This window comes from Rutilus rutilus, assembly GCF_951802725.1.
Source record: "Rutilus rutilus genome assembly, chromosome: 18".
In the NCBI taxonomy this organism is placed as follows: domain Eukaryota; kingdom Metazoa; phylum Chordata; class Actinopteri; order Cypriniformes; family Leuciscidae; genus Rutilus; species Rutilus rutilus.
The window spans coordinates 17,911,225-18,043,641 of record NC_140231.1 but is presented as its reverse complement, the minus strand read 5'-3'; the positions used below and the strand labels follow the sequence as shown (position 1 = coordinate 18,043,641).

The 132,417-nt window shown below is 37.4% G+C and overlaps 20 protein-coding genes across 24 annotated transcripts; 11 read left to right on the top strand and 9 right to left on the bottom strand.

The window, feature by feature from the left end:
• Positions 1 to 6,253: 6,253 nt before the first annotated feature.
• On the bottom strand, positions 6,254 to 8,780 carry fosl1b (FOS like 1, AP-1 transcription factor subunit b). Its single transcript, XM_084388177.1, has 4 exons — positions 8,464 to 8,780; positions 8,036 to 8,275; positions 6,656 to 6,763; positions 6,254 to 6,572 (listed from the first exon to the last, which is right to left on the bottom strand). Exons 1-4 carry the CDS (start codon positions 8,593 to 8,595, stop codon positions 6,435 to 6,437), a joined length of 618 nt encoding a protein of 205 aa, XP_084244303.1. The 5' UTR covers positions 8,596 to 8,780; the 3' UTR covers positions 6,254 to 6,434.
• Positions 8,781 to 10,837: 2,057 nt separating this feature from the next.
• Positions 10,838 to 11,976, bottom strand: tmem223 (transmembrane protein 223). The gene is made up of 2 exons (XM_084388159.1): positions 11,380 to 11,976; positions 10,838 to 11,299 (listed from the first exon to the last, which is right to left on the bottom strand). Exons 1-2 carry the CDS (start codon positions 11,840 to 11,842, stop codon positions 11,001 to 11,003), a joined length of 762 nt encoding a protein of 253 aa, XP_084244285.1. The 5' UTR covers positions 11,843 to 11,976; the 3' UTR covers positions 10,838 to 11,000.
• Positions 11,977 to 13,053: 1,077 nt separating this feature from the next.
• Positions 13,054 to 14,888, top strand: ovol1b (ovo-like zinc finger 1b). Its single transcript, XM_084388157.1, has 4 exons — positions 13,054 to 13,290; positions 13,739 to 13,929; positions 14,042 to 14,285; positions 14,376 to 14,888. The coding sequence occupies exons 1-4, from the start codon at positions 13,179 to 13,181 to the stop codon at positions 14,669 to 14,671; spliced, it is 843 nt and encodes a 280-aa protein (XP_084244283.1). The 5' UTR covers positions 13,054 to 13,178; the 3' UTR covers positions 14,672 to 14,888.
• Positions 14,889 to 15,671: 783 nt separating this feature from the next.
• On the top strand, positions 15,672 to 26,352 carry tmem151a (transmembrane protein 151A). 2 transcript variants are annotated; one of them, XM_084388130.1, is made up of 2 exons: positions 15,672 to 16,314; positions 23,037 to 26,352. In XM_084388130.1, exons 1-2 carry the CDS (start codon positions 16,255 to 16,257, stop codon positions 24,666 to 24,668), a joined length of 1,692 nt encoding a protein of 563 aa, XP_084244256.1. In that variant the 5' UTR covers positions 15,672 to 16,254; the 3' UTR covers positions 24,669 to 26,352. The 2 variants fall into 2 exon arrangements, with proteins under 2 accessions (XP_084244256.1, XP_084244257.1); XM_084388131.1 differs by having other exon boundaries at positions 16,147 to 16,314; positions 23,040 to 26,352.
• Positions 26,353 to 30,180: 3,828 nt separating this feature from the next.
• tmem179bb (transmembrane protein 179Bb) lies at positions 30,181 to 33,902 on the bottom strand. Its single transcript, XM_084388161.1, has 5 exons — positions 33,725 to 33,902; positions 32,812 to 33,008; positions 32,510 to 32,647; positions 32,246 to 32,324; positions 30,181 to 30,714 (listed from the first exon to the last, which is right to left on the bottom strand). The coding sequence occupies exons 1-5, from the start codon at positions 33,827 to 33,829 to the stop codon at positions 30,559 to 30,561; spliced, it is 675 nt and encodes a 224-aa protein (XP_084244287.1). The 5' UTR covers positions 33,830 to 33,902; the 3' UTR covers positions 30,181 to 30,558.
• A 525-nt stretch (positions 33,903 to 34,427) lies between these two features.
• Positions 34,428 to 38,233, top strand: sumf2 (sulfatase modifying factor 2). 2 transcript variants are annotated; one of them, XM_084388154.1, is made up of 9 exons: positions 34,428 to 34,642; positions 35,352 to 35,496; positions 35,671 to 35,785; positions 35,928 to 35,972; positions 36,885 to 37,035; positions 37,156 to 37,211; positions 37,317 to 37,401; positions 37,774 to 37,915; positions 38,094 to 38,233. In XM_084388154.1, exons 1-9 carry the CDS (start codon positions 34,582 to 34,584, stop codon positions 38,182 to 38,184), a joined length of 891 nt encoding a protein of 296 aa, XP_084244280.1. In that variant the 5' UTR covers positions 34,428 to 34,581; the 3' UTR covers positions 38,185 to 38,233. The 2 variants fall into 2 exon arrangements, with proteins under 2 accessions (XP_084244280.1, XP_084244279.1); XM_084388153.1 differs by having other exon boundaries at positions 34,435 to 34,642; positions 35,349 to 35,496.
• phkg1b (phosphorylase kinase, gamma 1b (muscle)) lies at positions 37,939 to 44,068 on the bottom strand. The gene is made up of 11 exons (XM_084388142.1): positions 43,879 to 44,068; positions 42,402 to 42,697; positions 42,076 to 42,205; positions 41,745 to 41,923; positions 41,483 to 41,537; positions 40,879 to 40,944; positions 40,048 to 40,211; positions 39,869 to 39,959; positions 39,412 to 39,565; positions 39,178 to 39,303; positions 37,939 to 39,098 (listed from the first exon to the last, which is right to left on the bottom strand). The coding sequence occupies exons 3-11, from the start codon at positions 42,156 to 42,158 to the stop codon at positions 38,832 to 38,834; spliced, it is 1,185 nt and encodes a 394-aa protein (XP_084244268.1). The 5' UTR covers positions 42,159 to 42,205; positions 42,402 to 42,697; positions 43,879 to 44,068; the 3' UTR covers positions 37,939 to 38,831.
• Positions 42,591 to 49,819, top strand: bicdl2l (bicaudal-D-related protein 2-like). Of its 2 annotated transcripts, XM_084388144.1 has the most exons (7): positions 42,591 to 42,741; positions 43,495 to 44,081; positions 46,361 to 46,483; positions 46,694 to 46,852; positions 47,505 to 47,578; positions 48,112 to 48,232; positions 48,799 to 49,819. In XM_084388144.1, the coding sequence occupies exons 2-7, from the start codon at positions 43,719 to 43,721 to the stop codon at positions 49,090 to 49,092; spliced, it is 1,134 nt and encodes a 377-aa protein (XP_084244270.1). In that variant the 5' UTR covers positions 42,591 to 42,741; positions 43,495 to 43,718; the 3' UTR covers positions 49,093 to 49,819. The 2 variants fall into 2 exon arrangements, with proteins under 2 accessions (XP_084244270.1, XP_084244269.1); XM_084388143.1 differs by lacking the exon at positions 42,591 to 42,741 and having other exon boundaries at positions 43,270 to 44,081.
• Positions 49,820 to 50,125: 306 nt separating this feature from the next.
• abhd11 (abhydrolase domain containing 11) lies at positions 50,126 to 57,839 on the bottom strand. 2 transcript variants are annotated; one of them, XM_084388151.1, is made up of 7 exons: positions 57,583 to 57,839; positions 56,437 to 56,572; positions 56,172 to 56,345; positions 55,039 to 55,209; positions 54,771 to 54,952; positions 52,564 to 52,711; positions 50,126 to 50,812 (listed from the first exon to the last, which is right to left on the bottom strand). In XM_084388151.1, the coding sequence occupies exons 1-6, from the start codon at positions 57,735 to 57,737 to the stop codon at positions 52,576 to 52,578; spliced, it is 954 nt and encodes a 317-aa protein (XP_084244277.1). In that variant the 5' UTR covers positions 57,738 to 57,839; the 3' UTR covers positions 50,126 to 50,812; positions 52,564 to 52,575. The 2 variants fall into 2 exon arrangements, with proteins under 2 accessions (XP_084244277.1, XP_084244276.1); XM_084388150.1 differs by lacking the exon at positions 50,126 to 50,812 and having other exon boundaries at positions 52,429 to 52,711; positions 57,583 to 57,822.
• Positions 57,840 to 66,587: 8,748 nt separating this feature from the next.
• On the bottom strand, positions 66,588 to 68,601 carry cldn3c (claudin 3c). Its single transcript, XM_084388183.1, has 2 exons — positions 68,444 to 68,601; positions 66,588 to 68,352 (listed from the first exon to the last, which is right to left on the bottom strand). Exon 2 carries the CDS (start codon positions 68,321 to 68,323, stop codon positions 67,679 to 67,681), a length of 645 nt encoding a protein of 214 aa, XP_084244309.1. The 5' UTR covers positions 68,324 to 68,352; positions 68,444 to 68,601; the 3' UTR covers positions 66,588 to 67,678.
• A 3,571-nt stretch (positions 68,602 to 72,172) lies between these two features.
• Positions 72,173 to 74,039, bottom strand: LOC311277749 (claudin-3-like). The gene has a single exon (XM_084388162.1). It carries the CDS (start codon positions 73,710 to 73,712, stop codon positions 73,056 to 73,058), a length of 657 nt encoding a protein of 218 aa, XP_084244288.1. The 5' UTR covers positions 73,713 to 74,039; the 3' UTR covers positions 72,173 to 73,055.
• A 4,659-nt stretch (positions 74,040 to 78,698) lies between these two features.
• Positions 78,699 to 79,959, top strand: LOC311277750 (claudin-4-like). Its single transcript, XM_084388163.1, has one exon. The coding sequence runs from the start codon at positions 78,862 to 78,864 to the stop codon at positions 79,507 to 79,509; it is 648 nt and encodes a 215-aa protein (XP_084244289.1). The 5' UTR covers positions 78,699 to 78,861; the 3' UTR covers positions 79,510 to 79,959.
• A 2,814-nt stretch (positions 79,960 to 82,773) lies between these two features.
• LOC311277637 (claudin-4-like) lies at positions 82,774 to 83,403 on the top strand (the record flags this gene model as incomplete). The annotated part of the gene is made up of 1 exon (XM_084388007.1): positions 82,774 to 83,403. One exon carries the CDS (start codon positions 82,774 to 82,776, stop codon positions 83,401 to 83,403), a length of 630 nt encoding a protein of 209 aa, XP_084244133.1.
• Positions 83,404 to 84,677: 1,274 nt separating this feature from the next.
• cldn29 (claudin 29) lies at positions 84,678 to 85,309 on the bottom strand (the record flags this gene model as incomplete). The annotated part of the gene is given in 2 exon segments (XM_084388006.1): positions 84,678 to 84,809; positions 84,812 to 85,309. Coding segments are annotated over 2 exon segments (630 nt in total).
• Positions 85,310 to 86,941: 1,632 nt separating this feature from the next.
• On the top strand, positions 86,942 to 87,707 carry LOC311277754 (claudin-like protein ZF-A89). Its single transcript, XM_084388176.1, has one exon. It carries the CDS (start codon positions 86,968 to 86,970, stop codon positions 87,592 to 87,594), a length of 627 nt encoding a protein of 208 aa, XP_084244302.1. The 5' UTR covers positions 86,942 to 86,967; the 3' UTR covers positions 87,595 to 87,707.
• A 2,282-nt stretch (positions 87,708 to 89,989) lies between these two features.
• Positions 89,990 to 90,685, top strand: cldn28 (claudin 28). Its single transcript, XM_084388178.1, has one exon. It carries the CDS (start codon positions 89,998 to 90,000, stop codon positions 90,562 to 90,564), a length of 567 nt encoding a protein of 188 aa, XP_084244304.1. The 5' UTR covers positions 89,990 to 89,997; the 3' UTR covers positions 90,565 to 90,685.
• Positions 90,686 to 93,199: 2,514 nt separating this feature from the next.
• LOC311277753 (claudin-4-like) lies at positions 93,200 to 94,077 on the top strand. The gene has a single exon (XM_084388175.1). It carries the CDS (start codon positions 93,318 to 93,320, stop codon positions 93,948 to 93,950), a length of 633 nt encoding a protein of 210 aa, XP_084244301.1. The 5' UTR covers positions 93,200 to 93,317; the 3' UTR covers positions 93,951 to 94,077.
• Positions 94,078 to 95,895: 1,818 nt separating this feature from the next.
• Positions 95,896 to 97,401, top strand: cldn30 (claudin 30). Its single transcript, XM_084388152.1, has 2 exons — positions 95,896 to 96,896; positions 97,163 to 97,401. Exons 1-2 carry the CDS (start codon positions 96,026 to 96,028, stop codon positions 97,192 to 97,194), a joined length of 903 nt encoding a protein of 300 aa, XP_084244278.1. The 5' UTR covers positions 95,896 to 96,025; the 3' UTR covers positions 97,195 to 97,401.
• A 647-nt stretch (positions 97,402 to 98,048) lies between these two features.
• mettl27 (methyltransferase like 27) lies at positions 98,049 to 105,826 on the bottom strand. The gene is made up of 6 exons (XM_084388160.1): positions 105,776 to 105,826; positions 104,577 to 104,698; positions 104,372 to 104,500; positions 104,128 to 104,263; positions 103,616 to 103,708; positions 98,049 to 98,937 (listed from the first exon to the last, which is right to left on the bottom strand). The coding sequence occupies exons 1-6, from the start codon at positions 105,822 to 105,824 to the stop codon at positions 98,732 to 98,734; spliced, it is 735 nt and encodes a 244-aa protein (XP_084244286.1). The 5' UTR covers positions 105,825 to 105,826; the 3' UTR covers positions 98,049 to 98,731.
• Positions 105,151 to 114,697, top strand: nf2b (NF2, moesin-ezrin-radixin like (MERLIN) tumor suppressor b). Its single transcript, XM_084388128.1, has 17 exons — positions 105,151 to 105,438; positions 106,603 to 106,709; positions 106,809 to 106,934; positions 107,043 to 107,165; positions 107,318 to 107,401; positions 107,490 to 107,558; positions 107,651 to 107,733; positions 107,815 to 107,890; positions 109,615 to 109,752; positions 109,831 to 109,905; positions 109,980 to 110,093; positions 110,764 to 110,886; positions 111,105 to 111,322; positions 111,909 to 112,011; positions 112,102 to 112,241; positions 112,326 to 112,476; positions 112,923 to 114,697. The coding sequence occupies exons 2-17, from the start codon at positions 106,620 to 106,622 to the stop codon at positions 112,968 to 112,970; spliced, it is 1,761 nt and encodes a 586-aa protein (XP_084244254.1). The 5' UTR covers positions 105,151 to 105,438; positions 106,603 to 106,619; the 3' UTR covers positions 112,971 to 114,697.
• Positions 114,698 to 132,417: the final 17,720 nt, after the last annotated feature.

The following is a 132,417-nucleotide window of genomic DNA, read 5'->3' as shown; positions in this document are numbered from 1 at the left end:
TTATTTGTTTGTATTTGCTAGAATCCATAATACCATGTATCTGAACAAGATGTCCAGGACCTCCAGCAAATAAATAGGCCCACAACATATAAGATCCAGCAGTATATTTAACCGTAGGCATGGAGTACTCTTCAGCACTGTTTGCACCAAACACATCTGCTGGGTTTGCTGCCAAAAAGCCCCTTTTTAGTTTCATCTGACCACAGAATCCGGTCCCTTTTGAAGATCCAGTCGTGTCTGACAACTGAATATGCTGGAGTTTGTTCTTGGAGGAGCGAGGAGGATTTTTCTTGAAACTCTCCCAAACAACATGTGGGGATGTAGGGGTTGTTTGATCTTTTTTTTTTAGGCTTTCTGACCCTCAAGACTCAAGTAATCTCGGCAATTCTCCATCTATGATCCTTGGAGAGTCTTTGGCCACTCAAACTATCCTCCTCACCGTCCATTAAGACAATATAGACACACGTCCTCTTCCTGGCAGATTCGTAACATCTTTAGTTGAACTTCTTAATTATTGCCCTGATGGTCAAAATGGGGATTTTCAATTCTTTAGCTATTTTCTTACAGTCACTTTCTATTTTATGATGCTCAACAATCTTTTGCTGCACATCAGAACTATATTCTTTGGTTTTACTCATTGTGATGGATGATTCAGGGAATTTGGCCTTTGTGTTTCCTCATATTTAAACTCCTGTGAAAAAAGAAGTCATAGCTGGACAATTTCATGTTCCTAGTCACCCTGATGTGCTAATAAAGGTAAATATTAAAGGGAATATACTTCAGAGATATTTTTCTCATAAAAAATTCTAGGGGTGCCAACAATTGTGGCCGACGTGTTTTGGAGAAAAACATTTATTTCATAATGTGATTTACCCCCCAATTTCAATTCTTTTACTTCAATGAAAGGTTAGATTTTTGCCAATTTTTTGAAGGAAAGATCAAAAGGATAAACAATGCAGATTTATTTTTTACAGCCATTTTTTATCATATTTATCAGGGGTGCCATCAATTTTGACCACCACTGTATATGCACGGACTAGTAGCCAATCTTCACTAACTTTACATTCCTGCATTACTAAGTAAATAATTACTGTAATTGAATTACTTTCCTTTTGAAAAAGTAAAGGATTACTCTTACATTTTCTGTAATTTAATTACAGGAAATAACAGCTGTATCGACTATAGAACAATTCTATATAAAACAATAGTGGATTTAACATCAAAATGTAACATCTAATGTTAAACTGTGTGTTGTTAATAGCTTTCTCCCTTTAAATATTTTGGTCAGTTCAAGAATAATTTATGCAATTTTATATTATTTATTTGAAAGAATTAAAGGGCAGTTTCATGTCTATCCTTGTATTGTTCAACTGGTTGAGGTTGATATGGGATTTAGAAAGTAATTAGTAATAAGCAATCCAATACTTTTTAGAGAGTAATTAGTACAATAATCGAATTACACTGTTAAAGATGTAGTAGTTAGTAATTTAATACTTTTTCAACTTACTCAACACTTGGCTAAAAGGGATGTCTGGCTACTAAATTGGATTGTCTCCATCAGACCACAACTGCCCAAATCACTGCAGAATTAAATGCGCACCTCGACCTTGGTCACTCGTGCCAATGCCAAATGTGTTTCATTGGTGCCAAGAGTGCAAATCTTGTGCTGTGGACAATGTGAAACATGTATTGTTCTCTGATGAGTCCACCTTCACTGTCTTTCCCACATCAGTGGGAGTTACGGTGTGAAGGAGCCCAGAAGAGGCTTAACACCCGGATTGTTGCTGCCCAGAGTGACGCACGGCGGTGGATCAGTGATGGTTTGGGCTGCATGGTTTGGTCATGGCATTCCCTACTGTACTTGATGGCCAAGAACTACCAAACCATTCTGGAGGACCATGTGCACCTAATGGTTCAAACATTGTACCCTGAAGGGCCATGAATCAGCATGATAATGTGACAGAATGGTCAGAATGGCCATTGTGACAGAATGGTATGTGACAGAATGGTTTGATGACCATAATGGTTTGGTCTTTCTTGTGACTTGTGACAGAATGGTTTGATGACCATAATGGTTTGGTCTTGTGACTTGTGACAGAATGGTTTGATGACCATAAAAGTGAAGTTGAACATCTCCCATAGCCTGCGCAGTCACCAGATCTACATATTATTGAGCCACTTTGGGGTATTTTGGAGGAGCGAATCAGAAAACATTTTCCTCCACCAGCATCACATAGTAACTGGGCTGCAGTTCTGGAAGAGGAATGGCTCAAAATCCCTCTGGCCACTGTAAGAGACTTGTATTGTATCTGTCATTCACAAGACGAAATGATGCGGTATTGGCCACAAAAGGAGGCCCTACACCATACTAATAAATGATTGTTGTCTAAAACTAGGTGTTTCAGTTTCGTATATATATATATATATATATGAGAATGCATAAACCTGTAATGCCTTTTCTTTCCAATTAATTTTGCTTCATTACTATAACATTTCCCATTATGGATTTTCCAAATAGTTCCTAATTAGTGGCCATAGGCTGAACAGTTTTTGCACTGTCACCTCCCTGCTTGCTTAAATTTGACTCTGCCTGTCACCATTGCGTGCTACAAAAAGACACTCACCAAAGCTGCTGTAGTGTTTCTGCAGTGCATATTTGTTGTTTTTATACATGCTTGTTTTCATAGTACCTACTTCTCTTTGAAATGCATTCTACTTGGTTTAGTGCAAAACAGTTTTGCAGTGCATATTAGTAAGTACAGACAGTCTGAGCTGTCAGAGAACTGTCTCTTAAAGAAAAACATCTTACCAACTGCCCCCACAGTCCAGTAGGTGATTAGCTGTAACAGCGCAAAAGGCAAAGTCCTGGAAAGACAAGTACTGTAGTACCCTGTATCAAAACGACTTTTAGCAAAGAATACAATGGTGGCATAGTCCCTGCACAGAGACATGACTGAATCAGTGAGAGGACAGGGGAGAGTGTGAAAAGCGAGTAGAGAACAGAAAAGAGCATACGAGGAGAAAAAGTAATGGAGGAGAAAAACCAATCAAAACAGTAAGAGGATGAACAGAACAGAAAATCAGTTTTAAGATATGCCTGTGTGTATCCTAGGTTTGGACAGGTTTACGATTGCTTTCAAATATAACTCCAAAAGCTTTCAATGGTAAAGCTGGTTGTATTAAATCACAAAAGCATCTTCATCTTTATAACAAGAACAGGTAAGAAATATGTTTTTTGGCTCACGTTTATATCCTTGGTATTGGAAAGTTAGAAATGGTCACAATTTCAATAGGTGGAACAGTTGCTGTTTAACACTTGTAAGGGAATGGTAGAGAATATACTGTATATGCTTCATTTGTCCTCATGTGTGAAAGTCTCACCTTGCTAGAACATCAGACAGGAGAAAGTGATGTTATATGTTCTCCACTAGGGGGCCTTTTAGCTCTTCCACCACTTTAAACACACACTTGAAATTGACAAAATGAGAAAAGGGTAAAAAAGGGGTTAAAATAGTAATCATTTATATTTAGGTCCCATAATTTAACATTAGTTAATGCATTGACTAACATTAACCTTCTACAGTGAGCAAAATTTTTGTTACAGTATTTATTAATCTCTGTTAACGTTAGTTAAAGGTGCTGTATGTCATTTTTTTTTTACTGTTCTAAAGCATAAAAATACCATAATATGTATGCAGATATTTAAGAAAACATACAAAGTTCAAATGCAAAAACAATGCTACAGCCAGTTATTCTACTTTGAAAAGTGCATCCCATGTCTGAATGTTTTTGTTTTGGTCTGTGTGATCCCGCCCACTGCCAATTTACCCAGAAGTATTTCGACACCCCCGTTTGCCAGAAAACACTGTGTATTGCAGCCATGGAAGCCAGCAAACTAACTGGGTCAGAGATCCAGAATTCTACCCGACCTAAAGAGCCTCGGCATTCACATACACAGCTCTATGAACAAAGACATATTATAGTACACTGACAAAATAATTTCTGTAAAATAGCATTGCAAATCATGCAATATTCATCCTTTCCAAGAGAGGCATTCAAAAATACAAGAAGCCAGAGTGTTTGCGCCACCTGTCGACAACAGCTCTTGTGTGCAATCCCAGTCTTTCAGCTGATGTTGTCCAAGTCTTTTTTGTTCCCTTAGGAGATTCTTACTGAGCACCTCCCTGGCATACACATATACAGTATCAAACTCATAAATGTGGCAAGAAACAAAAAACCTCAACAAAACACAGATGATGCCCTAGCTAACAACTAAAACTTCTTTGGTAATATTGTAGAAAATGGATGCAAACTCTAATAGGACCACAGACCACTCAATAAGAGATAGGTCTCACTGCAGAACCGCAGAACCATACGTCATAGCAGTGTGAGGACGACAGCGCCAGCCTAAAAGTCTGATGCCGGAACCGCATACCATACATATACCATACCTAAACCTACCCATCTCCACCCCCTGACCCCTGAACCCACCCCTAAACCTACCCATCTCCAACCCTTAGATGCCATTACCCCGCCCACTTCCAGCATCAGATTGTTAGGCTGGCGCTGTCATCCTCACACTGCTATGACGTATGGTTCTGCGATTCTGCAGTTGGTTAATATTGCTCAATAAGCATGGTTTGACGGTGAGGAGGGATCTGGAAAGGGAGCTGATTGGCCACTTTGGAAGGGGTCTGTAGGAGCCGCTCACACTGTCCTGAACTGGTCCATGGTGTCGCTGTGTAAAACGTCTGCATTGGCTTCACAACACAACAAGGCTCCTGCTTCCATCTGCATTTTCACGGCATCTCTGACTATTTACCGAGATGAAGAATATATCATCACCTGAAATGTTAAACGGAAAAGTGCGTATTACAAGCTCATAAAAATGTATTAACCTGTGTGTCCATCCAACCATAGTTGGTACACGTCTTCATCCAGGACAGTGGTATTCCCAACAAACACATCAAACTCCGTAGACATTTTCATAAAGCAAGAAGAAATAAACAAAATATTTTAAATAATGTATTAAAATTTAATAAAACAATTTGATATAGCGGTCATAGCAGCATTGACTAACTTTTTGATTTTTAAAAATGGCAATAGTTTATTATTTGTTAAACAGTTTGTTTTTTTAATTGTTTTATGCTTATATTTAAAGACAAATCTAAGTAATACATGACCACTGTAACCTGTTAATTCAAAGAAAATTGACGTCAAACTGATGATTTAAACTTATCGTGTTATTTTTGTTTTGTGCTGAAAGGTCAGTCAAAAAGGAAAAAAATACGGCAAAAAGTGCATCGTTCTGTAGAACCTTGAACTTATTACGCATTTACAATTCCAAACACGCACGTGCATATCTATCTATATGCGCTTTATGCCGGAATACAAACAAATAATAGCATATGAACACTGACTGCTGCTGTGGTACATGTAACTGGAAGGAGAAGATGCTGTCAAATCCTGTTCTGGTGGTTTGACTACATTCACCAGACATTGCCCTCCGTCGAGCGTTCGGTCTGATAGGATGATATGTGCGACTGCCACCTGCTGCTAAGGAATAAACAATGCACATGATTGTGAAAACAGCTGAACAAAATGTTGAGAAATATCATGTTATTTTATGTTTGGCTGTTTTAATGTCCTGGTATATCATTTTTGCGCTTGTGTAATGTTTCTGACTTACACTTTATTCAGCAAACTTGCAACAACCGTTGCCTACATTAGCCATGTAGCCTAGGAAACATGCATTGAGGCATTTTTGGGTAATTCAATTATCTTTAATGTTAATAATTGACTAAATCTGCACATCTCCAAAGTAATTATTTGTGGTAAAACTATTGGAGGTTCAATTGCCATTGGAAAATGTATATGTTTTTGTGTTATTTTGAAGAAGAAAAAAAAAGGGAAAAAAACCCCATCTGTTAACTCTACCAGAAAATGTTTTTAAAGAAACAAGGACGGACAGTAAAGACTTATATTGTTACAAAAATTAAATGTCAGATAAAAGCTAGTCTTTTGAAATTTGTATTAATCAAAGAATCCCATCACTGGAATAAATTACATTTTAATATGTCAAAATAGAAAAGTCATTTTAAATTGTGATAATATTTCACAAAATGACTGTTTTTACTGTACTTTTAAACAGTACATAATAGATCAATAAATATACAATTTATGGAGCTTACGCCCAGCTAAGGTCCACCCCTTCACCCATGGTACAAAAAGATTTGACAGAGAAACATCATTTGAAGCTGTGGTTTATTACAAAAACAAGTAAAACAAATCTGCATGCAAGATAATAATTCTCAAGGTACCAATATATTTCAACATTTCGCTTTCTTTAACAAATATAAGCCTATTACGTTATATAATACACAGCTGGATCTGAACCAGCAGATTTCAGCACTAAACATGACCAGCATCAGTGTTTATTCTGGGTTTGGGTCATTTAACTTGCAGATGGGCATATGTGCCTCAAAGACCAACTCCAGTCTTTCTCTCTCCCTTTCAAGTGCAGCGATCTCTTCTTCCAGTTGTGTCTTCACGTGTTCCAAACGATCCGTCTCCTGAAAGACAAAGCGCAAGCTCAGGACATACAACTAGGCTTCTGTATAGCATAGTTTATACCACAAATAATAACTCATCTCACATTCTGTAATGTGTCTATAAGCATCCGACGGCGATCCCGACATCTGGCAGCTGCTACTCTGTTCCTTTCCCTGCGGATCCTTATCCTGTCAAGTTCCTCAGAGGACATCTATAAAAGAAGGCCGTCTTTAGACTAATTTCATTTAAGAACCATTAAGCGTAAAAGGGATAGTTCACTCAAAAATTAAAATCATCCCAATATTTACTCACCCTCAAGACATCCTATATGACTTTCTTCTTTCAGCCAAACACAATCAGGGTTATATAAAAAAAATATCCTGGCTCTCCCAAGCTTTATAATGGGAGTGAATGAAGTCCAGGATCCATCCATCATAAAAGTAATCCAAAAGGCTCCAGGGAGTTAATAATTGCCTTCTGAAGTGAAGCGATGTGATTGTGTAAGAAAAATATGAATATTTAAAACTTTATAAACTATATATACTGTATAATCACTGGCTTCCGGTAACGGCCGTACATGAGTCTAGTTCTAGCAGAAGAGTGACCTCTGACCCGACGTATTGACGAAAGCGGAAGCACAGAGGATAGAGCAAAACAAAACAACGGTCACGAATTAGAAGTCTAAAACGAGAATTTTTAAAGAGAAATGCTGGAGGAGCTTGAGTTTGTTGCCCAGCCCTATTTGTTTGAACCGCGAGAGGCGTCTACTCTCACCTAAGCTTACGCTACACCTACATCATACGTCATAAGCCGGAACTCGACTCTCTCGTGAACATGCGGATAGACGTTACTGGAAGCTATAGTGATTATAGTTTATAAAGTTATAATTAAGGATATTTTTCTTACAAAAATGCATCGCTTTGCAACAGAATGCCTTTATTAAACCCCTGGAGCCGTATGGATTACTTTTATGATGAATGGATGCGGTTTTTTGGGCTTGGTACCATTCACTCTCATTATAAAGCTTGAAAGAGACAGGATTTTTTTATTTTTTTATATAAATCTGATTGTGTTTGGCTGAAAGAAGAAAGTCATATACACCTAGGATAACTTGAGGGTGAGTAAATTATGGGATAATTTTCAGTTTTAGGTGAACTAACCCTTTAAGTCTAAAAGAGTGATGATGGTGCTGCCATCTTACGGCTGATAAGCATACACACAGCAATTCTACCCTATTCCAAATATGCTATTCCTGTTACTCATTCATTGGCACCAATGTCAAAGTGATCCATCTGAGCCTGCGCTTTAAGATTCCCGCTCAAATACCACAGCACTGACTCACTTCTCATGCCCCTTTGTGATTCAGGTGTGAGTCATTTCAATTTTTTACCAAAAATGAATGAGTCACCGGAACCACTCAAGTTCACTTTCACTATATTCTGCATTCCAAACTCTTAAAATATCAGAAATATTAGTAACTTACATGCTTATTAGTATGTCCTGCTGCACTGTCCCCTACTGCTCCGTTATAGGACTGGTCTGGACTGGAGCACTGTGGCAAACAGGGGCAGTTTGGCATGGTGGTGCTGGGTATGAATGAACAAAATGTTCCCAATGTGGTCTCTGATTGGGAAAGTAGAGAGGACTGCAGAAGCCACTGAAGATCTGGACTAGATGTAATTACATCAAGACTTGGGCTAGATGTAGTCTCCTCAGTGAGATTCTGCAAAATAAATATTATAAACTGTTCACAATTATAGGCTTTTTATTGCAGAAGAAGATCTTCACCATATTAAACAACTATTGTTAGCTCCGAGGTATTCCTTTTATTTAATTCAGTTGATTTGAAAATATATTCAAGTAGGCTAAATATCTTAAAATATTTAAAAAGAAAAAGAAAAAATAGCCTACCGAACGAATGTGAAAAGCCGTTGAGTTATCCGGGTCCATCCATGCTGGAGGAATCTGGGAATCATGCATACGATGATACGATTCTCTTCCTTCATTATGATCAAAACAGACCAGTATATCCTGCTCGTTCATCTTATTTCTCGTTGTTAAGTTCGTTTAAACCCATCTCCCGTTAATTGAAATGTAGCTAACACAGATTCGATAGCAGAAAAATGACAAAATTATGATAAATCCATCAGAGCGAATGATGCAAAATTAACCAAAACACGTGCTACAACTTTTCTTAAAATGTTTCAACGCCTCCTCACACCCACTCTATCTCTCCTCCCCACCAGTGAAGCATCTATCGTTTCCAATCTACCGCCTTTTCTCCTCAGTGGATACTAATGTGCCTCTAATGGCCATTACATTCTTGCTAATAGCGCCAACTAACTGTCACTAAAATTATATTCACTGGGAAACCAAGTAAACGTCCCGAAGTTAAAAACATGTGGTTTGAGAGCTCCAGAAGCTTCCATAGCTCACACCCTACACGTTGAATTTCAATTACAGCCATATTTTTTGCCAATAGGTGACGTGTAGGTTTGAAATGTATGAATAAGCGAACCGTTGAAGAACTGGTAGGACATTCATGAATCACTGAACTGGGTAGAGAGCAAACACATGACATGTGCCTCATCTTGTTTTATGGCTTAATTACCCAGTAAATTAAACTGTTTAAAAGCCTATATGGATTTAATTTTTCATTTGGATTTGTGCGTGTGTGTGCGTATGGGACATCATTAGTTAGGTTAATTATAATATTTATGTTACAAAAAATATTTACCAAAATCAGTGTGTTGTGACCAACGTGTAAAGTCATTTTGTTGTCTTCTGATTTCCAGCTAGAAAATTATGAACTTCTCCACCATGCCTGTCAGGTAGTCTCGTCAATATAAATATTATTATTTCTAAAAAAAATTTGAAAGAAGTAGGCTAATTATGCTTATCAAGGCTGCATTTTTTAAAATAAAAAATACAGAAAAACAGTAATATTGTCAAATATTATTACAATTTAAAATAACGGTTTTCTATTTAAATATAGCCTACTTTAAAATATAATTTAGATGATGCAAAGCTGAATTTTCAGCATAATTACTCCAGTCTTCAGTGTCACATGATCCTTCAGAAATCATTCTAATATGCTGATTTATTATCAATGTTGGAAAGAGTTGTGCTGCTTAATATTTTTTTTTATAACCTGTGATACTTTTTTTTTTTAAAAGATTCTTTGATGAATATAAAGTTAAAAAAAGAATAGCATTTATTTAAAATAGAAATCTTTTGTAACAATACAATACTGTTCAAATGTTTTTTTCTTTCTTTTCTAGAAAGAAATTAATACTTTTATTCAACAAGGATGTGTTAAATTCATAAAAAGTGAAAGTAAATATTTCTATTGTTAGAAAATATTTCTATTGTTTCTATTCTATTCTATTCTATTCTATTATGTTATTTTTAACTTTTTATTCATCAAAGAATCCTGAAAAAATAACCACAGCTTAAAAAAAAATTGTATATATAATAAATCAGCATGTTGGAATGATTTCTGAAGGATCATGTGACACTGAAGACTGGAGTAATGATGCTAAAAATTCAATTTTGCATCACAGAAATAAATTATATTTTAAAGTATATTCAAATAGAAAACCATTATTTTAAATTGTAATATTTCAAAATATTACTGTTTTTTTTTCTGTATTTTGGATCAAAAAAATAATTAAAAACAGTAATGTTTCCAAACTGTTGACCGGTACTGTGTGTGTATATACAGTCAACTTTTAAAGTGGATCAAAACCTTTCATCAAAGTTATACATTAATTTTGAACAATACCCGTTCTTGTCTTTGGACAACTTTGATGAACTTTTTTGATCCACTTCAAATGTCGACTACATATATAACTCAGAATGTCTTAGGGTGGGTAGATTACAAATTATAAATCTATAATTTTGTTAATTAACTGAAACACATTTGCTGAAACACAGAGCTCCTAAAGGGACATGGTGAAGATAAAAATATGAGATGTCAGGAAAATTTATTTATCAATGCTTTTGCGTTTTTCCATAGAAAAAAGAACACAAAACTTTTGTGAGCAAATGCAAAAGCATTGAAATCTTATCTCATATCTTTTTCATCACTTTGTCCCTTTAGGGCTCCACAAGACATGCATGCTGCTGAGAAAATAAATGCAAAGACAGAAGTATTATTTTGTCCAGTCAGAAACAGACTTGTAATAGGGATATGACTAAGCCTAGGCCTATGTGTCACACAACTTTGATGTCAGAGATAGAATATGCCTGTTTAAGCTTACTTTTTTATTAGAGTCAGCACAAATCCCAGAGAAAAAGTTTTATTATTCACATTAAAGTTACACAATTTATTCCTCTTGTAATTTCAGTGCTCTTTCCCCCCCCAAGGCAACAAGAAACTAAATGAATAGCAGATTTGACACATCCACAGTGAACTGTAGACACACACACACAGGGGTGTAAGGACATTATATAGGTCTGTAGGCCCCAACAGTAATATCAAATAGTTTAGGATTATTCAGTGTCCCGTCTTTGTCCAAAAGAAAGTAGAACTTGTACCCTTTGACTTTAAGAGGAATAAATGAAGGTGATTCCTGTCTGTGTGCATGACAGGTCACTTGAGTCAAAGGCACAGTTAGATGGTGAGCTCTGAGAGGTCCCAGCGGTGATTGTGTCGACACTGTCACATTTTCACCTCCCTTATGCAGAATCACACGACTGACAGAACGGCGGCTGAACAATACTGCCACTCCGACAATTCCTCCACCTAAAAACAACAGAAAAAAAGACATTTTATACAGCTTGAATACATAAAAATGCTGATCAATTGCAGAGTTAAAAGCTTACCAATGATTAGGCACCCAAGAGTGAATCCATACCTCCAGGCATTTGAACCAAGGTTCATATCAAAACTGAAAAGCCCCCCTAACTCAGTTCTAACCTTTTGAGACTCACCGCTAATTTTTCTTGTGTCTCGAAGACTTGTGAAAGCAAAGTGAGCCAGATATGCCCAGAATACAAACTGACCACCACAAAAAATGGCCAAAAGTCTGAAGAAACGGGTCCGGTCATGTTTAAAGAGAATCACGTCCTTTGCGACGGCAGTGGAGGTGAAGGTATATGCGTTCCTGACTGAATTCACGCGCACGTGAGAATGCAGTGGACTCAAGATGCTTGTGATATCATTGATTTTAACGTGCTGTGTCGCTGTAGACACGGAAGCTCTTAAAGACTGAATCCTTGTCAGTCGATAAGCTGAAATAAATGTGCGACAACGCTTTACGCCGAATAACACGCACTGAATAACCATGGTTTAATAAAACGACTATCTTCGAAAAACTAAAATTTCAAACACGACACATTTCTGAACAACTGGCAACAATACTGTTATCTAACATGCTGAGAGATTTGAACTGCACCAGGGCAGCGCCATGCTTGCTCTATTTTAAACTACGGAAGCCTCGTTGGTCCAATCGGTCCAGTTTACTAAAATAGATCCTCATCTTATACAAACAACAAAAAAAAAAATTCCCAAAACTTTTTTTGTTAATTGTTTATTACTATTTGTTCAAAACTATTCGTAAATAAATAAAAATCGTTTCAAAATGTTTTTCAAAATTTGCTGAAAAGCAAATGTGACAACTTACCCCCCCATGTAATGTGACATGCCCGCTATTGGGCATTATTTATTCATTTATATTTTGTGTAGAAATACTGTACTGTTTTCTCTGTACTGACATAGGCTTTTAAACATACTATGAGTAAAAAAGAATGACCCGGTCTCCCCTATACATTCAAAACTGCTTTTCTGCTGTGTATAAAAGTAAAGTTTGTTCAAAAATTGGCTACCTAATATTCACTTAATTTATGAACTGATGTAGTTTCAACAAAGTGCACGGACACATTGTGTAGCCTATAAACATAGGCTATAGCTCGCGTAGCCTATTCATTTTCGCAGGGTACTTAGGTTTGTTTGTGTTTTCATTGTTTGTGTGGGAGGGTCGTTTTACTGTGACTCTTATCTGATTTTTGAGACATTAACATGCTCCAAGCTAATTTGCATACAAAGGTTTGATTTACACTAAACTGATGACAGCTTCTGTTAAACTGTATTGTCTAATATAGCAAAGTCAGAACCCTTTTATTATATGAAACACCCATATTATAAGTTTCAAGAATTAGCAGTGTATTAAAACTTTAGTAGGCAAAATGTATGTGATAGGGAACTTTCGCCCCCTGCTGATAGCCTACTGTTACAGCGATACACCTCCATTCAGACAGACAAAACACCTTAACAAAAGAGTAGACCCACACCCAGACAGAAAACCTCAAGTCATGGTTTAAAAAGTTGATAAACTGACTAAAATTACATTAACAGTGTTCTAAAACTACATGTTACTATTTAAAACAATACATAGTAACCAGTTTACCTTTCTGGCTAAGGTTAGCATTAGTTTGAGAACCGGTTATACTTGTACCTGCACTGCGCCGTTATATTTCTGCGCATGCGCAACATCACCTGGCGGTTTCCTTGTTATAAGGAAAAGGATAGTTGAATTGTGGATAACTGTAGGTTGCGAGAGGATCCGCTTAAAAGCATCCCTAGGAACTTAGTCGAACATATTCCATTCGCTAGGTTTTCGAAAATGCCTCGGGCATTCTTGGTCAAAAAAGTTAACATCGCTACTGGAAAAAGAAGCTGGAGTGCAGAGATTCCGGATACCGCGCGTGGGGAGTCTGGGGACGTATACATACCTGGTGAGTGTCTCGTTCATGTTCGTGTGTCACATGGGAAATTAACAGAATTCAGTACTTAATGCATAATTAAGGTATTATATAATTCATTTTATTTTGACAAATGCAGTTAGACTAAGCAATAAGAAAAATAGTTTCTCATTATTATTATATCCGAGCCATATTGGCTAAATTAATTAATTATTTTATTATAGGCCTATGTATTATGTCTTTTCCTTTTTTATTATTATTAGCTATTATATTTAAATGTATTTTAAATGAATGTGAATTCTGACTCTGAATTCTATATTTGTATAGTGTTTTATTTCACTGAATGCCTATGTCTATATACTGATTACTGGTTTGTATTAACTTACTGCATACAAAAATGATTAAATTAATTAAGAGTACTTGAACTCAGTGGCCAGTCAAAATCTGTTTATCTCTCTCTTTGTGCTTTTGTGCTCCCTAGAGTCCCTTTTTCCACCATATGTGCATGAAGTCTCTGAGGGAAGCATCGCAGAATACTCCTGCTTCACAACTGCACAAAACAAATTCCTGACTGCAAAGCTGCCATCCTCTGCTGCTCAGGGTCAACTTAATCACAAGCCAGAATGCTGCATGAGGACCCAAAGAGTGCCTTACTTGCGCTCAAAGATAAAGGTGAGATGACAATTCCTTTGGTTTAAAACGGCTGCTTTGGCACATGTTATAATGTTAGTGTGAATTTTCTGTGCTGTAGCAGGATATGATGTCATTGTTCTTCCATTTTCAGATAACTACAGGTAACATGCCATCTCTTCTGTCGGTCATCCCAGAAAATGCGAGCAAATTAGCAGATATTCTACCTGCTGCATCAGTTTTATCCTGCCAGGTCTGTCAGAAGAAGTTTACTACAGCACGTATGCTGAAACGCCATGTAAAGTGCCACAGTGAAACAAAGAAGTACTCTTGTGAGCACTGTGGAAAAGGATTTAATGATACTTTTGATCTGAAGAGACATGTACGCACACATACTGGTAAGTTTATGTTTATAATAATGTATATTTACATGTTTAAATATGTACGTTTGTATATCTCAAATTTTTCTCTCAACTTCCAATATACAGGCGTGAGACCCTATAAGTGCACTTTGTGTGCTAAAGCCTTCACCCAGCGCTGCTCCTTAGAATCTCACCTAAAGAAGATCCATGCCATTACTCAGCAGTATGCCTTCAAAGAGCGTCGAGGCAAACTGTATGTGTGTGAGGAGTGTGGCTTGACCGCACAGACACGGGACAGTCTGCAGAATCATCTTCAAGCTGAACATCCACAGAGACTTATAGCGAGAAAAAGCAACTATATACTGGCACATAGTGAGGAAGATAATGTGTCACTGTGTTCACCTGAAACCCCACAAATATAGTGCTGAGTAAAACGAGAAAAATGAGAAGTTATTGATAGATGTTCCACTCTGCATGCACTTTTGTACAGTCAGTAATTCTAGGCATAACCAAATGTCTTAGAATTATTGGACATAGGAAAATAATTCTGATGTAATATGAATTGAAGCAAAAAATGACACTGAAGCAGTATATTGTTCAAATGCATATTTCAGCAAAAATAAAATTCTGGTATGTTGTAAGAGACGACCCTATTTTTTTCCTGAACGTATAGTCTTGTAAAATATAATATTGGCTACTTTTGAAAAAGAGTATTTATTATGAAATAAATAATATATAATATAAATCTCTTTAAGTGCAAAATGTAAAGTTTTTGGACACTTAATAATATGGTATTTGCGATTAAATAAAAATGATATTGAATGCAATAGACTAATAGGACTTAAGTACATCTTTATGTAATTTCATAATTATTTATATATTGTCTTTGAAATATGGTTAAAGTTTATTGTTGAATGTACTGACAATCATTTATCGTAAACTAAAATATTTTAATGTCATTTCTGTCGAAATGTACAAATTTCTTATATATATAAGCTACTTTATGTAGCCTATATTGAATAACACACATAAGCATACAGTTAAAATGATAATCAAATACTTTACGTGTGCTTTAATTTGTTAGTTAACACATCAACATCAACACTTCTTAAAAGCATGACAAAAGAAACTTTTCAAAAGTGCACATAAATGTGTTAAGAAACAATCAGGAAAGTGTAAACATTCAATACAATTAAGCCACTTCTTTTTCCCAAGGATTGTCCGAAGGTTTTTTTTTTTTTTTTTTACATCGCAGCTTTAACCTTGTAACAACATAAAACTACTATTGATAATACTACTAATAACGAATAATAATTTAAGAAAAATAAATAAGGACCGAACCTCGCATGTGCACGCGCTGTCAGCGGGTTGGTCCGAACTGCCCAATTATTAGGATTTGAAGGCGCGTTTAAGGATGACGTCAGAGTGAAGTCCGCAAGGAGACCGTTCAGGTGAAAGGAGGCTGAGGTGGAAAATACGAGATGCTCGGGGAGAGGACAGTCTGAGGATTCTGTCATTTCAACATTGCGGATTTTCTTTCATTAAAACGTAGAGAATATAATACAAGATTAATCTCGCCGCCACTGATTACGACACACCGTGTCGACCGTGATCTTCGACAAAGACGGCTGAGCAGCGCGAGCCGCGAATATGATGCACGCGCTGTTATCCAGCCATCGCTCCGTGTCGAGCTTGCGACGCTTATGTCACACAATTGCTGAGGGGAAAACAAGCGCAACAGTTACCCGATATTCCTGATCCTTGACCGGACTAGAATCCAGAAGAACCGCTATTGAGATTAGGGGATGTGATAATAACCTTAAAAAGTAAGACAGGAAAAGGAAAGGACGCATCTTTGGGGGGATGCTCGTGTGTAGTGTGGACATCGCCACCATAGAAACGTGGTGGCACTCGCCGCTGATGGGGTGAAGTAGGTTACGGAGAGGTCCTGACGGTGGACCGCATCCTGGACCGTGTGTGCCGTGGAAATACATGTTAGTGAAAAATGCAAGGGGTGACGGTGACGGGAGAAGCGCCCACATTGAATGGGGGCGGAAGGGAGGAGGTAAGGAGTGAAAATGTTGGTAAATAAAACCAGAGTTTCTTCTCGTTGTAGTGCAATTGTCGTATGAATATGTAGAAAGTGAAATATTATTTTGCAGAATTATATTGTACATTTTGTATTTCATAGGTTACTGTTCTTAACATTCAGTTGCACGCATTATGAAATATATAGCCTATATATTTGCATGTAATTCATAATCGTTAATACAATCAAAAACAAAATGAGAATTGTTTTTAGTTATCTTGCCTGTAGGCAATAATGTGCAAGAAATGATTTAAAGATTATAGTGAAAGTGAGTGATTGCTATCCATTTAACTGATGTCAGAATGCTAAAATATTTTGTTACATATTAACAGACTTCACACTAAATACATGACAGAATGTAATAAAATTGGCTCCTAGATTAGGCTACTTGTGCATGAGATAAAAAAAAATATATATATATATAATAATTATGTATATATTAATACAAATACAATAAAAATCTAAATAAAAACCAAGACAGTTGCATTTTCTGTAGTGACTGCATGCGTGATGATGTCACTGCACAGTTGAGCATCCTCTCCACTATCAATGAACAATGATTCTGTTTGTTTAATGTTAAAATTAGTGTGTTTAAGTAATAGTTTTTTTTTAAACTTCATATTTAACATTTTTATTGTCGTCTTAGCCTATATGCAGTTGCAAAGTGGAGAGAATTGGTGCAGTAAATATTCTTTTGAAGTATTTCCATGTAAAATCATCCCCTGCCTGGACACTTCCTTGCTCAGTGCCTCAAAAAAAGGTGTTATGTCAGTTAATTTTTGAGTATTTACTTTAGCTATTGGACATTTGACTATTTAATCTTGATTAGAATTGTTGGTTTATTAAGGGAAAGGGCCTGTCTATATGCTGTGAGCTATAGTTGATGAGAATGCACATCAGTTATTTCCCTGTCTCTCTATTTTGCCAGATCTGCGATAGAATGAATGATATTATGCATCTAATACAGGGAGGATTGGCCAAATGTGCTCCTATAGCTTTCTGCATGTAGTAACTGTAAGAAGATTGTTCTGTTAGTGATAAAACAACACTTTCAGAGAAACCAACCTGCTAATGGCTTACATATTGTCTCAGCATATTAAGTTGGATAGGAGAAAATATTTGACCATAAAAAAATTACACACTTTACCTTAAATATTTTCATTACAAACTTACTTTTAGAAGAAAATGTTCTATATAGAGCCTTAAAGGGTTCTTATTGAAACTTTTAGGGGTTCCCTTCATGGGATCATGAATTAAGCAGCTTGTAAACATGATCACTAGAAAAAATTAAAATAACCCTTTAAACATGAAAGTATTATCGAATCATGTGAGACTTTTCTCCTTATATAGAACCTTTTTGGCATTAAGGGTTCTTTAAAATTGAGTCAAGAACCCCTTCTATAAAGAACCCTATTCTTTGCTCTCAGATTTTCTCACTTGAACCTTTTTTTTTTTCTGACTCGCTCTGCTTTCTCACTTTGACTTTTCCCACCTGACTTGCAGCATTTATCTTAGATAACCGGAGGTCAGGTCTCAGTGGGCGCATTCCTTATTTTCTGGACGGTTATTCAGCCAGTGTTTAGTTCATTAAAGAAAATCCAATAATTAACACACACACTTTTCTGGCAGCACATACAGTACCTTGAATTATTTTAAATGCGTTCTTTGTGACAATACAAGCTTTCCCTTAATTCTTTCTCTCACTCACACCCTCAGTTGCTGAGTTTACCCCCATATACTGTTACAGACCGATCAATAGACCGAGAGACAGAGTGGGGGATGGGACGTTTTTGTAATCATTATTGAGTTTTCATAATGTTTGTGCTACATTGTCACTTACAAATGTATCAGTACTTTTAGCTGCAGCTATTTCTGTATAGTGACAGCTCTTCTCAATTGACAATGTCTGACGTTCAACTGTTCTCTGAACAGTATATGAGTCTGGATGCTTCGTTCGTGCTGCTTTGTGGATATACGCATCTCTTCGAAAGTAACGAGTGCTCGCCTGGTCTGACAGAAATAGATGTATATGCTGACAAGGCAATCAAGACTTTAAAAGGCCACTCAGACTGTCATCCTGTTTTGATTTATGAATGTATCCTATTCTCTTCTGCTCTTTACCATCATTAGTTTATCCACACCCCTCTAACACATAACTAGTCTCTGTTGTGTACTAGTTATCCGCTGATTAGTCTTCTCTGCTGTCTAACGTTTGATGCATATCACTCTCAATATCATTTGTTCTTACTGAATATTTAATGTGCCCAATGTCCTTCATCTCAAAATGTTGCACTCACAATTAGAAATGAAAGGTCTCCATTTTACCAAATGATCAGGTAATTTCAGTAATAAATCTAAAACAAATCATGCAGAAAGTGTTAAAACAAACTTGAATGACTTTACAGTGTTTAGAGTGTCAAATAATTGACCGTAACTACACGACAATAGGCTATTACACAAACAATATAATAGCCTATAACATGTTACATACTGTATATTATGTTGTAACAAGGTATTTTGTGGGAAGAAAGAGGCGGGAACCGGCGAACGTTTCACAAACTTTAATAATAAACAAACACAAAAAGAAAGTAAAGGCGGCAGCCTCTTACGGACAACTGCCGCACACACATAAACAAAACATAGTGTAAAATCCAGGCCTGGTTCTCTCTCGTCCTTTACTGTCGTCACTCCTTCTTTATGCTTCCGAAGCTGCTCCGTGAGAGATAAGAGACCGGTGCAGCATGCAGGTGACGCTCATTATCAATTACACCACAGGCCTCGTCCTGCTTGCCACATATATTAACTGTATATATTCAGTATTTATATAGTACTGTGCAGAAGTCTTAGGCACGATAGTATTTTCACCCCAAAAAATGGTTTTAAGCCAGTTAATTATATATTTTGCTGTAGTGTGTCAGTAGGATATATCAGTTTACATTTCCAAAAACATTCATTTTGCCATTCATTGTAATAATCCAGTGAGATTTTTGTATGCAGAAGGAATTTGACAACAGCCGGTATGATCTCACCATCATCGAGTCTGTCTGGGATTGCATGAAGAAACAGAAAAAACTGCAAAGCTACCTAAAAAACGATGTGCAAGTGTACTTAAGACAAAAGCTGTTTTAAAACGCAAGGGGTGGTCACACCAAATAGTTAATTGATAAATAAAATCTATTTATGACATTATTTTGAAAGCATCCTCACTTTGCAGCATTTTTACACAATTGCCAATAACTTTTCACGGTACTGTAGCTTTGCAGGCAGGTTTCTTCTGGATTTACTCTGTCTCAGTTTCTGTTGTTTCTTCATGTAATCACAGATGGACTCAATGATGATGGGGAGATCAGATCTTCGTGTGGAGCAGACCCGCTGTGGTCTTGTGCATACAAAAATCTCACTGGATTATTACAATTAATGGCAAAAGGAATGCTTGGAAATGTAAACTGATATTTCCAACTGACACACTACAGCAAAAGATATAAAAACGTGGCTTAAACCCATTTTTTTCTGGTGAAAATACTAACATGCCTAAGACTTTTGCACGGCACTGTATATTATATTAAGTTACCATGTGAACAACCAGTCATTAACTTCATTGATTTAAGTCTCACAGTAGTCGTAAGCTGCATGTTTATCAGAACAAGAGCCGACTCTTTCAGGAATCAGACTACACTGATGGCGCTGTATGCTTTTGATTCACTAAAAAGAACCGAGTCATTCGTTTGAGAATACGATTGGTTGTGCTATGAGTTTTAGATTGATCAAAAATAACTGACATTAGAGCCAATCATGCGCGAAACTGGTTCTCATGAGAAAATGTAACTAGTTTACAATGCATTTAGTAGAGAAATATACGATTTTTTGGGGCTGTGTACACGACACCGGTTTCAGCTAAAAACGTGAAACTTTTTATGCGTTTTGGGCGGTCATCTACAACTGAAATTGTAATCCTGAAAACCAAAGTTTTTGAAAACGGTCTCCATGTAAACAACAAAAAATGTGAATCTGTGGAAACCATGAGGTCATGCACATGCGTATTACGTGTTCAGTCTATAGTGTTTCATCGCCATCTAATGGCCTGGCAGAATACAGCGTTTTTAGGGTTTTTTTTTTCACGAATCCATGTGAACAGGGATCGTTTTGACAAAAGTGTCAGCTGTTTGTGGAAAACTCAAAGGAAAAACGTCTCCGTTTTAAGCATATCGTTGTCGTGTAAACGTACCCTTAGAAAAAACAAAGCATGAAGGACCACCCCTAAACCTAACCTTCAGGGGGTGTAAGCAGAACATATAAAAACATGACTGAGATCATACAAATTCAAACAGACCAGCCACCAATAAAACATAAAATAGTTACTAGAGTGTGTTGGTTACGCTGAATGTTTTTGAGTTACTGAACAGAACCGACTCAGAAGAGTCATTTGTCAATTGAACTACACTGATTACACTGTTTGTTATGTTGTTTGTTTGCACTGTATTTTCAGTAGCATGTTGCAGTCACCTTTGAACGCAGGAAACTGTATTTTATTATGATATTCTGCTTGGATGAATTCACTTCATCAGAACGTCATTCAGTTCTGTTATATTTTATTTGTATTTTTTATGAATATTTTACTTTATTTTATTGTTTTATTTTTATGAGTATTTTATTTTATTTTATTTTACTGGTTCTTTGGCCCCAACCTCGTTTCTACACACCACAAGCAAGTAAACTGAACGAAAACAAACACTCACTTGTTTTCCTCTCTTATCCCCTATCCCAAGAGGCCAAATAATCATTGACTCATACACATGTGCAGGAAAACACACGCATTTGGGCTTGATTTTATGATTCTGCCCAGCACTAATGCTTCTCATGTAAAAAGCATTGAAATGCACATGCTCATATGACTTCAGACATTCTTGGGGCATCTAAATAATTTAACATATTAAAGTGGCTCTGAAATAGCAGGGTAACTTTATCCACTATTTATACATCACTGCCATTTTGTTGTATGCAAGTTCCCCAATCACAGCCTCCAGAATTGAATCTCACTGAATATCATTCACATCTCCTAGGACACTTTTCCTTGTCGTACCAACAGGATTCAACACTTGCTTCTCACCCTCCCACAACTGCACCTTTCTGCATCTGCTAAATATATGAAACCTACAGACAAAAATACATACAGATTAATATGTAAATATATGTATGTGAATATTACTATATATAAAATGCTATATTATCATGCTTTTTTTGCTTCAGGTCATCATTATTAAAAACATGTGTAGATATTAGCCTGTGCACATGGTAAGTCACTCTGTAGGCCCAAATTCTATCTCTCTCAGTTTGCTCTCGTCCTTGTAAAAGGAACAATTAAACTCCTGCCAAGAGGAGCACAGACTCCATGCCACGCTTGGGCTGCAGCCTGCTTTTAGTGCTGCAGTTCCTCACAGCAAGGGCATTGCTCGTACTATTAGCTGATTTATGTGTGCAAGTGTGTGTGTGTGAGAGAGTGATGTTGTTAGAGAAGAGACAGCAGGATAGAAGGACAAAGAGGGGACGAAAAAATTAAATATTGCAGACCAACCATAAAATATCGTTTTGTGCAATACCTTTGTTCATGTGTCAGAGGAACTGTATGGCTTGCTTTTTTTTCTTTTCTACCTCCTACTACTTTGGAATCAGTTCATTTTTGCCCATATGGCCACAATACCTCAAGCCACCACTGGGCTCAGACTAGGCAGTAGAGATCCATATGCATTTAGTCGAGATGATGCACTCAGTGATGTCTAAAAGCTTCTAGACTTCCCCTCCACAGTCATACAGAGCGTTTTAAAAGGAGATATGGTTTGGGTTACGAGCAGCCAGGAAATGTATTCAGCCCTCAGGAGAATTATCTATTACTGAGTTCTCTCTGCAGCATGTCAGAGTGGATATAACAGATTGTGCTTCACTCAGTTGTGCATGTTTTAACACAAATGAAATATACCTGTACCCTGAATCATCTAAAACTGGGGTTCAAACTAGAGCCAGGAGGCCACAAAGGGGTCCTAGTGGGTCCATAAAAAAATGGGTAGAATATAAGTGTCAAAAATGCATAAAGAAAGTAAAAGAATTGTACAATACTGCCTTTTCTTTTTTTTAGAATGCTCTGACTCATGAGATTAACAGTGATTATTTTATTCTATAGGCAGGCCTAATTTTTTAAAAGTAAGAAATAAAAGCAAAACTGCACATAATTTTGTGAGAAAAAAAAACCTTCTCTCTCCTTTCTTGCAACATACAAACCTTCAAGGATTTGTGCTTGTGTTGTATGTTTCTAGGGAGGTTTCCCTCACCACTGTAGCTTAAAGCAAAGCGAATTTGCTTTAGAACCATATTTATTGTGGAAAGTGGCAAAAGAGTTGCATTTGAAATAAAAATGTTCTCATTATAATATACATATAAGATTAACTAAAATGTATCAGAGGTGTTATATGCTTTTCTGCCAACTAATTTTTACATTTTCTTTTTTTCTTTCCCTGTCCCTTCTCTTTTCTCCCCCCCATGCTACCCTCTGCTTTCTTTTGTCTCTGGCATCTTTTCATTCCAATTCTGTCCAACACCTTCCAACTCATCTCTTATTGAACCCGGCATTCAATTTCCTATCCATCTGCACAACCCTCTGTCCCCATATTTTCATCCACATCCGGCCTCCCCCTTTCTGCCTATAGCAGCGTCCCCTCAAGCAGTCACTGAGTGGGTCGCTGTGCCGAGAGTCCCACTGGAAGTGCCTGCTGCTCACCTTGCTCATGTACGGATGCTTTGGCACGCTAGGCTGGTGCTCCCTGTACCGCATCACCGTAATGGCTTCTGATGACCAAGGCCCCGCCTACTTCTACGGAGACCGAGCCCGACTCTATCATGACAGCCCGTGTTCCAACGGCTACATCTATATACCCGTAGCCTTTTTGGCCATGCTGTACATTGTCTACTTGGTGGAGTGCTGGCACTGCTACTCTAAAACAGCTAACCTTGCTAAGGTGGAAATCAGTGAGGTGTATGACAGGATACAGCGGTTGCAACAAGCTACACCCTGCATCTGGTGGAAGGCCATCAGCTACCATTACGTACGACGTACCAGACAGGTGACGCGCTACCGAAACGGAGACGCGTACACTACTACGCAGGTGTACCATGAACGTGTCAACACGCATGCAGCGAGCTCAGAGTTCGATTACTCGCGCCTCGGGGTCAAAGACGTTTCGAAGGAGCTCCAGGGCCTTTTGGAGCATCCCGTCACCCGCTTGCGCTTCACAAAGTGCTTCAGCTTCGCCAGCGCCCGTGCTGAGACCGCCTACCTCACTCAGCGAGCGCGCTTCTTCGGGGACAACGAGGGTCTGGACGACTACATGGAAGCACGGGAGGGTATGCACCTTAAAAACGTTGACTTTCGGGAACATATGCTGGCATTCCCCAACCCATTGCGCCCACCTTGGTACACCCGACGCTGGTTGTACTGGCTGGCCTCGGCTTTCCTGCTATCGTGGCCTCTTCGCGTGATTGCCGAGTATCGCACTGCGTACGTCCACTACCACGTCGAGAAACTTTTCGGCGAGAACGAGGATGCAAATGACAATGATAATACGGAGACGGGGAACTACTGTACGGGCTTTGAGCATGGCACCGGGGGTCCCACTCTGCGCATCATATCACGGGTCAACACGGTGGATATGACCGAACTGGAATGGCACATTCGCTGTAACCAGCAAATGGTGCCTAGCTACTCTGAGGCCTTGCTTATGGATTTGGATGTGAATACAAACACACCGTTATCAGTCGCGATGGCAGCACATATGCGCCCCAATTCTAGCTACTTTCTTCAGAGCTGTCCCAGGTGTCGGCCCTCAACGAGCAGCTCCTCGCTTCCTTCCTGGGTTAGAGGGAACGTGGCTGCGGGCACAAACTCATTCCCCATTAGGCCCGGCGGAAGGCTGTCCCTTAGTCGCAGTGGTTTCTCTCTCGGCCGGTTACAGACCGCAAGAAGCCGCCACCCCTGCCTGTTTCACTCGAGAAGCCTCGGAGGTGGGATGAGCAGCCGGCTGGAAGAGGGCGGTGGGGGTTTCCTTGGTCTTGGGTTTAGAGTGCCAGATGAGGAGAGGAGGGGTGTATTAGAGAACGAAGGGCTAGAAGACGACAACATGGAGGAGACAGGCCAGGAACAAGTGGAGGAGAGGGAGGACGGAGAGACCAGGGAGGATGAGAGAGACAGGCCACCAACCTACCAAGACGCTCTGTATTTTCCGGTGTTAATCATTCACGGAGAAGAGAGCTGTCATGGGGGGCATGGCATTGACACGGGCTAAAAGAACCGATATGGTGTAAAGAATGTACGAAGTGGCTTTTGAACAGTAGAGGCAGATTGACATCTGAGGTACAGATAAGAGACAGGGAGATCGAGAATTTCGAAGAAGAGATGGGAGTTTTTACCAGAACCAGGGTAGAAAAGTTGAACCCAAAGAGACTTGATTTGTGTCTCTGTGTAACGCTGAAAAACAACTGTTCATGAATGTGTAGAATGTTGTAGGGATTGAAATGAAAATAATACACATTGGTCATCATGTCATATCAATGTCAATTGACTTGATACAGACTGACCCTAAATATATATGTAGTTCATACCTAGTAGAAAATACTGATAGGCATGGAACATCAGTGTCCTATATTGATCTTAATGTCCTATTATTGAAATCTCTGGCATATCATGTCCATAACAAACTAAAAGGTCAGTGTGTCCTCCTTTTGACTATGGGAGTAATGTACTTTACATGAAAAGCTGGGCGTCTGCAACCTGCATTTAACATTGCGAAGCAGTTTTTGCGACTCTGCATTAATGTGCAAAAGCCCATGCTGGTGTAGTATTGTAAATCCATTTGTCTACAACGTACCAGTAGCTTACGTAAAAAGGGACTGAGATGTGAACTGCATTAAAGTTTTTAAATATACGTTAGAAAGAAAGAAGAATCAAAATTCAGATGGACAACTAAGGTAGATCTGACAGAAGCAAAACCAACTGGTTCTCAGGGGGAAAAGTTTCTAAAAAATAAAAATAATAGACCTAATAAAAAGGGATGGTAAAGATCAATGAGTGAATGTAGGCTGGTGAATTGTAATCCCTCACTGTTTGACACTGTGCTTTAATCCACTGTCCTGGCTAATGACTTCTTTTAATCTCGTTCTTTTTAATTGCCTGGTAGAAGCACGGTGCTTATGACTTCACTTATCTCTGCCTTAGAGGTTTCTTATGTCAGCCTCATGTCTACTGCAGCCAACTGACAGTAACAGCAATTCAATGTATTCCTCTTTATTACCCAGCATACCCACATTTGCTTTTCTATCACGGGTGGGGACCTTCCATTGACTTCTTTTGGGTTTATACTAAGCTAATAATATTTTCTATTCCTTACCCTTAAAACTAACCCTCACAAAAAGTTTTTTGCATTTTTAGATTTTCATTAGTATGTTTATAAAACCATTGTCCTTTAATATTCTTGTTGGCATATCTATCCAATACTCTGTCATTCCTCCCTAGACTGTTAGAATGTTTCAAATATTGGATTAAGCTCGTTTCAGTTTAAAACAACTACTGATAATAGATAAAAATAGACTACTCAAGATGCAAAGTAGTGCAACAATCCTCCACCCCATGTAGTCACATTGTTGATATGCACATAGAAGAGCAAACAAGCATAAAAATATATGTGTAGCACAAGCACAAAGTGTCACCTACTTTACAAGCAGTGCAGGGATCGAGTTAAAATAAGCTGTCCTTGGAAACACTGAAGGAACGAATGTATAAACAGCCTTGCACACGGAGAGGAGATTATTACAAAAAAGGTAAAGTCCAAAGCACACACCAAGAGCATCCCTGTATTGTTTGTAGAATTTCTGCTAATACTTCAACAAGCACTAGCATATCTTTCAGCAATGAGGAAATGATTACAGTGGCCATGACCATGATGCTCTTATCAATAAAGTCAAACCATTAACAGTGTGTTTACTGACTGCTTTATTATTATCATTATTATCAATTATTGTTTGACTTGTTACTAAACTTATTGCAGTAACTTGCAGGTACAGATGAACAACACAGAAGATGATATATTACAAGAATAAAGACTGTCCTGTACTGATTCGCATGTGATGTCCTTACCATCACAACAAACATTTTATGCAATAATAACTCATAGTGTTATGATGTTTTATAGTTTTGATAGAACCTGAAAGTCATAGATGCTTCATTTGACTTTGAATGATCCTTGGTATCAATTAATAATGCTGTGAAATTCTGGATTTAGTCTCAGTAACTCTAGGCTAATGACCGGAGTTGTTTTTAGGGTTGGATCAATGCAGACTTGGCAAACGCATACACTCTTGTTGGAGACATGCTTAACTGTTTTATACAGTGAAATTGTTATGTATATTATTTGACTGCAGTTGCATAAATGCACAACCATTTTCCAACGAGTTTTAAAACTCTTGGGATTTTCATTGTGGGTGAGCAAATATCATGCTTAATGTGTGGTGAGTGACCACGTGCTAAACTACAGGCTTAAATCACGTGTGTTTGGCCAATGGCTCCTCCTAGTGGTGGTGTTCGCAACGAACCCTATTGAGACTTGGAAGTTTTACTATGAGGAAAAGTACAAAACGTTTTAAAGCCGAATATTGGTCCAAAAAACATTATAATTGATTGAAAACGTATTTCTTAATTGCATGGAATGTCTGGAGTCTTGGGGAATTAGTGAATTATACTGTTATACGGGAATTATACTGTTAGCATGTCATCCTTCCATCCTCTCCCTCCCTCTGTTCATAATCTGGGTTTGAAGGACAGAGCAGCAGTTTCCCACAATGCAGCTGACAAATGATAGAGGAAGTAAGAGAGAGAGCCAAAGGAGAGTGTCTGTGTGGGTGGATATAAAAGGACACAATCCAGACCTGGTAAGTCAAACAACAAATATTCCAACATTTCCTTCATTGAGGAGAACGACATTACTCAGTTAATTAGATTTTAACATTTTAACTAAGTTGCCTACATAGCAGGAATACCTTATAAATGCTTGATTCAGTAAAAATAATTGCTACACACTGGAATTATTGAGTGTTAGGCATCCATTTCCAATTATCATGCCATTCCACTGCCTTTGCTAGCTATAAAAAAGAGGGGTTTTTTTTGTTTAATTTCATTTGCTGAATATGTTCTTTTTTATATTACTCTTAAGAGAAGTCAAGTAACAGTGCAGGCGCTCAAATAAGCTTTTCACTAAGCAGCTTGTTACCTCCCTTGAGCCTGATGATTCAGACTAGTTCTGCCATCAGAGATTTAGGTCACAGAGACACAGAGCATGTTGTCCTAGTGACAGTGATGAGAACCAACTTTTCAAATACCTGTTTACTTATAGATCATTAGGACTGCATGCATTTGAATCTGTCTAATAATTGTCAGAACCAAATCCATTTAATCTGCCACACTTTTTACTTTAGCAGTAGGCCTATTTTTCAGTGTAGATACGTCTCCAAATCTATTCTATATAGAAGTGTCGTGTATTGAACAGCTCATTGAACATGTTGACCTTTTGTTTTGTGTGACCAAAACAACAGAACCCATCAATAAACTATTTTAAACTGTAAAACATTTATAAAACACAAAATAATTAATGACAAAGCCTCTTTTTTTGCTGTGTAATACTGTATACATTTCTAACATCTAAAACATGTGACAACTTGCCCCAACCTGACATTCGTCTAATACAGGCCATCTTTGTCCTGAGAAAATGTAAACCTTTAGCTTAAAGGGATAGTTCACCCAAAAATTTTTTTATCATTTACTCACCCTCAAGTTGTTCCAAACCTGTACGAGTTTCTGTCTTCTGTTAAACACAAAAGAAGGTATTTTAAAGAATGTTAAAACCAGACAGTTGACAGTAGCCATTGACTTCCATAGGAGAAAAAAAATATATACTATGGAAGTCATTGGCTACCATCAACTGTCTGGTTAAAGGAGAACTCCGGTCAATTTTAACATTTAGCTCATTTTTTTTGTACAAACAGTAATCGATTGTAGAGTTCACGCGCATAGGTTTAGTACCTATGATCACGCGCGTGAACTCGACAATCGACTACTGTGGACTTCGACCGAAAACAGGATGTAAATACAGGTATGTGCGCTGGCTGAATAAACATTATTTTTATTCATATCTTTCACATCTACTGCAGTCAGATTCACCCGCGTTCACTCCGAAGGAATCACTCACATGACCTGTGCACTTGTAATGACACATCAAGGATGTTAAGAGGCTAAAAGCAGGTTTAAAACTTGCCCCATTGAAGTCAACAGGGTGCAAATTTTAAAACGAGGATAACACGGTGTAGGCAACACCGATTTTTGTCGTTCTCTGTACTGACAGCACTCCAAATTTACAAAAAAATGAGCTCAATGTTAAAATTGACCGGAGTTCTCCTTTAACAACAACTTGAGGACGAGTAAACGATGACAGAATTTAATTTTTCGGTGAACTGTTCCTTTAAATCTAGCTTCATTATATTGTTGACCCTTTTCTGTATGCTTGTGTTCACTTGTTTACCCAAACGGCCATGGCAAAAATATGATGGCCTGTTCACAAAAATAATATTATTCACAACAAATACATGAATGTTATCATTAAAGAGGGTTTTGAAATAGTATTAATATTAATATTGTTTGATAATTTGTTTCTCACTTCACAATCCAACTGGACTTGGCGTGGAGTGAAGCAGCTGTGAAGTGAAGAACAACAGGATGTCGAAGGAGGAGCAGCTGGGCTCCCACGCGGAGGGTTTGCTCTCATTGGCCGTTGAGCTGCACGCGCAGTGTCAGGAGGAGAGCGCCCAGATGGCCGCTCTAGCCGAGCAGCTGAGAGAGGAGAGCCAGAGTATCCGGGGCCAAAGCGAGGCGCTTCAACAGGACATGGCTGAGATGAGCAAAACGCTGGAAGCTCTGATGGACACTAAGGTGGCGTTTGAAGCCAAAGAGAGGCAGGCTCGCAAACTAAGCAAACAGCTCTGAAACACGGCGGGAAAATAGCTTGTCCAGCCATTCAAATTTAATGTAATTTAAAATGACGTAGGCTAATAAATAGGCTAGTGTTTTTCTTCTAGTAAAATCCCGAGACGAAAACAATCGCTCGACAGATGTGTGAGTTTGAGGTGGAGCTGTTTGCTCGACTAGTTGACAGGGGGAGTGTTCGCATAGCCTAACCTACCTTAGAAAATCGTCACGACACGAGTTCTCCAATTTTGTGATGCTGGTGGGGCAGAAATTACACTCTTCGACTTTAAATGTCTACCATTTCTTTTAATCTTCTAAACACCCCACAGCAGACATTTGTAAAGAATCAGTATTATTACACCGAACACACAAATTAATCATTTATTACATTTTTTTCAATTTTGCAAGATACTGCCATAAATGCGGATACAAATCCCCTTCACATCTTCACTTTTTGCTCTTATTTTAAGATGTTATATGTTACCAGTCAGAATAGGCTACTGTCAGTGTTGTATGACTGTATGATATATACAGTAGTAGTCAACATTTGAAGTGGATCAAAACCTTTCATCAAAGTTATAGGCTACATTAATTTCGATAACAAAAAATTAATGTTTATATATACACTAATAATTATATATATATATATATATATATATATATATATATAATTATTATTATTATTGACTGTTGTTCAAGGCAAGCGATTTCATACATAGCACTCAGCACTGCACTCAATTTCAACATAATTTCAACTCAAATTAAAATTTAATTTTATTTATTTATTTGCTAAATATCCATGTAGTAAACAGGATAAAACCCCTTCAGGGTATAGAAGAGACCCCTTGTTCATTTTGAGGATTACTTTCCTGATTAGGCTACTTTATTTTGCAATAATGGTTGATTGACTTGTCTTATATCCATCATGTCCAATTACATGTTCTTAGACATGTCTATTGGCTCTCTGGACATATCTTTAAACTTTGTGTATATTATTGTAGCTACCACATCAAAGTACTATTTATGTGAATAATTGCATTTTATGTGAAAGTGTTGCCACAAAAATATTAAGTATTTTGTTACTGCTTGTGTTCCCACATAACTGAATGTACCAAACTCTGCATGATACTTCATGATTAGCTCATGTGATGATGGTCTCTGGTGATTTATCTTGGTTGGGATGGGCGATGGAGGAAGGGCTCCGTCTCAGCACGGCTCCACTCATCATTACCCCAAACCTTCAACCTTGAGCTCTGGCGTCTCTGTATGACCACCACGGCCGTTATCAACACCCAGAAGAAGAAGCTTACCCACATTGACCTCTGTGGAGGAGAGAAACAGAAAGGGGTGGTGCTCAATAAACAGAAGAGATTTATTTCTACTGTATGTAATACAAATAAAAATGATTTTGTGTGAATGAAGAAACACTAAGGTTCACTAAGCATGTACACTGACACCTATTGGTGTGGATGCAGAATCATGTGGAAAAAATTAAGAGACCAAGGCAAAATTAGCAGTTCCACTAGATATAGTATTTAAATGTATGTGTCTGAGTAAAATAAAATAAAAAACATAGTCATTTAGAGCATGTATTTGCAGAAAATGACAACTGGTCAAAATAACAAAAAAGATGCCATGTTTTTAGCATTGTCCTCCGGGAAAACCAATCCTTAGGGTTGGGGAACATTGTTAGAGCAGAAGAAAGCAAGTTTTCTCTCAGGATAACCTTGTACGTGGCTTGAGTCACGCGTCCTTCACAAAGACGGATTGACAAAGCCATCAAACAAAGGCGAGCTTCTTGAATTTTTGCACCAGGAGTGGCAAAAAGTCACCAAACATCAATGTGAAAGACTGGTAGAGCATGATGCATGAAAGCTGTGATTGGAAATCAGGGTTATTCCACCAAATATAGATTTCTGATCTTTTACTAAGTTAAAACATTGGTATTGTGTTGTTTAAAAATATTAACTTTTTGAATATTATTTTTTGAATATTATCAGTCAATATTATTTTGCAACTGAAAGTGTTCGATAATGGGGGTTAACAAGATCAGAGGTGGACAAAGTACACAACTTCCTTGCTTGAGTGAAAGTACAGATACTAGTCAAATATTACTCCGTTACAAGTAAAAGTTGGAAAGACCGATTTTTACTTAAGTAAAAGTACAGAAGTAGTTGTTTTTAAAAGTACTAAAGTATCAAAAGTAAAAAGTAAATGTCAATGCATTGTTTTATTATTGTTGCATTGTTGTATGTAATACTTACAGTACCTCCTGCCTCTGAATCTGTGCCTGCCTACCCTCATATCAATATCAAATTTGTTTCTAGAACACAGTACCTGTAGTGGGATTGAATGTGAGATTGAATAAGTGCACTCAATAACGTCCACAGTGGTTTTGGAAATTCGGAAACCCAAATGGCTGTTACCTCAAATAGTGCCCTATTTAAAGTTTTTGGGCTTTTAGTATGAATATGTTAGCCTTACTGTTATCTATAAGCTAGTGTGCTCCAAAACAATGAGACAATTCGCATTTAGAAGACCAAACCCAACGTTGAAAATGAAAATCAGGTTGATGTCAGAATTCAACGCCAGATTGACATTAATCTCCAACTTTGGACAGACGTTGTATTGTGGTTGAAAATGAAAATCGGGCTGACGTCAGAAGCCAACATCAGTCGGGTACTGACGTCAACCCGACTTTCATTTCCAACCAAAATCATCCCCTGACTGACGTTGCTACTTTCTACTCAAGAACCTTGACAGAACTGAAGCTCTTTTTGACAAGTCATGTGCTCTCAACATAGCAACCACCATGAGGGTGATAACCTTATGAAAAATAACCAAAGTACTTACCTCAGTACTGTACAGTCCTGCGTAGAACTGATTTCCAGTGTATGGATGAGCCCATGTCTTATTCTCTGCATCTTCACAACTAAAACAAAAACATATATCCACCAGTGCACATCGAAATATAATTTTTCCATCATTGTGTCCCTTTAGGGGCTATATACTATTAGCAACCATATAAGGTGAGAACTATGAAGCATTGTGGAGTATATGGTTCTTAAAAGTTGTAACAAAAGTCACACACAGAGTAATGTGGAAAGTTGAAATCACCTGGTAATGGAAGGAACATTGTGAAGGACAGAGAAACACAGGCTGTCCCGACCGATCTTGAGAATACATCCCGACACCAAGAGAAAAAACAGAAGTAGGCCACAGACTCCCAGAGACACGTTGAGAGAAACAGTCCCCCTGCGTATGCATGCAAACATTTCCAGACACAAGAAGGTAAAAACAACAATGTTAATTTAACTGTTGAATCCTACCTGCATGAATAAAAGAAAGTGGAATGTGAAACAAACATCTAAAAGAAATAGGAAAAATCTGAAGGTCGGCAAAAAAGTCGATACATTCACCTTCTCACATCCTCATCCACACAGCTGACATAGATCCAGTAAAGAATAATGGAAAAGCAGTAAATAGCCATGCACACGGCGATGGCCGACACAAAATAGCAGAGAGAAGGAGAACTGGAGCCTTCCACGGTCAGCGCCTGGCCAGATGTGTTATAATGAACACTTCCATAGAGGATGCACCGTCCATCAAAGTGGCCCTATAAAGACAAACAATAAAAATCATCCACATTTGCACATGCTAAATATAAGGAAACACAGTAGCAAGGGACATCAAGGGGTCTCTTTCACAAATTATGTACAAGATTTGTATCTCTGTGCCACACACAGTTGTATAAGGAAAGTGCTGTGATAACAGCTTTTGTCCCTTATCATATGACTCTAATAAGCCATAATATGGTGCAAGAGGTGGCTGATTACACGGTGAAAGCTCAGAGAGTCTGACCTGGGATCATCAACACTGAATATTATATATTTTATTGCACATATAATTGACATATATTTCAAAATAATGATGGATACCAATAGATGCAGCCTATTGGCATTTATTTAAAAATGTATTCATCTTCCCAAAATAGCAAGAAAATAGTGGCTTCACTTCAATAAACATTCCAACATGCTGAATGATCATGCATTATGTTACAGTACATTTTAACATCGGACTGGTGTATGGTGGTATACACAAAAGCATGGTGTATGACAAAAGCATACAAATAAATATGCATGCAAAACTTTAGCCATGATCATTTTAATACTTAAAACTCTGAACTCAGATCAGACACCAACTTAACTTATAGTAAATCACATTTGCCCATAGACCTGGTTTTAGTTTTCTAAATCATTTTATACTTTCATTGTCCACAACTTAGCAATGATCAGACATTAATTTGTGTAGATGATGATAAATTGGTGTTACCTGAGTGAGTGTCATCCAGGCGGCAGCTATCACCCCACAGATGAAACAACCAGCGTAAAGGACAAGCTCCAAAACTAGCAGCCAGGGTAGTCCCATCATGAACATCTCTCACGGTCACTGTCTCACGGAGTCCAGCAGTCGAATGCCTCATTCATGCGCTCTTCAAACTGCTGTGGCTAAAGCATGTCCTTTGCTCACAACAATGCTGCTTTTCACAATGATTCTTGACAATTGGGTCAGAGAATTTCACAGCATTGCTATGAGGTAACACAAGACTGCATTCAAGTCAAGCTCAGACAAAACATTCAGCCAGCCTGAAGCATATGGTCATGAATCAACATTTACTCACAAAACACCTCATTTTAAGATATTATGAATATCAGATATATCAATATCTGCTTAGGATGACAAGTTTAAGCTGACACTTTTTGCTTAAATTGTCCTGTAGGTGAGGAGAAATGAGATAGGCTACATATTTCAAGCATGAGAATTTGCATCTCCATTTCTGTGACCATACAGTAATGATAGTACTTTGTTGATTATTAGAGTGAAAAGAAGGTTACTTATATTAATAATAGCTGAGCAATAACTGTGACAAGACTCTGACAAAAACTGAAATCAGTGAGAACAATGGAGAGGAAAATACAATGCGACGCAATACGTCTTTCTCCAAACCAATAGGTGGCGATAAACACTTTTCAACGAGATTCAGTGACAGTCAGCAGAGTGAAACCGAATGACTGAACCTCAGTGTTGTTGTTGACCACATTATTCATGATTTAAGAAGAACTCTTGTGTTTTTAGTTTGATAAATCAGACCCTGGACTGAATCTGCCCATCACGTGCCTTTATTTATCATGATGATCTTTTTGGAGACCTTATATCTCGTATTATTGTGCACTATGTCCAGTGCAGCAGGTAGGAGGAAGCCCCAAAATCAGCTTTTTTTATTACTTTGCTTACAAACTTTATACTAACATAATTTATTGTTACTACGTTAAAACTGTAACGTGGTATTACCCATCACTGTCATAAAAAATAAGTAGTTTTAATTGCTGACATTTTATGTATCCAATGACACAAAATTACAATGTTCAAGCTCAATAAAGGTATTCTGTCGTGTCATATATATTTTCTATTTTCACGCATCATGTCTCACATTTCATCTCCAGCTCTGCACTGACTGTCATTTTGATTAAAAAGTACAAACTTTAGAAGAAATAAAAAAACTGTTGGTTGTAATGACAACAACACAAATGAGGGGTGTAATTTCTGTTCATAATATACACACACACACATACATTTTTACAATATATACTGAAATAGTAAAGTAGGTAATAATAATTTCATTCAGATAATATTTTTGGGTCTGGGGCAAGTGTACAATAAAACAAAATCAAGACATAAAAGACATTTAAGTAGCAAAATAAATTAAAACCATGGTGAAAAGTTTCCAATATGGTTTTGCTGTGACTTTAATTTAACAAAAAAAGAAAACAGTTAAAATATTTTGTGACATAAAGGTTCTTATAGTTGAAACATTCATCTGTGATATTTCAGTGAAAATCGAGTGGACCAAGCATCTGCTGTTAGTAGACACTCGTTTAAGATTGAATTGTTTTAGCAGACGATGAGATGGTGTTTATTCCTGGCGGAACAATGATGATGGGAACCAGTGCCGCTGATGGGAGAGATGGGGAATCACCGACACGAGCTGTGACTCTCCAGCCGTTTCAGATGGACAAATATCCTGTCACTAACTCTGACTTCAGGTACTTGTCATTGAAGATATTGGCTCAAAACCTAGTGAGCAGCCTTGTTTAGGAATGCACCATATAATGACCAAATATTCTCTTTAAACGTAGAGGTTAATCTTGTCTATTTTAACACACTTTGTATTGTGTGTCTTCTTACCGGCCTGAAACAACTGCTTCCGATTATTCCAGGGAATTCGTCAGATTGCAGAAATATAAAACAGAGGCTGAAACGTTTGGTTGGAGTTTTGTGTTCCAGGATTTTGTCTCAGATGAACTGAAAAGTAAGGTCACTCAGAAAATTGAGGTATGAACCCACAGCAGGAGCGTAACGTTTTTCAAAGTGTTTAAATGGGAATTTCCTTTCCATTTCCTAAACACTGTCTTTTGTACTATATTTTCTCTTTTACCCTCTATTCTCTTAAAATGACCCCATTCCTCTTTCCTAGTCTGCGCCTTGGTGGTTACCAGTCGAGAAAGTGTTCTGGAGACAGGTGACAGTTAACATTCTATATGCATGTAATTCACAAGACTTTTGAAATACTTTAAACAACTTAAATTAGTGGTCGACCAGTATGGGTTAATATATTATTTTTTTATTGTTATTGATTGATTGATAAATACAAATAATAATTTATTAATTTGTAAAAAAATTAAAAAGGATAAAAAATATATATTTTTTCAAAATAATCAATCAGCATAAACGGTAATGAATAAATGGAGCATTAACAATATACAATGTTCAAAAAAATAAATAAGTGAATGAGTGAAAAGAAAAGAAAAACAATTACAATCTCATCATGTGAGCATTTCAGGATACATAGTAGACTTATAACAATATAAACATATATCCAATCTTTTCCAGAAGTATAGTTTCTTTAATCAGTTCTGGTTCAGTACCAACCCATTTATTCATAATTCATTACCTCCCTAACATCAGTAAGGTTTTAAAGACATCTGAGTATTCCAAAAGGGAGGAGGGCAGTACACCCAGCAAGCACATGATTGGGGAGGCTGTAACCTTCTGTTACATATTATAGATATTAGATAATTTATCACAAACACCATTCCAAAAATAAGCAACCAAAGGGCATTCCCAGAGACAATGAAAGAATGTTCCGATGCTGTTGTTGCATTTAAGACATTGGGGAGATGATACAGTAAAAGTAGTATTTATTCAGCTATATTTATTTGCAGACATATACTGTAAGCTCTATGTACAATATTAAATTGCATTTCTTTGAGATATTCAAGCGTAGTTTGATAATATCTTCACGGACATTTTCCTCAGTGTCACATTTTATAAAGATAAATGTATTACATGATTTAAAAATATATTTATTGTTTATTAATGAATTAATTTAGACTTTATGAATGTCTGAGGTCTCTGGTTTTAATGTGTGCAGCCAGCAGGACCAGGCTCTGGTATCAAGGGCAGACTGGAATCCCCTGTGGTGCAGGTCAGCTGGAATGACGCCCAAGCCTACTGTCAGTGGAAGAAGAAAAGGCTGCCAACTGAGGAAGAGTGGGAAATGGCTGCGCGTGGGGGTCTAGAAGGCAAGCCAAAAAAGCCTTGTGCCTGCTAACTTAATCTTATTCTTGTCATGCAGTATTGTCCACCTGTTATGCATCATTTTATGTACCGCAACCTTCATAGCCAGCACATGTGTATTTCAGGCAGGACATACCCATGGGGCAACAAGTTTTTGATGAACCGGACTAACCTCTGGCAGGTCAGTTGAGGGATTTTCTTGTCCATTTCTTAAAGGAGAAGTGTATATTTTGTAAGTTCTGAAGTCCTTAGCCTGTTGGTAAATTGCAAACTCTTTGTACAAAAGGGCCTGTTTCCGGATGGGGACACCAGAGAAGATGGCTATCATGGTGTAGCTCCTGTAACTGCCTATCCTCCACAGAATAACTATGGTAGGGTACGACACACGGCACATGAGCTGTTACACTTTCTGGTACGTCACATATTATCAACAACAATCTACCTGGGATAAAATCTACCTAAATGTTTAATGGTTTGGGGCTGGTACATTTTTTTAAAGCTCACCAACAGTTATGCTGCTTAAAATGTTTATGGAAACTGTGATACATTTTTTAAGGATTCTTTGATGAATAAAAAGTTCAGAAGAGCAGCATTTATTTGAAATAGAAATCTTTTATATCATTATAAATGTCTTTATTTTGATCAGTTTAATCTGATCCTGGCAGAAAAAAGTATTAATTTCTTTTAAAAAATTGTTATTGTATTGTTCTGAATTTTGAGAATAATATCCCACCTTTTGCCAGGACTATATGACATGCTGGGTAATGTCTGGGAGTGGACCTCGTCAAATTTTCCTGGTGCTCAGACCATGTACGTCCTGCGTGGAGCATCCTGGATCGACACTGCCGATGGCTCAGCCAATCACAGAGCTCGTGTCACCACTAGGTCAGTCATGCTATATGCATATTACTCAAAGTCAGCTTTTATTAGACTTTTATTAGTGCTTCTTGTAACACTTCCAGTTGATATCAAGCAGGTCCATCAACAATTGCTAAAGCTTTTGTCCAAAGCAATTTATGAGAATATGATGAACAAAATGTGTATTTTATGTTCTCACATGCAGGATGGGAAACACACCAGATTCAGCCTCTGATAACCTGGGCTTCCGCTGTGCAATGAGCTCAAATGCAAAACAGAAAAGGACTGAGCTTTAAGGGCCAAATGTTCAAGACTAGTTGATGCCAGTGGTGCATTATGGGATTGATACTACATTTCTCCCGTGGAGAATATTCAGTGTTATATCTGAAGAGTTCAGATGCAAAAACCTCTAAATGCCATCTGAAATTTCCTCTTAGAATGATCATTTTTATGAAGCTCGTATATTTAAGTTCAGTAATTTCACTTAAAAGGCAATGAAAATTACCTATTAATTGCCATTTAAGTGAAATTCTTGAACTTAAATATATGAGCTTGATCAAAATGATCATTCTAAGAGGAAATTTCAGATGGCATTTAGAGGTTTTTGCATCTGAACTCTTCATCTGCTTTTTTTCCACAAAATACTGTGAATCTTATAGTTGTTCTCTAATCATTAAAACCATTTAGATATACAATTTAACCATGTAATTGAATTGAAATGCAGTTGTATTAAATAATACCATACATTTTTATTGGTTTGACTTTTTTAGCATTTAAAAGAAAATAAAAGGCCTCCGGAAGATAATTTACTTGTTTCCTTTTCACTGTGCAAATAAGAGGGTCTGATATGCTGTCATAGCAATAGATGTCTATTTTTGGACCGTTATCAACATGGTCTTGAGGTAAACTGTGGTATCTAGTAGTAACTGGAGATGATGAACCCTCACCAAGTCCTGTGTGCTACATCCATCTCCTCAGCTGCGATAGAGAGCAGAATGACTTTTGGAGTGTTCTCAAATAAAGCTGCTCTGTTCTGAGTTTGCCCTTTCTTCACCCAGTGGCCGTAGATCTTAAAGGCACATGCGTCAATCATTTTGCGTAGAGGTTTGATGGCGTACGGGTCGCTGCAGATCACTTCCTTGGTCACAGGTTTGGCACGACGGTAGTTGCAGTAGATGCGCATGGCGGCAAGTACGGTCATAGAAATAACCTGCAATGTGTAGGGTGACAATGAAAACCTCAAAGTCATTGCTTTTTAAGAAGAATCATCTAGAACATTTGCTCTTTACCTTGAACTTCCTGTAAGGGCTGAAATGCCGAACTTCTGCGGCCCTGTACTGTTGGAAGAAGGGGTGATTGAGGGCTTCTGTAGCTGTATAGCGAAGTTGCGGGTCCACAACTAATAATCTGGAAATCTACTGGGAAGAAAACAAGTTGACTTTTTTTTTTTCTTGAAATTCTTTCAAAACTGGTTGTCAGCTAGACAAACGGGACCACGACGAATTAAAACAAGCAACACACACCAAGTCTTTGACAGTGTCTGAGCGGTCGTCCCACTCCGGAGAGCTGAATTCATATTTCCCAGCAAGAATCATTCGAAGCATCAGCATTTGTTTCCTGTGCCAGAACGGTGGAGATCCAGCCAGAAGAGTGTACAAGATCACGCCAGTGCTCCATCTACACAAGAGAAGACAGAAGAAGGTTATGTAAGAATCAATTCATTTTCTTCTGGTTCACTGTCACTGCCAGGAAGTTCATGTGTTTTTAACTAAAACTAAGTGTTCTAAAGCATTTTTGTAAAGCAAAATATACATATATTACATGGCCCTTATGAAGGTCTCACGGGCTTGGAACGACATGAGGGTGAGTCATTAATGAAATTAAAATGAACAATAAAAGCTAATTTAAAAGAATGAATACTATAATAGTATGTAAATAATACTAAAATATCGCTGATGCATACTTATTTTATGTGCTTACAGGTCAACAGCAGTCCCATAGCCAGCGTGTTTGGGATCCATGGAGCACTCAATGATTTCTGGAGCCAAGTAACCTGGTGTTCCACAAACTTCTATAGGGGTGAAACAGAGGCAGGTGCTTCTAAACTACAATATCTGCAATCCGAATGCTTCTATTTAAAGGCGTTCATAAGAACTCACCATTCAGTCTTTGTCCATGCTCAATCTGGATCGAGAAACCGAAGTCAGTGAGTTTGATATTCACATCATCATCTAACAGAATGTTTTCTGGTTTCAGGTCACGATGGACGATATTGTGGGAATGAAGATACTCAACCACCTCCAGAAGAGCTCGCATGATCTTTCTATCAAAGAGTGAGAGAAGAGAAAACTGAGTGCCAATAATCAAGGTCGTACCTCTAAGGTTAAAACAACAGCTGAAGTTGTAATGTACATAATGTACAAAGTCTCTTGTGCTCAACAAGGCTGCATTTATTTGATCAAAAATACAGTTAATTATCACAACTGTTTTCTATTTTATTATATTTTAAAGTGTAATTTATTCATGTGATGGCAAAGCTAAATTTTCAGCATCATTACTCCAGTCTTCAGTGTCACATGATCCTTCAGAAATTATTCTAATATGCTGATTTGCTGCTCAAGAAACATTTATTATTATTACCAATGTAGAAAACAGTTGTGCTGCTTAATATTTTTTTAAGAAGGAACAGCATGTTTTTGTAACATCATAAATATCTTTACTGTCACTTTTGATCAAATGAATCCATCTTTGCTGAATAAAAGTATAATTCTTTTTTTGAACATTAAACTTTTGAATGGTAGTGTATGAGGAAATTAATAGAAGTATAAAAACACTACATTCATAAGTGTGACATAACTAACTTTAAACCCATCAAGATGCACTGTTGTTGTTGGCAACAGCTTAAAACATTTGATTATATAATCTCCTTTTTAGCATAGGATTTGTTTGTTTAAATACAATCCACAATTGGATTATTCAAGGGAGCTGACCGTGTCTCTTTCTCACTTAGGGTGACATTGTCTGTGAGGTAATCGAAGAGTTCTCCTCTCTTCATCCTGTTAAAACAACATTCATCTTTAAACATCAACAAAACAGTAATGCCAAGGCCTATAAAATGATGAAAGATAAGAAAAACTAACTGCATCTGTTCAAAATATAAGTGTCTGGACAAAGGAAGGAATTAGGGGTGATATTGCATAGTCGGACGTTTGGCAGAAACAGTCTCGTCTTGGCAATGAGTTTGTTGTGGGCTCTTAGAATAGGCAGTGTCCTATCTGTATGCAGCAGTGTCAACCAGCAGATAATCTCCACAGGGAACGTTTAGAAATCTGAACAGGGAGCAAACTTGTAAATAACACAACAATTAATATGCTGCCATTTTCTGCTGTAAACCTGTGCAAAAATTGCAACCACAATTCTATAGTTTTGTGAGTGTTTGCTATGAAATTTCAAAAAGTTTGCTAGGTTTGTTTCATACTGGCTCAAGTCTATAATATTTTGGTCCCTAGAAATAGCTTGGGTCTCTATATAAGGGTATGTGACCACTAACAACAGTGCGACACGGACATGAGAGATGGTGTGTGCCATACTTACAGATCAAATACCAAAAAGAAGAAGGCCTTTGATTCAAAGCAATCCTTCAGTTGAACTATGGGGGGAAAAAAGACATCCTATTTTTTGTTGTTGTTCTTGCAGAACCAAAATAGCCTTACAATTTTCAATTTTGTAACTGAAAAAAAAAAAGTAATAAATTAAAAGATAGATGATTTTCTGTTTTATAGCACCATTATATTAGGTTATATGTATTGTAAAAGTCTCTGAGGGATCAAGAGGAACTTCCACTGGACAGTCATACTTATGTTTTTTTGTCCAGACACTTTTCGGAGAATGTCGATCTCTTTCACAGTGGCCTGCTGGATTTCTAGTATTTCTTGAGGTGTCATTTTGTCTGATGGTGTGATGTCTATGATTTTCACTGCATATTCCTGGGAAGTCCGTTTGTCCACACATCGGCGAACCACACTGCTCACACCTCTGGGAGAAAATACATTCAGATAAAATCAGGACTGATATGTAGGCTAATTATAATTATATGTATGGTAAGAATTTCATTGTTATTGTTATTATTTTATATGCTTATGCCTCTTTTTCCAGACACAAACTTCATCAAGATTAGTGATACCTACCTTCCTAAGATCTCCTTTGGTTCATATTTGTCATAAAATTCCTGACCACCAACCCATTCAGGGTTTTCCTCCTCTTTGGTCATTCTGACAATTCAGAAATCCAGTAGGCTACTTCAAAGTAGGCTTTGTCCTTTTAAAGTTGATCACACACACAAACACATTAATCCATGTTTAACTTTGTCAAGGGTCAAATTGTTTGAGTGTGTATTTCATAACAATTTGTAATAAATTTTTTTTTTTTTTTTTTTTCATAATTCGTAATGAGTTTGTGTTATTTTAGAAAGCAAAACAGCACATTCTATTCTTGAATGGCCGAGTTCACTCACCAATAGCGATTCGCCCTTCAGTGTTTATGGCGCGAGTTGCAGCTCGCTCTTTTGCTCGTACGTAGGCTATACTTCTCTCAGTTACAGCACCACCAAAAACAAAATACTTTACACAACCTTGACAGTGCACCAGCTCTCTGTCCATAAGCGTTGGCTATAAATTAGCAATGTCGGTTTCGTTAATGAATCGTTCTTCTGAGTCAGATCATTTCAGTGAATCAGTTGAACCGGTTCTCGGTTTGAACATTTCTTTCGCCAATCGTAGCTCCCAACTGATCCAGATACTATCCCAGACTCTGTAAGAAATGGATATAAGTTGTTTAAACGATTCTGTTCAAAGGTGAGTCTATAGTTTTATTTTTATTCCTATTTTTTTCCTAATTTTGAAGTGTTTTGAAATGTTACATAGAACGACTATTTTGGATTGATCTCCCAGACGCTAACGTAAGTGTTTAAAATGTCTTTTATGTTCTGTTCAAGGATTTGAATATCTTTACATTTTTATATTATACCTTTTTAATAGATTATAAAATTGCATTGCAATGTTAGATTTGACAGAATATTTGACTGTTTTTGGAAATAGCTCAGAACGGATCCAGCAGTAAACAATTAGCCTAAAGAAATCAAAGTTCTATTTTTTATTTGCTGAATCACGGAAACAATAGGCCTACATCGAATTACAACCTTTATTAATAAACTTTAATAAAAAACCGCTATTATATTGAGGTAGGCCTACATTATAGCGAATATTAAGTAAAAGAATCACTGAATCGTTTTTTTTTTTGTGTGTGGTTCGATTCAAACTATTCAAAAGAACCGATTCGGGGAAACGAGTCGGAGTTCCCATAGGCTTTATAAATAGACCTGTTATTTGAGTAAGGGTGAGGGCATAGCCAAACGGAACAGCTTGTGCCCATTTGTTTACTTTAGACAGATCTGATCATGTTAACAACATTACATTTAGCCTTTATAATATGCACGCAATTTCTTTCTCTCGCTCTCACATTTCTCTTAAGGAGACTTAATGATATGATAGCCTAAGTGTGTTGATCAAAGCTTAACATAATCAAGGGGTGTTATTATTATTCCACAGACGTGCCTGAACACGCTCAAGCATCTCGTCATGTTTATATTAATCTGCGTAAAGGTTACAAAACCCTCTGTGATGTCGAACCCGGTGAGGATTGTTGACGCACACGTGACATTTCTGAGCGTCAAAAAGCAGGAAAAACTGGTTTGAAGGCATTCTCTCTCGGTTTCAGTCGTCTCTCCCATAATAAGAACATGCTGCTTAGATTTGTTCGCTATTAGAAGATAATGGAGACCTATACGAGAGGTTCACAATTAACTTTACGCACAATCAAGGACCTCATGGAATCTCCTCTCACCACTGAGGAAGTGCACAAACGATTAACTGACGAAAGGGATTCGATTTCAAGTCACGACAGTAAATTGGACAGAGAGTCTAACAGCTCACCGCTGTCCACACTGGATGAGTTACAAGAACCGCTGGCAGTGGATGGCAACAGCGATGATACAGTTGAGACGGATCAAACTGAGCATTCTGACACGGACGGGGCCCCGAAGCCCCCTCGGTCATACATAGATGAAGTGTTACCGGATCTGCTCCGGAGTGGAAGCCCACTTCGCAGACGAGTGTCCAGCCCGGTGTCTGCCACGGTGAGTCATGCTTATTATGAGTAGGCTACAGTGATTCACAATCAGTGAACACAATACGGAAAAAGGAATCTGAGCTGTACAATTGTGATTTCTGTCCCGTATATTATTTTAAAGAAAAGGGGATTAATAGCTTTAAATATATTTTTATTGTATCTCTTTAATTATTATTTCCTAAATTTAAAGCGTTTTAAAATGTTAAATTTGACATATTTGATTATCCCTTACCCAAAGTCTATAAATGCTTAAGAGGTTTTTGATTTCTGTCTTATTTTTTATTTTTTTTTGTTCATTGATTTTAACAGCGTTACATTTTCATAGTAGCCTATATCTCTTTAATTTGAAACAATTTGACAGTTTGGATTATCCTCAACCAGACTCTATAAGAAATACAAAACTTTCTTCATTCATGCTGTAGCCTGTAATTCTTCTTCTTTTTTTCTTTTTTTTTTCATAACAAATCACTGTTTTCAAATCAGCTTTCACTACACTGCAAAAATTATATGATCAATAATTTATGACAACATGTTTTTACATTGCTTAAACTTTTTTTAAAATAAGTTTTACTAGATTCAACTCATGTTTTAAAATCAGTTTAATATAATTTAAGTTGAAATGACTTAAACATCTAAGTTGATTATACTTAAACTTTTAAGGCAGCAACTTTTTTTTTTACAGTATAGCTTAATGTAAAGCATTAAATACTTGTTTTTATTTGGTTATTATGATGTAAAAAACTAAGTATTAGACATAGGAGTACATATCTGCCAGGGCAGCAGAATAACAGATTAAAATCATCAGAAGTATTATTCATTTTGAGATATTGTAAATCTTATCATTGAAGAAGCAAACAAACAACAAAAGGACAAGATCAAAGAGAGGACCAGGGGCCTATACCGTGAAGCCGGTTTAGGTGGCTAGCCAGATATGTTTCAGTTTAGTTTGCGCCAACCCTGGGTTTTAGGCACCATGAAAGTGGTTTGGCTTTTAGCAGTGTTCATCGCCATAGTAATTTACGCTCCACTAACCTGGTCCGGGGCGGGGTTATGTTCCAGGTTAGAGGTTGCAAACCGAACTTGGACCAATCAGCTGTGAGCAAAGTGACACATGTTTGATGCGATAAAGTCACTCCCCCTGTTTCTACTCTAAATTAAAGACCACTACATAGCAAATGATTTTTAAAGACAAAATCGTCTCGCTTTTAGTAACGCTTATTTAGAATAATAATTTTGTATGATTTAGATATTATTTATGTAATTATTAATCGAACACACATGTATAATTTTAGTTTAGCAATTATTATTACGCAGTTTAAAGGAATAAATATATAAAATGACTACATGTGAACTTAAATGTTCAATTCTCTCTATACCTTTATCAACTGTAACTAACTTAACAACTTTTACTTGCACTGATATAGCAAGACTTTTTCTTTTAGTTGTTGTGTTTCATAGACAGCAATTTTCTCCTTGCTGTGTAAATTTGTTTAAATTCTTAATATTTTTCAATCTCGTAATTTTCTGCAGAAGAGAGAAGTGAATCGCACTGCTTCTCTAGCGAGAAATGAATCGCAGTTTGATTGGTTGTCCGCTACTGATGTCACACCTAAACTCCTAAACTCAGGATCAAAACCTGAGTTGACAGAGACAGTTGATGATCAGCATGATGGTACCAACAAAGCCTGGTTGGACTGGTTTGGTTTTGTCAACTCAAAACTAATCCTGCAACCCTGAGTTTGTTCAACTACCATCTTGGTACGGGCCGCAGATGCCCAATCAATGTTTAACAAATGTTAATCCACTTTTCCTTTATCCAGCCAAACATGACTCTTCAGAGCTAATAATGAACACAAGTGTCTTTACTTACAGGCAAACCCATGTCCAGGACAAACTGTCAGTGGAATGTTGATTTCACTTGCTGCATTATTAATGTTTTCCTAATGATGCGTATTTAACTAAATCAAATACATTTTTGAAACACCGTAACTATATTCAGACGTTTAGTGGAAACATTTTTCAGCAGTCAAATCACTATGGTAATCTCAGATTCGGTTCTGAATGTTTCCTGCTAGTTTCACCGGAATGGCAAGATTCCATTTGTCTCTCTTCTGAAAATCCAGAATAGCAAGGTTATAAAGGAGACAAGAACATAATGCGATTATGCTTGCAGATGTGTCAGTCTGATATCATTCTGAGTGGATTTACACATGCACACAAGTGTAGCTGTATGAACAAAAGAAGCATGAATGTTGTGCTCATTCAATGCTCTCTCTGTGGCTACAGCTGAAACAAGTGAAAAGGGAGGTGGCATTATCTCGCCAGCGCAGTCTGAGGCTCAAGGCTCAGGTGGATAGACTGGAACAACAAAATGAAAGCGGACCTGGCTGGAGTGAAAACAGACATCGGGTGAGTCTGCATGCTTTTAAATGAACTTTCTGTCTCACAGGCCTTGCCCTTAACTTTTTATTTTCAACTTTGTCATGCCACAATTGTAAATATTCTTTGACAACACCCTCATGTATGTGATGGCAGCTTCTAACAGACTGGATTATTGATTTAATTTATGCAATCAGGGTTTGTCATAATTGCATCTTCATTGTTTTTGCGGTGTGTCAGGTGGCAGAGGAGGTTCAGTCTGTTGTAAAGCTGCTACTTCCTCTGACAGACTTGGAAGCAGCAGAAGTCAATCAGCCGTCCCAGGCCAACACTTTAGACACCGCATTGCTTCAGCTGAAGAAGGTGGCCCGTAGTCTCGCCCTTAACCACAACTCTCAGGTGAGCTTTAGCCACGCCCATCGGCTCATATGTGGCACGCCTCTTTTTTGAATTTGCATATTCCTACATTGGAATGGTTACCAGAGGCCTTACATTCACATGCTCCTTAAATTTAAGAACAATTGCAAAAATCTTTGAAGTGCCCATATTATTCTCGTTTACAAGTTTGTAATTGCTGCTAGAATACATTCACATGATTTAAAGTTCCAAAAAATGTATTTTTCTTATACTCTACATTGATGCAGCATCTCTTTTCACCTTCTACCTGAAACGCTCTGTTCCTATCTTTTTAAAGTCTGCCTTTCCAAAAAAGTCTTCTCTGATTGGTCAACTGCTACAGTCTGTTGTTGATTTGTCCGCCACATAGAGTGTGTGCCAGAAATGTAATGCAGCAACATAGCGAAATCACTTACCCAACTGTTTATCGAGTAGCCGGCATTTTGACAGAGCTAAGTCACAGAAATGATGGCAGGACTACAAACGCCAAAGAGAGTTGGAGAGATTAACTTCCTTTGGACTTTGTGCTTTGTAACTTTGCAGATCGTTTTCATGCACAAAACAGCTATATTACACACTAATGGAAAGGTATAATAAAAAAATTAAAAAAAAGCATAATATGTGCAATTTAAAACCAATCTACTACCATTGACAGGGAAAGGAGAGGTCTGGGGAAGATGCTGCCATTTTACAGCAAGCTCTATGGGACAGAGATGAAGCCATTGCAAAGTGAGTTCAGTTGATCACTTGACTAATTTTTTACTTTTGTCGTGAAATAAGACATTGAAATACTATTAGAAATATCTGATGACAATTATATATATATACACACTGTATATATAATCATGATGAAACTAGATGGCACTGGCTAGGTCCTTAACTCAAACTGCTTGCAATCATCATTCTCTATAGGGCACAGCTGATTGGTTCCTGCTGTATCAGTAGCCAACGAGTTCGCTGCTCGACTTTCATATTGGTCAGCATTTGCTGTAGCAATTAGAAATCCTCCACCTTCCCCAGCTAAACCTGTATAGATTTTTATGGGTACTTGATGTATGCTATATTGTACAGCAACAGCATGTCTTGCTCACAGCAGTGTGTCGTGTATGTATTGGCAGTAGCAAGTTTCGTACTTGCTCTGCAGCAGCAGCGTAGCAGTTTTATTCTTCCAAGACCAAATATCAATATTTTCATACCCATTACCATGCCAAACACTCCATTTCTGTCATGACAACTGTGCTTTTTTTCTTTTTTAAATGCAGAAAACAAGCAATGGAGACTGAGCTATTGAGAAGCAAGAACGAAATGATGAAACTAAACAACCAACTTCTGGAAGCTGTTCAGAGACGACTAGAACTGTCCGTAGAGCTGGAGGCCTGGAAAGTATGTTTAAACAGACTCAGATGCCAATTAATTACTGATAAAAATTCTAATTGCTAAAAAGTTTGCTACTTTTGCTTTTTAATGAAAGCAAAAATAAGAAAGAATAAAAAATATATATTATTACTTGTGATTTTTTTTTTCATATTTTATTTGTATCTGGTCTAGTTAATTTCAAAGTGTTAACAATCAAACATGTTTACGTCAACAGACAAGGTGAATTTTAGTTGTTGAAACATTATAGGGTCATTATCATTTTAATAGGCTTAACTGAGTAAAAAAGCACTAAAAATCAACTATGTTGTTCTAAAAATACATATTTCAATATTAATATGATCTAACACTGTATATGATTGATGTTATTTAATGTAATCAAGGGGTAAGTGTGATCTGTTGGGAGAACAGCTGCTAGGGCTTCATCTCTGCAGGACTGTTGGATCTGAATCCTGTTTTGCCATCTGGACTCTGTCTGGTTTTCCTGCAAACCCCTGAACACACTCATTGATGTGATTTGGCCATGTTGATTTTCCTCATGGATGTTCTTAAAACAGTTGTCATGTGTCTTACAGGATGACGTACAGACCATTCTTCATCACCAGCTCCTCAAACAGCAGCAGGAAGAACAGGCCCAGAAGAAGCCTAAAGGCTTCTCTGTTTTGCGGCGCTCAAATAAGCCCCTCCCTCAAAAACCTGATTATGCCACCCTGGCGCCAACACCTGTGTCGACCCCCCGGTCACCCGCAGCGACTCAGAGATGGAAAGACAAGTTCAGACGCGGAAAAATCGCTACACAGGGACCTGTCGAGTCTCAGCCACAAGTGAGCGACAAAGAGGACAATTTTCAAACGGTTTCTTTGGACTGACGAGGCCGTTTCAGTGACGCGTAACATATGGATGACCTCACGTCTCATTGATTGTTCGCTTATTTAGATCATATTCCCACACCACAGTGAGATGACAATCTTAAGGATGTAAATAGTATTATGAAGAATGTCATGACGCATTAAACTGGATGTGCTTTTCTCTGTAGAGGTGATGTTAACTGTTGTGACTGAGAATCTGAGAAGGTTTTGAATGACGTGATATCTGGTCTATTGTTAAGAAAAGGGAATAAAGGTGACAGAGAAACAATAATACATAATTCAAGGCTGTTAACTTTATTAATTATTAATCCACATTGGGTTAAATTATGCTCAAAGTCCATTTTGTGGTGGTTTCTGATAGTGATCACTGTGCATTACTATATTCAGTCTATAATTTTTGTGTTATCATTCAAATATACTGATTCGGGGCTCAAGAAACGGTTCTTATTATCAATGTTGAAAACATTTGGGTGTATACCTGAAATATTTTCTTAGAGGAATAGAAGGTTCAACAACATTTTTTAAAAATAGAAATCTTTTGTAACAAATGTTTTTTACTGCCACTTTTGATCAATTTTATACTGAATATTAATTTCTGTCTGACCCCAAACGTTTGAACAGCAGAGTAAGTGACTCTTATCCTACTTGGTTTGGTTGGTGCAATGCATTATTGTAAGTATTGTCTATTTATATGAGTGTATAAACATCTTTATACTCTGTGCATACCACTAAGATCTGTTTTCACTGACTAAATAGGAAGTTTACCATCCTGCATGTAACCAACACACCTTACTTATATGCATGATGGTTGCTGCTGTGCATAAATGCGAATTACCTAAATTATCTAAAAAATAATAATATTTAATAACAGTATAGCTTCTAAGCAGATTTTTAAAGGCCCTGACAGTACCTGTACAGGAACAAGCGATACTTACAATGCTCACGGCCCCTGATGGGAATAAAGCAGTTGCTACAGCATTGTATATGTAGTAAAACTGTCTGTAAGGTAGTACAAATCAATCACATAAGCAGGTTGAAGACTTGTACATTTATTTAGTAGTAACAAATCTGCACACAGATACACTCGGGCATGCAAAGGCAATACACCCATACAAACTGCTCAACATTGACCCATACTGTTACTCCCACACACTCTTTCATGACCTGACATTACGGACACATTAGATCAATAAAACAAAGAACCAGTATCACTATGTACTAAATAGTAACAATACATTTAGTTTTCTCCACTTTCAAACAAACAATATAGAGTACTGCATGAAGCATCAAGAATAGGTTTAACTCTCTAATTTAGATTACGTACAATGAAAATATATCAAGTACTCTAAGTGCCAAGATAACAAACCCAATATATATATATTAATTTCATTGTACTTTGTGAATAAGCTAAGCACAAACTATACTGTTAAAAAAAACATTATAAGTGTCTGTGCATTACGTTCTCAACTGATTCGTCTTTTAGAATGGCATACATGTACATTCTTTAAATCAGTGGGCTGTTTCATAAGGAGTTAAAAATTAAAATACACTGTATTCTCAATGTTAATTTTTCAATGACACCCGTTTATCTAGCTTTATGAAACAGTCCACTGAAATGCTAAAAGTTCAGACATAATCTTTAAAAAATAAAAAAAATGCTGATAATCACTGGCAGTAAACTTTAGTTGTGAAAAGCTATAATTCTGCAAGATACAGTTCCCTGTAAACACAGAAACACAACAAAATTGTGTCTGAATAGACGTAACAAGCAACGGCAGGGCTACGATTCTAGTGTTCCACCATAAACATTCAATACAATGATAATGTGACATCAGAGAATACACACTGACATTTAGGATATGTCAATTTGCAGCATATTTCTTGATTTATCGATCATTAAGATAAAGTCATAAATATAATATATAATATAGTATACATTTATATAACCAGTACTGTATATGGATGAATATACAAAATACTTGTCATTTACAAACATCGACACTTTCACAATGAACAAAAATATCCCCTTATAACAGCAGCTTTTATACTAAAGACTGCCAAAACAGTACCACATGTACATTTATTCTTAAATGTGTGCCACACACAACGTTAACACACCACTGGTCGGGGAAAATCTTCCCATAAACCCCTGCTTTGGTACTTTAATACCCATCCAACAGTGATAAACCTACTGATAAGTGATAAACCTACCAATATTAGATGGAAAATGTGCAGAGGTAGGCACATTGTCAGTAATAAATCACACTAACATACATACCTGCAAAAGCTCCAAAAAGATAAACTGTGCAGTATCTAATGGCCGAACAAGCACCAAAACAGGTATTTTAGCACACACTTGTGTACTTGATCGATTTATTGATTATTCGTTAAATACAGAACAAGGGGTTTGAAAAAAAGAGGACCCAGGGCAAAAAAAGAAAGAAAAAAAGTAGTTTTGTCAGCATAATTTCTGATGCTCTGAAAGATGTCTTATTAGTTACATTGCAGCATTTTCATTTGTTGTAAAGCCATACAAAACGGTTTTAATAAAACACCTATGGTCACACTTTAGTTTGGGGGACACATATTCACTATTAACTATGACTTTTGCCTCAATAAACTCCTAATTTACTGCTTATTAATAGTTAGTAAGGTAGTTGTTAAGTTTGGGCATGGGGTAGGATTAAGGGATGTAGAATATGCATTCATATCTGCTTTATAAGTACTAATAAACAGCCAATATGCTAGTAATATGCAAACTAATAAGCCACTAGTTAATAGTGAGAATTGGTCCCCAAACTAGTGTTACCCACCTACTTGTTTTGAAACAACAGAAACAAACCTATTATGCCCAATAGCATTAATGATTTAAAACATTTCACAAACAACTCAAATTTCTGTTTCCAGAAAAAAAAAGTAACAATTCTTGGCTGCACGTCAAAGTGTTGTGGTCTTATTCAATCTAAAGCGGAGATTGTGAGAGATGCTTTCAGCTTGAGAACAGTTAAATAAGTCACACGCTGTTGCATAGACATCTGTATTTGTTATCAGAGCACAGAGAAAGGGTTTCCATGTCAACAATATGCTTACCAAAAAAATATATAATTTATTAAAAAAATCTAGTCCAATTATCATTTAGCTACAATACAAGTAATGAAGGTAAAGTATATTTTTTTAAACCACTGGATCCACTGTTTTGTATCAGCTATGAACAAATGTCCTTGATTGAAAGTCATGGCCAGATTTCTATACATCCTTTTAATACAATTAAAATTAATGAACTATGTTACGCAACAGCAAATACCACATTGAAAAATGAATACACTAACTATCAGGAATTATATACCGGTGCTATTGTGCATTATAAGGTAAGAGACTAGATTTAACTCAATAACAGTCATCTTGGTCCACACACCCTTGCCATTCATTCACTGTCCCTTAATCATTGGGCGCACCTGTATGTATCCTCACCTGAGACAAGGACTATGATTGTAAGAACGTGATTATGGAGCTGATGAAATCCAAGGGCTTGTCAGCATGAATCCAGTGACTGGCATCTGGGATGTACTGGATATCAGCACTAGGAAAAAGTCGCTGGATTTCAGGGTAATCCTCAGAGCTAAGAGGATAACCAAGGGGTCCATGGCAGGAAAACAGACACAGAATTAAATAAACATGTATTTAAAACACTTCAAACATTCAAAAGTGAAAGAGAAAAGTGACGCTTAAAGGAACACTCCACCGTTTTTTGAAACACTCCACCGTTTTTTGAAACACTCCACGGTGGAACACTCCACCGTTTTCCCTCATTGATCCCACTCCCCTCCCTCATTGATCCCACTCCCCTCCCTCATTGATCCCACTCCCCTTATATACTGATTGACTCTCCTCTCCCTCCTCACACCTGCCTCCATTTTGTTATTTGCAATACTATAATGTTCATTTGCACTGCTGACTGTTATTACAGTAACAACTGTTTACATATGCATCTTGCACTACTACCTTGACTGGAATATGCTCATTTGCACTGCCGACTGTTTATTTACAGTACCGACTGTTATATATACATTGCAATATCGTACCTTAACTGTAATATGCAATTACTTTCCACTGCACTCACCCGGATAGCTTCTGTCCAAACTTTATTTGCACTACTTTAAATCCATTGTTATACTGCTCATTAGCCTAACTTATACATATATCTATTTGTAAAATTCTGTTTATAGTAATATCCATCTGTATATTATGCTCACATTCTGTTTATAGTAACAGCCATCTGTATATATATTCATAGTACATATCTATCTGTAAAATTATGTTTATAGTAACAGCCATCTGTATATTATATTCAGTACATATCTATCTGTAAACATTCTGTTTATAGTAATAGCCATCTGTATATTATTATATTCAGTACATTTCTAGCTGTAAATTCTGTTCACAGTAAGAGTTATCTGTATATTATATTCATAGGACAATCTATCTGTAAATTTTTGTTTATAATAGTATTCAACTCTATATTTATTCAGTACATATCCATGTTCTGCACTTATGAACCACTGTATATCCTGCACTTGCTGCTATTGCACTTCTGGTTAGACCTAAACTGCATTTCGTTGCCTTGTACCTGTACTTGTGTAATGACAATAAAGTTGAATCTAATCTAATCTAATCTAAAAAAATAGGGCTTATTCACCTTCTTTCCTACATTTAGATAGGTGGGCAAATGCATTTTTGTCTCAGTGCATGCATTGTTTTAGTTTGACAGGGTCGGCGCTAGCTTAGCTTAGCATAATGAATGGAATCCTTTGTTGCCAGCTAGCATGTCCTGAGTAAAAGTGATATAAAAAACCCCCCAAAAAAACCACCTAATTACTTCTTGTGGCCTGCGTATTCACAACAAGTACAAATAGCGATGCAGATTAACACTAGGCGATTTCCTATGCAGATATTGACTTGGGACTATATTAGGGGGAAGCACAGGCAAAGCACTGCTACTTGGGCGCAGAGATATCACGCCCAAGTAGCAGTGCTTCGCCTGTGCTTCCCCCTAATATAGTCCTTAATATATAAGTCAATATCTGCCTAGGAAATCGCCTAGTGTTAATCTGCATCGCTATTTGTACTTGTTGTGAATACGCAGGCCACAAGAAGTAATTAGGTGTTTTTTTGTTGTTTTTTTATATCACTTTTACTCAGGACATGCTAGCTGGCAACAAAGGATTCCATTCATTATGCTAAGCTAAGCTAGCGCCGACCCTGTCAAACTAAAACAATGCATGCACTGAGACAAAAAAGCATGTAGGAAAGAAAGTGAATAAGCCCTATTTCAAAAAACGGTGGAGTGTTCCTTTAATATTCAACAGTATTATCGATCTGACAGTACTGAACTGAACTGAGCTGAGCTGGACGATGACATCAGTTTTTGCAGAACTGATTTATAGATGAAATGAACCTATTTAATAATTGATGATATTTACGACGGAACTGAATCAACACTGAACTGACTTGAATGAAATGAAATCATTTTCCTGTTATCACTGTTAAGCTGCTTTGAAACAATCTGTATTGTATAAAGCTCTATATAAATAATGGTGACTTAACTTGAGTTGACAGAGAGAGATTATATTAACCACAATGATGTGTACAAGTAGGAGTTTAAATAAAGTTATTATTACCTTATGTAGGCTGAGCTACTGCCACCCAAGAAAAGAGTTGGACCCTCATAGGTGGTTTTAAAATCAGGAAAAGCCATGATGTCCTCTAGGTGGTTTGAGATGGCTTCCAGGTTGATCCTCCAGCCATAGTCACCATTTTGCTCCTCCAGGTTAGTGAGAAGGAACTGACGAACTGAACGCTCCTGCAAACAACATAAATGTGGGGTGATTACATTGAAATGCCACTATAACAATATTCCAGTTAACTATATACAGTGACATGGTTTACCTTTACTATCTTCCTGAGCTGGTCTTCAGCCAGTCTTCGTGCTGTGGAACGTGGGATATCACTGGCTATCTTCACCTCCTTCATTGCCTGGATGTAGGCATGGAAATTGGTGCGGGCTGAAGTCTGAGAGGGACTAATATCCACAACAACCAACCCTTCCACTAAATCAGGCTGAATTAGAGAGACAAAATAGAAACGTAATAACATATTTTGCTTACTATCTGGATACATTTAGGCTAATTGTAAACATCTTAATCACTTATTTACTTTTTTTATAATAAAACAAATATATATATATATACTGTATATATACACACACACAAAAGATTTGCAGGTCGGTAAGATTTTTGAAAATGTTTTCTAAACAAGTCTAAACTTTTCCTGCTCGCCAAGGTAAATTATTTGATCAAAAATCTGTACAAACAGTAATATTGTGAAATATTATTATATTTTCTAATTACATTATTAAATTATTCTCATTTTATTTGTATTTTATGATGTAATTCATTGCTGTGATTGCAAAGCTGAATTTTCAGCAGCCATTTCTGTGCTCAAGAAACATTTCTTATTCAAATCAATGTTGAAAACAGTTGTGTTGCTTAATAATTTTGAAGGAACTGAGATTTGTTTTTGTTTTCAGGATTCATGACATGACATTTATGACATTTTATAAGCCAAACTAACCTTGTCTTGTCATGAAAAAGTCAAATGATTAGATATTTTAAGAGACTAGACCATGAGACCATTATGGGTTTTTTTCCAGCATGTTGGTTGCACCACATGACTTTGATTTAGGAGACAAAAAAAGTGAATTATTTATAACATTTTTGCAAAACTGTTTTTACTGCTATAAAAAAGCCACACTGCTTTCTTGAAAATCTTCACTCTTATAATGAGCCTTTTTTATCTTCATTATAATATCAGGACAATTGTATCACACTGCCATTTTTAACTTCATGCCCCCTAAAAAGATCCAAATTATTAATATATGATTTCTTTATTTATCCATTATATAAGCGGTCTATTCAAATGACTAAGTGTAGATCATCATGTCCTTAATGTCACTGACCCCTTGGCCTACTATTAGATGTTAAGTTGCGGTTGCATGAAAAAAATTATACAGCACGTGTTACCTGAGATAGAGCTGTCGTCATAGCAACCTTTCCCCCCATGCTGTGTCCAATCAGAACACACTTCCCAATGTGCAGCTGTCCAAGCAGATGCGTCAGGTCGTGGGTCATTGCTTCGTAGGTCAAGACAGGACTGTGTGGGCTTTTGCCATGGTTACGAGCATCTACTGTCAGCACCTAACTAGACAAAGTACAGTCAGGACACTCGCACAGACTCTTCTAAACAGCCCACAGCACCTCTTAACCACTGGAGAAACTGGAAGCATACCTTCCTGCCTGTCCGCTGCACCAGGGACTTGGCTATGGAGTGGAAGTTTGACTTGCTCCCAAATAAGCCATGAAGAAACACCAATGGCGTGCTGTCTACCGTCCCATCAAACACATCGTAGGTCAAGTTTACAGCACTAAGACAAAGCAAAGTAGACAAGGATGAAGACACTGTAAAAAAAAAAAAAAAAAAAACGGTAGTAATTTTAACTGGAAAAGACTGGAAAAAGTAAAGACTGAAAAAAATTATTTGGTTAACATATGGAGAAAAACTGTAATAGACCTACCCTTACATTTCATGTAATTTCACAGTAAAGTACTGTTAGATGTACCGTTTTCAGGAGTAAAAAAAGAACAAATCACATTATAATTTAGAGTTAAAAGCCATCAGCTGACACTCCTAGAATTCTGCGTGACACTTCACATTTGATTGTTTCTTTTCTTTTTTTTTAATCATTTATGTACATTAGGGTTTTATGTTACATCTTAATGTTTATTGCATTATTATATTGCTATATGTTTTGTATGTGTGCACCATCTATATATTAGTATTTACCTCAGCTAATGTAATTAGCTACTTGTGATGAACTCTAATTCATCATGTGTCTTTCTCTATAACCCCTGTTATTATTATGGTGGATGTTAGTATATTTTCAAGGTACAAAACAGATTTTAGTGGCAGTGTGACCTTGATAATTCAGCAGAAAAGAGCTGTTGGATTTTTATTATTGTAAATTAGTTTTCAATAGTAATATTTACAGGTTGTTCTGTAAATATGCTTACATATTACTGTATTTTTACAGAATTATTCTGGCAACCACAGCTGCCAGTTTTTGGACACATGACCTTATTTATAGAATCATTAACAAAAGAGCTCTATCTAATGTATAACTTCATTAACGTGTCATCACCTGTAAAAGACAAAACAGAACATAACATATGTACAATTAGCCATTGTTCTCTGGTTTTAATAATATTTTCTAATTAAAACTACAAACAACTGGCTAATTTGCTAATGCGATACAGAATGTGCAGGTAACCACTTTAAAATAAAGTAAATTGAACTTTATACTACAACAGCCCTCGCTCACACATGCATTCCTGAGTAATTAACAATATTTGAACCGGAAGATTAAAAATTAAGCACCTGGCGGCTCGTGCGCTGTCACTGCCAGCGCCTTCCAGTCGCGAGGCTCCACTGCAAAAATCTCGAAATCCCGTTATAGATAAACATGACGACGGGCCACAAAGCACTCCCCTGGTCAAGTTACGGCACAGGGCACTCATGGCAAAATTTGACATGCTAAAACCTGTGTCCGGACTTCATTCATTCATTCGACCGGGATTTTAGTCTTCAAAGGTCGTGATGATGTTTAGCTAACACTAGGGAAACAGCACTACAGTGTTGCCAGATCTCGCTGGATAAACAAAATAAACCCAGAATAAATGTTGTATCATTGAAACGTGCACAAAACATACATTATAATTCGGTTAAAAATGCATTTATATGAAACTAAAATGTATTTGACAAAAGTAATAGAAATGTTTCACATAAACAACGGCTATCCAAATCGATAACTACATGCTCTCTTGCGCACACATCTATAATATTGCGCATTTACACATCATCTGGGTAGTGGGAAAGCACTTGCAAGCCTAAAATCTCGACTGCGTTTAATGATATTTTTTGGTATATCCATAATGTGACATTTATAAGCAACTTTATCAAAAACAACAACAACCAAAAAGTCGTACAAAATAAGCGGTCATGGCAACACCGCCGCACGAGAACCTAGACGTGATGCGTGATGTCACTACGTCGTGCGTCTATAATGCCTGCTGCAACGATGTTAAAATTTCAGATACCCCACCTTTAGAAACAATATTTAGTGTATTACATATGACCGTGCACGAGAGGCAATCAATTAAAGTAGGAGAAAATAAAACAAAAAGAGGAAAATATAATCTGACAAGTATTTCTTATGGACCCATATTACCAGATAGTGGCGCCACAGACCAAGACAACATGACTTCATGACGCGTTTGGACAACAAAACGGCTTTCATGCGTTTCAAAGAAAAGAACAGATCGTTCAAAAATATTGAAAATATTTATTAGAAGCTGAAAATTAAATAAAAAATGCTTTAAGCATTGAGATTATAGTCACCCATATATTAATTCAGTCAGTGTCTTATTTCAGATGAATATCCCTTAAAGGGATAGTTCACCCAAAAAAGAAAATTCTGTCATTAATTATAATTACTCACCCTCGTGTCGTTGCAAACCTAAGACTTTCGTTTATCTTTGCAACACAAGCGAAGATCTTTTTGATTAAATCTGAAAGCTTTCTATCTATGATCTATGAGTTGATTGAGCCTAAATTAAATCTGTTCATCATATAAAGTGAATGTGTCTCTTCAGAAAATGTGGACTAAACTGCTCAATTCATATAGATTAGTTTTACAATCTCTTTATGAACTTTTTGAAGCATCAAAGTGGTAGTTGCATAGCTGTGGATGGAGGTACAGAAAGCTCTCAGATTTCATCAAAAAGATCTTCATTTGTGTTCCGAAGATGAACGAAAGAACAACATGAGGGTGAGTAATTAATGACAGAATTTTCATTTTTGGATGAACTATCCCATTAATATCCTTTGACAGACAGTTATCAGTAGCCTAATCATTTAAATAGAACTTTTATTACTTCAAAATGTCCAGTGATATATATATGCCTATAGCAAAGCTGCCAAAACACCTCTGCCTAAGCAAATGAGAACAGAAGTTTTGCATATTATGTGTGATATCATCAGCTGACATCAATCCTGTAGATATATAAATGCTGAGATGGATGAGCTAAAGATTTTCATATCATGATCACAAACAAGCTCTCATCAGCATTCTCAATTACAGTATACATGGCACAAGCTTTTCAATATGATGACCTTAAATAAATAAAACTAATAATAATATTTAACTTTTCCCCACAACCAAAAGAGGACATGTTTTGATATGCAGAAAGTTACATTAAAGAAGAAGTCTTTGCACAATGGGATGGTTAAATGGACAACATTTTCCACAGCAAACAATAGAAAATGAAAAGAAGAAGCATGCAGTTTTATAAAATCCTCAAATGAAACCTCATTATATTACATTATGGGAAGTTTAAAGACCATGTATTTATTTAAGGGTTAGTAAGAATTGGTGAAAGAAAATAGGCCTAATAAAATAAGTTGATTTTTCAATAATACACTTAAAAGACTATTTATTCCCCCGATTTCACAGACAAGGCTTAAGCCTAGTCCCGGACTAAAATGCATGTTTGAGCTGTTTTAACTGAAAGCAACTTGCATTGGCATATCTTAAAATATGTCAGTGCCTTTGTTTTGTCTCAAGAAAGTAATGTTTTTTTCTAAGGCACGCCAATAAAAGCTACTTCAATGTCCTAATTGAACTAAAGCCTAATCCTGGTTAAATCTAAACCCTGTCTGTGAAACCAGGCCACAGCATCATCTAACCCAAACCCATGAAAGTACCGACAATCTTGAAAATGAATTTCATACACGGACTACACAACTAACTACCCTATTCTAAATGACAGAAATTTGTAACTTAAACCAATAAATAAACATGTTTTCACAATTCCAGGAAATACTATAGTTAAAGCTTAGTTTGTCATTGAGGGTTACTTATTTAGTTAACATTCCTCTCTCTTATTTCATACAACTTAAGAGAGCCAACTGCTTTTTGTTTATGTGCATCTAAAGAGTGCGTGCCAGAGTGAGAGCTTCACCCTCCTCCATGTCTGCTGCTATAGGCAACACAGCAGTGGGGGATAAAGCTGCAAACCAACAGTAGCCATGGTGAGGAGGACACACGCAGGAGAGAAACTCACAAGATGAAAATGTATACTGAATAATACATATTTTGATATTTGGTTTAAGTTATCTCTACCTGACAGGCAAAACTCGTTTGTCTTGAACATACACACCCTATTGAAAATTATTTTCTTTAACTGATAGAAATAATCACATAGGCTACTGTAATGTAACCTGTTTTGGACCGTTTCATTCATTGTGTAAGGTAGCCTATATGGTGGCAATAAAGTGATTCTTTTTTTATATATATAGCTTAAGGCCTAAGTAAGTTGTCCAGTTCTTTATTTTGTCATCACAAATAATGGATGTTATAGTATACAATAATACAGTTTAATAAAAGAAAACTTAATTTTAAGTAATTTGTGGGGTTGTTAGTGAAATTATAGAAATGACATGTTGAGAGGTGTGGTGGTATGAGACAGCAATCAAATCTGTATCGGCTGCTATTCAGGCAATTCAAAATTTTAAGCAACTGCTTTTGAAAACTGAATGCATAAAGGAAAGCAGGTCCAGAAACCTATCAGTTTCTTTATGCGCCTAGCCTAATTTGGCCGTTTATGATCACATCTTGGGTGACGCATCCTTGATACTAAAAACGGATGTAATTTATTTACTTGAGACCAGCTGGTTGAGAATGAGTTCTAAAGAGTAGGCCTAGGCCTACACAACATCACAAAGTGCAATGAATTAAAAGACACATTAGAGGCTATAAAACGCAAAGATTTAATTTGCCCCAACAAACAGCAAATGTTGCTGCTATCTCTTTGTAACATATGTGGTGTAAGAGAAAATGGCCTTCACTTTCGGAGTAGGCAACAAACGCTCGCGAAACTCACCGTGTGACATTAAAGTAGACTTCCGCCACGCAGTCTCAATAAACATAAGCAAATCGCACCCGCTTTGGTTTCGGTCACGTGACATCTCACAGGTTTCATTTTCAGCGCTGCAGGTGAACTAGAACAGCCAACAATATTGTGCTTTCCAATATAATTCCATATTTTCCCTTTAGATATCCCTAAGAAAAAAAAAGCTTAAATGCTAAAGTCCAAGATGACTTTACTAAACAATTAATTGAAATAGCCTATTTAAAAACATTGATCCCGTCATAAGTCAGTTGGGATAGGCTACTGGTGTTTACATAACTAGGGCCTAAGCATATTGTCATATCACTATCTGAAAACATTTACAAGTAATAGGCCAAGCCCAATACTGTAATACTGGTTGTTTATGTAACAATTATATTATTATAACAACAACACCTACTATCTGAGTATGACCATTGCATTATGTAATTGCATTATTGGGCACAATAATGCACGTAATGTAAGTTCAAATTTTTTTTTGGTTGGAACTCAATAAAGAACAGTAACTGCACATAAAGAGAGAAAACTCCTGGTGCTTGTCAAAAGTTTTTGAAAGAAGTCTCTTCTGCTCACCTAGGCTGCATTTATTCACCAAAAATACAGTAGAAACAGTAATATTGCAAAATCGTATTACAAATGAAAATAACTGTTTTCTTTTTTAATATATTTTTAAAACTTTAAAAGCAGTTGAAAGCAGATTTTTGAAATAAATTATGTTCATCAAGGCTGCATTTATTTAAATACAGTACTATTGTGAAATATTAAATTAACTAAACTATTTTAATATATTTTAAAGTATTTCTTGTAATGACAAAGCTGAATTTTCAGCATCATTACTCCAGTCATCAGTGTCACATGACCCTTCAGAAATCATTCTAAAAGCCTATGCTCATTTACTGCTCAAGAAACATTTATTAGTATTAGTATTAGTATTAGTATTAATATTATCAATGTTGAAAACAGTTTTTGTGAAAACAATTAAGGACCATTCAAACATTTGTGGTAAAATTAAAAAAAGAGAGAGAAATTAATCATTTTATTAATCAAGAATGCATTAAATTGATCAAAAGTGACAGTGAAGACATTTACAATGTTACAATTTTTATTTAATAAATGCTTTAATGTAATAAATGCACATAAATGCTGTTCATTGAACTATTTAGTCATCATAGAATCTTGAAAAAGTTTCACCATTTACACAAAGATGTTAAGCAGCACAACTGTTTTCAACACTGATAATAATAATAATAATAAATATGACCTAAGCACCAAGTCAGCAGAATGATTTCTGAAGGATCATGTGACACTGAAGACTGGAGTAATGATGCTGATCACAAAAATAAATTACATTTTAAAATATATCAAAATAGAAAACAGTTATTTTAATTTAATATTTCACAGTACTGTATTTAAAAAGATGTTTCCTCCCCCTTTCAACTGCTTTTAAAGCAAATTTATTATTATGTGTAAATATAAGACATACACTGAACAAATTTCACAGACATTTGATGAACAGAAATGGAATAACAACCCTTCCTGTAGAGCGGGGGGCAATATCAAAAGTAGCAGTCATCTTGTGTGACCAAAGTACAGCTGCTTAAAGTAAAGTGCATCTCTTCCTCATTTGGCACTGCAAGGACAATCCGCTGTCCTTTCTGTCTCCCTGCCCTGTAGTCTTAGGCATCTTACATTACAGACATTGCAGTTTATTGCTCTGGCCACATCTGCAGTCCTGATGCCTCCTGCAGCAAATCATGCATGAATGACAAAGTCCTTTTTAGGGGATACATATTTTCTGTATAGCTGGGACTATTGTTCAGTAGTGGCAGGCTACTGTTAATAGTCTTTTGTTTTTGGTTGATGTTAATAAATTGGATTGATGATCTTTTCCATAAAGTATTAATGATAGTGATGGCAGTGCATCAGAAAATGAGGTCGTAGTAGTAAGAAAGGAAGAAGTTGAAGATCAAGGAGGATAGAAACAGTGAGTGAAGGCATTATCCTATGCAAGTTTGGAAGACGTGATCCATACTACAACCAAAGGTCAGATGCCATTGCCTATTGGCCACATTACACTGACAAAGCAGGGATGCTCCAAAAATGGTGACTAAACAGGTCAAAATCAAGTTACATGTGGAAAGTCTTGTTGAATTTCACTTGTGCTAACACTGATTGATTTGGAATTCCAAGAAAGAATGTTTTTAATGTTTTTTTGAAACACTACGACATGGTTTCACTACTTTCCAGGCAGCAAAGTTGCATCTGAATTTGTGTCAAGTTTTTGACATTTTCACATGTGAGTTCCAAAGGAAACATAGTAGCATATAATGAAATGGAATGTTAAAGCTTTTTAATGTTTTTTTAACTAAGACACTGCTGTTCAGATTTAAATGTGTGTGTTTCAGACAAATTTCAGACAATCTGCCAAAAATAATTTACCCTAATAGGACAAAGTCAGTTATAAATGACAAAAAAGGGGAGGGGAAGGTGAAGACAATGTCAGAACTGAAATCTGCCCTCTGCCTTACTTTTTTATTTGGAAGTATCCTTTTATGTCAAGAGTTGCATATCATTCCTATAAGAGTCTGTTGACTGGAAAGAATGAAAGAATATTGCTACATAGCCATTTCTCTGTGACCTTCTCCCAAGAGGGGAGGAAATCTTCAGTTCAAATTCCTGAGATAATCAACACTGAAGGCTGAGATAACGGACAGTGCGCCCCAACCCGTCTTTGAGGCGTCTGTAATGAGTACCTTCCTTCTCGAAACTGAGTCCAGTTCCACGTCCCTCCGATACAGATGGGGCGATTTCCGGGGGGCCAGGGCCCTGGTACAGCTATGGCTCACCATGAGAATAATATGGCCCTCGCGCCATCCTCGAGGTGGGAAGCGGGCATTCAACCAGTGTTGCAGAGGCCACATGCGTAACAGGCCCAAGGGAACTACTGAGGAGGCTGCTGTCATAGCTTCTGAAAAATGTTTTTAAAGGGAGGTTGCTCCCGTTCTGAATGCCATCGCTAACTGCTGAATTTTCAGGGAGCGTCCCGGTGAGGTCCAGGCCCGCATTTCAGAAGAGACGAGCACTGCCCCCAGGAACACAATGCGTTGGCTGGGGGACAGCAGGCTTTTGCTCAAGTTGATTCTAAGCTCCAGACCTTCTAGATGGCTGAGGAGCAGAGATCTGTGCGCACACAGTTCCTAAACTAAGAGCAGCCAATCGTTGAGGTAATTCAGGACGCAAACTCCAGTTAGTCTCAGTAGGGAGAGAGCAGCATCCACACATTTTGTGCATGGGGCTAGAGACAGTCTGAATGGTAGGACTGTATATTGGTAAGCCAACCCCTCGAACACAAATCTCAAGGGCGGTCTGTAATGGGGAGCTTTCTGGATATGAATGTATGCGGATCCGCTGATAAAAACCAATCCCCTGGGCAGATCTGCGAGAAGATTTGTTTCAAAGTTATCCTTCTGAACGACCATCTCAACAGAGTGCGGTTCAGAAATCTCAAGTCGAGGATGGGCCTGAGGCCGTCATCCTTCTCTGGGACGTGGAAGTAGCTACTGTTTGTTTTTTATTTGATTCGCTTTAAAAGCAGAAGGATGTCTAGGCGCACATACCACTGGTGGGGCTGACCCAGTACCGATAACAAATCTGGACGCCCGGACTGGATAGGGGGTTGGGAGGTGAACACATGGTCTTTTAAGGGTGGTCCGGCCTTGCCGGGACTTGGCCCCATTCTCATTGTGCCCAATGCATTAATCAAAATGGGAAGTGCTTATAGCTGGGCGGAAGTGTTGCTTCACCTCGGGTCAACTTTGGGTTGGGGCTGAGCAGGTGTGGGAGCTGGCATGGTGTGCTGCTGAGTCGACGATGACTTAGGGTGACTAGAAGCAGCAGAACACAACTATTTAAGTAGTAAGTGGCGCATAACTGGCAACACCCTCCAGGCCACCGTGAACGTTCAGCAAGTCATGCAGAACCGAATCAGCCAGAGGAAGAGACAGGAGAGTCAAAGAGTCTTGTCAGTGTCCTTGATCTCCAAGTTTAACCTAGGTACACAGACGTAAACCAATCAGGCTTCAGTATTCAGAGAAAATGGAGTTTCCCATACTCACTGACGCAATGCGAAGGGAATCATATTGAAAAGGAAACTATGCCTTCGTTAGTTTTCAAACACTAGAAGTAGATATACTAGTTAGATAGGTAATATAATATGATTAATCCTTTTTCAATACAATGCTGAAAGATTTTTTAAAATAGGTCATTTTAAAAATTAAAAACAAATCATATATCTGTGTGACGGTGGCTGTGTAGTATAAATCCAAGACGTGTGACGCAGAATGAACAATGAAGGATAACTTTAATAAACACAGAAGAGAATACTGAAACACGAACACAAAACAGTGAAAACTAAGGGCTTATATACACAGAGATGATTGTTATCGAAACTAGGAACTAACCAGAAACCATAGTAACAAACAAAAGAGAACATGAATAAAACTAAATAGAACATGACGTTGAAACTTAACTGTGGATACTTATTTAAAGCAGTGAATAATTAAAACAAGAAGTACTTAAACAAAGGTTATTTTTAATGAGGCCACTCTGCGCCACCAGAAGGTATAGAAAAGTTCAAGGTGAACTTGACAACTGTGACAAAACTGTTTCTTGGGTTGTTAGTAATTGTATCTCTTAGTTTAGCTAATACAATAGCAGAGCATAAAGCATATAAATCTTTGTTCTGGTTAATCTCTTTGTTTGTCTTGTTTTGTTTGTCCTGAAATTGAAATCTCTCTAAATAATTTGTTCAGTAAAAAACACTTTTACCTAACCTTTAAACTCTTCCTTATTCTCTACACCAAAAAAACTGAAATTATAGGGTACTTACTGTTGTTAACAATAGATTTGCTCAACGTGCTGCACGTAAATACCAAAAATGATAATAAATGCATAATTACATAAATGTTCTGTATATTCACACTAAATGAAAATTTAATTCAGGATTGAATTGCAAGGAAACTTCACAGCAAACATCCCAGGTGAGTAATTTTCCTACATGGAGTTCCCCTCCCCCTCTCTAACAGGTGGAGAAGAAGGCGTATCCCGAAGCATTGTCTCTATGGGAACAGCATTATAGAGTGTTGGCTTGTGTTAATATGCCTTAGGGTTATGTGTTTGCAACTTACCATGGTTTCATGGCCTGTTGCCTAACTTTGCAATATAATTCATAACCAAGAGTCTCTGTTTCAATCTATGGTTATAGTTTTTCTTTTCTTAAAGTATCCCAACTTGTGCTTAATGCAGTGTGTGGAACTTAATTTTTAATCCAAAGATCCAAATCTAAAAGCTCAAACTTCCTTGATGTTCTTGCTGCTCAATATGTGTCAGCTATGGATCTAATCAACACTTAGGGCATTAATTCTGTTTTTATTGCAGTTATGTTGAAATTACAATGGAATTAAATACAGACATATATACTGTACATATAGTAAACTAAACATTTTGTGCCTTATAAATGTACTTTTCAATCCCCATCCTACTTCCCCTTGCCGTTTATTCAGACCAGTTTTGGTCGGATCTGTCTGCCGCCACCAATGGTAAATAGTACAGCTTGCATAAGGTTTGTATGCTGAGTGGTCTCTCTCTCAGAACGTGTTTTCACATTACTGCCCCAATTGTAGAACAAAGGGCCAAACAGGTATAACCACTCCAACAGTCTTTTGTATGCTGTAACTGACCATTTGTTTTATTTACCAGCTGTTGTACTATTTCATATTTCCACAATCAATGTTGATAGTATAAAAGCAATACAACAGACAAATATTAGTCACAGTAATAAAATGGTTATGAAAATCTAGAAAATGCATTTAATCTCTGTAGAAAATATAATAAAACAACTGTACAAAGTAAAACAATTGTATAAAACATGGGGAACTAGTCAGAAAAGAAATGTCCTCAAGAAAAGGCACAACTGAAGAGAGAAAAAAAAATATATATATATATAATATATTCCGTTTCTGTGTCCAGTGGAATTTTCTTAAGCAAATACATGTAAAGAGCTAAAGTCTTCCTCTTCCTGTCTACCTAGATTAGCGATAGACAAGCCATCAGACGAAAGAAGCGACCACTTTAATAAAAAATTTGCACTTATTGAAGTTTGCTTACACAGAGCAAAGAATCCATTTCGACACCAGTTATGCATTTAGGTATGACATGAAGCAAAAAAGGACAACAGTTGAACAAAAAACGGGCACATTTAAACAACATCAATTAAAATAATATCAAATAGGAAATGTATAAACACTCAAATCCTTAACAAGTAAACCTACAAAACCAGCCCTTAACACACACACACACACACACACACCAGTCAGACGAAAAGCAAATATTGACAGCATCGTAAGACCCTTCATTGCGGAGTCCTTTCTGAAGTATCTTCACCTTTTGTGTGAGATCTTCAAAATCTTTCAAATCTTCAAATCTTTTCCCTACAAGAAACCAATGTTTTAAACATAGTCCTTCCTGTCATATCCACCATTAGTAGAGCGTGGAGCGGAGTAGCCCATTCTCGGTGGCTTGTAGTTCTTCTCCCGTGGAGGACAGGTGCAGCACAGCAATGCTCCTCCAATCAGTAACAGAGCAGCAGCAGCAAACCCTATGTAGATCGATGCCCCGATCTCTCTTTGCTGAGCGGGGGACAGTAACGGGTTGTAGAAATCACGAATGATTTGGTTTGCGACCCAGGCCGCTGGAATGAGCTCCAGGATGCCGGAAAGAATGAACAGGATGCCGGAGACGATCATGACTTTAGCCTTGGATGCTTCATCCTCGATACAATTGGTGCATTTTGCGCCCATGATGGAGATCATCACGGCCAGAATGGCCAAGATGATGGCGATGATCGACATGGCTCTGGACGCCTGCATGTCCTGCGACAGTGCTAGCATGGAGTCGTAGATCTTGCACTGCATCTGTCCGGTGCTCTGTACAACACAGTTCATCCACAAACCTTCCCAGATGTTCTGTGCCGTGACGATGTTTGCGCCAACGAAGGCAGAGACACGCCACATAGGGAGAGCGCAAGCGACAATGCCCATGATCCAGCCGATAATGCCCAGGGCAATGCCCCCGATCTCCATTCCCATCGACATGATGCCTGTTAGGTGTACTTTTTTTTTACCTAGGAAAAGGAGATATTGGTTAGTCATGAATTTCATACACAAATAAAAGCAGTACTTTAGAAGTTTTAAAAAGGGTGGAAGATCATTTACCTAGTGCTGAGATGTCAATATAGATGTAAGCGTCCCAATCCTTCCTGTCTTTGTTTTTGCCTGCGAAGGTGCTTTGAATCCAAGCAGCCTTTATATTCCCAAAGAGACAGGTGCTACTGGAGGAGGATCTTAACTTGATGACATAGGTGGATGTAATACCGGTTTGTACACGTCACCTTCCTGCTATTGGCACTGCGGGGAGATGAACAATGCGTTGGTTTTTTCTTTCGTTGGAAATCTAATTCCTAACATTGTGTGAAGTAGAGAAACAGGCTCAGTCAGGAAAAAGAACCTGGAAGCACAGGTTAGTAATCAATGGGGTGGAAAAGACGGATAATGTTTCACACTGAATCCATTAGTGATGTCGCATTGGATCTCAAACTTTCTTAGGATTCACGATAGCATTGATTAATGGATTTTATTGACTGACTTTATATCAATGGTCATTGGGATTTTAACAGAGAATAATCCATTGTAACTTGTTATTGTTGATTCTTTTTCCTCTTCTTAGTCTTCAGCATCATAAAACAGGGGGGTGATGTAACTAATTAGTGTCTGAATGATAAGATGTCTTTAAAGCTATTAGCATTCTGTGGAAACAACTCCTCTCAAATGATCTTTCATTTCAACTGAGGAGTGCTGTAATTAGCGGCATTTGCATTAAAAAGCCTGCACGTTTGTCAGAAACATTGAAAATAAGTCTTCCACTAAAATGATTTTTAGTGGATGTAAAATTTCAGAAAACAACGGATGTAGAAATCTGGTGAAATGCGTAAACAAACTTATAAACTATAAAAAGTTTAGGCCTCCCTTTCCCCCTTAGCCAAATAATGTCAACTAAGCGGTAATAGCAATAACACTGCTAAGTCTATGTATTTAATTATTTATTTATTGCAAATTATATGCTAAGGCTTTTCTATGTTTTGTAAAATAAAAAAGTTATTTTAGTTAACATAACATTTTTGGTTATCTCATTCAAATGGTTTTTCGGACAAGAAATAATTTAGGGCGGGACTTGATTTTGTCCATCAGGAATTAATTGGATGGTTGGACCATTGTGAGTGACAAGTGTTTGTGGTAATGCATTACAAGTAACATGAGCTACGTAATCAGATTACTTTTTTTCAAATAACTAGTAAGTAACGCAACGATAAAATATATGATTTACTTTTTCAAACAAGTAACGCAAGTTACTTGTTTTATATTGACACCTTATCTGTTCCCATGTTGAGAGAAATTGGGAGTAAGTGCAGAGGCGTTGTGCATAGTATAAACATTGTAGTTTTAGACTAATTGTGAGCAATTTGCTCACTTGCACAAAAACAGATTTAGTATTACTCAAAATAAAAATAGTGAAATTCAAACTCAAATATTAGGCAAACCTGCAATAATTAAATGTTAAATTACACAAATGTACTTTATGTATTTAATCTCACTTTATTAACCAATGTCTTTGCGGCTGACCTTCGATGATCCAATTAAGCAAAAATGACTTTATAAAAACATCACGTATGAGTTACATTTTTTCTTCTGCATCCAATTCTTCTGCAATCAGAATGTCAGCACATGCAGCTGAAACGTTTGTTTGAGCTGCACCATCTACTGCACAGGCGTGAATTTGCATTTCATTTCAGCTTTAGGCTTATTCATTTCACTTTTGATGTGAAAGGGCGTTTACATTAAAAGTATTTTTATTTTTTATTTTTATAAATTGTATTAAAAAAACAAAGCAAGCCCAGCCCAGATAAAAAATAAAAGTAAAAGTAAAAGTAATAACACCTAGTTACTTCCCATTAAAAGTATAAGTAACACAATTACTTACTGTTTATGGCAGGGGTGGGCAAACTTTTTGGCTCAAGGGCCACACTGGGTTTTAAAATTTGACAGAGGGCCGGCCCAGTAGCAGATTATGAAACACGATCTCATGAAAGTGCGTATCTATACCACGAATTTTATTTCTCGTGCCATTTATACGCCACAATGTTTTTGTTGTTGTTGTTTTTTTTGCGTGCATATGCTACGCACTGTAAACCCCTTGGTTAGGATTAGGGGTGCGGAGTGCGTGCCTATTACACGCCATAAAGTGCGTATCATATGCACGCGAAAACTGCGTTTCATATAAGCACTACAAATACAATTCGTGGTATTCGCACTTTCATGAGATCGGGCTGAGCAAACACATTTACGTTGTGGCAACGTCTGCGCGAAATTCAACAACTGAGAGACATTCTGACAATACATTTTTTATGCTAGATATCCCCCATTTAGCATGTTATGTTTTTGAGGTCAATTTTTAATTAGTCGATGTTAGATAATTATGGCCTATACTTTTTAAATATTGTTTAATGGGCCTAACAATAAATTAGAAACAAAACACCTGCAAGTGTACACTTAGAAGAGTAAAAATGACAGAAGGTTACGTTAATTCAACTTTATTAAAACTGCATATGGCAATCAATTTGCACTTCCAAAATTCATATATTTGTGGAAAAAAACGAAATAAATGACTATACAAATAAAATAAAACATAAAAAGCAAAGGCAGATCAGAACATTTAATGAACAAAGCAGACAGGGGAGTGTAACGTTAGTCGAAAGCCGGGCGATAAAGGTCGGTAACGGAATCAGTCAGGATACATCCACAAATCCAGAGGAGCAAAGAAACTAAATAGCAGACAAATCAAAGGAAAAACTAAACAGGTGTGCAAGCGGTTACCAAACATTTTTTTCTCTGTGAGTTTCCAAAAAAGGAAAAAACATTAACGTGCAACAAGCATAGACTGTAAAAAAATAAACAAGTCATGCGCTTAAGTCGCTGTCTGTTTGGTTTCCATGGTGACGCGTCATTGTTTGTTACGTGACACACCGCAGCCACAACAGCGCTGAATGAATGATCTGCTTTTATGTCATTTTTCCTTTTTTACATTTGTTAGCTATGGCATGAAATATCTGATATATTCCGATTAATATATGCAACGCAATATATATATATATAACGCAAAGTATTGCAAGAAAAAGGCAAAATGAATGCGATCTTAAGACAATTTTTTTAAATACTCGACGGGCCGGATTAAACAGCCTAACGGGCCGTAGTTTGCCCACCCCTGGTTTAGGGAGTAACACAATATTGTAACGCATTACTTTTTTAAAGTAACTTTCCCCAACACTGGTGAGTGACATGATACATCCCTTGTGCCAGTATAATAAATACTGCTATTTTTACATAAAAAATAATAAGATTTGGTGACTTTAAAATTCTTATTTGTGTATTTATGAGGTCAATAATATTGAGTGGACAAATATAGCTATATGGGGCAACGCTTGACTGTAAAACTTCTCCACATAAATACACTGTAGCTGTTAAAATCGCTCAAAACCAACAATGGTTGAAACAAATGTAGTCTTTTCACCTCGGTTTACGCATATTCCATTGCTGCACATCATTATTTTTTTAGACAAGTGAACGTTTCTGTGACGTACAAGTACAAAGTGTAAGAAAATGTAACGAGTTAAGCACTCTCTGTACTTTATGAGTTACTGAAACATTATAGCACCCCACTGTTTTACACGGTTACCATTCAAACCATCTTTCAACATTTCAATTAAAACGTTGCTTAAGCTAGGAGTTAAAGTGGCCTTTACTCGCAGTTTAAAAAGATAGGGCCCTTACCCAGGGTTAAGCGCTCAGTGTGGAAATCTCTTAAGAACTATTATCAGACTCAACAAATGATAAGACATACAGGTTTAATTTATTTGTGTTTTTTAATTATAATCAGGAATTCAATTATATATAATTCAGTTATACTTATTCAAATATATATTCTAATTATTCAGTGATTAAACACAACCGCAAACACGCAAATGTAAACAATATATTTAATCTGACAAAACTTTGGGAGGTGCCTGCACATAGTCTCATTGTTTCTCTGTTGTGTTGGCCAGTGGAACTTGAACTTAGGGCTTGAATCCAGTCTCGTGTTTGTGTCTCTCAAATCCACTTGTATTTTGTAACACGTACACAGACTGGAGAAAAATAAGATGTGGCTGTTGTTCATTGCTAAAGAGTTTCAATGAGTAAGAATGAGAACGCCACTGAAATAAACATTAAACACAACTAAACATTTACAGAAGCGATTACAATTTAAGCAAAGAATAAACATATTGGTACAACACAAGATTTTCCATTTAGATTCGAGTCATTAGTATATAGTCCATTTTTATTCTTTTAAGTGAAAGTATAAAAAATATGAATTCACAAACAACTTTGTTAAAAGTGTAAAAACTGTCAAAGAAAATATAAAGCAAAAATAGTAAATAAAAACACACAAGACTACAAAAATAAAACCACTGACTTTTTCACTTTATGAAACAACTGACAATTTGACTTAAAACATAACAGATGATTTATGCAACTTGCTAAACTAGGCTAACAAATAAAATAAAATATGCTAACAAAATGTGGAGTGACAGTGGACAATGAACAAAACAAAAGCATGTAGAAATGTTCACATGGAGAAAAAGTAAACAAGATTTTGAGTTACCTCCAACCCATATGGTCACAATTTTCTTTCTATGAAAGACTGACAGCAGAACTCAAAAGTCCTCAGAGGTCCTCAGACATAATCTCTCTTGTTGTAGGTGCTTGGAGCCACTGAGTGGTGGGCTGAGTAGGCTATACGACTCTGTGGCGGGTACCTTGTCTCATCTTTAGGTGGGCAACTGCAGCACAGAATGGAGCCTCCGATCAGCAACAGAGCCGCCGCGGCCCAGCCAAGGTACAGCGAAGCCCCTATTTCCATCTTCTGAGCTTCTGGAACAAGTGGGCTGTAGAACTCGAAAATAACGGTGTGTGCTGACCAGGACACGGGAATAAGCTGCATGACCGCAGCGGTTATGAAGGCGGCACCAGAGCTGATCATCACACGAGCTTTGGCCCCTTCATCCTCAATGCAGTTGGTGCACTTGGCCCCCACTATAGCGACGAAGAGCGCTAGGATACCCACGATGATGGCCACCACCACCAGAGCACGAGCCGCCTGTAGGTCCGCAGGAAGAGCCAACATAGAGTCGTAGACTTTACACTGCATCTGTCCGGTGCTCTGAACCACACAGCTCATCCAGATTCCCTCCCAGTACACCTGTGCTGTGACGATATTGGTGCCGATGAATGCCGAGACCCTCCACATGGGCAGAGCACAGCACACAACGCTGAGAAGCCAGCCAAGAACCGAGAGCGTGACGCCTATTAACTCCAAACCAAAAGCCGCCATGTCTCCGCACTTTCTGCTTTCAAATTCGCTTGGATCTCTCTTGCGCTCTCTCTGTTCACTGAGGCTTTCACTTCGTCTGTAGAAGTCCTTGAGACAATTACATCAGGAATCTCCAAAATCACCAAAGGACCACTCAAGCATGGAGGGTGGGTGTTGACACACTGAATCTCCTCTTCAAGGACGGCTGGAATGTTCTGTCCTGGTAGAAATTTCCCTTGTTCTGAGAAAAAGGGCTGAGTTACCTGGGTTCTGACATCAGATGATAAGGTGCGATCTTAGTATTGGTTAGCGTCCTCATAAAAAGGGGAGCTGCTCTCTGTGTAGCACTTAGACAATGTAGCCTCAGGAAAAAGTTTGTTTAAACCAAAGGTTGGTACTGTTTACCAATGTTAATAGATAACCCAATGTAGATGTGTAAAAATGGCTCTTTAATGGACAATCATTGACAACACCAATGTAAACACCTTAGTTTAGGCCATTATGCATGCATACTGAAGTCTTAAAGAAGTAGTCCCCCCCCATATATACTAAATGTATATATATATATATATATATATATATATATATATATATATCAGTATCTGTTCAATCTAATCAAATAAATATTTCTGTTATTGTTTATTAACTTCCTCAATGAAATACAGTAGAGATTTATGCTGTCTCACTTCTTAAGTAGTAAGCAGTAAACTTAAACATACTAACTACTGAATTCAAAGTCCTGGTACAAATCTAGTTCACCTTCGATTGCAGGCCATAAAGTCTAGCCATAAAACATGTGTATTTAGAGCATTTCAGATCTCCATTTCCTGGTTGAAAGTCAAGTATTACATTTAGTGACACAACCAAAAAACAAGTGTATAAGTGAAATGATAAGAAACTGATAGGCTACATCCATATGTGCGTAATTAAGAAGGTTAGATAATGCTGTCTTTAGGAGAAATTAAAGCGCAAAAATGCAAACCTGCTGAGAGACCAGGTAAAGTGATATTGTGGTAGCCCATTATATTATGTCAGTCTCTGTAGTAGCCTACAGTTCAAGCTTTGTTTACTTGGGAGAAAAAGACACGATTCTTCAGACATGTACACTCTTATGAAAGCAAGAGTATGTGGCAATGTTGAATATGAGAATTTACTCTTGTGAGTGAATCTTACTTGTGCTGCTTACAAAAGTAGCAGTAACAGAATTGTTAAACCAAAGCACTAAAACAATTATCATGGGAATGGAGATGAATTAAGTAAAAAAAAAAAATCCTAAATGTCATTATATTAATTATCATTGTGTGCCTTTTTTCACATCAAATTGATAATCAGAACTTTATTTACTCTACAGTACATATTATTCTTATGTTGTGTTAGTTTATACTTATCTTTTGGCCTCTGATACAGGATTTGTGTATTTACTAAAAAACATTAACTGGATTCCTGATAAGACAATAACATAAGAGAGAAGGGGTCGCCTGTTTAATTCGTCAGTAAAGCAGGGAAAACACTTGCATTGCAGTGAATGTGCGTGGGAGATTTTGAGTGTAAATACATCACTGAGATGTCTTAAACCAGACTCTGAGCCAGTAAACATTTGTGACCCTGGATCACAAAACCAGTCACATGTCGCACGGGGATATTTGTGGCAATAGCCAACAATACATTGTATGGGGCAAAATTATCGATTTTTATTTTATGCCAAAAAATCATTAGGATATTAAGTAAAGATCATGTTCCATGAATATATTTTGTAAATTTCCTACCGTAAATATAAACCATTTATTTTTGTGAGCACAATCGCACACATAAATGGACAACTTTAAAAAATGATTTTCTCAATGTTTAGATTTTTTTGTACCCTCAAATTTTCAAATAGTTGTATCTCGGCAGTTGCTCACAGGATATTATATAAACCATACATTAATGGAAAGCTTATTTATTCAGTTTTCAGATGATGTATAAATCTCAATTTCAAAAAATTTATCCATGTGACTGGTTTTGTGTTCCAGGATCACATTTGATTAATCCACCAAGTTGATAAATAGCCTATATTTGACAGAAGTAACTTGATCAACATTTTACTGGACATTAAACAAAATACGGTTCTCAAAGATGAAACTGGGCACACCCAGAGAGCCTGAAGCTAAAGAAAGATATTGAAAAGTCTTGTAGCACAAAATCCCAAACCCATATAACATTTTATGTGAAGTAAAAAATAAAAGAGAAGAAGTTATTGCCAAGTTTTTACAAGACAGCCCGAAACCGGTCTGTGTTTGATAGGCGAGTATGACATCATCAGCAGTATGTTGGCTTACTTCCCTCTCAGTGAATGCTGATTATATTTAAATGAGTTTCTGTGAGGCAGGGCAGTGGTCATGACTAATGAGTTTCAGTGGGAAGATGTTGTTCTCTTAAATGGACAGAGGGGGAGTGGCCAGTGCTTCCTGTGGTACTCCATTGGCTGCCACTTTTGAATTTTTTTGTCAAATCTGTTTCCTGAGTTAAATTAATGGTATTTATTTTTTTTGTTTACAGGCTGAATTGCCTCTCTACTACATCCAGGAACCAGCAAGCACAAAACATTTTTTACAACATTTCACAATGTTGCTTTTTAGTTGCAGTATAACATTTTAAAAACATTGTAGAAACTACAGCTGTTATTAAAATATAAACCAAAATAAAACGTTACAGAGACAAACAGAAAAACTTTCTGAACATGTGTTAGGCTACCTCAGACATCACGTTATTTATTTTATTATATTCTATTGTTTAAGTTTCCTGAACATATTAAAGAGACTTTGAACTGCCACACGAGAAAACTAGCCTCTCCGCTAAAACTAACTCGCGTGCAAAGGGGGTGTAAAAGCCACAACGAAGACACGTAGGCTACTTCCCGTCACGACCAATTATATCATTAACTTAGTTTTGAGAGTAGTTTTCCACTTCCAGTTCCTAATTGTTAAACAAGTAGGTAAAAACCCGACCCTCATTTGCGAGTTTCGATGTAGGCTACTGTATGTAATAGAAGATGACTAATGAATCAATAAACCGCGGAAAAGGTGTCCGTTGGACAGGCTGCGTCACTTCACTGTAGGCTAGGCCTAGGCTACTCGTCTGAAACTTATTTCCAATACAATATGTAGCCACTAGTGGGCATACATTTACCATACAAAACATCTGCCAAACACATGTAACACACTAGGCATTCATTACGAAAATGAACAATTAGACTGTAGGTTTACTTTCTGAACTGCAAACTTTCTGAGTAGCCTATCACAAGTGTTCTTAAATGTAATGTAGGCCTACATAATTTTCTGTTGCTTATATTTATGTTGCTCATATAATTAACACACATCAGTTGAAATGATTGAGCATTATGGTGAGTCTCAAAAGAGTTCAAGGCTTAGCTTTCTCAGAACCAACATGTGAAACAGCCCCTTGTCAACGAAGGGAGTGAGGGTAGCCTACTCTGTTTGACTCAAACATCATGTTTTTCTGAATGTGATAGGCTATTTGAAGCAGGGGAAGATTTAAACACTCAAGGAAAACAAACACACACACCCTTTCCCTGTGACATCACATTAACGTTAGGAAACTGTCAATCTGTTTTTGTTCCTTTCAAATATTTTATATTTGTTGTTCACAGTGTAACGCCATCTGTGATTCTTGTTATATTAGAGCCGCGCTTATATTCTATAAGTTATAGCCTATAGCCTATATAAATGTAATCTTTTGTTATTCCTCTGTTATTGTCAGTTAAACAGACTTGTTGCTGCAACGATCTGAGCTGTTCAGTCTTGCCCAGGCAAATTTTTAACATTCACCTGTTCTCCGGCAGAAACCAGTTTGACCAGTTCCAGGTAGCCTAGGTACAGGTGCATTTGGGCGGCTCCTCCCCTACAGCGTCAGCGAACTCTTGAGAAATGGTTGCCATGGAAATTGCTAACGTACTGTGTAAGAAACTTTGTAAATATAGCATATTTGTTACATGTGTCATATCCAGAAGCAAAACTTTTTTTATTGAGATATCTTTGACATGAATGGAGTGCGATGAGATAATGGTCAGTGCTCCACAAGCTACGGGAAACATTCCTAAAATCTCCACGTCTGCTCTATTGTGTCATATGAAACCAGCCGCCACTTTCTTGATACTTTGTTGACCATGAGGGAGAGCAAACTAACTTAAACAGAGAAATATTTTCAAGGTCCTTATTGTGTTTTCCTAGAACAAAACACAATAAGATTATTATTATTATTATTATTTTATTTTGTATTTTATTTTTTACAGTGTATAGGGGATACACTGTAAAAAATAAAATACAAAATAAAATAATAATAATAATAATAATAATTATATATATATATATATATATATATATATATATATATATATACACACCCACTCAGTATATATGTTTTAGAATAAAAATAATATAATAAAAACATAATAAACATAATTTCTTTATTCACTATATATATATTATTTTATATAATTCATTATTAGATAAGTAAAATAAATATTGTTTTATAATGAAAATAACATAATTAAACAAAAAATTATAATTTTAAAATAAAATGTAGGCTATACAATGATGTCATTTAATTTATCAATACGTTTTATATTAGTTTATATTAATTTACATTTATTTATATTAGTTTATTTATTGATGAGTTTCGACTGCCAGCACTCTTATTTCACATCATCCCACAACATTTTCCAGTGTGTGTGTGTGTGTTTTCTGGGGAAATTATAATTTGATCACTTCCTGTCAGGGGGCACTCCCTGTCTTTCTGTCCCTTAATTCTATCAAAAAGGCATTTTTTCTTACTTGTGCAGTACATATGTTCTTGATATATTTCATAGACCCCTCCATAGATTTGATTACATATGCTATATATTTTTAAATTTTGAAGTGTAAACAAGAGAGCAAACCATATAAGGTGCTGTGTCCGCAATAAAAAAAAATATTTAAGGGAGTGACTCATTCAAGATCAGTTGGATCCCATGAAGTAGCTTAACCACAAAACCAGCAGAGCAGGTCACTCGTTAGAAGTCCCGCCTCCAAAAACACAGGCTCTTTAAAGCATCAGCACGCACCCTCTGAGGCATACACCTGTAAGCAGTGCGAAGAGAACCTCCTCAAAACCCCAAAAATAGACAAAGGTTATGGTGTCTGCTGGGCTTCAGTTACTGGGCATCGCCCTGGCCATCATAGGATGGATCGGTGTCATTGTGGTCTGTGCTCTTCCCATGTGGAGAGTTACAGCTTTCATTGGCAATAGCATCGTAACGGCACAGACATCATGGGAGGGAATCTGGATGACCTGCGTCGTGCAAAGTACCGGACAGATGCAGTGTAAAGTCTACGACTCCATGCTGGCCCTCAGCTCAGACCTCCAGGCCGCCCGCGCTCTCACGGTCATCGCAGTCGTGATTGGGATCCTGGGCATCATGCTGGCGATGGCTGGCGGCAAATGCACCAATTGCGTTGAGGACGAGAGCTCCAAAACCAAGGTCGCTATCACTGCCGGTGTGATTTTCATCATTGCTGGGGTGCTGTGTCTGATCCCGGTGTGTTGGACTGCCAATTCCGTTATCCAAGACTTCTACAACCCCTTGTTGAACGCAGCACAAAAGAGAGAGCTGGGAGCAGCGCTTTACATCGGCTGGGGGGCCGCCGCCCTGTTGATCATCGGGGGAGCTTTGCTCTGCTGCAACTGCCCACCAAAAGAAGAAACAGGAAAATACACCGCCAAATATAATGCTACTCCTCGCTCTGAAGCCTCTGCACCCTCTGGCAAAAACTTTGTGTAAATGATCTACTCTGAAATGGACTCTACAGTGCCTATAATGTTTACAATCTTGGTTTGTCCAGGATGTAGCGGCTCAAAAAGAGTTTGCAGCAGGTATCAAGAGGACTTGAAAAGCAAAATATTTTCAATATATATATATATTCAACACAAAGGCAAAGAGAACAATGGGGAACCACATATAAAAAAAATAAATAAAAAAAAATGCAGTTAAAGGAAGTGAATCTGGAAATCTGTCTTAAGTATGATCAAAGTTTCCTCTTCAAATGTACTGTGGTCATGTGTCATGTGTTTTGTTGTTGTTGTTCAAAATGTATTTTCATTTTTTTCAAGTATTTTTCAACATTCATGATTTTGTAAATATTACTGTTTTGTACTGCAAAAAGCATTTTTTTTTTCTGATATAACGTCTGGCCAAATGAAAATAGTAAAATAAAATGTTTGTATCACACCAGTCTTTTGGACTGTCTGTCCTGTATTAATGCATTTGCATGGGTGTTGACATGGGTGTCATATTACAGACCTCCATTATGTGTCACCTGCCCTGTGGAACTTAGATTTCAAAAGAGTCCCAGTGTACAAAATATTCTCAAAGGGAGTTGACAAAAAAAACAAAAACAAAAAAAAACAGCAGGTGTGGTTTTTCAGGTCCACGAATTCGACAAGACTAAACACGGTCTAAGGTTTGGCTTTGTGTTTACTCAGAGCTGCTAGTAATATAAGCGATTTGCTTTTTGTTTTTCAACAAAACAAATTTAATTGTGAAAGTCTATAGCAACCTGGATTGTGTATTTAGAATTTGTGGGAGCAAACAGGATACAGTTTTGCAAGTTGAATTTAAATGTAAGAAAGAAGAATTACACTGAATTGAAATTCAAAGAAATTCATTTTAGTCAAGCTCAAAGGAAGAACACGTGGCATGCAGCATAAACAAGACACAAGACAAATAATTGAACAAACTGAGGGCTATAAATACACAGAGGCAAACGAGGGAAGGTAACTAAATGAACAACGGATGAACTTAATTAGTGATTAATGGCACCCAAGAGGACATTAAATAGGGCATTATTTGAAGGGACAGCCATTTTGTAGCAGAGCTGCCAACTCTCACGCATCCAGCGTGAAGCCTGTTTTATACTTCTGCGTCGAACTGCCGCCGTAGCTACGTCGTAGGCTGTGTGTAGCGCGCGTACCCTTCGGCGTACCCTGACGTGCACCTCTCCAAAAATGTAACAACGCGTCAATTCTACGCGGACACAAGCGCTGTGATTGGTCTGCCAGAACCCCTCCCTCGGGGTAACATGCTCCCCAGGTGCGCGTCAACGCGGACAATGACACAGAAGTATAAATTAAAACCAACACGTTGCCTACGGCGTATAGGCTCCGGCGTATGTCCGACGCAGAAGTATAATGAGGCCTTGAGACTCACGCGATTGACACTTTTCACACGTTCTCACGCACAGAAAAATCGTGAAGCAAAGAGAACACGGAGACCGACAGACTACACAGAGCAGGTTACTCATGATATATTAAAAAAAATCTCAGCTCTCAGATTCTGTCAATTTTATTACGAAATTCAAACAATACCGTTTTGGCGCTTGTAAATGTGACGTGACAGATCCCTAGCAGCACGTGAACCGATCATCTCTACTAGCTAATAGTAAATAAAAATGAACACTGTTGAAAGATATAGTAGCCTTCAACTTACGGAAATGTATATTCCTCATACATAATATTGACCAATCAGTGTTTTTCATCTGCGTAAAGGGGTCAATAAAACAGCTGGAGAACAATTGTATCACACAACATTTACCTCAGGAAAGCCATTTAATGCATAATATAGGCTATAGCTATAGCACGTTAGTTGACTAGGAAAAAAAGAGCTACATATTTATTATATTTTTACTTATATCATTAAATAAAGTTGTTATTATAATAAAAATAAAAAAACGCATTATATTTAATTCGAGTTATTTTTAACCTTAAATAATACCAGCTGATAGGGCTCTATGTTTACAGCATTAGGTGAGATTTCTTTTTTCTTGAGAAAAATTAACGCCTATCTTGTGTAGGCTACCTAATATTTATCCAAATGAGTCAATATTAAATCAAATCACAAGAATTTAATTTAATTGAAATCGTGAAATTTGTGTCAAGCAATAATTGTACCATGTAAACATTGTAACATTTTGTCACTAAACCTAATAAAATTCAGTTTAGTTACTAAAATGTAACTAAATTACACCTCCTCCCCCTCCCCCATAATTCCATAATTCTCTCTTCAAGCTAAACTCAAAAGTTGGCAGCTATGTTTATAGTGGTGTCCGAAAGTAGAGTGGACGTTTTTGAGTGTAGCCTACTCCTTCAATCCCACAATGCACCGCAATAACGAGTCTACAACCGACGCACGCTCAACGGCTAGAGAATACCCATGATGCACTGTGAGAGTCGCACGTCGAAATAATTCCCACGTCACGCTTGAAGCCCAATTTACACTTCTGCGTCGAACTTACGCCGTAGCTACGTCGTAGGCTGTGTGTAGCGCGTGTACCCTTCGGCGTACCCTGAGGTGCACCTCTCCAAAAATGTAACAACGCGTCAACTCTACGCGGACGCAAAAGCGCTGTGATTGGTCTGCTAGGACCGCTCCCTCGGGTTTCACATGCTCCCTCTGCGCGCGTGAACGCGGACAACGACGCAGAAGTACAGCGTAGAGGCTCCGGCGTAGGTCCGACGCAATCAGCCTTCACCAGAAGATGCCGTCTACCACTGAATCGTTCATCCATTCATTTTTTCAAACTGCTGGTCCAATGGCTTATCATAAATTAAATTCAATAAATTCCTTTTTACTTGATAATAAAGGTATAAAAGGTCAAGATAAATATTTTAATTTTCAACATACAATTTGTTTGTTTTTTCAAGTTACAATTTCTCTCTTTTTCATTTTGCCCAACCCTGATACAAACAACAAAAAAACAAAATAAGAATAAAATCTTATTTATCACACAAAACCCATAATAATGTGAAGCTATTTCACCAGTATGCATACACTTTTTTGTGCTTTTTTAAATTCATCTGGACTGTCAAGTGGTTTCTCAAGTTGTCTAGCTCTTCATACAAATCACACAATAGTCAAAGAATATCAAATGTCCGGTTTTCTTTTTATGCAAGAACTCCGCCCAAAGTTTGCGGGCTATAAAACCCTGACAAATAAAACTTCTCAGACGCTTTGCGCAACCATCCATGAAGTGACCTGTGTCCGGCTACAATGGCATCTCAAGGCATCCAGAATCTGGGCATCATGCTTTCAATGATAGGCTGGTTGGGGACCATCATCACCTGTTGCATGCCAATGTGGAGGGTCACAGCCTTTGTTGGAGCGAACATCGTCACGGCACAAATCATCTGGGAGGGTTTGTGGATGAGCTGTGTCGTGCAGAGCACCGGACAGATGCAGTGTAAGGTCTACGACTCCATGTTGGCTCTGTCACAAGATCTGCAGGCTTCCAGAGTCATGGTTATCATCTCCATCATGATGGGCGTCTTTGGATTCCTGATGGCTGTGGCTGGAGGAAAGTGTACCAACTGCTTGGAGGACGAAACGGCCAAAGCCAGAGCGTGCATCGTCTCAGGGGTGGTTTTAATTATCGCTGGCTTTCTCCTCCTGATACCCGTGTGCTGGTCTGCACACACTCTTATCAGGGACTTCTACAACCCTTTAGTAACAGCAGGCCAGCGGCGGGAGCTTGGAGCATGTCTCTACATAGGCTGGGGATCTGGAGGCCTCTTGTTGTTGGGTGGTGGGCTTCTTTGTTGGAACTGCCCGTCCAGCGACAGTAGGCCCTACACGACATACACCCATGCAAGATCTGTGACCCCAGCAATGGATTACGTGTGAGAAAACAAGCATTACTTGAAGATATATGGCAAATAGGCTACTGTGCAAAATGACTCATTGCACACAATGAATTACAATACCACAACTTTGTCACTTGTTAAATGCTTGAAAATTACTGAATGAAAGGTGATGAATATGAGTTTACAATGTTGATTTACAATAAAAATGTGATCAAAATAAAATTGTATTTGTGTGTGATTGACCATGAAATATAGATGTTGGCCCTGAAAATATTTTTTTTTACACACATGCGCACTTGTACACTCCTCTGAGTGAACACTCCTCTGTTCACAGCTGCTGATTTTTCCCCATGCACACAAGTTATTTTTGTTGTCAAGGAGAAACACTTTGCACTCCAACTACTGCAAAATATTAAACAAGCTCAATCATTAATAACAGAACCTTGCTAAACGTTTTATGAGAACTCTGACCAGGAATTAGAAATATGACAAATAAGTGTTGTTTTTGTGGGTCAACGACAAGTAAGGATGTCTGAGATGATAAAAAGGATATAATAAATAAATAAAAAATACATTCGGACATGACCATATTCATGTTGGTTACATTTTTATTATTTAATGTTTGATAACACTTAAAACTTTTAGCCTAAGTGGTGTAACCACTTTTCTTGTAAACTTTTCTTGCACATAAAATACATGAGTTTATGTAAGATTTTATTATTAAGTTAATTGATTAATTTGACCTGAATATGAATGTCAAAATACTTAGGCTATATATTTATAAAAATAAAATAAAAATTAATGACCTTTACACACAGACAGTCATGCAAGGTCTAAAGGGGTTCCACTTTTTAAAATGCCACACCATTTTTAATATTGCTGCTTATATTTTTTTTATATAAAAAGAAAAAAATAATGGCAAAATCTCTGGACAGTCAGTCACCAAGCTCTGCGCCCCACACATAATTTATCAAAATGACATTTATTTAAAATGTGCTCATCAGAGAAGAGTGTTATGTGTTAATTTAGGCTATAATTTGTGTATGAATTGCATTTCTTGTAAGTTTTAACTAAAGAGACAAAAAAGAGCGTCACTTGACCATTTGAATATAAAGCTTTTAATTTTGACTTCATTTTACTTTGTGCAATTAGATCTTTGTACAACTTTGTATCTAGCTATACAAACATATATTTTAGCCTATTTAAAACATTGGATAATTAATCCATACTGTCAAAAGTGTAACCTTTTATGTTTATTATAGAAACCTTGAGTACGAACTCAGACACAAGTTCAGATCTACTTTTAAATGTTCTTCATTCAATTTCTTTTTCCGAGTCGTTTGATTTCGGTGCGGGTTTTTTGGCGACGAATGCTCGTTCGTGTTTCGGAAGCTGACAGCAGAGTATCGCGCCCCCGGTGAGCAGCAGCCCTGCGGAACACCAGCCCGCGTGTAAAGCGACGGCCCGAACTCCCTTCTCTGCGCGTCCGTCAAGTACGGGTTGTTGAAATCCCGGACGATGGTGTTCGCCGACCAGCAGACAGGTGTGAGACACAGCAGTCCGGCGATTATGAAAAACACCCCCGCAGATATGACAAGTGCTGCTCTCGCGGTTTTGTCCTCGATACAGGTGGTGCATTTCCCTCCTACAACCGCAAGGAGAAGGCCGACGACAGAGAGCAAGATGGAGATGATGCGTAAAGCGCGCGCGACTCGTAAATCCACAGGAAACACGAACATTGAATCGTACTTTTTGCACTGCATGTGCCCCGTGCCCTGGGTCACACACATCATCCACAGTCCCTCCCAAATGACATGAGCCTTCGAGAGGATGTCGCTTGAGTAGACTGTAGACTTCCACATCGGTAGGGCGCAGGTTATGATAGACCCCAGAAACCCAACAAAAGACAGGGCGACCCCTAACATCTGCAGCCCAAAAGATGCCATGCTCCTCTTGTATAGTCACCCCTTTCGTTTAACTTCACTAACTTTAAATGCAGATCCACCCCACACGTTGGGGTAGGATTTGAACAAACGACATGGTCTTTGCTTGGGAGCAAAAATGGGTGGTCTCAGGTTTCTTTTCTGGCTGGCTTAGTTTATTTGATTAACTATGTGGGTCGCTTTTGGTCATATGGACTTTCTTGAAACACTTCACATTCTTTGATGCGTTTATGCATAGCATGATGCAATAGAAAATCTTAAAGTGTCTTAAAATATTATTTTCACACTCTAGCCGGTCACTTATCAATGCAGATGTATACAAATAACCTCTTTCAGGAGCATTTTTCATTCTTGGATTATTTTTCTGAAAGTCATGTAGGCTACATTTCAAATTATGTATTAGGCTACATTATGGTAGAAATTTTATTGATGGAAATTCCAAGAATTTTTGGAAGAAAACACCTTTGTTTTACTATGGCTAATTTCATAATGACCATTTATGTAGGCTATCCTAAATAATAGCATATTTTTACACATTTTGCGTCATGTGACAAAATTTGTCATAGCCTATATGCCATATGTAGGCCTATAGTATTATAGGTAGGCCTACAGCTTGATGCACAGGAAAAAGCAACAAAAGTATATTCTGATAATTACCTTGCCCTTCTGTTGTCTTCACACACCCGAAGGCCTATTTCACATCAAGCTCTTCACTGACACTATTGTCGCCTACACTTTTGAAAAAGATATTTATTGGGTCAGAAAATGCTAGTCATGGTGGGCGTGGAAATAAAAAAAGTGTTCCTTTTTTTGGTCTAACCCATTTAACAAAAATCACATAAACATAAATTTGTGTCTGTTCTGTTTTTTTTTTGTTTTTGTTTTTTGCATCAAAAGGAATTAGTGCTATCGATATTATTATTAATAATAAAATGCTTTAAAAAAAAATTATTCTAACTATTTACAGATCAGAAATTGAACATAGGCCTATGGACATTTTCTTGAAACATTTAAGTAAATTCACTATGAAAATGATTCATAGGCTTAACTCAAACTCGAACAAAGTTAAACGTGGCTATTTTTTAAACAATAAACAAATAATGGTCTGTAAATATCCATGAGGAGACTAAATTGTAATTGGCTATAGGCTACTATTCAAGTGCCTTTATCACAACAGAGAATCGGCAAGCGCGTGACGTTGTCATAGCCTACATTGCGCGCTGATTTCCCTCGATCACACAGTCAATAGCCTACAGTGCGTGGTCCACAGTGATGCGCACATTTATATTTTTTTATTATAAATCCCGATATGTGCGTGCATGGCAAAGTTTAGGCCTAGGCCGCTGATGTTCTGACCAGTGCTATTACATAACCTATGACTTAAATTATGAAGTGCGTTCGGAAAATGCCTTCTGTAGGACCGAGTTAGTAATTTTTCAATGGCTTTTAAAGATGTCCCACCCGCAAGTTACGCATGTTCACCGTCCTTGTTAGTTCTGATGAGTCTTGTGTCTGAAAGCAATTAGGAGGAAAGAGCTGGAAATCCTCACCAGCTGAATCAAATCACATTTTTTAGAAACCGCGCCTCTAAAAGCCACTATAAATAATTGTATCGTTCATTCGTGTGATAGACTCTGATAATTTACACACACAAGAACGTAATGGCATCTGCTGGACTTCAGATTTTGGCCACTGCCCTTGCGGTTATTGGCTGGATGGGAGAAATCATTATCTGTGCGCTCCCCATGTGGAAGGTGACTGCGTTTATTGGCAACAACATCGTGACCGCACAGACCTTCTGGGAAGGCCTTTGGATGACCTGCGTGCAGCAGAGCACGGGTCAGATGCAGTGCAAGGTCTACGACTCCATGCTGGCGCTACCGCAAGATCTCCAGGCTGCTCGAGCTCTGGTTGTCATCTCCATCCTCGTGACCTTCCTGGGAGCTCTTCTGGCCGTCGCTGGAGGCAAGTGCACCAACTGCATTGAAGACCGGGACGCAAAGGCCAAAGTTGGGATCGCGGCCGGAGTGTTCTTCCTGGTTGGTGGTGTTCTCTGCCTGATCCCGGTCTGCTGGTGCGCGAACACCGTCATCCGAGACTTCTACAACCCCATTCTGACTGAGGCCCAGAAGCGGGAGCTGGGAGCGTCGCTGTTCATCGGATGGGGCGCGTCTGGTCTGCTGTTCATCGGGGGCGCGCTTCTCTGTTGCCATTGCCCAAAGAATGTGGGTCGTGGTTATTCCGTCAAGTACTCCGCTCCGAGGTCTGCTCCAGGGGCCTACGTGTGAAACTCAGACTTTCTGGACTAATGACTCTCCTGTTTGTCAAGGAAGAGAGATGAACTTTTACTTTCTGGTCTTGCATATTTATGTTTTTTAACTCAATAAATGTACATTTTTTACACCGTCTAAATTACTTCATTTGTACAGCGCGACTTATGCGCATGCTCAGTTGAGCTCGCACAGGGTTGCTCAGGGTCGCTAGCCTCATTGTTTATAATCGCGTTCTTGCAAACTATTCTAATTTCTAAATTAATCTTTAAGGCAAAGATTTAATCTTTGTTCCCAAATAAAGACTGAAAATATTCAGAATTGTGACGTTGAAATCATGCAACTTGAGTGGTTCATTTGAGCTTATTTCTGCCGACTGTATTAGTCTCAATTCAAAACATTTTTACATTTGAGACGTTTTATCAAAGTGAGGAATCATAAACTTTATTTGGTCACAGCCCTTTTATGGAAAGGTGGTAAGTGTGGTGTCAGCATATTGCGCTGATAACATCTTTTGTGGCAAGACGTTGTTGCTGGCTTTCACAAGCTAAGTTTCAGTGTGAACACACAGTTGGCTTTTTACTTCTGCCAGTTGTATTTAGGCTTTAAAATTCATAAAAGTGGTGTTAATTTGTGAAGATTATCATGGTGAAAAAAACGTGTAAGAATCAAACGTTTGTTGGTCACAGAGCTTATTTTCTGCGATAACCCAAAAGTCAGTGAAAATTCTTCTGGGTTTTTGTCTAGAGATCCAGATGCTAGCTTCCGGATTAGTCTACCAAAAAATGTCATTGCGGCTGCAACCCATTTTTTTACAGTGGGTTTATGAACAGACCACTAGCGCTCTATAATGATTGTGGTCTGTTCATAAACCCACTGTAAAAAAATATGATCAATAAGTTATGACAACATTTGTTTTTACACTGCTTTTACTCATCAAAATAAGTTAAGCAATTTTCAACTTTTTTTTAAATAAGTTTTTCATGATTCAAATAATTTTTAAGTCAATTTAAGTTGTAATGACTTAAACATTCAAGTTAATTGTACTTAATTTATGGCAGCAACTTTTTTTCACTTCAGAAAAATTAGAAAGTATAAGAGTTGTATATACTTTCATGGAGCTTTTTTTTGTTTGTAATTTTTTTAAGCATAGTCTTGTTAAAGGGTTAGTTCACCCAAAAATGACAATTAGGCCATGTTTACTCACCCTCAAGTCATCAGGTGTATATGACATTCTTCTTTCAGACGAATACAATCTGAGTTATATTAAAACATTTCCTGGCTCTTCCAAGCTTTATAATGGCAGTGAATGGCTGTATATTTCATATTCATATTTCACAAGTCCATAAAGTGCATCCATCCATGATAAAAGTGCTGCACACAGCTCTGGAGGGTTAATCAAGGACGTCTGAAGTGAAGCAATTCATTCGTGTAAGAAAAATATCCATATTTAAAACTTTAACGAGTACAATAACTAGCTTCCGGCAGACGGCCGTACGCAAGTTGACTTATGTCAAAAGATTAACACTTGACGATGCATGACGTAGATGTAGGAGTAGCGTAAGCTTTGACGCCTCTCATGGTCCAAACAAACAGGGCAACAAACTCAAACTCCTCTGACATTTCACTTTAAAAATTCTCGTTTTAGACTTCTAATTCGTGACTGGTGTTTTGTTTTGCTCTATCCTCTGTGCTTACGCATTCGTCAATGCATCATGCGGCATGACAAAGGTTACTCTTTCGCCGTAAATCGAAGCGTACGACCGTCTGCCGGAAGCTAGTTATTTTAGTCGATAAAGTTTTAAGTATGGATGTTTTTCTTACACGAACGCATCGCTTCACTTCAGAAGGCCTTTATTAACCCTCCAGAGCCGTGTGGAGCACTTTAATCATGGATGGATGCACTTTGATGGACTTCGAAACAGAAACAGCCATTCACTGCCATTATAAAGCTTGGAAGAGCCGATTGTATTCGTCTGAAAGAAGAATGTCATTTACAGGATGGCTTGAGGGTGAGTAAATCATGGGGTAATTTTCATTTTTGGGTGAACTATCCCTTTAAGTGTTCAGGTTTGGAATGACATTATAGGGTGAGAAAATAAATACGGAATTTTCATTTTTGGTTGAAATATATAATTGATAAAAACAGTCAGTGATTGCAGAGTTTTGAGTTAAGGCCAACCACTGCTTAAAATAGTTTAACTGTGTACTTTTTCCATGAATGTGGACTGAGTAAAAGAATCAAGTCAAGCAGGAAACTCGATACAGGTTTCCTCCCCTTGCTTTGCTTTCTCTTTGTTCAAATATACCAATACCTACGGCACAAGGAAGAGCATTCACTTTGTCAATAGTCGTTTGCTCTCACAACTACGGCTCTTTCCTCCTTTTTATTGCACATGAATCGTCTGTGTTCCGTAAAAGATGAGGAGTCGACAGATCTTGGCTGTATGTCTGGCTGTGTTAGGCCTATGTGGTACTATACTAGTATGTGCATTGCCTATGTGGAAAGTGACGGCCTTCGTGGGAGCAAACATCGTGACAGCACAGGTTTTCTGGAAAGGCTTGTGGATGGACTGCGTCCTGCAGAGCACCGGTCACATGCAGTGCAAAGCGTTTGACTCCGTCCTGGCTCTGACTCAAGATCTCCAGGCAGCTCGAGCTTTGATTTGTGCCTCTATCGCTGTCGGTGTGGTTGCCATTGGACTGTCGGTTGTTGGGTCCGATTACACAACCTTCTACAGAGAAGAGCGGCTTAAAAAGACCAACATTGGAATAGCAGCTGGTGCTGTCTATATAGTTGCAGGTGTAACCTGCCTTGTTGCTGTCAGCTGGTCGGCGTATGTCATTATTGTGGACTTCTATAATCCTCAAGCAATAGCGGGGAGAAAGGGAGAGCTGGGAGCTTCCATCTATGTCGGATGGGTGGCCGGTGTTCTGCTGATTGTAGGCGGTGGGCTGCTCATCAGCACATACTCCAACAGATGTTGACCAGATGTGCTTATTAAGCCTTAAGTTACTTAAGTGACATGACTCTCTTTCCTGGAAGATGAAAAGTCTCACTGGCTCTATTCAGAGCCGCCAAGATATGAGGACTGTTATATGTTTGTTGGGGGGGAAAATGGTATCACCCTTAAAGAACATCTGACTGTCTGTACAAATGAATTTGTTTATTGACAAATTAGCTTGTTTGATTGGTGTCTTAGAATATTAAAATAATATAATAACTTTATTAATTTTGATATAATCCTTAAAAAAAAAAAAAATCTCTCTCTCTCTCTCTCTATATATATATATGAAGAGTTCAGATGCAAAAGCCTCTAAGTGCCATCTGACATTTGCTTCTAGAATGATCATTTTTATAAAGCTTGTAAATTTAAGTTCAGTAATTTCACTTAAATGACAATTAATAGGTAATTTGCATTGCCATTTAAGTGAAATTATTGAACTTAAATATACGAGCTTGATAAAAATGATCATTCTAGAAGAAAATTTCAGATGGCACTTAGAGGCTTTTGCATCTGAACTCTTCATATATATATATATATATATATATATATATATATATATATATATATATATATATATATACATTTGCAAATGTAAAAAATGCAAATGAAAGAAGAATTCAAGATTTGTTTAACTGCCACTGTCTTAAATCTGTTTTATGTCTATATATTTATTGTGTTCCGTTTTTGTTTTTTTTGTTCAGAGATGTTTATAGTTATAAAGCTGCAATGTTTAGAATTTTCAGTTTTCTATAATTTCAAGATATTACCAAAAGTGTGTTATAGTGTTATAATGTTTGATCCTAATTAATATAAATGTGACCAGAAAAGTGATAATAAATAGTTTGTAAAATAAAATAATTAAAATGAATGTGATTTTTGAGCTCTTTTTATGTACAATATTTTAATTTGTGATCTACTTTTCAGATGCAGAGACCACAAAGAGAATACAAACTATTAGAAATATATATATTTGAAACAGGTTTAACAGAATAATTATTCAAAATAATATTTAGGAGATTATTGGATAGAATACTTAATATTTGGCTAAGTAACTATAGAAAATTAAAAGATGACATCCCATGAAGGTGGGTAAAACTCACTGGCTGTAATACACAGTATTATCCAATAAACATTTACAAATAGCCAAATATGGCAACATAGAAGTTCTACCACTGAGCTGATTATATCTTTTGTGGTAAGACATATACCATAAGCTTGGTTTCACATTTGCATGAACACGCACAGGACACGAAGACAGAGATAAATGCATGCCTTAATGCCGCCTATGTCTTAGTACATCATATTCACCAAATGTATCATATTTTAAACATTCAAAGTACTTTGTGTGCTGATAACAGTGATCTTTCACTGAGCTAAAAGTAAACTCTTGCAGGTAGATGCAGAAACAGCATTCATTTTGCAAACTACATTGTTAAAACCATGTTGGTTTGAGGTGCAATAAAAATGCATACTAATCATGTAAAGTTTCACATTTCTGCTTTTGAAAATTGGTCTTGTTCACATCCATCGCAAGTGCCTCAACATAACATAACTCTTTGCTTATTTTATGTCTTACATTAAAGGATGCCAACACAATATGAAATATTTCATTTGAAATATTACCAAAATTGTTTAGTATTTATCCTTTTTTTGTTTTTACTGAGGAAGTGATGTCATTTGGCCTAGAAAACCTTGCAATCCCATTATAAAACCTTATTAACAAGCCTAAAGGCTGGAATACAGTAAACAACAGAGTTTCCCCTTGATGGACTACTCAAAGGTTAGAACCAGTCTGCAGATTATGGCCAGTTAGAGTGTATTCACAGGAAATCATAGGTTATATGTGCTTATACCTATAAGATTTTTTTTGTGTAAATTTTGAGTTGATTTTAGAAAACATTTTTTTCAATTGTATGATATCCATTTTTTCAGTCAGTAAATGATGCCTACACTGTAAAAAAATTGCTGTAGTTATGCAGCTGTTTGCCAGTAACTTACTGTAGATTTAAATTTATGTTATTTACTGGCAACAGTTTGTTCAAAGTTAAATGAACATTAAACATTAACAAGTCTTTATCTTTACAGAATAAAACTAAAATAACAATCTAATGCAAAGCATTCTGGGAACCAGAAATCTTCATCAACCTTTTTCTGTTTTTTTCCTTCAGATTTTGGTTCCCAGAATGCTTTGCATGAGGCTGTTATTTTAGTTTTATTCTGTAAAGATAAAGACTTGTTAATGTTTAATGTTCATTTAATTTTGAACAAATTGTTGCCAGTAAATAACATAAATTTAAATCTACAGTAAGTTACTGGCAAGTAGCTGCCAGTAATACTGTAATTTCTACCGATTTTTCTAACAGTGTAGAGTTTTAAAAACTGTAAAAGTATTTATTTTTGTAGACAAACTTTACTATAATTTACACTTAAAGAGATGTTTTAAATAATATGATAAACAATTCTCTTACAGGCAATTCTTATGCACAGGCTTGACTAGACTTTAAAAAAAAAAAAACTTCTTTGCACTGCATTTGAACAAAACTGCTTTGACAGCTTTCTCTAATCAAACGCCACGACCAGTAGAAGGAAACAAGATTATCTGGAAAGATCTTATGCTGTCCCCCAGACGTAAGTGAGTGTTACATATGACAATACAGAGACATATATCTAACGGCTGCTAATAACAGCAACTTCTTCCTACATTCATTCCTTCAACTCAAGAGGTGAAGAGACATGGTGTCCGCAGTACGTCAAATCATGGGCATATGCCTGGCTATGATCGGCTTCTTGGAAAGCATCGTCATCTGTGGCTTGCCCAACTGGAAGGTGTCAGCATTCATCGGAGCCAACATTGTGACCTCGCAGATCATTTTGGAAGGTTTATGGATGTACTGTGCGGTTCAGAGAACAGGACAGATGCATTGTAAGGCCTATGATTCTCTGCTGCTACTTCCTCAAGATCTGCAGGGCGCCAGAGCCTTGGTGATCATCGCCATCATCGCTGGGGTGTTTGGAGTCCTCCTGAGCATCGTGGGTGGAAAGTGCACCAACTTCGTGGAAGATGAGGTGTCTAAAGCGAAGGTCGCCATCGCCAGCGGTGTTATCTTCATCATTGCTGGAATTCTTGTCCTCATTCCCGTCTGCTGGACTGCGAATACCATAATCAGGGACTTCTACAACCCTTTGTTGATTGGCATCCAGAGAAGGGAGCTCGGGGAATCGCTTTACATTGGCTGGGCTTCAGCCGGCTTGCTTTTCCTGGGTGGAGGTCTCCTCTGCAGCTCTTGCCCACCGAGTGATGATGTTCCCAGTAATGTGAAGTATTCTCAAGCAAGGTCTGTCGACAGCAGCAAAGCTTATGTATAAAAAGTGTGAGATCAAATAAACAAACATTTTTGAAGAGGAAATGATTTTACATACAAATTTCAAATGTAATTTCTTCAAATGAATGCAGCTTAATGAAGTATTGTACTGTCCATTGCCACAAAATATAAATGTATTTATACGTGTTCATGTTTTTTCACTGTATATTAATTCGAGAAATGCATGTGCAAAGGCTGCTGAAACGTTCATTATAGGGTTATGCGCAACATGGCTTAATTTATTTTAAAATGCAGTAAAACAGTAATATTGTGAAACATCATTACATTTTAAAATAACCGTTTTCTATTCTAAATCTATTTTATCAATTGAAAACCGATGATGTGTTCAATATTTTTGTGGAAACCACAATACTTTTTTTAGCATTCTGTGATGAAAAGAACAGCATTTATTTTAAATGTATTTTTTTTTTTTTTGCAACAATGTAAAAGTCTTTACAGTCACTTTTGATCAATTTAATGCATCTTAATAAAAAAAAATTACTGATCCCAAACTTTTGAACAGTAGTGTAATAATATACTCAATATATTTTTTCATTTCATTATTCTATATTAAAATGTACATATCAAGCATGCTTTGTAGCTAATCTGTTCTTATACGCAGTCATCAAACGTCATTATCCATAAAGTTATTTTCATAGTTTTACCTCATATTATAGTTGGTAACCATTATCCATATGACATGTAGCAATGTGTACTTAATAAAAAATATTACTGAATGCAAACATTGTGACTAAGTGTGTATTTCCCTAAACAAAATATTAACTTTTTAATATAAAGTTATTAAGTGTTATAAAATATCACTTTATAAATATTCAAAAATGATCAATAAATGTAAATAGTAAAGGTTTTTGCCAACATAAACATGTTCTGTTTATAAATGTATGCTTGAGTTTCTGATATTTTTTGCAACAGGAAGAGACCGGCCTCACATTTTTTTCCGGTAGGTATTTTCCACAATATGCCACCAAGGTACAAGAAATGACTCAAAACTTCTGTCAACTCTTAGGTAGAATGACAGCAGCAAAATCTAAATGTAATGAGCGACCTTAGCATTCTCTTCGTTGTTGTTTTAAGACCTCTAAAATTGTTTCCAAAAAACATGTGATTCATCATGTCAAGTAATTTGACACTAAGCAAACAGGTGAGCAGCAAGATTGTGAATATGGCAAAAATCCTGTTTGGCATTCAAATAATTCATATATAACTTTTTTTAACTTTTACAATTTATAAACTTACTTGTTAGTCCTTTAAATTAGTAACCACACTTGCCTTACATTTTATGTGCAATATAAATACGTAAATGGCAGTAAAGTAGTGAAATCATTCTTAAAGGTTATAGCTCAAAATTCTGGTCATCATAACTCAAGTTGTTTCAAACTTATGTGACTGACTTTCTTCTGAGGAACATATTTTGAGAAATGTATCAGTGTTTTTTTGCCCATACAATGCAAGTGAATAGTCACAACATTCTTCAAAATATCTTCTTCTATTATGTACCATGGAAGAAAGAAAGGCATTCAAGTTCAAAAGGACATGAGGGTAAATTATTGCAGAATTTTCATTTTTGGCTGAACTTTTGGTTTGACACGGTCTTTTTAATATAAAAGAATAATTATGGCATCAATTATGAACATTTTATGGGATATAGGGGCTGCCTCGGTGGTCAGAAAAACCAAAGCGTGTGATCGAAACTGCATCTGGATCCCTGTACACAAGTGACGCACGAACACCTGAGCCCTTTTCAGGAGTCCAATGCAAATTTCCATCTAAACAGTTGCCCAGCTACCTCTTTTTACATGACCCGCCCATTGTCCAAGGAATCTGGTTAGTCTGGTAGCAAGCGGGCTAATGGAGGCATGGTCTATTGAACTGCACACGCCTCCTCAGTTATTCTCTCTCTTTTTAGCATATACAAACACCTCATCACCAGAGCGAAAGCTGAGCTGCAGACAGGAATGAGTGAAGAAGGAAACAAGGCCTTCAAAAAGGCTTTAACCGGTGAGAGGAACGAAGAAGCCTCAGTATAGCAGTGGACTTGTTTAATTGAACCCCAGCGAGATGCCTTCCCTTGGCATGCACATGTTGGCGAGCGCCTTGGCCTTACTGGGATGGACGGGAGCCCTCCTGTCCTGCATCATGCCAATGTGGCGTGTGACAGCCTTCATTGGAACCACCATTGTCACCTCAGAGATCATGTGGGAGGGGATTTGGATGAGCTGCGTTATACAAAGCACTGGCCAAATGCAGTGCAAACCGTACGAGTCCATGCTCGCACTAAGCTCAGATCTGCAGGCCGCTCGGGCAATCACGGTGATGTCTGTCCTTTTAGGAGCAGTGGGCCTTGTTTTGGCCTTCATCGGAGGAAAGTGCACCATCTTCATGAACAGTTCCAAAAGATCCAAAGCCAGAGTTGCCACAGCGGCCGGCGTGACGTTGATCGTCGCCGGAATTCTCTGCATCATCCCTGTCTCCTGGACGGCTGGCATTGTGGTTAAAGCGTTTTACGACCCGCTGTTGACCAGTTCCCAGCGCAGGGAGATTGGCGCCGCCATTTATGTTGGTTGGGGTGCATCTGTTGTCCTCATGTTGAGTGGAGGAATGTTGTGCACCAGTATCTGCAAAGACAAAACAGAGGATGACAGAGGTCCTTCAGTGAAGTACCTGATCGTGCGCTCTTCGCAGGCAGGGTCCAGCAGGGCGGGCTCGCACAGGATGCGGCCCATCTCCGTGAGGTCGCGGCAGAGTGCCACTCCATCTGTGAGGTCCCAATGGAGTCAGAAAGCTCCACTGAATCAGGGCAGACCACTCTCCGCAGACTCCCTCCAGAGCTGGCCATCAACTACAAAGTCCCAGCTTGCCAGAGCCGAATCAATGCCAGAGTCTGAGCAGGGCAGGGGCGTGTGGACAAAGACCCAGCTGATCGATGATGGTATGGATCAAATGCTGGGCCCCTCTGAACTTAGTGAGGCATCTGAAAATGCTCCAAAGTCATACATTTGATTAAGGAGACACTGAGAATGCAAGATATGCGTTGACTGAGGGACTTACATGCACTTGAACAGGCATATACCTGCCATAGCACTGTGAATTAGGAATTACTGGTCAAATGAAGAAATACAATTATGAATGTAGTGTCTGAATATTTATATGTAAAATTGATAATGATCGCAGTTGCTTATTATTATTATTTTTTAGAGAATTGGAGGCACTTTAGGAAGTGCAGCTGATTGAGATGAAGATTTGCCCTGTGATTACACTCAGACCTCAGCAGTCAAGATTATTATTGTTGTTTTATAGCTCATTTTAATAGCTTTGATACATTTAGTCTTTAATGTGTAAATATTTGCACTAAATAATGTATGATTGTATGTTGTAAAATGTTTTCCTGTCATGTTATTTACATACATAATGTCATGAATAAAATGGCTGTCAGTAGTTAGCAGTTTGTTCTCATTTGTAATGTAAAAAAAAAAAAAAAAAAAAACACTGACGCAGCTTCAACGAACATATGGAAATTCGTCAGTTCCATTCAGTGTGTTTTTTTTACCTGCTAAGAATCTAAAATGAACATATTTTGGGTTGAAACAGTCATAAAAGCCCTGCTATGACCTTGGCCACACAGGTGATCTTACAGAGATGGACAATGGTTTGGTTCATATGTTACAAGAGAGGGAAAAGAACACTCTCTTCATTGTTAGCTATTCTTGTGTCAGCTTAAGCCCTGAATGAAACGGCAGATCTAGGCCAAACCGGTTCAACAGAAAGTATCTGTTTTGAAAAGCTTTGCATGTTGTCAGGACATAGAGCGTTTAAAAAGACAGGACACAGAGTGTTTATAAGACAGTGGAGTGTGCTATAGTGACGCTTACCATATAAAAACAACAACCAAAAATCTCAATGTTCTTCTGTTTTGCTTAAAACCTAAGTTGAATTAGCTGTTACAAGTTAAGAAATATAAAGTCAACACTTCCTGAATGCCTTCAAGTATGCCCTTGTAATATTTGTTTAGTCAAAACACTGTGATTTAAGACAGTTCTAAACTTTTCTAGAATGCAAGCTAATAAATAAACAGTGACATTTTGCTTACACATGTACATTTATTTCTGTCTGTGCTTGAAATATTGTGTAAATTACATGAAATCAAATGTATTTTCATGGTCTCTGTTAGGTATTGATATATGCACATATAGAATAATGCAATTTCAACATCATAACACCCAAAAATCATGACATTGGATTTCAACTACAACATTTTAAACTGGAATGTGTCCTGTAAAATATTCGTATTTATATTATGCACTCAAAAATCTAAACCGAACGTTGTTTGTGTGTTTTATTTATGTCACACGGCACCAACGGAAATGGCAGCTTCAAAAGTCTAGCGGTCGGAGTATCGAGGAGTGGCAAACTGAAAGGTTAGATGTAACTGGGGAATGGTAGATTTGTAATGAAACACCTCAGACATTTTCTCACGAAATCCTTTAGGTTCATGGACTTTACCTGAACAAAAACCTTAAAGTGACTGCACTGTGTACAAGTTCCAGGTGAAATAATTTAGTGCCAAAACACATAGAAAGATCACGTTTTGGCATTTGTCTTTGTTCTAGGTGCTTCTCTGGGGAACAAAAGTACTTTTCAAAACAAGTGATACTATGATTTATGAAAAAATGCTACCACCTGCTGGTGGAATAAGAATTCTGTAGAATAGCTGTGTGTGGATTACTGTGCAGATTTGGTCTAGCACTGGATAGCTCTTGTGTGATCCTAAAAACTTTTCTGATACAGATAAACGGCACCTGGAATGTACCCGCTGTCCTGTTCTGAAACAGCTCTCTCCCATTCCTCCACCTCAACAACAGTCACACGGCTCCATTTCTCCTCTTCCTCAAGTGCTTTGATCATTTTCTCCAGCTCAGCCTTGTACTCCCGGTTATCAGCGTTCCCTCTAGTAGTCATGCACACATAGCCGCCTGTTACACAGAATGATGGAGTTTAGGAAGAATCACGTTCTATTCAAAATCTACAACAATGACATCACATCAATTAAACCATTATATTGAATTAGACCAACTTAAAACACTTAAAGGGGTGGTTGATTATGATTTCACTTTTTTTAACTTTTGTTAGTGTGTAATGTTGCTGTTTGAGCATAAACAACATCTGCAAAGTTACAACGCTCAAAGATCAAACCAAAGGGAGATATTTGCTTTTTAAAAAATTGCTTTTTAAAGGACTACAACAAATGGCTGGTAGGGACTACACGACATTCCTCCCGGGTTAGTGACATCACTAACCCTAAAATTTACATAAACTCCGCCCCTGGGAACACAATTTATAGATTATCAAGACAGAGGGCCCTATTTTAACGATCTGAAACGCAAGTGTCAAAGCGCAAAGCGCAAGTAACTTTGTGGGCGGGTCTTGGGCGCTGTTGCTATTTTCCCGGCGGGATAAATGACTCTTGCGCCTGGCGCAAATCTAAAATGGGTTGGTCTGAAGTAGCTTCATTATTCATAGGTGTGGTTTGGGCGTAACGTGAAATAAACCAATCAGAGGGACATCTCACATTCCCTTTAAGAGCAGGCGCGCTTGTTCTAAAGCGGACTCCTATTATAACGGCGGATTTGCCAGGAGCGGTTCACAGCCAAGGAGAGCAACGCTCTCTATCGTAATAATGTATGATTTGCAAAAATGAAAACTGCTGCTTCTGTGTAGATGAGAGAATCAAAGAGTGTGTGTGTTGTGCACACGCTACATTGATTATGGCCAAGCATGCGCCCTTAAAATAGTATATGAATAACATGCGCAACGCGCCACTGACTTTAAACTATTTTTTCCTGGTTAGTGGCGCAATTGTTTTCTAAACCTGCAAAATAGCATGAAGGAACGTTTGCGCCGGAACACGCCTCCTCTTTGCGCTGAACCGCCCTGGGGAGCGCAAGTGTATTTCCTAACTTACCGACGTGCGTCTGTGGAGGGAAAAGCGCGCTTTGCGCGGGTGCAAAATAGGAATGATACATGCGTCGCTGTACAAAGTCAATTGCGCTGGGTGCAAGATAGGGCCCAGAATATGCTAATCAATGACTAGAAGATAACTACACATAAGCTACACAAATTCATCAACTAACCATTCAGAAATGTCCTGTTGCGTTCTACATGTTGTCACTTCTTGAGTCTCTCCATCTTTCTGACTTCGGTTTGAACATAAAAGGCTAAAAGTTTTTGAAATTTTCAGTGCATGTCTGTGTGAGGTAAAAGAACAAGACCTCTTGAAGCTCCGCCCACTGTGGCGGGGGCAGCAGCTCCAGTGTTGTCAGATTAGAAATGTCGAAGTATCGTACCAAAACCTAAAAATTATCGTTTTTTGAGAAAAATTACCGTACACGAACCAAACGCATAAAATATAGCTATTTTCCAACAATTTTATTTTCCAATTTAATTTTACAGCCAATTTAAACAAGCTGTGTAATATGCTCACACTCACACTAACTGGAGGAAGTCTGGCTACTTAACTTTTTTTTGCCAAAGTGTCCTATATGTTTGTGGCCTATGCTTACTTTTCCACTGCTCTTCAGACTCTGCCTTCCTCTTCGCCCCTCCACTGTCCTCACCTTTCTGAACTCATTTTTTTTAGCACTTTAATGCTTCGTTTTGTTAAACTGATCAAAATTGAACTGTCGTCTTCGGCAAAACTGTAGTGTTGACACCGTGTGGTGCCTGTGTGTGTGTGTGTGCAGGCAGGCGGGCGAGCCTGCGAAATGATTCGGGGTCAGAGAGAGAAGCGGTAGGATGTGTGTTTGGACGAACGACTGAAAACTCTGAAATTATCGTACATTATGGGAATTTTTTCATTATTGATCGTACATCGTACAGAGGTCAAAATTATCGTACAAATACGATAATTATCGTACATCTGGCAACACTGAGCAGCTCTTTTGCATTTAAAGGGACAGACACAAAACAGTGCGTTTTTGCTCACCCTCAAAAAGTGACAATTTTAACATGCTATATAAAAATATATGTCGGGTATTTTGAGCTAAAACTTCACATACACACTCCAGGGACATCAAAGACTTATTTTACATCTTGTAAAAAGGGCATTATACCACCCCTTTAAAGGAGAACTCCGGTCAATCTGGCGGTGAATCTGACTGCAGTAGATGTGAAAGATATGAATAAAAATGATGTTATTTCAGCCAGTGCACATACCTATATTTTCTTCCTGTTTTCGGTCGAAGTCCACAGTAGTCGATTGTCGAGTTCGGGCGCATGATCGTACGTACTAAACCTATGCGCGTGAACTCGACAATCGACTACTGTGGACTTTAACCGAAAACAGGATGTAAATACAGGTATGTGCGCTGGCTGAAATAACATCATTTTTATTCATATCTTGCACATCTACTGCAGTCAGATTCACCCGTGTTCACTCTGAAGGAATCACTCACATGGCTGTGCACTTGTAATGACACATCAAGGATGTTAAGAGGCTAAAAGCAGGTTTAAAACTTGCCCCATTTAAGTCCACAGGGTATAAATTTCAAAAAGAGGATAACACGGTGTAGGCAACACCGATTTTTGTCGTTGTTCTCTGTACTGACAGAACTCCAAATTTACAAAAAAATGAGCTCAATGTTAAAATTGACCGGAGTTCTCCTTTAAAGTTCCTTAAAGGGATAGGTCACCAAAAACGAAAATTTGCTGTTAATTTACTCGCCCTCAGGCCATGCAAGATGTAGGTGACTTTTCTTCAGTAGAACAGTAAAGAAGATTTTTAGCTGAAACCGTGGTCCTCTGTGATTCATATTACAGAAGTCAATGGGTGCCGTCACTTTAAGAGTAAAAAAACAAAACAAATTAATACCCGCCACTCCTGACGATACATTGAGATCTTAAGAAGTGAAACGATCAGTGTATGCAAGAAACTGAACATTATCTACAACATGTTTACATGTAAACCACTGCCTCTGCAAATGGTCCTGAGCACAAACGGTCCTGGAGCACGAGCTTCCTGTCGCATAATGACGTCTGCGCAGTAGCTCAAATGTTGGGAATCTGTGAAAATTCATTCTTCCTGATTGAGATTGCGCAAGCGAATGTAATCTTAAAGGCATGGTAGGTGATTTGTTCCAGAAACATTATTGTTGTGCTGGTCTCTAACATCCTGATAGCAATCATTAAAGGTACAATATGTACGATTTTTGTAATAAAATATTCAAACATCACTTGCACAGTGTGATATATTTCCTTCAGTTGTGTACTTACAATATCCCAAAAGTTCCCAAAGATTTTTAATTTCAGAGAAATTCCAATTTTAAATAATGGCTCATCCCTGGTCATTGTCGCCTGTCAATGACGTAATATCCGCGTTATCCCTGGTTTCCGCTCTACTGCCATAGCAACCATGTTACGTGTAGCGGCATGCTCACGCTGTTGTTGTTTCGTTCAAACATTATGGAGCACGGCAAGCAGACTTCGGGACAAAAGGAGAACTAAAACGAGGATCAGTATCAGCGTGGCGTTTTCGAGATGCCGAGAGCTCCACGTCCGCGACTAACTTCGGCGTGACAGAGACGCCGCTCTTGCATGTACTTTAGTAGACAGTAGAGCAAATGTACATAAAACTAATCAATGTTATATGTGACCCTGGATCACAAAACCAGTCACAAGTCACACGGGTATATTTGTGGCAATAGCCAACAATACATTGTGTGGGTCAAAATTATCGATTTTTAAACTCACAATTTTAATTCGTCAAATAAACTGACCTGTGTGAGTATTAATTCAGCACTTGCGGGTAGTTCGGTAGAATTAAATGTCCTTTTTCCTTTATATCCGTGGGACTCGCGTGTGACGCTGATATCTGTCTCTCATTAGTAGTTGCGACCTGCTTCATACCACAGTCATGTTAAAAACATCAATGTAGTCACTCATCCATAAACATTATTAGATCCATCAGCATGACGATAAGTTCCATAATTCCGCTTATGCGTCATCAACCTAAGCCTTTGTTATTGTAAGAGGTTAGCGACCCCTAGCGGCAATTTTTTTTTTTACATATTGTAGCTTTCAGTTAAGTGGTCTAAATGTATTTATATGTATAATAAATAAATAAATAAATATATAAATATATATCGTCTGTGGAAGGTGTAGGACCATAAAATGTTTGTCCAATCATTCCCCTCGTTCCGATGTCCTACCTGCCATTATTATTATAATGCTTTGAGACATGAGGTAATTTAACGCCATCTCTCATAACATTTTTGTTTGTTCCCTGCTGTACAAGTTCATGCGTGTTGGAGGAGGTGTGGTTTTGGAGACGCTCTGAAGGGAGGGTAGGATCTTATGATTTCAATAGCCAAGCTGAAAATTGCCTACCCTACCTTTCATTTTTCATATAGGTTTCGGCATCCAGGAAAAGCACAAGTACTGTATGTACCATTTTGATGAACAATACAACATACGTGTCTTCCCTCTATGTTGTAAACAAACACAGAGTCAGCTCAAGTGTGCGTTTGCTCTAAACTGAACTGCATCTGAACTGCATTTCACTCAAAAATGAACGATCCCTTTAATAACAACAACACTAAACATGCATTTAACTACATGCATGTATTTCGTGTTATTAATGTGAAATGCACAAGTTACCTGGTTTTGTAGCATCCCAGAGCTCTCTGATGACTGTCAAAGGCACCTGCCCAACGCTTAGAGCTCCAACAATTATAACAATATCATATGATTCTGAGACAAAGGAGAGAATCAAGTCAAAAATGCAACAGTGCTAATCAATTTAAATATCAATGTTTATATAACAATAGCAAGTTTTATTATTCAGATGATTAGTTATAACAGCTAAAACTTGGGGAATCAAAATGTGGATTGTTCATGTGCATATTGTCCTATAGATTAAACCAGCAGTATATTGAGCAGATTAATATTAACAATTAAAGTTCTGGTTTTAATAACATTACAATATAGAACATTACATTAATATACATTAATGTGAAATGTTTTTTTGTTTTTAGTTTTTTTTACAAAAGTCTGAAACTGAAAAATGACTTTAAAACAGACACTACCAATGAGTAAATACAAATTAATCAGTTATATTTAGACAGTAAAAGGACAAACATTAAAGTTCACAGGGTAGTATGGTTCATTACCAGCTTCTACTGAAATTGCATCGTGACCAAGCAGGCACTGCTTAAGTTGCTGATAAAGTCCAGTTTTCTTTGCCAACTCCAGCATCGTCAAACATCCATCTACTCCAACAAAGTGATGGAACCCCATTTTCTTTAACTTTTCTCAAACAAATGTGATTAAGAAAATAAATGACATCACTCTTTGCATTAGCAAGCTTATCACATTCTCTTGTGCCCACCAGCATTCGAATAAAGCAATGCTTACATGTGCAGAGACCAGGCCTGTTCCACAGGCCACATCCAGGACAGTGGCCTTCTCTCTGTCACCTGTGAAAAATGAGCTCACACACTCAGCCGCTAACAAAGGGGCACGGTAATCCAGCAGCGCTACATCCTGAGAAAGCAACATTATTACAGATGAAATTGTTTTCAAAAAGGTACTAGGAAAATTACTCCTGCCTTAAGTTTACCTGCTCATAGGTCTCAGCCCAGGTATCATAGAAGCCAACCTTATCCTGGGCCCCTGTGTTTTTATGAGCTGACAGGATCACATTCCTCACATCAGAAAAGGTCCGACTGGTGTTCGCCATTCCTTTAGGGAAAATTAGACAGATTCAGTTACTCTTTAGGGCAGTTTCTAAGGAGAGAATATTTTTGACATCTTTACAAGGCATGAGATAGGCTACTATAAACATTGCATGTGACAACATTTATGTAAAGGTTAAATGTTTGGATAAAATTTGGATTTTATCTTTACATTTGGATAAAATCTTCTTCTAAAATGCATAATTTAATGTAATTATAAAATGTAATCTACATATTGGCCTACCAATTTACAAACGCAAACTGAGATTCTGACACAATATTTGATGATAATACGTACAAAAGTATGATATTTCTTAATAAACCAACTAAATGAACTAAAAAAATTAAAAAAGACTCAGTTCCTCATTCAAATGCAGTTTATTTATGGAGAGAGTGGACAGAAATGAAATCACTGTAGTACTACAAACTCCTTCAACTGTTATTCTATGTAACGTTACCGGTAGAGGGCGGCAAAGAGAATCAACAACAAAGTGCTGCTAACTGCTAACTCCCTATCCAACACATTCTACTCAAGAAAACACCAGATTTATATTCCACAACCGCCCAACTTATGGGTCAATAAGAAAATGGACGATTTTTAAGAGTTTTATACACTTTCTGACTCGTTTATAGTGATTTCCATGTACGTTAGGGGAACGAACCAAATACGGTTTACATTGTTGTGGTTTAGAAAGACTGGAAACTCCGAGCCGTGGATTGGGCCTGTTTCAACACAACCTATTCAAGGTAACGTCAACTGATTGTTATTTAGCTGGTTTCATTCCCAAATCTTTAAAAATGTTCGCAAATGATTTCTGTACCGTTTAAAGTGCCATTGCGCAGCTGCACACGGAGAAGAGTAACGTTACTTTTTATGTCAAGATTTAAGAATGAAACTCAAGCTCTGTGAAGTCGTATTCTTCATGCTAGCTCGCTATAACATGGCAGACTGTGTAAAATCTGACTCTAAAAGGGTGAAGACTAATAACATGTACCATGAAAATGAATAGAAGTAGTTAATCTACGTAGTATTGTATGTGAACAAACAATTTATTAGCGTATTAGCGCCTTAACGTTAACTTACCTGCGGCAGGTCTCATGCATCTGCCATGTGAAAGTAGCACTGCACTCATGATAGTGCATGCAATAAGTTAATTAATATATATATATATATATATATATATATATATATATATATATATATATATATATATATATATATTGTATATATATATATTAGTTTTAACATGTTTTTCATTTATTCTTTTAGATATTAGATATTCGTTTTAGATATTATCTCCTGTATATTTCCTCAGCTGTACATCTGTTGTTTTTAAATGTACTTTATGAATAAATGTTAACTTTACAATGTGTAAAATGTAAAAAAAATTCTCCTGAGAACCATAAAAAAGTTTTGTGATATTTGTATTATTATTTGTTAGCCTACATTTTTTTTTGTAGCATAAGAAACAAATGGGATATATATATATATATATATATATATAATTAATATTTTAAGCTATTTCCAATTTTTTGATTTCAGTCTTTAATCTAACCAAAATTTTTCATAAAGATGATTCTCAACTATGTTACGAAAGATAACCGAATGATTTGATATACTGTTGTGTTTTACTTTATGCAATATGTGTGTAATGGCCATAAATGGGTAGTCCCGTTCTATACAATGTAGGCTATCTATGTATTGTATCTAAAGAAGAAGTGTATTAATGGCAGTTATAGTTTGGCAACATTTTCATATTTCATAGGAACATATTGATATCATTTATTTCTCTATTTACTTGTTGTGTCTCCCCAAAATGCCTGATAAACATGCTGAAAGGCCTTGTCTGTGACTGGGTCTCGGGGATATATTTTACTTGACTATCTTACAGTAGATCTTTATGTTTGCAGGTGCTTAAGAAGTCACAATGTCGATTTTGGGTCTAAAAAAGAAGCAACCAAAGACTTTTAAAGTCAAAGTCAGCACTATGGATGCTGAAATGGAGTTCAGTTGTGAGGTAACACATATGAACATGCATACCTATGTGTTTTTAGTTCTGTGGCCTGTTTTACCATTTTGTTACCATACTGTTTTTATGTTTATCTCCATCTTATAGGTCAAATGGAAAGGGAAAGATTTGTTTGACCTGGTGTGCCGGACCATCGGTCTGAGGGAAACGTGGTTTTTTGGCCTTCGATACACAGTGAAAGACACTTATGCCTGGCTGAAGCCTGATAAACGGGTGAGACGTGGTGGCAGAGCAGTGTGAACAAGTTCTGAGAATAATGTAGTTCTTATAGGACTTATAGGAATACCCTGATGAGTTTGTTGGATTTTTAAATCCATCTAGGTTCTGGATCAAGAAGTTCCAAAGGACTCTCCGATAACATTTCATTTTCTTGCCAAATTCTTCCCTGAGAAAGTTGAGGATGAGCTTGTTCAGGAAATTACTCAGCACCTCTTCTTCTTACAAGTATGTGGGAGTTGTTCTTGTGAATTGAGCATGATTTCTCTCCTTTTCTGCTACAGAATCCTCTTTTGGTGTTTTGCAATAATTAATCTTGTTTTCTTTGAGCAGAGTTCTTCTAGAGTTAAAATGAAGTATCTTTTTGTTTCTTTACAAAGGTTAAAAAGCAGATACTAGATGAGGAGATTTTTTGCTCTCCAGAAGCCTCTGTTCTTTTGGCGTCATATGCTGTGCAAGCCAAGGTAGGTCTCCATATCAGTGTTTAATGCAAAAATGCATATAATTATATAGTGATTATTAAATATTTCCTTTTTGTCTTTTTTTCTCTAGTATGGGGACTACGATCCAAACTTTCACAAGCCAGGTTTCTTAGCTCAAGATGAACTCTTGCCTAAAAGAGTGAGTAAAGGCTGTATACTACTTGAGAATTAACCAACGTTTGCATTCATTAAAATGACTTGTGTATTTGATTTATGTGTTTTATTTTCCAGGTGCTGATGCAGTATCAGATGACACCTGACATGTGGGAAGAGAAGATAACCGCTTGGTATGCTGAACACAGAAGCATCACAAGGTAAGACTGTGCATATCCTGTTGCGTCCATGTAAACTCTCTTCAACGTGAAAGACCCGCTACATTTATTTTGTTTTTGTAGGGACGAGGCTGAGATGGAATATCTAAAAATAGCGCAGGATCTAGAGATGTATGGAGTTAGCTACTTTTCTATTACAGTAAGTCTCTTTTTTTCCCTTTATTAAAATATTCTCCATTTGTACACTACTTGTAAGAAAGCTGACCTCTCACTAACTGATTGTTCAGTGGTGCACACAACATTTGGGATTTTGAGAATGAATGCTTCTCAAAACTGAGACTTTGAGATCACTTGGAAGGAACAATTTCCTCTTGGTATATTTTCGTAGATATTGTGTGTAGTTAGTTACCACAACATTTTAGATGATGTACAGTTAAAGGAAAAGTTCACTCAAAAATGAAAATTATCCCATATTTACTCACCCTCAAGCCGTTCCTAGGTGTATATGACTTTCTTTGTTTCAGCCGAACACAATCAGAGTAGAACTATGCAGTTTTTTTTAGCTTAATTTACCTTAACTGAACAGCTTCGGAGTCATTGGAATGATTATATGGCTTTTTTCGGGTTGAATGGTGGCCGTCTCGCTTCCCCCTAGCGCCTGTGAGCGGAAAAAACACCCTTGCAACACCCGCCGGCCTCAGCGTCAGGAAGTATCGCGTGATATCAGGTCTCGCGATGTAACGAATTGCTTTACGGCACTGCGCTCAACATTTATATGCTAGCCTTCTGTTTATCATACATACCTCAATGGACATGGCTGATGGCTCCGTGCCTTCGCTGGCTTCTTTGAAAACAAATGCACATGACCAGAGGGAGAAGATGGGAGGGGGGAGAGTCACCAACAAATTTTTACGACAGTGTTGTCAAATATCTATTCCGAAGCTGTAGGGGGAGCTCTATAGAGAAACCTGCGAGAAAACAGCGAAGAAATTGCCAAAACTGCATAGCGCCGCTTTAAATACTATCTTCTCTCGTACATTGTTGGTGTGCAAAGCTGCCTCTCAGAATGCGATCACAAATTTGGGAGGTGCTTAAGGGTTAAAAGAGTTAAAGCGCAAGAAGCTGTGAAGAAGAACTCAATGCGGTGCTCGCACTGACGAACACACTGCTGAAGCGCGCACAGAAAGCAGCGTCTCTCAGCATGCGATCATGGATCTCTTTACAAATATGGATACACGGATACACACAAACATATCAAAATGCCCATCGTGTGGAGTATTCAAGTAAACAGTCGATTATGTCTCATGTGAAAGTAAACGGTTAGGTGTGGATGTGTATCAGTATATTGGATCTGTGCATTCAGTCTTAAATTGACAGTAGCCTAATAAACCTGCTGATCTCTGTGCCATTAATGTTAATCAAACAAAAGGAAAAATAACTTGCTGCTCCTGAAGGAAAAATGTATATTTAATTCATAGAGTGAAGACTGCAGTATTTAATTTTTTACTTTATGATTATTCAATTTCTGTACTATTTCTAACTACATGTTAAATAAACCTATTGTACCTGAATTCACATTTTCGTTATATTGTATTTGTCCTAAATAAAATAAAATAACAAAAATAGCTAGGCTATATCATGATGTATATAGTTTTCGTGAAATAAAATTGATCATATCATGAAACAAGATTTTGTCCACCCCATGGATGCGCTTTTTGGAGCTTCAAAAACTCATTCACTATTCAATGCCATGACAAAGCTGGGAAGAGCCAGGATAGTATTTAATATAACTCTGATTGTGTTCGACTGATAGAAGAAAAGTCATTTACACCTAGGATGGCTTGAGGGTGAGTAAATTATGGGATCATTTTAATTTTTGGGTGAACTATTCCTTTAAATCTCTGCTACTTTGGTTTTACACAGCAAAATAAGAGGGACACAGAGCTGCTTCTTGGAGTTGATGCTCAGGGTCTTCACATCTACTGTCCCAACAGCAAGCTCAGCCCCAACAAATCCTTCCCATGGAGTGGAATCCGAAACATCTCGTACAGCGAGAAGGAGGTTGGGAGAGGCAAAAACAAAAATTAAAATCCAAAATTGGGACAAAATGATTCAAACATACCTTATGTCTCTTCTCAGTTTACTATCAAACCATTGGACAAGAAAAAAGAAGTTTTTAAATTCTACTCGTCTCAGCTTAGAGTTAACAAACTGGTGAGTTGCTTTTATGAGTGTTTCTGTAATAGCCGAATATCAGAATAGTTGCTCATGTCATATGTATATATTAGATATTACAGTTGTGTATTGGGAACCACGACCTGTTCATGAGGAGGAGGAAGGTGGATTCCATAGAGGTGCAACAGATGAAGGCTCAGGCCAAAGAGGAGAAGGCCAGGAAAAAGGTCTGTCATTTTTACTTCCATTCATTAGTTGAATGTTTATTATCATTAACCTTCTTCATTAACGATAGAGCTGAGTGGTATTGCATTTCTTATGAATCTTTATTAATTTAATTTATATTATGCTAATCAAAGATTAATTAAATATAATGAACATTACAACTATAAACATTAAAACAACAGAGGCTTAACAAACTAACTTATGCAATACATGTTTAGCTTCAGTATGGGCAGGATAAAGTACATTACCGTTCAAAAGTTTGGGGTCTGTAAGATTTTTGTTTTTTCAAGCAAATTCTTTTGTTCAGTAAGAGCGCATCTAATTGATCAAAGCTTTGTTCATCAAAGAATCCTGAAATTTGTTTTCTGCAAAAATATTAAGCAGCATAACCTTTTTCAACTAATAATAATAAGAGATGTTTCTTGAGCTCCAAACCAGCATATTATAATGATTTCTGAAGGATCATGTGACACTTAAGACTGGAGTAATGATGCTGAAAATTAAGCTTTCACAGGAATAAATTACATTTAAATTGTAATAAAAAAAAACGTTTGAATGGTAGTGTACATGAATTAAACAGTCATTTTTAATCTATATTAAAATGTTTGCCTCGTCTTGTATTATCTTGTGCCAGATCTCTGCCATTGGCTTATTATGTGTGTGTATATTTAGGTTGAGCGTCAGATTCTTGCGCGGGAGAAGCAGATGAGGGAGGAAGCGGAGCGGGCGAAAGAAGAGATGGAGCGTCGTCTGTTCCAGCTACAGGACGAGGCTCGAATGGCCAATGAAGCTCTTGTGAGGGTTTTGCTAAGCTTGAAAATTACTCTCTTTTCCCTGCCATCTTGTAATATATGTCCTCAGAGCCCCAGCAGTATAAAAGTATGTGGTCCAGATGTAAATTTGAGATGCTCAGCAGAGCTATTAAGGTGTAAACCATTGTCCTGGACTCACATTAGAATTCCATTCATGCTCTGACTGAGACTCCCTGAGCCTATTGGTCTCCCTCTCTGCAGCTGCGCTCCGAGGAGACGGCCGACCTTCTGGCGGAGAAAGCCCAGATCGCAGAGGAGGAGGCCAAACTACTGGCCCACAAAGCAGCAGAGGCAGAACAGGACAGGCAAAGGCTGGAGGTCACAGCCCTTAAAACCAAAGAAGAGAAGAGACTGATGGAGCAGAAGATGAGAGAAGCAGAACAACTGGCGGTTAAGCTTGTTGAGCAATCAGAGAGGAGGTGAGCCATTACAGTTGTCAGTCGTTGATACCAGTACCAGTGAAATTTCATCATTCTGGATACTTATTTCACAGCAAAAATTATTATGTTAATGAACACACTTTTTTGTTCTAAAGGTTAATATAAATATTAAAGGTAGCACTTTATTTTACAGTCCTGTTCCCCATGAACATACTATGTATTAATTATAGTTATTACAATAACTGGGTAATAACTAGAACCCATGTAGTTACCTTATATTACTCAGTACTTTCTTAGGTAAGCACACTATAAGTACATGTAAGTGCACGTACTGTAAAATATAGTGCAACCATATTAACAAAATAAATGAAAACAATGGTTTCAGTTATTCTCTCTTATTAACATTGTTTCAAGTTTTCAATTAATTATGAAAAAAAAGTAACTTACTCGATTTTTCTTCATTAAAAAAAGTTTTACATAAATATATTTGAAATTGAAAAATGCTCAGTTATTATACTAAAATATTTGACCTCTCTGTGCCATGATTGACCAATCAGAATCAAGTTTCACTGAGAGCCTTTTAATTAAAGAAGTTTAATTCTTGTCTTGTTTTTGTGGCGTTCAGACTGAAGGAGGCAGACCACCTGAAACAGGATCTGAATGAAGCTAAAGACGCAGAACGGAGGGCAAAGCAGAAACTCGTGGAAATCACCAAAACAACATATCCTGTAATGTTGCTACGACGTGTATCAAAAGTATTCTGCTGTTTATTGTCCACATAATGCGTTTAAAACATGTCATTTGTGTCATGTGCTCAGTTAATAGCAGCATACTCTAGCCCTCCTCCACCCACTGGGCCAGAGAATCCAGATTTGGCTGTAGACATGGGCGGCTCCATCCGAATGGACTTCAAAGACTCTGATATGAAAAGACTTTCGATGGAGATTGAGAGAGAACGGTATACACTTTATCATGTTATGTCTGAAAAACTATTGAAAAACTAAGCTGGATTCAAGCTGCTGTGTTCTTGTGTGTGTCTCAGGCTAGAGTACATGGAGAAGAGCAAACATCTTCAAGACCAGCTGAAGGAGCTCAAATCAGAGATTGAATCCCTTAAGCTGGAAGAGCAGCAACAAGCTGGAATCTACAACCTCAGGAGTTACACAGAACCTTCTTATATTCCCCACAGCAATGTAAGAAACACTCACGCATACTGGGTACTCATGGAAAATAGGCATTGTTACATAGTCATGTAATATCAAACAAACTAGCTAAACCGTTCAAAAGTTTTTCAACAAACGCATGTTAAATTGAACAAAAGTGACAGTAAAGACTTGAACAATGTTACAAACATGTTACATTTCTATTTCCAATAAATGCTGTACTTTTGAACTTCATTCTATTCCTCAAACAATCCTGAAAGGTACATTTTAAGCATCACAGCTGTTATCAACATTGATGATAGTAAGAAATGTTACTTGAGCACCAAATCAGCATATTATAATGATTTCTGAAGGATCATGTGATTGGAGTAATGACTGCTGAAAATTCAGTTTTCTCCAGTTCTTTTCATGAAATAGTTCACATTCCCCAAAAGAGTGTAACAATGTTCTTATTCTGCCGTGTCTGTCCGTTGCAGAGAAATTCTGCCTACATGGCTCAGATGGCCTTCTACGAGGAAGTGTGAAAGAACAATCCAGCCTCTGTTTCAGGAGCAGGAGGATCTGGAGGAACAGTTTGCAGCTCTCACTGAAGCATGCATGTACATCAAACCTCATATAGTGTGCTTCTAAAATTAATATATATCGTTCTTGTTTTTGAGTCAGCCAGTTTGGCTTTGTGTACACCTCAAGTCGTGTTTTACTAATACCACACATTGTTTGGCTCTTTCAAGCACATGAAACTGTGTTTGTTCACTTGCCAAAAATATGTGCCAGAAATGCAAGGTATTAAGGGATATTTCAGATACAGATAGTGCCTTCAGAATGATTAAGTAAAGAAATGATAAACAGAAGCATGCAATAAGGTTGTAATGCCACCAGAAATACAAGGACTTACTATTACATTATCCTTCTATTCTTTTCCTATGGGATGCTTCATCAGTTTAACACTAGGTGCCTTTTACACATGCCACAGATAGTGGCTTGAACTACAGTATCAGTAAATTTCAATAGATTTTTAAGTAATTGCATGTTTGAACTTTGGATTGTGCTCTTTTTTTTCTGTATTTTTGAATATGTGGATGATTGATATTTTCCAGTACACTCCAGTGCCTTTTGAAAAGGCTTGCACTACTCATTGGGCTGGATGATTCTCTACCCATGCACTCTCTCACGTTATGGGTTATACAGTCATATAACTTGCTTGGTGAGCGTGTCAGCTGTAACTACTCGTATCATTTTCAGGAACAGAGGTAGATTGATGGCCTCTCTGTTTTGAAATGTGCTGTGCTCATCCATTTTGGCAGGAGACTCACACTCTTGAGTGTTTTTTTGAATCTGTGACAGTTTTTGATATAGTGATACACAGGCAGATTTATTGGTTTATCTACCGTTTTCTGTTCCTAAATCAACTGAAACTTGGATTTAGTGTTATGGTTGTGAGCCATGTTGACATTTCAGCACATTACATCTGAGTAACATTTCAGATCTTGTTTTTTTTCCCTTCAAATATTATAAGGATTTGTTTTGAGAATGTCAAAATGTCCTTTGTTTCAAAATGCCGTGTATGCAATTACACAGGACACATACATTTTGCACTCATTTTTTGAATGTTTTGAATGCTCTTGAGTATAAAGACAGTGAATTTGTTGCAGAGATGTTGGTTTGAGACAAATTAACCTGTGCGCTCATAAAGGGATGAGTTGTTATGATAGTGGAGTTTTTAGGTTGTAATGCCTCATGTTACAGCTGATTGTATATTTATCAGCATGATATTTTTGCATCAATAAGAGACCAGCAAAATACATGCATTAAAATGGATTATGGAGCAATATCTTTTGTAAGTACACTACATGCGTTGCGAAGTCGTAGTTAAATAGTGGAAGACATTCCTGTTAACGTCAGCATGACTGTGCACACTAGCTTGAGATGCCTTAAGATAGAGTGACTTCACAAGGCAATTGTTCATGTTTTAATGAATGCCACTAAGTGCCCGGTTTATCTTTTTGATTTTTATTTGTTGCTGTTTGTCTTTATCCAGTTGCACCACATAAAGAATTTGTTTTTGGCATGAATTTCACAATGTCACAATCAACATGGATGGCTTTGACTTCCTTTCAGAGCACAAGCTGCCTTTAATGATGTGTGCCATGCATTCAGACACAGATTGTCCATATGAATTGGACGTAAAGCAAGCTCATGTGCAGTGAATTGTAAACTGATGTACAAATAAACTGCAAAGATGCATTTAAGAGTTTTAAGGGGTGCTGGAACCCTATTGTGTTTGTACTGATTTTCTTCTTTTTTATTGACCTCCAAACTTGGCAGGATGGTCCAAATTGTGCGCCGCCACTCAGTCACAAAGAAAGACACGTCTGAGTGGCACTAGGTGGCGCTATAATTAGGCAATTTGCTCTTTGGTTCTGAACCCTGGAATCCTACAGGCCGTTTTGAATTTACTGCAAAGTGCAAACCTATATTTTCTATTTCCTCCTAGGCCGTTGATCTGATCTTCACCAAGTTTTGCACACAGCAGCTAGGGGCAGTGGTGGCAAAAAGTAAAAAAAAAAAGAATTTGGATATGTTGAAGCGTTGTTATGATATAAGCAAATTAGTTTGTTTGGTGATGTACGTAATGTCCAAACTTAATGACATTTTATCCACAGATGCCAAATCGCATCAAAGTTGCATCTATAGGGGGCGCTACAACTGAAAATCCTTATAAGGTCATAACCGTATCTTCTGTGATGTTGAAAATGGGTATGCATCTTCTTTTATAAACATCCTAAGGTATCCTCTAATATGACTTGGCTACATAAAAACATGACCCCCAGCAGCCAATCAAATTTCAGGGTCTAATAACGTCAAATCAAAATGACCTACTGTTATGAAAGTTAATATATTCACACATCTTGTGAAAATGAGTATGTGTACCAATTTTTGTAAAAATCATCCATAAGGTGGTGAAATAAGCAAATTGATGTTTTCGCTAAGAACTCCACAACCGTGTGTGATATAATAAAAAGTCTTGTCTTTTTCTGAATCCTTGTTTTAAGTGTATATCTCATATTATGTGTATCTATAAAATACACTACATACATTATGATCACGTCTTACGACAGTAAACATTTTTACATGTTTTTTTTGTTTTGTTGAATTTAACAGTAAGATTTCTTTTGAAAGTTAGGGTACGTTTACATGACATCAGTGTACTAAAAACTGAGAAGGTTTTCCTTTTGTATTTTTTTTTTCACATACAGTTGACAATGACATTGTCAAAATAATACCCATTCACATGGATCCACGAAAACGATTAAAAACACTGTATTATGCTTACCAGGCCAGTAGTTGGCGATGTCTCTTTGTAAAGAAAAACTACGCGCCTATGGACTGAATACGTAATACGCAAGCGCGTGACGTCACTGTTTTCACAAATTCACGTTTTTGTAGTTTACGTGGAGATAATAACGGTATTATTTTTCAAAAACTTGCATTTTAAATCCCGTTTAAAATGTTTGCATTTTCAGGCTCCCAAAACGCCATTGTCGTGTATATGAATGGCCAAAACGCATAAAACGTTTTCCGTTTTTTGTTGAAAATGGTGTCGTATAAATGTCCCCTTAGTTGCCCCTTTTGTGATGCTCTAACCCAGTGGTTCCCAAACCTGCCCTGGAGTACCCCCAACACTGCACGTTTTCTTTGTCTCCCTAATCAAACACACCTGATTCAACTCATCAGCTCATTAACCCATGTGATAATGAGCTGATGAGTTGAATCAGGTGTGTTTGATTAGGGAGACAAAGAAAACGTGCAGTATTGGGGGTACTCCAGGACAGGTTTGGGAACCACTGCACCTGTTTCATCAAACCCTAACTATCAGTGAAGATTCAAGATGGACTTTGCTGTAAAAACCCCATCATACGATGCATTTCAATTTAATCGCTAATCATCCACATGGTGCTTGGACCCCGATGTCTGCTGGTTATATTTGTGTTTTGTGTTTGAAAAACAATTTGTATCTGAGACCATTTATCTCAAACTTATGTTTATCAGCAATATCCAATGATTCAGTGGTTAGCCTATCTCTTGAGTTTAAAGTACAACGTGAAAAGAGTCTCAGTCTTTGACAATATGAAAAAGTTCCAGTCACTGCCAAAAGAGGGCGTAATAAACTACATTATGCAGCTAAACATCTCTTTTAATCCTGCCTAGTACAGATAATATCGCACTTTATTGAGCTTGAAAACGAAAATGATGGTCTTTTAATACACTTTTAACATCAAATAACATTTAAGAAGAATATTAGCCTGTTTCTTTGAGAAATGTTCTCTTTGTAGACCTACATGTGCTGTACATCTCACGTCTTTGCCTCAGTGACCTCATGGATTTGACGCTTGCTTCTTACGCCATATACTGAGGGTTCGAGCCCCATATAGGGTGGGTTTCAGGTGGACTGGTGGAAGCAGATTGGGCCCATAATGGGCCTTTGATAATGTCTTCTGGGATTACGAAAACATCAGCAAGACAAAGGTTAGTAGTTGTCAAAAAGTGGATGTGAAGCTCAAACAGTGTTTAGGCTAATTATTCATTCTTACACAAGTTCTAAAGACCAAACATCCTAGTCGAAAATGCCTGACACGTAATAAAGTTATGATAAGGTCACAATCAAGTAAATTTCACAAACGTCCTCCTACGTTTACAGCGAGTTGTAGACAATAACATAACCAGTAGCCTACATTTCAACCAATGGAGGACATAAGTAGTTTATATTACATTTTATTGCTTAGCATATTTTTATTTCCTCAGGCACTCTAGTGTTTTGTGATAAAGGACACTGCCTCCTCAGATACATAAGTTATGGGTATTTATCCTATGAGATATTTGTAATGATGCATCTGAGGCCTGTCATATTTTTTTTTCTGGTGGCTACAACAACAATCAAATCCACCCACAAATATTTAATGTACAGTGAAATATGGATGTGTCCAAGGCTGTATATTTTATCATGCATTATCATACATTACGCATTCAAGGCCATCTGGCAAGTAGTTGGAAGAAGTCGGAAATCTTGTGGAAAATCCAACTTGGTGTTGAGGATTAGAACTAATTATATTACTTTCTGAAATTCTATTATATGTGAGTTACTGATGCAAATTGCTTGAAGGACAGTTTTTGTACAGACACTCCAGAACAACATAGGCCTACCATATGTGATCCAGATATTATTATAAAACACCAAACCAGTCCAATAAATGTATGTAGTAAAATATCCAGTGGTTGTAAACATGCTCATTTTTTAAACAAGCATTATTTAACCACCGGTTATTTTTAGAGTTTAGTTTAATGGATAAAATCAGTGTCAATGTTATCAGTGTTATGATATGTCAATGTCATCATCCATGGCAAAGACAGACACGATTTTGAATATTTATGAAATAATAATAGTTTTTCGTTTTTATAAATTGTATATAAAATCATTAACTTTTATAATATATTTTATATATTAATTATTACTATATATATGTATATATAGTAATAATTAATATATAAAATATATTATAAAAATATAATAATATAGTATTGTATTATATACTAATATATATATATATATATACACAAACATTTTGTTTAGAAAATAATATAAAGAGATAGACCTACTATATGCATTAGTCTAATGTATTTTATAAATATTTGAGTTATTATTAAAAATATATTATACATTTTATATAATATATTTAAGTAAATTACTTTAAATATACATTTATATATTCATTACATTATTATGATTATAGATAGGCTATATATTAGAATATGTGTAAATATATTAATTTAAATATCTATTTATATTTTATTTCTAAGTTAATATATAAAGAAATATAGACCCAGCATATGCAACAATAGAATGTTGATGTTAAGATGTTTTCTTGTGTATAAATGTGCTTAATAAATGTTTTGAACAGTGATATATTCATAATGTATTTTAACATAATTTTGGTCACTTTTTAATGATTATTTCCTAAATCACTGGTAACATTTTCCAAAGAAAAACTGATTGACATAGAATCACTATGTTGCATTGTTCACTTGACAAGGACTGAGTGCTTCTTTAGACACAAGCCAAGCATCAAACTGTGAAGGTCACATTTTGTGTGTGTTTGCGATGGGGGTTGGGTCTCTTTCTCTGGTCTTTTATTCCAGTATACTTCAGTGTTTAAGCGATGAGTCACCAGAGTGTTTTGTACCTCATACTGCAGGCACAGTGACACTGTTTCCCATCCAGCGCCTTCATGGCGTGCCAGCTTAAAAAATAAATGCTGATTTTTTACGGTCCCATCTCCACCACTGATGTGTTTCACATCCAGTGTTGCCTCTGGCAGCGTTCTGCTCAAAAAGTTAGAAAAGATGTTTTAAATAGAACTTGCCATTCCAGGTATTTTTTTAATGTTTGTTTGTTTGTCTGCAGTGCTAGACATTATTGCCTTCAAGAAGCACTCTGGGAAACTGGTCGGCACATTGCTTTCGCTCGAGGCAGAACGGGAAATAATTTATATTCACGACACTCACACTGTGTCATAGCACGTATCTTTCAGAATGAACACATTCATTAGCCTAACCATTTCAAGTTGGAAAGCTGGTGTTTTTTATTTTAAATATGTGCACTTTCTTCACATCAAGCTTGTACTCGACAGAGCCAAATGACTGGATCACCCACAGCTCATTTAAACTAACTGCTATTTGCTCATCAGTGATTCCCCTCTTTTTGGTGCCTTGAACAAGACCTAATGGGCCCTGTGTGTAAAGCGAGACCTTGCATCTTCAGGCACGTCCCACATGACAACATTTCCTCTGTTTTTGTAACAAATTAAGACAGTCAGTCAGTCAACTCAGACCAAAAATCATTAAATTAATGAGGCCGTAAAATGCACACATTTTCAAACCAGAGAGATTTTTTTTGCTCCCCATCCCAAATGTATTACTCCAAAAAACAAGTACAACATTTGAGTTAATATTTGAATTTTAGATTTTTTTCCCATTATATCTCGCTATTCTTTAGCGACAGTTGTTAATATGATAGCTCTGTACTCACATTTCCCTTAATGGGGTATTTAGAAGCAAGATTGCTGATTTAGCCCACTTATGCATGTAAACAAGACATTATCTTGGAGTCTTCATCTGTGCACTGTCACTATTTTTCCTCTAGAGAGAAACATGATCATTATTTGCTAATAGTTTCATCAACTCTGTGAGACATCTCTGTGTTCAAAAATTAAGGTAGGCGATCACTCCAAGGTATGAAATTGTGTACGTTAATGAAAAAGAAATGCAGTGTGAAAGACATTAGTACAATGGCATGCTCAAAACTGCTTGTTTGCCCATCCAGATTTGATAAGACTGGAGTTTTCCTGCAAGGCAACCCAGCCGAAGGTCATATTCTCACTCTTGCCTTCTTATTTTTTTTCTAAAAGTAGCCAGGAAAGGTGGCGATCATCATCCTTGCAGATTATGTCATTTTTTTTATCATGTAAGCAATTGGATTTTAAGCTGCACTAACTCCAGTGGTTGAAGCGAACACGCTCTCGTGGATTTGTAACTATTTTATGTTTTGACAAATTGTTGCTTAATTCGTATCAATTCCTATAATTGTATGTGTATGTTTTCATACAATCTGCTGACTCCCCCGCTGACGATTAGGTTTAGTGGTGGGGTTAGGGGTGGACCTTCTTAGTTACTTTTTTCAACAAAAAAAATTTTTTTTGAATGAATCAAACTGTAGATTCAAACAAAATCACCACCTTGTTTTTCAAATTAATAAAAATACAAAGGTTAGACAACACTGACTCTACACTAAGAAAAGTCTGTAAAAATAGGGTCCTGTAAAGGATTTTCTGTAATAAAGTCATAATTGCGAAATGTAAAGTCCCAATTGCAAGTTTTAAAGTCAGAAAAGTTTATATCATGCAATTGTGACTTTACAGCTAGCAGTTATGACTTTATTACATGCAATTGTGACTTTACATCTCACAATATACACTCACCTAAAGGATTATTAGGAACACCATACTAATACTGTGTTTGACCCCCTTTCGCCTTCAGAACTGCCTTAATTCTACGTGGCATTGATTCAACAAGGTGCTGAAAGCATTCTTTAGAAATGTTGGCCCATATTGATAGGATAGCATCTTGCAGTTGATGGAGATTTGTGGGATGCACATCCAGGGCACGAAGCTCCCGTTCCACCACATCCCAAAGATGCTCTATTGGGTTGAGATCTGGTGACTGTGGGGGCCATTTTAGTACAGTGAACTCATTGTCATGTTCAAGGAACCAATTTGAAATGATTCGAGCTTTGTGACATGGTGCATTATCCTGCTGAAAGTAGCCATCAGAGGATGGGTACATGGTGGTCATAAAGGGATGGACATGGTCAGAAACAATGCTCAGGTAGGCCGTGGCATTTAAACGATGCCCAATTGGCACTAAGGGGCCTAAAGTGTGCCAAGAAAACATCCCCCACACCATTACACCACCACCACCAGCCTGCACAGTGGTAACAAGGCATGATGGATCCATGTTCTCATTCTGTTTACGCCAAATTCTGACTCTACCATCTGAATGTCTCAATAGAAATCGAGACTCATCAGACCAGGCAACATTTTTCCAGTCTTCAACTGTCCAATTTTGGTGAGCTCGTGCAAATTGTAGCCTCTTTTTCCTATTTGTAGTGGAGATGAGTGGTACCCGGTGGGGTCTTCTGCTGTTGTAGCCCATCCGCCTCAAGGTTGTGCGTGTTGTGGCTTCACAAATGCTTTGCTGCATACCTCGGTTGTAACGAGTGGTTATTTCAGTCAAAGTTGCTCTTCTATCAGCTTGAATCAGTCGGCCCATTCTCCTCTGACCTCTAGCATCAACAAGGCATTTTCGCCCACAGGACTGCCGCATACTGGATGTTTTTCCCTTTTCACACCATTCTTTGTAAACCCTAGAAATGGTTGTGCGTGAAAATCCCAGTAACTGAACAGATTGTGAAATACTCAGACCGGCCCGTCTGGCACCAACAACCATGCCACGCTCAAAATTGCTTAAATCACCTTTCTTTCCCATTCTGACATTCAGTTTGGAGTTCAGGAGATTGTCTTGACCAGGACCACACCCCTAAATGCATTGAAGCAACTGCCATGTGATTGGTTGATTAGATAATTGCATTAATGAGAAATTGAACAGGTGTTCCTAATAATCCTTTAGGTGAGTGTATATATATATATATTTTATTTTTTTTAAGTAAAAATTGGGAGATGTAAACTCGCAAAACAAATTGTGCGCTAAAAAGTCAGAATTGTGAGTCGCAATTACCTTCTTTTTTTTAACCTTTTTTGAAATTCCTTGATGGAAACAAGCTTCCATATGGAAACCCATTTATAATTATGACATGAAAAGTAAAAACGGTTAAAAACATGTTGAAAATATTAGAAATCATAATTTCATAAATATTATGTTTTATGCCATAATCATGAATTTATATAAAAAGAATCACACGGCTTTGAATGACATAAGGGTGAGTAAATGTTCATTACTTTGCGTCAGGGTGAAAGAAACTCTATTATATGGACAGATGTGATAGTGGGCATCAGGGAAATAACGTAAGCACACACTAAGCATCATGCAATTGTGAACATCACCCCTTTGCATGGTGAAATTTCCCAATGTCATCTCAATGTTGTGAGAATAGAGCCAGTGGATGTGCTTTTGCCGAGCTGAAAGGACAGTGTTACCCTACTGTTGTGAGCTGATAAGTCCTGCTGAACTTCCAGAGGCCCCTCTGGCTGCTTGCTGGAAGCTCTATCAGCATGCTGCAGTGAGTTTGTCTCCAGCCAATTAAATGAAACAATGCTATTTCCCTACTGCCATGCGTATTACACAGTGTGACTTGCTTAAGTTTTTAACAACACCCATATTATTTGGTGACATATGTATTTTGGCCACATGTAACTGGGGCAAGCACAGGAAATGATCTTTCAATACTGAGGAAGCATTTGCTTTGGATAATAAATACTTGACAAATGCTGAGATGTTCCCGTAAGCCGCTATAAACAAGAGGCACTTTGGCAGCAACTTATCTGTCATTGTAATGCAAATCAAGATCTCTCTCAAAAGGGCTGACTTGGAAAATCACTGCCTCAAAGTAACAGAATTCATCCAAATATCAACCTCAAAGCTGATTCTTGATTCAGTCATACATTCAGTTTTGGTACATTTCGAAATGTTAAGACATTTTTGGTGGAAATTACATTTTTGCAATCATGGCATAAATTATTTCCATTTGAACTGCTCTGAAGTAATGCATTAGTAGAGTTATAATTGTAGGCTATAATAAATAAGACAGTTCTAATTATGGAATCGTGCAATTACAACCCAATGCATTATTATAAATAATATAAGTAGCATTTTAGGCTGATTTAGACTGGCTGGCACTTGACCCAACAAGCTCACTCTGGGTTCTAACAATTTAGGCATGAATAATATATGCCTTTTATTTTAGCCTGATAGGTACATAAATGATTCATGGATTTTTAATATATTAGAGTTAATAAATTCATACATTTGCAGTTTTAAAACAGTCTTTGGAGATATGAGTAGAATTTGAATGGCTTTTAATTGAATGCAGTTGTCAAAAAATGAGTTATGACATTTATTTGTTGTCACTATTTAGCCTAACATATCCTATATTGCACTCCATAATTTTTTATAACAAAGTGGTTACATTTTTTTTACAGTTTTACAAGTTATAAAGCAGTAATACTTTTCTTGGAAGACTGAGATTGAAAAAGGCCAGGGAAGTCTAGGTCACTCTGGCAAGACAAGTTCAAATAAGGTCTTCTTAAAAAACAAGATTTTATTATTGAATTATTCATGCTTTTTTATCTTTTATTTAATCTGACAGCTGCATGACTACAGTCTAAAATGAGTCACGAATACTGCTTTAGAAACCTGAGTATCTGGTTGGTATCTGAATGGAAATCATCCATTCAAACTTTGTTGTACCGTCACAGAACAATACAAAATTACAATGGCATGTCCTTGAAAATAAGTCAAAATGTTTTCTGGCACATGCCGCTAGCTAATTCAATAGTCTTTGTGTCTGTTTCCTTGCAGAATTCCGCCACTTCCTTTGTGTTTTTACGGTACATTTCATGATTGGTTATGGAACATTTGATGTGTACAAATGTTTCAATACGCATTACCTATTCACAATTGTTTTTCATTGACTAATGGCCTTCAAGTAGGGCTGGGACGGTTACCGCATTACCGCAATACCGCGGGAATTTCTTGCTTTTCAACCGCGGTAAGAAAAAATCCATACCGTCCCAGCCCTACCTTCAAGTTTGTCCTATCAGATTTGAATTCAGAACCCAAACCGTTCACTCTTATCATTAACTTCCAGGTAAACGCATTGTGTGATACTGCCAGCTTTGTCAGATTTGCAGTCTATGCCTGTGTGACTGTGGGCATATATTGACCTTATAATATTGTTAAAACAAAGGACATGTGGTCCTTTTTTTACTAACTTGCTGCTGTCAGCTGTGCTTCTCACTCACAATGTACTAGATGTACATTATATCAAAGCAAACAACTGTTGGGCACATTTTCTTGTTCCGGAGGGCCAAAAGTAAAGTTTACATTTGTAAAATGTTCAAGTAATTGCATAGAATTTCCATTATTGATCCTGGTTAAGTTTCACTTAGCTGCTTGTATACACCTTGGAAAGTTAGATTTAGGGCCAGGAAGTCCCTCCCTGCTCCTGAGAGATAGCCTCTGTCAGCAAGAGGACATCCATCATGCACAGGCCTTCTGTCACTAGAGATTCACCCATGAACCTCTAGTGTCCATCAGACTGGGCAGTGCTATGGCTTCCTTATCCTCTTTATGCTGGGAGAGATACCAGAGCCACCAGATACATTGGTATCTTGGTATAGGAGCAGGGGTCTGACAGTGATGAATGTAGCCTGCAAGAGTAAGGGGATGTAGGGGTTTTGAGGGTCTTTGAATTGTCAGGGGATGGAGATTCTCCACCACAGAAATAAAGCCACCTGAAAGTGTTCATACAAAACCTGCTCAAAACACCAGAGATGTGTGTTTGTAAAAGTGAATTAAAATTCTGTCATCACTTACTCACCCTCATGTTGTTCCAAACCTGTGACTATTAGGGTGTGTTCACACATAGAGCTTATAAAGTGTGGAAAGCTTATAAAATGAGACAAAACAGTGCCACAACGAAGATCTGCTGCAAGGAGACGGTGTTTCAGACACCTGTACCAAAATGTAACTGGCAACATAGCTCCTATGGCTAGAAGAACTAGGTATGCTTGAGCATTCTGCCCTTTTTAGGGTTGCACCTTGTAACGTCACATCATGTTTTTGGTTTGTTCATCATTCATATTTCAGTCGAACCACACCAGAGTTTGTACTGAAGGGGACAGCGACCTCCTGAAAAAGTGTGTCTCAGTCCGCTTGTTTGGTTCAGATGGCAGCGTTCACACTTATTCAAAAGAACCGCACTACAAACTTAAAAGTATCATAAAATTAACCTATATGACTCTATATTACAAGTCTTAAATTTAAATGTGGGTCTGTACATCAAGCAAAAGTATTGTATGGCTGTATGGCAAATTCAGAATACAGTGCACAAGTTGTACTTGAAGAAGGGGAAAGTGCATTCTTTAACAGTTCTCCTTTGTGTTTCACTGAAGTAATACAATTGGATTTGGAAGCACACTTTTATTTGACCTTTGTGTCTGCCTCAGAGAAAATAGGATTGAATTAAGTGTGTGAATGTCATTGTGGTGCCTTGGCGAGGATTGTGACAGGAGTAATGTAGCCCACTGTCGTAAGTGGTAGGTCAAGTTAGAAGTGTCTGGGTTTGTACTTGCTTCCAAGCATATCCAAATGAGTGCTCAGTCTCCCTAAATGACATGTGTCTTTGCACAACCGTGAGTCCTCGAATCTAATTGTTCGAGCAGCACTCCAATAGACATGGTGCATCTCAATCAGCTCTCTAGGTCGTGAATCAGTATATAGTGTAATGGAAGTGCTGAAGAGTCTATGAGGCGAAATCAGAGTATCAAGAAGGAAGGTTTTCTCCCTATCCTGGATGTCTGAGAGGTTCAAACACAGATGCTTCTCCGTAACCGCCATTGCTGCCATCGAATGACCTATAGTAGTTTATTTATATAGCACATTTCATACACTTTGGCAATTCAAACTGCTTTACATAGAAAGGAATAAAATAATCACAAAATAAAAGCAAGGAAAATTAAAACAGTTGAATGAATTAGAGTAAAATGAATTAAAGTAGTAAAAAGATGATACATAGAAAAAAAACGTCTCATCTGGCAAAACAAATTCCCCAATTAAGTGGTTTATGTTTCTCTCTTACCCAATTCTCAGTGCCATTTGAGTTCAGTTTCAGTTTCAGTTCATCAAAAGGAAGAATACAGTGCAGTCAGTCGGACGTACAGTGGATACTCTGAGATTTTCCCATGATGGTGCAGTCTTTTCTTTGGTTTTTCCCTCGTCGCGGATATATAGCTCTAGACGTCTCTAGGGATATCAATTTTCGCCTCAATTGAAAAAGTTGGCACTCACAACTTGCTCACAAATTTGATCATCCAGACCCTCTGGGTTTCCCCCACTACAATGCTGTGGATTAACTAAACCCACCTGACTAGTATCCCCGTACTAGTCACCACAGTGTTCCTTTGACCATCATGAGTAAATCCCCCTCAGGTACCTTTTAACAATTTAAACAGTTATGAAAATAATTAAAACAGGTAAACTGGCAAAAAACTGGTGTATCATATTTTGTACAGCTGCTTGTTATACTGTGAGATTATCACATGTGGATTGTACTGTGTTTGTGGTGATCTTTCGACACGCCTAAAAATTCTATTTGACGTCTCCAATAGATCCAATTTTTCCCTAAAATCGGACAGGAGGAGCTCTAGGACTGACTCACGGGGTTACCTCGGGTTCACTGCCCTTCAGTCCGCACCCCAAAAACCCATTTGTTTGGAAGCTCTTGGAATGGAGTCGATCCAGTCCGCACCCCACAGAACCTCGAGTTTAATTGACGCATCAAACTCACTACTCCACCACAGACCATCAGCATGGTTTCATCTCTCAATTTCTCCAATTAAGTAATTTATGTTTGTCTCTTATCCAATTTTCAGTGCCATTTGAGTTTAGAATCAAAAGGAGGATGCAAAAATAAAAGCATCTTCACATATCCTCGCTCGCACAAACCCTCCGTATTTGCATAATTCAAATGTGGGTAAGGATAGATGCCAGCTGAACATGGCTTCTTCCAGGACCTCTCCACCTCAGTGTGAAGATCCAGAAGAAATGGAATGCTCATGGGGTAAGGACGATCATCGCCCGCCAGAAATCGCTCGTCGAGTCTACTGCGAGCGACTTCCTGTTTCTCACAAGACCAGGTTAAGTTAAGCCTGGCCGTGGCACGGACCATTACATCCAATAAATCTCCATATGTGGGGCTGAGGAAAGAAGAAAAGGGACCAACGTCAAGCTCCTCAGAGATGGGGAGTCAATAGTCAATGCAACGATCTAACACAGGGTGTCCTCAAAGCTGATGACGTGTAACACAGGCGTCCTCTTATATTGAGACATTATGGACTGCTGTATGCAGCATTCACTGCTGTGTGTTGCTCAGAGACGTGCAACGGCTTCGTTTGAAATTATCTTCATTTGAGGAACGAAAATAGACAAATAAACTGATAATATTGACTCTAAAATGTAAGTTACTCAGTATTAATATTATTTAACTGAAAGCAATATGACGCAATCAGCTATTCTGAATATTCTAAACACAATGGTGTGAACTAAAAGGAAACAAACACTAAACTTATTGTTCATTTACTGTTTGTTCCTAATTTACTTAGGATGAGATGTCTGTGACATGCACATTAGTCTCCTCTATAGATTTGGATTGTTCTGAATGGGAACAACTTACCAAATGGGTTTTCTCCATCTGCTGGTGATCACTTAATGAACACTAGCCTAGCTGATCTCCTGTGTGGGGCTTTAGAGATGCTCATAATGGCCCCTCATTAGTGTCTCTATACCTTCAGATTCCTGCTGAAGTCTTATTTTGGATTCTTTTCCAATTCAATTTAGTTTAAAGCATGTTCAATAGAGTAATTAGCCAACCAGAAACATTGACTTTAGTTTGAAATGATAAAAGTATATTCGGTCACTGCTATTGTGATTATGAAATATGCTAAAAATTAAGAATATATTATGCAAAATATGATGGGAGATTGAGCCCTCAGATAAAACTTTCTCTCTTATGTAAAATGCATAGCAGATTACTCACCTGGAGGAACCTAGATCCCATATTTGGCATAAATAAGAGAGCTATGAAAAGCATGCATAATTTGCAGTCAGGTTGAATCTATGAATTATTTATGATGTAAAGGACATCAGTTCAGGCAAAGTTTAGATCCGATGACTCAATAATAATTAATTTCCTTTAATGTGAAACAAATGTATAACATTCACTCAAAATTGCAAAGCATTCAACAAAATTGGTGCTCAAGGTGACACCAAGTGAGCCGACAAGTGACTAAAAGTAGAATTTAAATACCCAAATTCACAGCATTGGGATGTTTGCCCTGTTATAATTCATGAAACCTTAATCTTGTCCATATCCATACTGTATATGAATGTATACTCAGAACATATTCCAGTGCCTCAAATAGGTTTTTATTTGTTGTTTCTACCTTGAGAAATGTAAAACGTTTCAGACTTGTGAGACATTATATACTTGTAGTGATGAATGTTGTGTGCCCTTTCAATTTCCTTCTCAAAGCTTGTTTCATGTCACAACCTTGATGAAGAGCCGGTTTATTGAACTAAATATTGATCTTAATTTCCAGGTCATGGCCCTGTCACTGGTGGACCGTTGACCGCAGGTCTCAGATGACCAATTAACTTGAAGGTTTGTCAGATTTCTTGCTGTTATGAATCCCTAAGCGATCAAATGACATACCAAAATGTCACAGTTCTAGAGGTTCCAAAGACGAAGATGATGCAGAGTCTTCCAACACAAAGGTTTTTAATAAAAGAATAAATATGGTAATCCAAGACGAAGTAACAGTGTGCACGATACACAAACAACAACCGGCACTGAACTGAGTAAACAAGGAACTTAAAGGCCCACTGAAGTGCACACCCTGAAGAAGGCTGTTTGCGCCCATACGCATGGGTTGCTTCTCCCCATGTCTTTTAATTTTCTATTATGAAATAGCCAGTAAAATAACGGCTTTTTAAATAATTTTGAAGAAGAGTGCCTTGGATTTTCTTTTTGCCCACTGAAGTGCCTTGGAACACGCAGCTTTGTATGATGCGTTGACATAATTTCCACTGAAACAGAAAGCTAAGGTGGGATATATTGAATGGCTCCTCCCCCTTTTCAAATAGCCAATAGCGTTTAGTTTAACTCACAGACTGGAAGACTTCAGCACCATGGAAGCGAATCCGAGCGCTGATGATACGTTGGATTTAATAGTAGAATAAATGTGTGAATAGTAATTTCATTCTTAACCAACGTACAGTTAGAAAACGGAATAAAATGTGAGCGTTTGAGCAACCGAACACACATCTCCAACACATATTGCTCCTTGACGTGACAATGGTCGCTTTGGCCAGGTGGTATTTATAGAATAGGCCCCCTATTCTATAAATACCACCTGGCCAACGCGACCAGTGTGAGTCGCGGGACGCTTTAGATTCTAGAGAGCATTTGATTGGACAGAAGATGTGATGAGAAGCTGAAGTCTGCCGTGATGTCATAAAAATCTGTGATCCATTTCAGTGGAAGTGAGAGACTAAGTTTTGAATGCTCATATCTCCGAAATGCGACATTTTGTCATTGTTTTGGAACACACCAGCTTATTCATTACCTTAAGGCTAACATATTCATACTAAAAGCTAAAAAACGTAAATTTTCAGTCGAACCACACCAGAGTTTGTATTGAAGGGGACAGCGACCTCCTGAAAAAGTGTGTCTCAGTCCGCTTGTTTGGTTCAGATGGCAACGTTCACACTTATTCACACGTATAATTCAAGTTTACAAACCCAGTGTATTTAAAAACAAACAATATATTTGCAATATTCTATACTGTGAATGTATTACATGGCTCTCAAGAACTGTTTTAAACTTTTGGGATTTCACGGACCTAACAATATGATGATCCCTGCGTGAAGGTTCTTGTTTCTAAAAATGTAAAGGTATATAAAGATATATTATAAATATAAAGGAAGCTATATATTTTCATGTTTAAAAATCCAATTGTATAATGCGAAATATATAACAAAGATAAAAACAAAATAGATAAATATTTCAAAAACTTTGAAAACAAATAGAATATTATTTGCCAAAAAAAAAGTCATTTCCACCGTGTTGATCTTTAATATTCACTAATGATTGAATGTTTGTTATCCTTTACATAATATATTTTTCTATACATGTCCACACAGTTTTAAAATAACAATGAAATGGCAAAGCTTTGAAAAGTATTTCTTTGAGGTGTATTGTTTGTTATTCTAATCAATTTTTTATTTTAAACAATATCACTAAGAAATGTGTTATATTTATTTTAAAATGATACAATATATTAATTTATTTTTAGATGTATTATTTGTATTATTTATAAAACATTAATATATTAAAAATTTCATGTGATATATACAATTTTAGCTTTTGAGGGACAAACATTGTCAACATACAGGTAAAAACGCATGAATAGATCACATTTTATGCACACTGTGATCCTGAACCATTCACAGTTTAAAGAGATGGAGGAGTGTAAATCATACGGTGTGGAAACATTTGATCTTGACTTAATTTGTTGTTTTGCATGCTTGTTTTTTTTGTGTGTGTGTTTGATTTGAATTGCTTCTGACATGTACTTAGATCAATATTCTACATTCTTAAAAATTGTATCTCGCTACAGTAATATATATTTGGAATGTCCTGATTAACAAAGTTTCAACAACATTTAGCAGATTTCTTGAAGTGCAAGTGACGTGAACACGAGCAAGAATATGCATAGACACTGTCTTGCATCCATTACTCATTGCTTGCATGGCACCTTGCGTTCTTTCCGGGGGCGAAGGCAGATGAGGATGGACAATTAAAAAAATGAGAAGCACCCTCTTGATAATGGTGACATTGATTATACATTTAGAGTTGTAGTTGACAGCATAATCACCTGATCTGGGACTTGCGTTTTATCTCTAGCTCTGATTACTGCTTTATCAGGTAATCATTCATTCCTGAATCACTATTAATTGTGAGAAATGTAACTGATCTTCATTCTGTTTAGCCAGTTCCTCTGAAACAGAATCACAAAAAACTGCATGAGAAAGCGACACACATGGCTATTTTCTGATATTTAAAGAGATTAAGGAAGTTGAATCTGCAGCTTTAAAGAAATTGTCATTGAAAAAAACTAAGCTCCTTTATTCTACAAGATACTTGAAACTTCTTAATTTTTTCTCCCATCCCATACTTAAGTCCTGTGAGTAATGGTCATAGCTCAAAGGTGTTTATTCCTCTTCATGCAGAGTTTAGCTCCAACACACCTGCCTGGAAGTTTTCAGTGATCCTTAATGGCCTTGATTAGCTGCTTCACGTGTGTTTAATTAGGGCTGGAGATAAATTTGGCTGAAAGGTGTCATTTTTATTTTAAAAAGGGTTTTCCCCAAACTTTGAAATGGTCAGGAATTTGTTGATGTACCATTGTAGTTGAAATATTGTTTCAACAAACCGGTTCCATGTAGCCGGTTTCGGTGGATAGCCAGATATGTTTCAGTATAGTTTACACCAACCCTGGGTTTTAAGCACCATGAAAGTGGCTCGGCTTTTACGGTATTCATTGTCATAGTATCTTACACTCCACAGCTAATCTGCTCCGGGGCAGGTAATATTCCAGGTAAGAGATCTCAAATCGAAATTATTTATAAATGTTTATTTTTCAGTTTCTTAATATTCTGAATATACGTTTCATTGTTCCATAGCATGTGATTGGCTGTTTTGCTATGATGTCACAAACAAACCAAACTCAGGATCAAAACCTGAGTTGACAGAGAAAGTTGATAATCAGTGTCATGGTACAAACAAAGCCTGATTGGACTGGTTTGGTTTTGTCAACTCAAAACTAATCCTGCAACCCTGAGTTTGTTCAACTACCATCTTGGTATGTGCCCCAAATGACAATGTTGTTTTATGTTGACATTACATTTCAGTTGGATTTTCAGTGTTTCAACAAAAGTGATTCAGAATTGTTATGATTCTGATTATTCAACAGAAGTGATGTAGAATAAGCATCAAAGTCAACATTGATTCAACAATATTACCAATGATTCTTTATGTTAATTTCAGTATTGATTCAACAGCAGTGATGTAGAATCAACATCATAGGTTCTGTACACTGTAAAAAGTGAACAGTTGGATCAACTTAAAAAAATTACTTCAATTGGTAACACCTAAAGAAATTAAGTTTTCTCAACTTAAATTATCACGTTTTTCACGATAAAATGTGATAATTTAAGTTGAGAAAACTTAATTTCTTTAGGTGTTACCAATTGAAGTAATTTTTTTAAGTTGATCCAACTGTTCACTTTTTACAGTGTATACATCATTGTCAATTAAATTACGTTGTCAATTGGATCACAAGTAGACGAGGGAGACACATTCCTGTTTACACATCCGTCTCTTTTGTCCACTTTCAACCACCTCTGTCCTGATTTCTTGTAGGGGAGGGTCTATGGATGAGTAAATGTATGGGCTTTTTCAGATATTTCGATCTAATGGACAAAATAAGCTTGCGCAATTTACATATGAATGCAACCAGAGACGACAGAAAAAAATACGAAGAGCAACAGCTTTTGTTTCTG

What these genes read in the sequence shown, in the direction of transcription:
- fosl1b (XM_084388177.1), bottom strand. Translation starts at nt 8,595, where the DNA reads ATGAACGAGCAGGATATACTGGTCTGTTTTGATCATAATGAAGGAAGA. An exon ending in CGGCTTTTCACATTCGTTCG is followed by an intron (nt 8,276 to 8,463) that starts GTAGGCTATTTT and finishes TTTATTTTGCAG; the next exon opens with AATCTCACTGAGGAGACTAC. An exon ending in TTATAGACACATTACAGAAT is followed by an intron (nt 6,573 to 6,655) that starts GTGAGATGAGTT and finishes TTTGTCTTTCAG; the next exon opens with GAGACGGATCGTTTGGAACA.
- tmem223 (XM_084388159.1), bottom strand. Translation starts at nt 11,842, where the DNA reads ATGGTTATTCAGTGCGTGTTATTCGGCGTAAAGCGTTGTCGCACATTT. An exon ending in TCTTGGGTGCCTAATCATTG is followed by an intron (nt 11,300 to 11,379) that starts GTAAGCTTTTAA and finishes TGTTGTTTTTAG; the next exon opens with GTGGAGGAATTGTCGGAGTG.
- ovol1b (XM_084388157.1), top strand. Translation starts at nt 13,179, where the DNA reads ATGCCTCGGGCATTCTTGGTCAAAAAAGTTAACATCGCTACTGGAAAA. An exon ending in TGGGGACGTATACATACCTG is followed by an intron (nt 13,291 to 13,738) that starts GTGAGTGTCTCG and finishes TGTGCTCCCTAG; the next exon opens with AGTCCCTTTTTCCACCATAT. An exon ending in ACTTGCGCTCAAAGATAAAG is followed by an intron (nt 13,930 to 14,041) that starts GTGAGATGACAA and finishes TTCCATTTTCAG; the next exon opens with ATAACTACAGGTAACATGCC.
- tmem151a (XM_084388130.1), top strand. Translation starts at nt 16,255, where the DNA reads ATGCAAGGGGTGACGGTGACGGGAGAAGCGCCCACATTGAATGGGGGC. An exon ending in ATGGGGGCGGAAGGGAGGAG is followed by an intron (nt 16,315 to 23,036) that starts GTAAGGAGTGAA and finishes TTCTGCCTATAG; the next exon opens with CAGCGTCCCCTCAAGCAGTC.
- tmem179bb (XM_084388161.1), bottom strand. Translation starts at nt 33,829, where the DNA reads ATGTTCATGATGGGACTACCCTGGCTGCTAGTTTTGGAGCTTGTCCTT. An exon ending in AATGTTCCTTCCATTACCAG is followed by an intron (nt 32,325 to 32,509) that starts GTGATTTCAACT and finishes TTTTTGTTTTAG; the next exon opens with TTGTGAAGATGCAGAGAATA. An exon ending in CAGGACTGTACAGTACTGAG is followed by an intron (nt 30,715 to 32,245) that starts GTAAGTACTTTG and finishes TCTCCTCCACAG; the next exon opens with AGGTCAATGTGGGTAAGCTT.
- sumf2 (XM_084388153.1), top strand. Translation starts at nt 34,582, where the DNA reads ATGATGATCTTTTTGGAGACCTTATATCTCGTATTATTGTGCACTATG. An exon ending in AGGTCACTCAGAAAATTGAG is followed by an intron (nt 35,786 to 35,927) that starts GTATGAACCCAC and finishes CCTCTTTCCTAG; the next exon opens with TCTGCGCCTTGGTGGTTACC. An exon ending in TGCGCGTGGGGGTCTAGAAG is followed by an intron (nt 37,036 to 37,155) that starts GCAAGCCAAAAA and finishes TGTGTATTTCAG; the next exon opens with GCAGGACATACCCATGGGGC.
- phkg1b (XM_084388142.1), bottom strand. Translation starts at nt 42,158, where the DNA reads ATGACCAAAGAGGAGGAAAACCCTGAATGGGTTGGTGGTCAGGAATTT. An exon ending in CTAAGTGAGAAAGAGACACG is followed by an intron (nt 40,212 to 40,878) that starts GTCAGCTCCCTT and finishes ACTCTTTGATAG; the next exon opens with AAAGATCATGCGAGCTCTTC. An exon ending in GCATGGACAAAGACTGAATG is followed by an intron (nt 39,960 to 40,047) that starts GTGAGTTCTTAT and finishes TCACCCCTATAG; the next exon opens with AAGTTTGTGGAACACCAGGT.
- bicdl2l (XM_084388144.1), top strand. Translation starts at nt 43,719, where the DNA reads ATGGAGACCTATACGAGAGGTTCACAATTAACTTTACGCACAATCAAG. An exon ending in GGAGTGAAAACAGACATCGG is followed by an intron (nt 46,484 to 46,693) that starts GTGAGTCTGCAT and finishes GCGGTGTGTCAG; the next exon opens with GTGGCAGAGGAGGTTCAGTC. An exon ending in AGAGATGAAGCCATTGCAAA is followed by an intron (nt 47,579 to 48,111) that starts GTGAGTTCAGTT and finishes TTTTAAATGCAG; the next exon opens with AAAACAAGCAATGGAGACTG.
- abhd11 (XM_084388151.1), bottom strand. Translation starts at nt 57,737, where the DNA reads ATGTCAAATTTTGCCATGAGTGCCCTGTGCCGTAACTTGACCAGGGGA. An exon ending in TGCAGCGGACAGGCAGGAAG is followed by an intron (nt 56,346 to 56,436) that starts GTATGCTTCCAG and finishes TTGTCTAGTTAG; the next exon opens with GTGCTGACAGTAGATGCTCG. An exon ending in AGCTCAGGAAGATAGTAAAG is followed by an intron (nt 54,953 to 55,038) that starts GTAAACCATGTC and finishes TGTTGTTTGCAG; the next exon opens with GAGCGTTCAGTTCGTCAGTT.
- cldn3c (XM_084388183.1), bottom strand. Translation starts at nt 68,323, where the DNA reads ATGTCGATGGGAATGGAGATCGGGGGCATTGCCCTGGGCATTATCGGC.
- LOC311277749 (XM_084388162.1), bottom strand. Translation starts at nt 73,712, where the DNA reads ATGGCGGCTTTTGGTTTGGAGTTAATAGGCGTCACGCTCTCGGTTCTT.
- LOC311277750 (XM_084388163.1), top strand. Translation starts at nt 78,862, where the DNA reads ATGGTGTCTGCTGGGCTTCAGTTACTGGGCATCGCCCTGGCCATCATA.
- LOC311277754 (XM_084388176.1), top strand. Translation starts at nt 86,968, where the DNA reads ATGGCATCTGCTGGACTTCAGATTTTGGCCACTGCCCTTGCGGTTATT.
- cldn28 (XM_084388178.1), top strand. Translation starts at nt 89,998, where the DNA reads ATGAGGAGTCGACAGATCTTGGCTGTATGTCTGGCTGTGTTAGGCCTA.
- LOC311277753 (XM_084388175.1), top strand. Translation starts at nt 93,318, where the DNA reads ATGGTGTCCGCAGTACGTCAAATCATGGGCATATGCCTGGCTATGATC.
- cldn30 (XM_084388152.1), top strand. Translation starts at nt 96,026, where the DNA reads ATGCCTTCCCTTGGCATGCACATGTTGGCGAGCGCCTTGGCCTTACTG. An exon ending in GACCCAGCTGATCGATGATG is followed by an intron (nt 96,897 to 97,162) that starts GTATGGATCAAA and finishes ATTATTTTTTAG; the next exon opens with AGAATTGGAGGCACTTTAGG.
- mettl27 (XM_084388160.1), bottom strand. Translation starts at nt 105,824, where the DNA reads ATGAGTGCAGTGCTACTTTCACATGGCAGATGCATGAGACCTGCCGCA. An exon ending in ATGCATGAGACCTGCCGCAG is followed by an intron (nt 104,699 to 105,775) that starts GTAAGTTAACGT and finishes TTTTCCCTAAAG; the next exon opens with GAATGGCGAACACCAGTCGG. An exon ending in GGGCTGAGACCTATGAGCAG is followed by an intron (nt 104,501 to 104,576) that starts GTAAACTTAAGG and finishes TTGCTTTCTCAG; the next exon opens with GATGTAGCGCTGCTGGATTA.
- nf2b (XM_084388128.1), top strand. Translation starts at nt 106,620, where the DNA reads ATGTCGATTTTGGGTCTAAAAAAGAAGCAACCAAAGACTTTTAAAGTC. An exon ending in GGCTGAAGCCTGATAAACGG is followed by an intron (nt 106,935 to 107,042) that starts GTGAGACGTGGT and finishes AAATCCATCTAG; the next exon opens with GTTCTGGATCAAGAAGTTCC. An exon ending in TCACCAAAACAACATATCCT is followed by an intron (nt 112,012 to 112,101) that starts GTAATGTTGCTA and finishes TCATGTGCTCAG; the next exon opens with TTAATAGCAGCATACTCTAG.